A 144,179-nucleotide genomic window follows, 5' to 3' on the forward strand; every position below is an offset into this window, starting at 1 on the left:
CGTGGCGAACAGTACATATCTTCGTTACTTTTGAATCCTTCTCTTTCTGACTAAGTATTGCTATTAGAAAAAAACAAAGAACGTTATTCGAGATAAGCCAACTACAAAATAAGCAATACGCGTTGGCTTTAGGCTCACTGAGAAAAAATCACGGATCCACTTAGTAGGTTTGCTAGTTTTCAGCGCACAGTCAACACTTTTTACTCACGCCATCATTTTCCTGAGATCTGAAAAAAAAAAATATAAAGAAAAAGCGAATAATTCCAGCGAGTGCGACAAGCAAAATTTGATTCGGGGTTTTCGGCAAGAACGCGGCTTCTACTCCAATGCAACTAGAGATCAGCGGGGAACAGTCATGCTTCTTACATCTCGCGCCGTGCTTCATATTGCAACAGAGCGACACCGTCCGTCCCATTCCAATATTTCTTTCTGATTTATTGTCATCAGCCACTTTGGTGCAGCAACCCACCTGCGTTAACGTGTTGATTTTGATGTTATCCACGTTATAACGTTGAACAAGAACATAAGTAAATTAAGCGAGACAGCACGATCGCTTTACTACGATCCCTCACTTGCTTCTCTCCCTTTCCCAAGTGCAACTTGGCCGACCGGGCGTGGCCTTGGCTAACCTACCCGTTTTTCCTTCCCTATTTATCTCTCTCACCTTCCATCCTGCTTTCGTGCGTAACGTTTAATGGTCTATGACAATGTTAACGAACTGAGAGATATATAATTATTTATTGTTGCCTTTTCTCATAAAAAAAAAGCTAACCCCTACGATACTTGTGAGATGCCTAGATTAAATCTGTTGTTTTACGCCTTAGCAAGTATAGCATCAAGCTGCCGCAGATGACTTTCCGTTTGCGTTTTTGTTATATATAGGCATTGTCAAACGTAATCGCGTTCTTTTCTTGCTAAGGCGTTTACGGAACTGGCGGTGTGTTGCATCGGTCCACACCTTTTTTTTTTGGTAGCTGCATTCTGATGGCAAATCGCTTGCCACATGTTTTAGCCCATTGGAATTAGTACAAAATTTAATTTAAAAAAGAAATAAAATTTCAGGGAAGTCGTTGATGAATGTTGCATTTTTTATACTAAAGGTCAAATTGTATATGATAATATCGTATGAAAGGTAACAGAGGAAAAAAAAACGACATTCAGGAGCGTAAGCGCTGAAGAATTAGCAAAGTGCTGGCAATTCAGGACGATGATATGGAAGGCGAATTATATATCTTTTGAACTTGTGGAATTCTTGGAATTTGTCGGGCTCTACAGTAGTTTCCTCACCGTAGGGTTTGCACTGAAAGCGCTGGAAACTTGCGTCATATTCTATTACTCGAACTCCGGCGCCTCCGTATTATATTACCAATTATACGTATGCATAACCTATACAACTCGGACGAGCTCGTTGTTGGCCTCCAACTATAAGATCCTAATACTGAAACAACACGCACATAACTCACTTCTCACTCGCGCGCTCATTTACATAGCGCCTGAGTCTCGTGCCTGAACGCAATAATAAAAAAAGAACATAGAAGAAAAGAAACGCAAATAGGGAGGTTGCAGCGTTCCTGGCTATTTGCCGCGTGCTCGTTTTCCTGACATCACTCGCCGGCCGCACACAGCGCTCCCTTCCTCTCCACGTATTCGATGCAAATCGTGCGCGAGCTCTGCGTGTCGCTCGTTAGCACTTACATTCATATCCCCTGTATTCCCCGCGACCCCCGCGCGAACCTTATTGCGCACGCCCCCCTCCCCCCCTCTGCGGTTCCCGCTGCGTCTACACAAAGGTTGATCGAATGCGTCCTCGCCGTTATTTTTCCCATAACACTCGGGCGGAATACTGAGGCAATCATCCATGCGCCGGTTCCGGGAGGGGGTGAACTGAGCGCTACGAGAGGAGGTGGGTAGCGCTGAGGGGGGTTGGGAGGGGGGCGGACTGTTTGGCGGGGTTGGTTATGGGGGGGGGGGGGGTGCTGAGGGCACTGCGTAAGCAGCATTAGTGAAGATGGAAATGCGAGCTCAATGATGCGGCGTGCGGTGGCACGTCGCTGGCGGCCCCGAAAGGACCCGCGCGAAAATCCGTATGATCGCGCATAGATTTGTTCTCTTTCGCCTCATTAAAATCTCAATAGGGAGAGCGCGCCGCCGCGCGCCTTCGGCGAACTCCGGCTGCGTGATGTGTCCGTGCTCGTGCATACGTAACCGCGAGCTGCTGCAAACACGAAACAGACCGTGTGCACTCGTGTTTCTTTCGCGTTTTTGTTTTCCTTGGCGCGCGTTTCAATCGCCCGCTTATACTGTGTTTATAAGTGGCCTCCGAATTCGTAGCGAGCGAGTGTTTCTCCGATTTTAACGCGGCATCCTGCAGGGCCATTGTATAAAACGTTTTCCGTAAAGAGCTTAGAAAAACTGAGTTATCGAGCTTCCCTAGCCAGGTTTTAAAGTAAGTGCATATTAGTGTAAGCTCTGTCTCACTTCACAGTGCTACTTGTTAGAGCCAATGCCCTTCTTATCGAGTTACTTGCACTTTTCCGTATCGGGTGCGTGTGTTTCTAGCCTCTTTCGTAAACCGATCCCGGAGATGGTGCAGTCTATAAACGTGGGCCTATGCCGAAGGTAGTTTATGCAGTCTAATAATGCGGCCCGTTCCCGTGGATTTTTGCAGTTAAAATTGTGGGCCGATGCCGAAGATGGCGCAGTAAAAAAAGTTTAAGCAGTCTGAACCTCCTGCTCCTCCTCACGCGAGGGGTGACGTGATAGAGTGCCGTGCCCAGTGACTCTGCCCCAATCTCACTCCCAACTGAATCAGGAAAAGATTGTCTTTGATTTCCAACATTTTTTTTTACTTGCATTCATGATAATAGAGCATCACTGAAGGGAAAACAATCAGTAGATTGCAGATTTGGACATGAGTTTATCTCGCGTACGCCCACGCACGCACGCACATCCTCGCTTGACTTCCACCCTACGCTGGTCAGCAACCTTCAGCCCACTCCTGTTGCTTCCGCAAGAAATCAAACCTTACCACTTGGTGGAGTTTTGAGTTATCGGTAACACGATCCAAGTTGTACTTATCCGACCCGTCAGATGCATGAGTCAGAATCAAACCCTCACCTCGACCAGACATACAGCAGGGATTACACGACGGCTAGGGAACCGCGCGATGGGGGCAACCGCTGCCCAGTTGACGTGCATCTGTGGTGCGCCTTTCTTCATCTGACCCGCCAACGTGGCAATCATACGATATCACACGATCGTGAGCCCTCGGTGACTGGAGAGGAAAATAAGACGAGACAGAATGTTCTGTGGTTGGTTGGTCTTCGGGTACCTTTCAGATTTAATTTGCAAAGACAACATGAAGAACTTTATATTTGGAGATGTTACATTTAATGTGGCTCGTTAAAAGAATTTTGTTAACTACGAAAGTGAGATTATGCAGCGAAAGTGAACTACGAAAGAAAGGGCAATGAAACGCGTTCTGTGCCAGCGGCGATGGGGTGAGACTAGTAGAAGCGGTGGGTGTATGGGAGTAGCCAAGGGGTTTCCTGTTCGGACACAACTAGTGAATAGAAGTTTAAAAAAACGGCCGTGGCTTAGCTTGGTTAAGCCTGGTGATTGCGAAGCAATAGTGTCCGTAGCGCGCCTGGTGAGAGGAGCGGGAGTTAGGCCGCCGTTGGTGGCTACCGCCTCGCCTCGCGACGGCGTGAGATGGGGCCCCGTTTTTACACAGCTGGTGTGACGTCACACCGACCGTAGCGCCCCTGGTGAGAGGAGCGGGAGTTAGGCCGCCGTTGGTGGCTACCGCCTCGCCTCGCGACGCCGTGAGATGGGGCCCCGTTTTTACACAGGTGGTGTGACGTCACTCTAGGTCACGTGGTGTGACGTCACGCAGCGAGGTCACGCTAAAGGTCAATGGTGCCTATCACCGCCTCGCCACGGAACGGGCTGAAGTGCGACCTAAAGTAGTATTGCTTCGCAATAAAAATATATACGTTTCTAAGGATTTAGAGCGTGACGTTGCAGGGACAGTTTGATTGATAGCTCATAAGTGCTAGACACCAGAGGGAAAAGCCTGTATAGTTTCACGGAGTTTTCACTCTTATGCCTAGCACTTTATTTTGTTACAACTCGTTTTCAATACATTGGGCTCTCATCTCTAGCGCATCTCTGGGTCCTTTCCGTTCATCCATCCAGTGTTTCCTGCGCCGTTCACAAGTGCGCATGGATACGTGTCACCCATTTCTCTGAGGCCCACATACATACATACATACATACATACATACATACATACATACATACATACATACATACATACATACATACATACATACATACATACATACATACATACATGTCCCACGTTACTTGTGCCAAAATAAAGATTATATGCAAGTGTCACGTAGCTGGATGGAGCCAAGGTATTGTTGTTTGCCGTCGCTTGGAGCAAGACAGACTATTTTTAATATTTTGTCTAATTACATAATTAGTTATTATTAGTTTCTCGACTTCTAAAATATTATATTCAGTGTAAAAGTATCAATGATAAAATTGTAGACCATCTTGAACATTTTCCTGTCCAGCTTTCTGTTGCTCAATACGTTCTATATAAAAGTTTTCTATATAAAAGCCCACGAAATAAAAAAAAGAAGGTGCCGCGCACTTAATCGCGTGGCACTTTAGGTGAAAGTGCCGCGATATACAAAATATGGTCTGACTTGCTGAAGAGACGGCAAACAACATATTACCCTGATTCTGCCCAGCTACGTGGCACTTGCATATTTCGAAATTTTGGCACAAGTTACGTGGGACATATGGTAGGCCTATATGGCCGTCCACTGAACGTTAGGGCAAACATGATTACTATTCAATGCTCATAGTAGCTTCAATTCGTGAATAAATCTTGCTGACTAACCTTTCATTAATAAATATCAACATTATATCGGCATTGGATAGGGCGCATTTCCCGCATATTGTAGAAGGAACTCTGAAGTTATGCTGACCTAATTATACTAATGAGGTGTTCCCGACGTTGCGGATTTGATTCCCGGCCGTGATGGTGTATAGCTTTCCGAAGGGGTGGAGAGGAAGAACGCACGCAAGCACACTCATGATAACCACATATCTTGGCGGAGGGTCGTTTCGTACTACGTTTGAAACTATACGAGAGTGGCTGAACAGAAACGCATTCAAGGACAAGTGCCGAATTTTGTTCATGAACAATGCCTCCTTCCGGGGACCTGGTTCGCTTATGTAACCTGTGCTTTTTTCGCGGAGCAGACTTTTGTCGATATCGCAATGCGCGGTCGCAGTGGAGCGCCGTGTGCGTGGCTACGTTCCTTACGTGACAGTGCTGCACCATTAGGGCACTTGCATCCGTAGCGAGAAGAAGCGGGGACGCCGCGCGTGCTTTCAGGAGCAAGATGTGCTTTAGAGACCCACTCATTCAATAGTTTGTTGACACGCAAGGATCGTTGAAACACGTTCTTTATGCGCACGTAATGCACTCAACTACTTCCGTCACTAAGAGACGAGAGCAACAGGAAGCGTGCTGCTCGTTTCCGGTTCCGGTGAAACGACTTTCGCTTCTGCTGCCTGACGGCGACTTCGTTTAGGGACTTAACCGCGCGTGCTCGGTGACTCTGCAAATGGATGACGTGTTTTGTCAAATGTCACGACAGTAGCATGACAAACAACCGCGGATAATTACCGGAATTTCCTTCCCGCGTCCGCTGACCAGGGACGTATGCACAAATGCATCGTTAATCGCCATGATGGAAAGCGGCCGTTTTGAGCCGCGACTGGTGCGGATCAACATGTTTGCCTCCTCATATCACTGAAATGGCAATATTCATAATGACTGTCGCTGTTTAACGGGCCGAGCTGCGGGCTATGAGGGGTGCTGTAATGCAAGGTCACGGATTATTTTTAACCGTCCGACGTTCCTTAACGTGTTCCTTAACGTCCGGTGTTCCCGCGCCACGTCCACTATGACTGAGAACTGTACCCACGGCAGCGCGCACAACAGCACAGCGCCACATCCATTCAGAGCCTTTGAAGCCATTCGCAATATTTGAATAAACAGCGGCAGTACGCCATCAACCATTGCCGGAAAGCCCTGCGCACTGCCACGAATGTTTGTTTATTTGTTTTTGCTTGTAACTACCGATGTTCCAGACTCCGTGGCCACTATGCTTCCTTCTGGTTCTAGAGATTTCATACTTCGCTCTGCTTACCTCTCTCCATGAAATATTCACCAACAATTAACAGAAATACGGTGGTACTGCCAACATATTGTTTGGCCGTATCTATCAAAAGAAAGGAAAACGAAAGCATGAGGCCGGTGGCAGACACCACAACGCCGGCGTGGCTCATTGTACAGTCGGCCACCAAAACGCAAAGTGAGCATGCAACGCCTGCGCGCTTGATGTTTTTCGACACCATGTCGCAGAGCGAGAGCCCACGAATTTTAATATGGACGCGGGCGACATATTAGCAACCCGAGGAAAGCAATCGATAGTTTCGTTTTCGAATTCCACGCCACCCTCGCCGCGGACGGCTGTTTAAGCAAAATATAAATGATATACTTTTATCAACTAAAATGTGTCAATTGTGATTGCTGTTGCAGTGTTTTTATAACTAATAATATAATAAAATGAAACAACTGTTATTGGATTAATTAAAGAGATTTCCCTTTCCCTCACCTGAGCTTGCCGGTTTCGTCTGGTTTCATCTGAAACTGCGACGACTGACGGCTGATCAGCTCATCTGGCTTAGCCGCTCATGCTTGTTGTAGACGTTGTTGAGAGTTGTGGGCGTACTCCTTGGCTTTGGCGACAATTCCCGCTTTCACTGAAAGACTGACCATGGGAAACTGCTGGAAAAAAAGATTAAATTGCGGGTTTTTACGTGCCAAAACCGCGCTTTGATTATGAGGCACGCCGTAGTGGGGACTTCGGAAATTTCGACCACCTGCGTGGGGTTCCTTAACGTGCACCTAAATGGGAAACTTCGGAACCTTCCGCATTTGCGGCGTGTCAAGGCAGGCGAGCTCGAATCAGATGACGAGACGGCTATGTCGGGGAATTAAAACACTTATGCGGCTCTGTGGTGTATGCCAGATTCTTTCAATCGCTCAAAGACGACAGGTAAGCGATATTCTATTCCACAAGCGTTTGATCTTCGTTATTCAAGCATTTTCGCGTAATCGCGCAAACCATATCCGAACTGCTGTAGCTTTGTGCCTTTCCTTGATGAAATCTTAGTTTAACGTACATTACGTTCGATGAGTTTTCCTTAACTTTATTCTTGCTTGCGTATCAATAATAATTTTGCCCACCTACGCTGACGTGCGCGATCGAAAAAAAAAAAAAGGCAGGTGTGTTGACAAACGAACTGATTCTGGCGTTCATTCATTGCTGTGTCTCAAGGCACGCATTGAGCTCGCAAAGATTCTCTATCGCCACGAATAAAGGTCACGCTACCTGCTTTGCATTAGTGGTTTTTAGTTTTCTGAAACACGGTTCTTCACAGATAGCAAAGAGAAAAAAAATTGCCCGTAAATGAACAGACGTTGAAGCCGTTCGTGAAACTAGGCTCTTGGGAAGCCAGGTCCTGCTCCAGGGCGCGGCGTGTGTTGGATGGTTCGTCGGTGGATGGTTCGTCGGCTCACGTTGCAGGTGGACCTCCTCCTTAAGAGGAAACATTAGGGGTCGGATGCTCCTATTTAAATACATGTAGAAGGAGAATTCGTTTTTCTCGGCAACCAGTGCACCAAATTTGACGAGGTTTGTTGCATTTAAAAGAAAAACTTAAATTCTAGTGACTGTTTGTTTCGAATTTTCGATTTAGGTCGTCAATATTTTATTGAAAAGTGGCAAATATCGAAAATTTTCAGAAGACGAAACAATTAAGTTTACAACTCTGTAAATCAGCATTGAAAATTGATATCACAGTTCTGTGAATTGCACATCATAGTACATCTACAGCGGACAAAATTGATTTGTTACACATGAGTCTTAAAAATTAAGTATTATGGAAATACGGCTTTGCAGAACCCTTGGACATAACATAACCAATTCACGTAAGATACCAATTGACATATCGAATTTGTCCGCTTTGAATGGTGTAATGGATGCCGTTTACAGAACCGCGATATCTCTTCTTGATGATGAGCTATTAATATTTAAACTACGTGATTCAATTTTTTTCGAACTTTCGAATTTTTCAAAATATTTTAAACAAAGTTCAGGCCCTAAATCGAAATTCCGCTTCCAACAGATACTAGAATTTAACATACTCTCTCAAATGCAACAAATTTTATTAAAAGCGATTGAGGAGTTATCTCAGAAAACCGTTTCTGCGTTTTACATGTATCTGAATAGGCCGCGTTGGAGTTGGGCCCGAGCTAAAACTTCCTCTTAATCAATTTGCCTAGGGATCAAATACACGAATAATAACTGCATTGCCATTTCCAAAGATGCTGCAAACGAAGTGTTGAACGCTACGCACTGTCAATACAAGTATTATATGTATTTGTTTACAAAAGAATATACTCGTATGTGCCAAAAATTGTGCCTAACATAACTGATGTCAATGCTTCCATGTGTTTTGTCTATTTAATAAGTAAATAAAATATCTCACGAACTTTAGAACTACATCAGTTCGAAGCCAGCAAAGCAGTGCATGCCGCTGATATGAAAAATGTAAAGGCCATGAAATGAACAAGTTGAGGACAAATATGTTAATGACACTTTGTCATTCAAGATCCTTGTTTACATTCTTGTACATATGCAACGGCCAGTGAAAACTCTTAATGACGCTGCCATTTGTTCCAATGTATTACGCAGCAGCAGCTGTCACCGGTCGTGTATCTTGAGTAATTGCACCGAAATTATAGTTGCAACAGAGACCACGTATAACAAGCAGGAGTTCTGCAGAATATACGAGGGCGAGTCAAATGAAAGTGAGCCAATGCGAATATATAACAAACGGGGTACTTTAATTAAAAGTAGCCCCCATGAGCATTTAGACATTTGTCCCATTGACTAAAGAGTCGCGCAATTCCCATCTCATAAAGCTTCTTGGGTTGCTGCTTCAAAACGTCTGCAACTGACTTTCACGACATCGTCCGAGACGAATCTGGTTCCCTTGAGCTGTTTTTTCGGTTGCCCCAAAATGTGGAAGTCGCAAGGCGACAGGTCTGAGCTGTACGGCGGATGTTGCAGCGTTTCCCGCTTGAACTTTGCCAGTTTTGTATTAACCACATCAGCGACGTGGGAACGGGCATTTTCGTGGAACAAGATGACCCCATTCGTCAATTTTCCACGTAGTTTGTTCTTGATTGCGACACGCAGCCGATCCGGCGTTTCACAATATCGGAAACAATTGATAGTCTCTCAAGATTTAGCAAATTCTATCAGTAATGGCCCCTGACGATCGAAAAATAAAAGCCAACAACACCTTTCTGGCGGAAATGGCGGCCTTTGCTTTCTTTGGGGAAGGTGAATTTGAATGTTTCCATTGTAAGCTTTGCCGTCGTGTTTCAGGCTCTTAGAAGTGGCATGATGGTTCGTCTCCGATCACAATTGCAGACAAGAAATCGTCACCTTTATTGTGATACCGGATCAGATGAGTAAAGGCAGCGCTAATCTTCTCCGTATTCTGGCGGTGGTTCAAAATCTTGCGCATCCATATCGCACACAAGAGCCGATAGCCGAGATGTTCATGAATTATGGCGTGAACAAAACCGTGACTGATGTTCACACGCTCTGCCAGTTCATCGATGCTTATCCTCCGTTCTTGTCTCATCAACTCATCAACCTTTGCAATTTTGTTAGGGGTGATTGCACGATGGCTTTGGCCCGGTCTGGGATCGTCTTTGCAAATTTCACGTCCTTCTTTGAAGCGTTTGTTCCAACGCTTCACAGTGGCTAATGAAATGCAATGTTAAACGTACACGGCAGCCACACGGCGACTAATTTCTTTTTGGGAAACACCTTCAGCTGTCAAAAACCTGACGGCACCACGCTGCTGAACTTCTGGAGAGTCCATTACGGCACGCAACCATGTTCAACCCAGTGTATGAGAGCATTAAAGAACATTTACCCTCACATCTGCGTGTCACTCTTGTAAATGAGAGATGCCTGTGTGTTACGCGCAGGCCTTGCAGATAATGAACAGAACCATAATTGCACGGAGTGGGTAGGCTCACTTTCATTTGACTCGCCCTCGTACATTAGAAATGCGAAGATGCAATGGAATATGCAAATGCGAAGATACAGCTTGATAAAGGGCAAAAAAGTGCCACTGGAACCGAAGTTCACTGCACGTATACACAAAACCTCGCAACAAGATATTTAAACATACGTATAAGTAAGTCTCCAATAAATCTACGTATCTAAGAAGAAGTCACGGTATATAATGCGTCAAACAAGGCAAATAAACATGTTGCGCAATCACAGATTCACAGAATCCTAGATCCTGCCCCCATTCCATCCACTCCCTCCGATGTATCGCGCGCGACGGAAGGCGGCGCGCTTACTCCTCACTTTTCTCCCTTGCGCACACAAGACTGAGCCACTATCCTCGGCTCACCCATCCCCCCCCCACGCTTTCACTCGCACATACAGCATGTGGCGCGGGGTCACGATGTTATCGCACTTCGACTTTATGCGGAACATGACGGCGACGGCAGGAATGCACCTAGAGTGTCCATATAATTGCTATCGCAATAATATAATAAGACTATCCGGCAGCTGAAGCGTCCCATGGCCCATTACTTTCCGCAAAAGAAGTAACAAAATAGCACTTTCACCATGCGACAATTCGCTGCACCGCAACAACGCTTTTTTTTTTCCTTTTGTGGGGCGGCGGCACCGTAATGAAAAAAAAAACGCGAAGTATGTTGGTCACAATAGAATGCCTACTTTGGGCAACTGATATGGCTATTAAAGGAATATCGAAGAAAACACGAGACGCTTGGTCCACCAAGAACCATGCGCATACTGCTCGGTATCCTACACCGGCGAGACAAGACTTTCTGGAGAGGTTGCGCTCAAGTGAACGCGCTGCAATCCGTCGAGTCCCCACAGTGATGGCGGCTAGCGACCATTGTTTCTTTTTCTCGTCTGCTAGCTAGAAAGCGTCCAAAGCTCTGCCAGGCGAAAATGCACTCGGCCAGAGAAAAGCGAACTCGCACCGAAGGGCGCCGCGCGGTGGTCGGGGCAACACGAGAAAAACGCATGCGCTCTGACTGGCTCTGGCGGCGCGCGGGTAGGGGAGCGTGCACAAAAAAATTGAAGAGGCTCAATGTGTCCTCGCGATTAAAAGTCAAAGTAGAAAAAATAAATAAGAACGTAGTTGCCTTGGCTGGCTTTAGTGTCTTCACTGGATGCTTTGGCGCAGGTGAAACAAAATATACTTTTTTTATGTGGCATGACGGCACGAATGAAGTACCACAACGCTTCGTCTCATCGGGCCTCGCTACGGGCTTTGTCAACTTGTCTGATAGCGTGGTCATTTGGCTTGTCTCGTTGTATGGCCCGATGTGCGACTTTGGAAAAGTCAATGCACCTTTGGCATCAAATATTTATGGGAGCATTAAACTTACAAAGTTCCGCAATTGAAAATCTAAAGCACATGTTTGGAAATGTCAATGCACCTATGTTTATGGAAAACTTTTGCATGTCAATGCAAAAGTTTATGAGAACTTTATACCCATAAAGTTTCGGAATTGATATCCACGCGCTCCGTAAATTCCATGATAGAGTGTAGATTCCGCGGCCTCTGCGAAATGCCGCGGCGAGCCCGTTCGCCATGGAAACATCCTTGAAACTTTGTGCTCGGATGGGGCTGCTTGCGTTATGTGACACCCGGTGCGTGGGCGTTGCCACGAAATTCAGCCCGAGTTCGCAATTTTCGCGGTGAAATGGCTTTTCGAGCGTGAGAAAGACGCTCTACACAAAATCCAGAATGATTTCCGGCGCCGAGGGTTACTTTTGTCGGCGGTGCATGGACAGCACGAAAAAATTTTGGGGGGGGGGGGGGGGCTGAAGCCCCATAAGCCCCCCCCCCCTGGCTACGCCCCTGGTTGTAGTGGAACATGGACTGCGTTGTGGCGTAAGAAAATGTGTGTGCAGTCACTATAAGGTGCGGGCTGACAAAGGTGTTCCGACGAATTGAGCGAAAAGGTAGTGGACCGATGGCGTCTATCATTGCTTGAAGCCGACTTGCGTATATTCAGTGAAGTCAATGGACCGGGTGATGAATTCTCATTAAACAATTCCCAAGGTAACAGCAGCGTTCTGCAGAAAACAATCTCAGCCGCGAATCACTGCAAGTCGTTCTTGAGCGCACTCCGGAGGTCCAGTAGAACGAGGGTAAGCCGCTCTGTCCGCAGAATCCTCTTGTCAGGAAAACGTGAAGACAGCATTTTAATGTTTCTGCACGATCGATCGATCGATCGATCATGTCGTTAGACGCAGCATGGTAGGCAGTGGTTTAATGTTTGCGAATGCAACTATTCTCGACATGCTGCGGAAAAGTGCAGAAAGCTATGCGGCCGGTTAATTCTTATAGGAGCCCACACGCCTAAAGATAGAAGCTCGCTTCAGATTCTGTTCCACTGATTGTATTTAAGTCTTGTCGCCTATCGAAAAGAGTGGCTGATATCAACAATAACGTAAGTGTGGAGTTCTGCCAGCCAATGATGAAATGGAAAGAAGTATGGAAAATTGATAGAATCGTTACAAAATATGACCCCTATTTTTCAACGTTACACCTACACTATAGCACTGATGGCATCGTACGTGTGTTTATCTGTACATAAAGATATATAAAAAATTGTTTGTAAAAAATTGATCTTCCGTAACGAGGTTGTGTTTACTTGTCTGTACATGTACCAGCGCTATGACGAGCGCAGCGTAGAAAACAGGTACAAACACAGCGCGGTGTCTGTATTCGCTCTGTACCAGAGAAAGGAAACTTTCAATGTCGGTGTTAGAAGCGCGCAGAACTTCACGTTTCTACACATATACATTAGATACGTTAGAACGAGCGCACAGTGTTTTTTTTTTTCTTCCTCCATGCCATTTGCAATAATACGGCCGCTCATCCTGTCTTGCACGCGTCACATTTGTAGGGGCACAAATTCTCGGCACTAAATGACTACGCATGTGCGAATATTATATAGTTCGAGTATGACTCGGAGAGTCTTTGCTGTTCGACTCGTATTCACTTCGAGGATTCAAGATTGTCACGTTGTCATGACGACAACACACTGTCAAAAGCGTGATTTTGAAACGTTATCTCTTTATTGCGTGAACCTGTGCCCAGCAAAATAAGTGGCACTCAAAGCTCAACGATAGTAGCTAGCACAGTCGGCGATCGTCGAAATCTGACCAGCAAGTCAAGCTCGTCGGCTTTTACACAAGACTCGTCGAATATTCCAGCGTAATCGCTGGTGCGCGCGCGCGCGTTCCAGAAAGTACTACACAGTTCATGTCGTGCATACAGTGAGATTACACAAGGTTCGGTGACCACAGGCAACGGACATAACCATCGATAACATTCAAGAAACTTCCGATACATGCAGGCGCGTCCTGCGCTGAGCGATACCATTTAACATTTGTTAGCCGGTGAAAAGCGGTCACCCGAGAAAGGCAAACAATTACACGCGTCAATAATACAAATTGTCGAATATTCGTTCCTGTTCGAATGATATATGGAATAACAAAAGTCGTTGCATCGCGGGATCAAATTCCGGCCACGGCGGCCGCATTTCGATGGGAGCGAAATGCGAGGGCACCCACGTACTAAGATTTAGGTGCACGTTAAAGAACCCTTCAGGTGGTCCAAACTATTCCGGAGTCTTTCACTATACGGCGTGGCTGACAATCAGATTGTAGTTTTGGCACGTAATACTGCATAATTAATTTTTTTTTAAATTGTTGCAGTCTACAGGGAGACGGTTCTGTACTTCAGCGTGGAAACCGCAGTTGTTGCGCGGGCGTACCAGTTCCTGAATGAACGGATGGAGGAGATCATTGTGCACAATGGTTTCTAATTGTTAAATAATCATGTCATTTAATAAGTAGCCTACGAATTAGCGGTCTCGTTTAATGCAAAACGTTATATTATTTGGCCAGTGTAACTACATTTGGATTCCTTTAGGATGATTTGCGGGGCTATAGCATTAGACTTATCTCACTAAACGAGCACGCCAATCCACTCCATGCATATGGTGACTTTCTGTTCCATTATGTATCTTATTACTGTCAATGTTTAGTGAACCAAGTACGATCACCTTTATGTTATATCGGATTTAGAAGCTTACCAGTTGACTTGATGTCCAGTTGTTAAGGCCCAATCAGATGTATGAACGCAAATAAATCTTGATTTTTTTTCTTTGCCGAACGGACTCCATGCAACCTTTAGATTACCATTTGTTTAGAAATTGGAAATATTCGGTATCTGATTTGATATTCGAAGTATTTTTTTACATGCTTATTAGATTACAGAGAAAGCTTCGCTTTTCGAATCGCTTTATTTTAGACTGGTTAAGGCCGGGTCTTTCCAATCTCTATTCTCAACTACCTCGAGGAAAAAAGTTGCAATGGTTATTAGGAAAATAAATGAACCTTAAGGTTCTCCTTTCTGAACTTGGAGTCTAAGCCTCAGTGCAACGTCACGGATTTCAAAGCTTTTTTGGCTGTCCCGAGTCTGTTTCGTTCAGAAAAAAAAAAAAAAAGAAATTAAGATTCGTTACTTTCATTTTTTCATAACCTTAGAGTCCATCGTAGTCTTTGTTTATTGATAAGCAATTGACTTGTCTCCAATAAGCTAATCTATGACGTCACAAGGAGATAGTGGGGCACCTCCAAGGTGGCGTCGTTAGCCGTCTTTCTTGTGTGTTTTCTCGCTTGCCGAGCCACCGCTCGCGCTAAGACTGTCTGTTTTGCCATTTCGCAAATTTAATTTCGGTGTCATTTACGAACCCACCGGCTCGACCTAATATTACACTTTAGTGTCGCTTTCCTAAAGGCGTCGTTCTCACCCATGCGATAACTCCGCAGCTCGCCGCGCGGCGACATCTTCACGCAACGCCAGGCGGACGTCTGAAATGACGCTGGAAAAGTTGTGCCTGCGCCCAAGTTGTGCCTGTAGGGAGATGGCGAAAGGGGGAGGGTTGACCCCCCCCCCATCCGATTTTGTGCTCTGGATATACGCGCTCAGAGTTCGTTACCGGGATTGGTCCCAATTGGCCGCCCTTGGCGCCAACCTTTCGCGCGTGAACCCGGAACATGGCCCTCTTTTCCCGCCTTCCCTCTCTTTGTTCGGTCTCTACTTTCTTTTTCCGGGTACCCCGAGGCGCTCCGCAATTAATTATTTGCAGTCCGAGGCAAGCGAATTAACGAGATATCGCCGCCGGCAGTTCCGATCCGGAAAGGCCGCGCCGTGCGCTGCCAACGCGGCTCTGCCGCTCCGGCGGAGGCCGCGTGACACTGGCGCGCTCCGAGGGCGAGAGAGAGAGGCGGCAGGCCAGGCGGCATAATAAGGCGCCGGCGACTCGATAATAAGGGAACAGCCACGGTCCGTCGGCACGCGTCGACATTTGGCGGCATCCGCGCACGCGGTGCCCGCGTTTAGGATCTCCCTCAACTTCTCCCTCTCTGTTTTCACTGTCATTCGTTTTTGTTGCCGCAGAACCTTGTTAGCTCTCTAGAGACAGCGATTGTGCCACTACCGAACGCATTTTGAACTCGCGTATAGACGTTTTCTTGTTCTTCGCACATTTCACGCCTTTGGAGTCTCAGTTCATTGCCGGCTTCTTTAGTTTTCTTTCTCTGGGATTTTTTGGGTTGAGTCCTTCCTTCCCAGTCTTTCTTATGACCTACACTCTTGGAGTCAGAATTTAGGCTGTTTTTCGGGATGTCTGCGATTCAACGTTGTTGAAAACGGGACCCCTTGTTGCTGGCGCAACCAGCAAGGCGCCCGGCAAGCGTCCCAGAGATAAAAGTGGTCCCGCGGCAAAAGGCGACTTCTGCTACTTCCTGTCGAAACTCACGGCGATTTTATCTATTTATTTAATGCATGCACTAGCATAGATGTGTGTGCGTAGTGGTGACTGTTGCAAATTGATTCATAAGCCAGAAACAACACGAAGGAAATCACTTAAAACAACATTATAGATTAAAGAAATGACTTACAGAACAACCAAACAAACGTTTATCGTGTTTTCAGACGCCTCGACAACACTGCCTGGCGTGGCAGTACAAAGCAACTGCCGTGACCACTTCACTTGACGTCAGGCCACTGTCGGCCTTCAGAGCCAAGCGGATAGTATAAGAACCCGTGTGAGAGGTGTACGCCGACTGCGATGAACTGCCGGTGGTGTTGCTGCTGCCACTGCCGGCGGCGGCCGGTTGACACGCCTCTCGCTGGTCGCCGATCGATGCGAGGCAGTAACGCCCTCCGGGACTCGGGATCGACCAATCGGCCAGCCTCGTCGGCTGTAGAGGAGAGGCGGAAGTGACGTCGCCGCGCACACTCCCATCAGTTCCCAGGACGCCCTCCTTCATTCTCCACGTTCGACGGCGGCCGTCGCGCTCTGCTTCCCGTTCTTCCTGAGCGCCGTCTGGAACGAGCGAATTTGAGGGATGTAGAGGAGTGCGCGGTGGAAAGCCGAGGGTGCGCAGGGAAGAGCGGGATCAGAAATCTGGAATCTTAAGTGGCGCGCCTCCGCGAGCTGGCGGCGAGGGAGGGAAGCACGTCGGACGGGAGCGGATGAGCGACGAGCAGATGAACGAGGGAAGTGGGGAAGTGGGAAAGGGAAGTGTCGAGGGGAAAGGACTTCGTTCTCCCCCCTCCTTTCTTTTCGAAGGGCGCGCGCGCGCTCCGACAGCCAGCAATGGAAGCGGCCGCCAGTCGGCATCGCGCTTTTGTTCGGGACGCGCAGCGACCATGGACGCTGCTGCCTCGTCACGCACTTGCCCGCATGCAAGCTCGAACTGGGCACAGACATCAGTCGAACGAGCGCCCCTAACCGACAAGGAGAGCGTGTAGAGTTCATTTCACTGCTCGCCGCTCATGTGCTGCGCTCATGTCTTCGGCGTGCGAGCGGGAATTCGAAAAAGTGTTGCAGCTAGTCCCGGCACAGTGGTGGTAGCCAAAGCGCGTGCGGCGTAAGACACAGTTTCGGAATCCGTACCGTCTGACTGACACTCGGCTCGAGTCGACATCACCGGCTCGGTCAAGGACTTCTCTTTTCCTCACCGCCGGTGAACCGCCTTTGCACCGCGTGCAACGTACTGTCGCGTGCTCCCGCCGTCTTCAGCACTCTGCGAAGCCATCGACCAGAGGCGGCCACGGCGCTAGCGAACGAGTTTTGACAAACTCGGAGCGTTCACCCCTTCCCTCAGGCAGGTGAGCTGCAGCACGCGGTTGCACACATCTGCTACATTGGAAATATATTGGTTAGGCACTGAGGCGTAAACTAAGTGGTTCTGCTTAGTTAACGTCTCGGTGAACCCTACTGATACATGCACTGAAGGCGCTAGGTGAACTTTACTGAATATTCAATCCTGCCTCTCTTATTTAACATTCAGAAGCACTCGAAATCATAATATAATATGTCAAGTAGTGCATGTGAGGCTTTAAACTATATGTCATGGTGAGAATAATCTTTTAAGTTTTATGATTCGGGTTCTCTGCAGAGCATGTGGCCTTAACGCTCTTCCCCAACGCCTTGAAGTTTCTTGAAAGCTTATTTTGATTCAGTTGGAGGTAATTGACGGGACTACCATGCGTGTAGTGCACAGCTCGGCGACATTCCTAAATGCGAAACCGGGCTTTATAAGCACGCAGGAAATGCGGTTTTCAGTGGGGAAAAAAAACGTGAACATTGAAAAAATGCTTTTAGTTCAATATAGAAAAGACAGAATATATAGAGATATGCGCCTAAACAAATATATGTTCAAGTATTTGCTTATGTGCAATTGTCTTTCAGTGCAACAGGGCTTCTGAAGCTTCAAATGAAATGAACACACATCTTGATCAACTTCTGATAAGTTTTATAAATACAAAGTCCACTTGGCGCACGAAGCATTGCGCTGTTTGCGGTTGCGCGTCTAATCAATTGCAATGAAGCATGTTATGAAGCTTTCTTCTTTTTAAATTTATACTCCGATATTTGTTAACCTCGGACGGAATCGATAATTTCATAATATATTTTACGTTTATTTGCGCAGACATGTGAAGATGTATTGTCGCTGTAGGTACATCTAAGTATGGAGATGAGCTTGGAGTTCACTGAACATAACACAAATCTTAAACTCATAATTACAGCGCCAACCTTTTCTTTATATTCGGCTTGATAATTTTTGCTCCACGGTGCATGTGAGGCGAACAGGCGCATAAAGGGAGGGGAATGTAACAATCACATGTTCGCGCTTGCTACGACAAATAAATAATGGTTAGAATAATTTGCTGACAATTTCAGATTGGACTCGATGCACCGCTGTATCGGGCATGAAGTTACGCAGTCAAGCGATGTTTGCTTTCTAGGAAATGTCACTTCAGTGGCGTTACATTTCTCGGGCGTCATCGACATGTCACCGCCGTTTACATTACACTTGCGCTTCACTTTTCGCTAACACCGCAGCTACTGCAACGCTTATAATGTATATATATATATATATATATATATATGTATATATATATATATATATATATATATATATATATATATATATATATATATATATATATGTGTATATATATATATATATATATATCGGCTGAATTAAGAAAACAACGTATTCTGGGATTTAACGTGCCAGAATTACGACCTAAGTATGAGGCACACCGTGTTGGGGGTCTCCCTCCGGATTAATTTTTGACAAGCTGGGATTCTTTAACATGCCCGCATTTCACAGTACACGCGCATTTTTTCTTTTTTTTTGCATTCGGCATACCTCGAGCACAGCAGCGCAACGCTGGATAGTGGATGTAGCGCTGAGTGAGCTCGAGTTCTGGGACTGTCGAGAGGAATCATTAGGGTGTCGTGTCACAAACGCACTTTCGAAGCGCGCAGGGCAGTGAAATAATCTCGGCCGACTGCGTTCGGAAGTACAAACGCTGCGTTAATGTTGGCAAGCGTTACGAGAGGTTTATACATCAACAGTTCTTTGACGGCCTCTTTCAGACCTTAACAAGGTGGTCGAGCGAGAAGAACAGAAAGGAACCGAGGGGCTCGACTATTCGTCCAACCCACGGAGAATGAGGCCAGCGAAAGCAGGGGCGAATTAGGCGTTCCTTTAACGGAAGGGCAGAAATAACACGAAACACGGAAATGAGATTGGACGAGAAGGCGACTTGCCAACGGTGGGAGTCGAGCCCGCATCTTGCGCGTTACCTGCGTGCGACGCCCTGACAAGTGAGCTACGGCGGCGGCTGTCTCCAGCGCCCGCTTTCTTGGGCACTTGCGCGTGTGCACTAGGTCAAGCTCTGGAAGTGCTGGCAAGCGCCGCTCACAGCCATGGTGGTTTAGTCAGATCGAGTCATAGTTACCACTACGTGATAGAGCACTAAGACAAAAACACACGTGGAACAACATTATGGTGTCATTTCTCTCTCTCTCTCTCGTTTCTATCGTTGTTTACCATTTTCTTCCACCATTTGCTTTTAACCGTATATCAGTTTATGCAGCATATAGACTTTAAAAGAAAAGAGTGAAGTTTTGCACCTCAATTATTTTTATTAAGAGTATTACTCGGCAGAAAACGATGAACAGAAATGCAGAACCGAAATCGGACAGCTATGCATATGACCACTGCAGCATTTTACCTGGCGCAATGCAGGTACTCACTTGTTGAGCGACGACTACGAAATGGAAGCACAAGTTTTAACACGTCACAGAAAAGCCAATATTTCATTACACATCTACACCAACTAAATCAATATATATATATATATATATATATATAGGCAGACTGTGCGTTCTCCACGTTTAAGCATATCCTCTGCAAGATATGCCCGGGATTTATGGGCAGTTATCGGCTTTCAAATCAAAACAGGCAGTCAGTCAGCTTTGGCACAGTTAAAAAAGTTTATGAAGAATTCCGAGAGGTTCCATGCTCCGCTTGTACATTGCTTCCTGGGCCTGGGTTAAACGTAATCTTATACTTGTGCTCACGTTTAATTGTACAGATTAGTTGGCCTATGCCGCCTGTTGGTCTTAAAAGCCCGGAGAATTCAAACTAGACAAAGTAGATTGCAAACCTGACTCTTTCAAATGACCGTGCCAGGAAATTGACTTATAGCATTTCGCCTGACTGTTATTTTTTGACTTCGAAAAAATGGACTGGTGTTCAACTGATAAAAAAACTTCCCTTTTCAACATTTTCTCCGCATCTTAGCCCCACGAACGACTAACGAGGGTAAGCTAAAGTCCCAAGGAGAGCAGAAAAAATATTTCGAGACCACGCGGCTTTTAAACTCGGTAAGAAGGTGAAACACGAGGACACCGGATATACTCGGCTAGAGTTGACATGTAGAGAATCGAGGTCAGCTAAGGCCCAAAGAGAGCTCTTTTTCTTATGAGAGGGTTTCAGCATAGCGTTACCACTATCGTTACCGCCAATGCCAATGCGCTAACTGCGTGCACAGTGACGCCGCGCATTCGCAGGTACCACCTTGCCGGAGCGATAGCGATAACAATAGAGTGGGACGTTATGAGAAAACATTCTATTCCCTTGAACGTTTCTTTCTTCTCTTATTGTACGCGGTGAGCTATCACAGTTTTTGTATGAAGCAACAGAAATGTCGCGAAAAGTTGATGCGTTTTATTTTCTCGCTAGCTTAAGATACAGTACGTGACTGCGTAATAAAAGGCAGCTCCCAGAAGCTGGAAAATGTCTGGGCAGTACTTTCTCGATAGGAGAAGGCCTGCGCGCTTTGAGTTATGATGTCGCGCGGGAAGACATTTCAGTGTGTGCCACGTCCGTCACTCAAAAGGGCAATTTGTTCAGAAGCGTGGGCTTCAGTGGGTGCGTTGGTCTTCCGAAATGACGTCCCAGTAACAGCGCGCGGGCCTTTTGTTGATTTGTCGATGTGATGTAGGTGGTGTTGGTCAGTGCAGCGTACAATTTAGGCTTTATAATAATAATAATAATAATAATAATAATAATAATAATAATAATAATAATAATAATAATAATAATAATAATAATAATAATAATAATAATAATAATAATAATAATAATAATAATAATAATAATACAACATCAGCCTACCTCATGTCCACTGCAGCACGAAGGCTTAACTCTTTGCGATTTACAATTACCCTCATCTTCAGTCGTCCAACCTTATATTACAGCTGGAACTATCGTTATCTCATCACCCTATTTAATCCTTTGCGGTCATCGACTGTGCTTCCCTTCCTTTGGCGCCGCCAATTCTGCTACTATATTAGAACATCGGTTATCTGCTCTACTCATATCACATGTCCAACTCCACTTCTTCCTCCTAGTCAGCGATCATGTAAACACCGCTATATAATTGTGCAATTATGTAGCCACCATTTGTTTTTTCAGCGCATACCACCGGCTCCCTAACTCTGAGCGCTATGCCTATGAGCTCGCTCTCAAGCCTCCTTTTTATCTTTGACATTCAGCTAGATAGTTTAGTACTCGTAGAATGCACTGATTGGATACCTTTCTTTTAATATTCTCTAATTTACCGGAAATATGCGTATAATGTCTCTAGCATTTAGGTGATCATCATTATCAATCAATCATCAATTTTATTTCCTTGAAAAATACAAGGACAGAGGGCGCCACGAAAAGCTGCTATCATGAGCAGCTTCATGGGGCAGCTACCCCCACAATGACAGCCCAAGCGGTCACAAGGAAAGTTATTAAACAGGCACAGGGGTAAGCACAATTGAAAACAAACTCGATATGCGGATATAAGATGGTCTATATACTCATTAAACAACCAGTCCACTAACAGAAACGTTTCTCATTGCACCGCTCTCTATGGCAATAATAATTATGTGCACAGGAGGCCGAAAACCGTACTGCAAAAGGAGGAGTAAACATTTCCATTTTGAGAAGAGTCATAAATAATTCATCGAAATGATGTGCTTAAAACGTACGCTGTCAGTGCATTTTTATTTATTTCTACGTATTTTTTTTGGAAGAAAGCTGCACCTAAGAACTTGCGTGCAAACCATAAAGCACGCTTTACAGTGTTTCTGTCTAACAATCAGAATTTGGACGTGCAATAAAGCGGGCTTTTCAGTTAGCATAGAGGAAATAAGTAGTCTTTAAAATATACGAAGTAGGAGAAGGTAGGGTTGGTAGCTTTTTTTCGGGGAGGGGGGGGGGGGGTGGACAAGGTGGCCAGGTCGCGCCCCGAAATACTCTCTCTCGCTAAGTGATGATGACTCGCTCGGAGTGCTACCTTTTTTTATCAGTTCCTAGACGTCTTACCTAATGTTCTTAAACTAAATATTTAAATTACATTCTGCGGTGGCTAGTCAATGGGCAGAATATGAATGAGGACAACAACCCCCAATTTTCTAAGACAGTAACAGATCTTGAGATTTCGGTCTGCCCAGAAAACCAGCTTTCGTGCACCCAGAGGGCTCACTAATGAGCTCTGCAGTATGCATGTGAAAGTTGCGACAAACAGAATTCCCCTAGGTATAAGATGGGGGTGATGCATTGAACTCAGTCAACACCTCTTGAGGAACTTTACTAGGGCACTTTACTGGTTGTTTACGTACGCACGCACACGCACACACAAAACAAGACAATAAAAACGTCGTTAATACTCCACAACGTAAACTTAATTGTCGTTAAGGTGACTGCATAAATTCTAACAGAACCCATCTCACGATGAATGTTGAAATTAAAACGATTAGCATTGAAGCAATGTAGCGGCACACCACCGCATTGCCACCGCCGAAACACGTCATGTGTGAGGCGTGTGTGGAGCCGGGCTCCTCCTCTCTGGTGCATCCCTCTGGACATGCTGCGCCATATAGCGGTACCGCCGTGATGCCCGCGCGTGGCACGTGTCTGAACACATGTGACGCGCGTTTTATTCCGTTCAGCATCGGATAAAATTGAAAGGATCTTTTTTGCCATTGAAAAGCGGAATACCCAGTGGCACATACCGAGTGGCACATACTCAGTGACCCAAGTTGGTCCAAAGTCTGGTTTAAAACACGCATCCCTCAGCACAGCAGTCCGATACTCTAACCATTAGAGCATGAACTACCAAGTGACCTCAGGCGGTGGGAAAACCGTTAGAGACACATAAAGAAACATACAAACATCCCGTAAAGGGCGTGAAGAATCCTAAGAATGCTAATCGCATTAAAAGGCTCTCAATTTAGCGACTCTCTTGCTAAATTACCAACACTGAGAGGAGGAGAAAGAGGAGGAGAAGTATAGATATGGCGCGTTATCGCTATATTACGTGGGCTGCTCTTGGGAAACGAAGAAACAGACATATGGAGATAGGTGCTTCTTCTTTAAGAACACACAACGAACGCGTAAGAAAGCGCACTGTTTGACGCGATGTGATTACTGTAGGTGGATCATTGGCGCAAGCTAATCGCACGATTCTCTTGGCATATGATTTTTCTGTGGCTACTGCTTAGACTTAAACGCTCAGATTGAGTCGAGAATACAGTGCTCTCGCAATCTATGGGGAACGTCAGCCATCAAGAGTGCGTCAGTACAGAAGGTAAAGGAAAAAGACGTGCCAGTGGCACGTGTGAGTTCATACTTGCAGACAGGCGTTGGCGAATTACGCTGTATTTCAATGATCTAATATAATGCGACGAGTGAGTAGGCGAAACTGCCTCTCTGCACCACCCCTTGAGAATGACATGGGCACACGCTGGACTTATTAGTGGGTGCAGACACTATAGTGTGATGAGCGTTAGCCGCAGATTTATTTCCTCTTGCCGATGGTGACGGTATGTCATGCAGTCTCCATTTCCTGACCTTGGGCATCGCAGAATGCAACACTTCAGCAAAGGTTAACGGGTTTTGAAATTTGCCTTTTGTAAGTTTACTTTTCTTTCAAGACGAGGGCCGGCAAATACTGCGAAAGCTGTGGTGTCACATAGGGATTCCGTCGGCCTGCTCTCAGCGCAAAGGTCAAAAAAGCGGATACTGAAGTAAGACATATATTTTTGCCGAAAGAAAACTCAGCGACGAAAACGATACTCCCTTCTGCGAAATTTGAGCACATCTTTGTACGTGTTTACATTTCGCGATATATTGGCGATATAGTGGAGCCGTGTTCGGCACGTTGCAAACAGAGTGAAGTGCCTCGCTAATCGGTAGATCGCGAGAGGCAGCGCGTGGCTGACGCGTGGGCGCGATTCACAGCAGCCGCTACAGACACCTTCGTTCATGCAGCACTTTGTTTCCATATATGGTATCGGTGGCGTCATCGGTGAATAGACGCCTTCTCGTGGCCATCGTCGCCGCAGAGCACGTCTTGGCCACCACTACGCCTTTCTTATCACGTTTTTGCTATACCCTCCTCCTCGACTTTCCTCCTCGCACTCTCTTCGCTATCACCGCCTTTGATCTCCCGCTGCGCTCCGCGTTGGTTCTTTCTTCCTTCGTTGTGCTCGTTCGCTCGGTTACGAGAGACGCCGACGCTCACCACAGGATCGGGCGCCTAAGAGCTGCGCTCTAAAAAGCAAAAACAAAAACAAGAAATGTTGAAGGAGCTCTAAAAACGCATTCTAACATTTTCATCCCGATTTGGTATTTGCTCTTAGACTGCCCTCTAAAAAGGTTTTCGTATTTACCTGTAAAGAATGCTTCCTAAATGGCGGTCATGAATGAGGAGAAGCATACTTGAAGAGAGCGAGTCATAAGCGTTGCGAAATAAGTGAAGTGCCCATCCTAGGACAAGGGACAAGGCACATAATAAAGAGGACGGAACGTGGCCCCAAATCATTTTGCTTTCATTTCCGCTGCTTTATCTTTTAATATATGTATATATATCATAAGGAGCCAACAAACAATGACAACCAAGGTCAACATAGGGGAAATTACTTCTACTTACTAATTGAATTAAAGAAATGATAAATTGTTGCAAATGACAGTGGATGAAAAAACAACTTGCCGCAGTTGGGGAACGAACCCTGGGAGTGTTAGCCAGTGCCACCACTCACAAACCTTGGCGGCGGATGTGGAACATCCTTTCTGCCGCAGGCGTCACGAGTACGTGGCCTTTTTTGGTGAAGGCAGCTGGTCAATAAACCCACACATGCTACCTGGAGGCATCAATGTTGATGCCTTGAAATGGTAGAGCGTCGCACGCGTAATGCGAAGACGTGGGATCGTTCCCCACCTGCAGCAAGTTGTTTTTTCATCCACTCTCATTTCCAATAATTTATAATTTCTTTAATTCAATTAGTAAGTACAAGTAGTTTCCTGTATGTTGTCCTTGGTGTCATTGTTTGTTGGCTTCTTATGATATGATTAATAAAAATCGGGCCCCTCGTTTAACCCCCTTTCTTCTTGTTTATATATTTCTTCTTGTTTATATATATCTTTCTTCTTGTTTATATATATATATATATATATATATATATATATATATATATATATATATATATATATATATATCGTCGTACTTTTGTGCAATCTGCCCTAAGCTTGTCATTGATTGTACGTTGCATAGTCCTGAACACTATCATTACATCGTGGTCCTGAATCAACTAGCTCAGGAAAAGTTTTAATGAAGAATGAAAATTAGAATCTGAGCGACCGAAAAATATGTCTAGGGAAGAAGGAAGGCAGTTTTGATGACCCTTGCAAAAAAAAAAAAAAAAAAAGGAGGCAGTAGGATCCAGCTATTCAGAGATCGAGAGCTCCACAGGAGAATTAGCCTCCTTCTTTAGTTATCCGCCCGCTTTCCAATTGCAGACTCCAAATGATGATAGCCAGAAGAATAAAAAGAAGCAAGATGACAACCTGCTCATAGAAGAACGTATTGTTACATAGCTCCATCAAAGACGTTGCAGGGAAAAACTATAGAGAGGCTATATTTACAAGGCAAGGCGGCCAACACTGCAGCAAAGGTAGGGCTCGCGCGTGCACACCAGGTAGCCATACCGTCGTCCTCTTCATCGTCTAAGCACCGGCCGCAGGACCGCCGCCTGTGGCAGTATATTTAGCTCTGCTGAGGCCATAAATTGCTTGCAAGCGGCTCACGTATTGGGCAGATGTCAACACACTTCTCTAGAACGCGCAAACCACGCACTTAGGACTGCGTTGGCGATATCTGAAAATGACATGTGGCACAAAATCAGCTGGATGTGAGCTTGCATGACTACCTCTACAGTTTCCATTGATTTCTCTCGACCCGGTGGTCTGCTCAAGCTTTGATAGGTGCCTTGGCCATCAGCAGCGTGTTCTAGAAAAATGTGTTGACCCCTATAGATTCGGATTCATCATAACTTAACGCACGATACATTCGTTAATGCTATTATGAAGTAAAACATAAGTTGAAAAAATGGTTGTACGTAAGAAGTTGGCGAAAATTTCTGTATAGAATACAAGAGTATCTTTACCAAGTGCATAACGAAGTCGTCGTGATCGCTCTTAACTATGACACCATGACAGCGTGCAATTTTAAAGCGATTCTATCTTTCTTTGACCGCCCTTTTACAAGGTTGGGAGCCGGCCACCACGCATTTCGCCGGACAGAAAGGGCTCCGCGCGAGTGCCAGTGATCGGAGAAGAAGAGAGTATTCGCTGTCTGGTCCTCAGTAGCGCCTCCGTCACGACTCACGTCAGTCTCGGAAAAGCGGGTGCAGGCGCGGGAGGAGGGAGATATCAGCGGTTGTAGAGGAGGAAAGTGGCAGGGCGCGTTTTTCGCCGAACGGCAGTTAGCTCTTTCAAATGCACGTAGTCAGGTTAGGAGTTTGGGCTCTTGCTGCGGTTCGCCATGCTTTTCTGAGCAGTCTCCTTCGTACTGGATGCCGTGGCGCCGAGGTCATTCAGCGATGAGCACGGGGGCCGTCAGGGAAATTGTGTTGAAAGCCGTACTAGACCGAGCTAGACCGCGCCTTTATAAACGGACACTTGGAATGAGACGGGAGAGTTGTCTGGGCGCCGCCCGCACGGACGCTTGGCTGCGGAAATAAACGCTTTCCTCCCCCGGACGCTGGCTCTTCCGGCCTTCGCGTTGCCAGCGTGCACTCGAGCCATCGAGGGATGCCCGTCTCGGACCACCACAAACCACGAACATCTGTCCCTAACTCACGCGCTCTCGCGCGAGAGTTTTGTGACGCCCGAAGCTTTAGATGCTTTGGTCGGTGGTGGCACCGAGTCCCTTTAGGTCGCGGTACTCCACTGCCTGGGCTGGCTGTGATGGGGCGCGTTCATGGCCGTGATGTGCCGTTTCATCGCATGCTACGCTGCACGGTATGGCGAAGGAAGAGAACATAATCTACAGCAAGTGAGTGTGGCGAACGCCTGTCAGCGCCAGACAGCGCTATTCGCTTCCTTGTGTATAATATTCGATGGTTTCTGCATGAATCTCTACATTTGCGCTTTCTTGTTGCGCTTAAGGGGGTGAGGCGAGGTGCTTCAGAAGTGGCGCTTAGTGCCGGGTAAATGTTCAGTGAGAGAGGAACTGCAAGATGCAAAGCTATGAACAGTAGTTTTGGCGTGTAAAACGTGACAGAAATGCACTTTCAGCGCATGACATTCGGGTCACGATTTTACCATCCAGTATTGCTGTAATGTTGCCCGTCAGTTACCGACTACACACTGTAGAAAACCGCAAAGCTCGCGGACCTGCCGATTTCATGGTCCGCTACGAGCACGATGCAGTAGCGCGGTACACAAAGTGTAATAAAGTACGGCTCGCCTTTGATGAGAAATATGGCGGCCAGCCAAAGCTTATTGCTTTACTTTTCTGAAAACCACCGTCCTGTCGTCACGAAATATTGCCGATAGGAGAAAAACTGACACCGGCTGTCACAAGAGCCATTACTTGAAAAAGCGTTTCTCCCATGCAGACGTGACTGAGCTGGAGAAATTGCTGAGCTAAGTGGCAACATTATCGCTAAATTCAGTCAATTTCCCCAAAAGCGGAGCCCCGAATAGCGTCCACATAAGTATAATGCAACGTCGCGAAATTCTCCCTATCTGCTTTCTTTCTGCTTATGAATTCCCATTTAGCTCCCGTCTGGTGGTTCCTGTCTTTCTGCTCTAACTTTATAAAGTTGGCGAAGGCTGACTGCGCTGAATACGTCGCCTACTACGTACTCGAAATAAGTGTAGAAAGCGAAAAGGAGACTGACGCAGGGTTGACGTTGTCAAATGTTTTTCTTATTTTCTTTAGTTCTACTCGATCTGCCCGAGAAATTAACAGAAGTAGAAGGATTGAGTCGTAGTCTCTACGCGGATGACATCACCCTCTGGATTCCCGGGGGAGGATGTGACGGTCACGTCGAGCGAACGCTACAGGCAGGAGTGGATGCGATTCAGAATTACTTGCGTGGAACGGGCCTCGAGTGCTCTGCTACCAAGTCCGAACTCTTACTCTACAAACCCACAAGGAGAGGTCGTAAAACCCTGCGCGACGAGGAACGGGAATACTCCAAAATACGCATTATATCGGCAGATGGTACTCCCCTACCGCACGTAGACAAAATTAGAATCCTGGGGTTACACCTGCAGGCAAATGGCCATTACGGAGAGACGGTGCGAAGACTTCGTCGTTCGGTAGATGATACGATCCGACTCTTGCGTCGCATCACGAATAGACGCAAATGGTATGCGTGAAGCGTGCGCGATCCGTCTCGTGCAGGCGTACGCGATAAGCCGCATAACGTATGTTGCCCCTACCTGAAGTGGATAGGGTGCGAAAAAAACAAAGTCGAGTGCATGATACGAAATGCTTTCAAGAGAGCGGTCGGCGTTCCACTCAACGCGAGCACCGACAAGTTTCTAGAGCTCGGACTTCACAACTCACTTGACGAGCTAATCGAGGCACACGACGTTGTGCAATACGAACGATTATCGAAGTCAAAGACAAGTCGATGCATCCTCGAGTCGCTCGGCATCACGTACCACACTCAGCATGGAGAAAAGCCGAAAAGACGGCGGTTCCGGTCTCTGTCTGCGACCGCTTCATCATCCCGCCGCTTCCCAAGAACATGCACCCGACGCACCACGCCGGGAGACGCAACAAACGAGCGAGCGACCTTCAGAAGAAGCTTGGTAACAGCAACGAGGCGGTGTACGTAGACGCTGCGCGATATGGAGGAGGGAGAAGCGCACGCGCGATCGCGGTTGTAGACCGTACGGGTAAGTGCCTCGCGAGTGCCACGGTGACCACGGGACACACGGAGGCGGCCGAAGAAGCCGCGATAGCCCTAGCACTCGCCGCGGTGCCGAACGCTGCGATCGTGATCAGCGACTCGCAGGCGGCAATTCGCGGCTTCGCGCGCGGTCGCGTCTCGCGGGAAGCGGCTCGCATACTCCAAATTTCTGACCAGGCCGACTCGTCATCACCCTCACAACCCCAAAATTCTACGGTCTTCCTCCTAAGAACCCGGCACACACCGATGTTCCGCTCGCGGGCAACCAGGCGGCCCACGCCACGGCTCGAGGTCTTACACGCCGAGTCGCTGCGGATTATGTGGCCGCCGCCTCCGCCCCGAGAGCGGGGCATCGGGTCTGCCGGATCGGGACACTACGACAGAAATGCAGCAACAAGAAACACGGTGGGCGTGGGCTGATCGCCTTACCACGTTCAGATACCTCACCCAACACTACAGACTCGAAAGACGCACATTCCCGCCACCGCACGATAAATTGAACAAGAACGAGACCGTAACTTTACGCTTGCTCCAGACACACACATACCCTAGCCCCGCCATCTTACACCACTGCTACCCGCGTTTATATCCAACAGACACATGTAAAACTTGCGGACAGAGAGCAACGCTGCAACACATGCTCTGGGAATGTGCCGGCAACAACGGTAATCAAACCAGCTCCGTTCGCGACGCGTCCATAATCGCGTCCGATGCCAGAGTACGGGAAGGCTCGAGCGCGCTTCTTCCCGACGCTGCCCCAGATGGGGGAGCCGCCGGGGACCTTCTCCGTCGGCGTCGCCGCCACTGGGAGGCGGCTCTCAAAAGTTCAGAGCTGGCAGACCTGCTCTGGGCCGTCCGGCAAGCCGAAGACGCCGCCCGAGTCCAAGGACTTCGAGCCGCCACCTGAGGCCACCACAACAAAAACTGCCGGACTAGTCTTCAATAAAGTTCTTCATCTTCTTCTTTCTTTAGGAAATTCGTGGCGAATCATCTACAATTTGGCATGCGCTACACTCGAAAAGATGAATACGATGTGTTTACGCTTTTTGTATACATAGTCGAAAGCCCTACCTTCGAAAATTTTACGTTGTAAAACATCAGTGTTTGCTAAACAGCCTCGTCGCGCAGAGAAACAATAACAGGCTTTATACTTTATGGAAAATTCCGTAGAAGTCGCGAGTTGCATCACATAGCATCTCTAACTGTCGTCTTTGTGCGCTGAAATATACCGCCTGGCTGCATTCGGACGAAATTATTGAAAGAGAGATGTTCAGTAATTCGCTCGTTCCCAGTAAGCTAGGGACAAAATAAGCTAATGAATGTGGCATGAAATGGGTGCAGTTTACATAAAGGACCTATACGTTTTCTGTTCGATAGACAATATTGTCAAATCGGCGCTCCTTGGCCATTTCTGGCCGTTGTACCATTAAACACATCACCACGAACGATTATCGTCAGAAAACCAAAAAGAAAAAAGAAAAGAAACCACCGTTCGCATTGGCAGCAAAGTATGCTCGAATTAATCAAGCAGAACAGAAAAATCAGCTTCTTCCTTGTAACGCTGAAAGTGCAAGTGTTAATATCGGGAGAGACGCCTTCGCATATCTATATATGTGTGTGTTTTCAGTGACTTGTGCCGGCAAAGAAAAGAAAAAATACGGCAAAAAAAAGAAGCAGGCACCTAAATGAAAAAAAAAAGAAACAAAAAGACACACAGCGGTAGCTAATAGTATCGCCGGCAAACGCTAGCGAAGAAGAGAGGCGTGATGAACAGGCTGCGCATAAATTATTCCGACGATGACGTCAATAATCTTGGAGCGCTCAACAATTCACGCCACGCGCCACTTCCACCCCCATCCCGGACGCACCTGCCCCAGCACACACATATCGGCCTGCAGCGAGGGCTCTCTGCGGACTCCCCCCAACAGCGTCGGTCGGGGGGAACAACGCGAGGCCGTGTAACGAGGTTCGTCATCGAATTACTCCTACGGCGGCCGAAGATGAAGGGAGCGCCACACGCGGCGGCAGCGGAAGGCGGCAACTGGCTAAAGCGGTGCACTGATACGAATTAAAAGAGAAGCACCGAATGAGAAACAAAAGGGCAGGTGGAATGAAAATCAGTCCGCCATCGGTGGATTGAGCGAAAATCGGTCCCGGAAGGAGGAAGCCGGCGGCTTTCCTTTTCTTTGTTTTGATTTTCGTAGATGCGTACGGGCGTGCTTCGCTACAGGAACACAGAATAAGGGAGAGCGAGAGTAAGACCAAAAAACAAAAGCAATGAAAGAAAGAAAAAGAAGGTTCAGTGCATCAGATTTAAAAAAAAAAATAAGGACGGTGAATGTGAAAACCTCCCCCACTCTATCAGGGCGAAATATAGACACAACGGGACAAGAAATTTTACTCCGTGCTCGAGGGGAGCTGGGGCGGAATGCGATAAATTATGCCCGAATTGATGAACTGAGAATGGCGTGCGCCTCTGGGCGTGAATAGCCGTATCGTAACGTAGCGGGCGCGGCAGAGGATCCACATGCAGGCGATGCTCAACAGGGAGAGAAAATTGCGGCTGTGCAGCGTATTGGTACTGCCGTGCGTACAGTCGCCTATGGTATAATTTCCAAGGCGCCTCCTCTGTCTATTTTAGCCGGGTTCCGTGGCTTTTTTTATTTGACATTAAGTACACTATTGATGTTGCGATTTGGAAGTTCCGTTGGGTGTGTGAGGGTCGATGACTGTTGTAGCTGATGTACCGCTTTTTTTTTTTTAATCTTCAATGACAACCGGCACGTAAGCAAACCATGCCCAAGAGCGCAGTGGTGCGTCCGTAGTCACCGGCCATTTAGCACGGCCATCCTGCAGAGGAAACACCCAGCGTCTGCTGATCGAGTGATTGCTCTGTTCAAAAGAGTATTCGCTGCTCGCGATCTGGAGATGACGACGATGCCCTTATTAGCGATGCCTATTGCTGTTAAAAGGGCCCATTGACTTTTAGTCTGTGTCAATGGCGGGCACAGCTGAGCTGATGCGCGCGACATCCGAAGCATCGCACATGCTTTGTCAGCAGCGGTCGCTGTTTTGCGTGAGAAGATGTACTAGAAGTTAGGGATAAGGCTAAAGTTTTTCTTTTCCTTTTTCTTTTGTGGATACACCGCGATACGTGCTTTGACGGGCTTGCAGGTACCAATAACACACGTTATTTGTTTCGTCTGGGGATTTTCGCGAAGTAAAACGACGCTTGACGTCGATGCGACATGACGATTAAAACGGCACCAAGCGCAAGTGTGAACGCTTAAAGTGTAGAAAGAAAAAATGGGAACCTAGAGGGCGCTTGTGAAACCAGGGTACGTCAGTTCTACGCGGCGTGGACATACGCGTTCATAAAGTGATCGTTTCTTGTCATCTGGGCCGGTGTATTGACGAAACTCCTCGAACGTGCGGGCCTTCCACGATTGGCCACAGCCGCCGCGACCGTGCCACTATCACGCCGACCGCTATCATGAGTGGCGGACGACCGAGTGTCGGTTAATGAGGAAACACTTTTACGTAAACGGTGTTTTGTAAATACGAAACCTGATGGTAAAAATTTTCATTAGCTTCTTGTTCTTTACGCACTGCGGGTGAATATTATTTTTCTACATATTTTTATTTTCACGAATACCATGCTCCTTTGCATGCCATATTTAAAGAAATGTAAATAATATTACAAAGCAGACAGCTGACAATAGCGCCTGATTAAGAACGCTTCTATTTAGAGGGCCGCGAGTAGTTGGATAGGTACAACGATAATTATAAACTGCTCTTGGGAACGCTTTAATGAGTAATTAACTGCAACTGGTAATGATTCAGAGAAATGTTTAGGACACTGGTACAGAATACTTGAAAGCCGCACTTCCTTACCCTCTGTCCTGTCACTGGGTGTCGAGGGGCCGGAAGGAAGCACCGGAAAGAAGCAACACCCCAGCTCCGAGGAGAAAGGGTCCCTGGATTCACTATTATCCATTTTGACACAAGGGTATGGGTGTGCCCTTACGGGCCGGTGTTCGGGTGCCCGTCGCTCATGACAGCGATCAGCGTGATAGCGAGTCTCTTACCGTAGCGATGGCTAATATGCAATCTAGGTGGCACATAGGTAAGAGAAGGTCTGCGAATGTGGTCGGAGAGCTGCAACAACGCGTTGGCTACGAAGGCGAGGGATAATATACAAAGGACCAACCTATTAGCGCTGTACGCACTAGTTGAAATTTGAAAGGCACTCGTAATCATGCACTGTACTCGCAATCGGGTTTACAACTACTTGGATACTTTGGTTAAGAGATTATGTCAACTTTATCACGGCCTGCGAATCACAATGGAGCATTTATTATAACGTTCTGACTGCAATGCTTCGCGAGAGGGATCCCGTTGATGCAAGAGTTGGATGCCTCACGTTGACGAAAAATAAGGGCGAACCGAGAAGAAAATTAAGGCGGTGAAAAGAAAGAAGTTCGTCCGCTTCCTAACGGAGACACGGTATACATGCTTCGGACCCGTGTCATGTAACGGTCGGTGTCATGCTGTGCTGATGCACGCGCGCGCACACACACCCGTTCGGGCACACGCACGCACTAAGTCAGAGATAATGACATCAGACCGCTCTTGAGGATGTTCGAGGAAACAGCATTTGTCGGGACCGCGCGAGGAGAGCGCCCGTTGTTGCGTAAGAGGCGGCGGCGGGGGGGAAGGCACGAGGAAAGGTCGCACGATCGCGCTGTAAGCGCGCGCGCCCTCACTCACAGACGGCCGACATAACGCGCGCACGCGCACTACACGGCTAATCGCGTTTGGCGAATTTGCCGCGTCGTTGTCGCGCCGGGGTCCCCGGGCTGGCGCGGCGCGAGCGGCTCGGAAGGCCGACCGCCTAACCCGATTACACCGCTCGAGTCGAGTAATGATCGGCCCGTCGTTTAAAGTCGTTCATTATGCACGTCCCCCGTGGTTTCCTTGGCGGCTGCGAGCATATGCCTCAGCTACACAATTCGCTCCCGCCCCACGCTATACACGGGCGAAAGGGAAAGGGCGGAGCCGCGCCTCGCTACTCTCCCCACTCCGCTTCCCCTGCACACTTTCTGTTTCTCGTTCATTAGCCCTATGATTCGCCGTTTGCTTTCTTCGCTAATTCAGCTTCCGTCGGGTCTTCTTGCTTCTTCGCCCGCGAAGACTATATCGGAAAGAGCCGACCGAAAATATTTATCCCCCAAGCTTCTACTTGACGAGGAAATTGGGGAAGAATGAGGACGGCGCGATCCATGTGGGGCTGTGTGAGCCTGTCGGGCTTAAGCAAGTTATTACTAATTCAATGAATCAACCGTCACTTACTAACCGGGAGACATTGCTCGTTTCGCCCGCTTTGAGATATCTTTCTTGATTTCCCTTTAAACTCGTAACGCTGTTGTGAAAAAAAGAAAGGAAAAAAAAGGCCGGATTTAATTATATCGTTGAGGACATAATTAATAAAGCAAGGAGTCTTCCAACGGAGGCACGGGCAGATACGGAAAGAAAGTCTACGGTTTGACAAAGAACAAGTGCTTCCGAACCGCCGTGCTTGCTTAGTGGCTATGGTGTTGGGCTGCTAAGCACGAGGTCGCGGGATTGAATCCCGGCCACGGCAGCCGCATTTCGATGGGGGCGAAATGCGAAAACGACCGTGTACTTAGATTTAGGTGCACGTTAACGAACGCTAGGTGGTCCGAATTTCCGGAGTCCCCCATTACGGCGTGCCTTATAATCAGACCATGGTTTTAGCACGCAAAAAGACATAATTTAATTGAGTGTGCTTCCGTGACATTATTTAGCGAATTATTTCTTCCCCTATATAGAAGCGGCGACAAAATTCAAAATGCAGTGCGTGCTTCTTGCGCCGAGAGATAACTCGATAGACAGTGATAACCCGGTGAAAAATGGGCGCCGGCTGGGGTGGTAATAGCAGGCACCAAGTTTCGCATTACGTATGCGCAGGCCCTGTATATAATTTTGCAAGATTCAAGAATAAAGCAGGTATATAGACCAAATGCAATTAAATAATTAAATTCCGCGGTTTCGCTGGCCAAAACCGCGATATGGTTAAGAGGCAAGCTGTAGTGGAGAACTCCGGATTAATTTTGACCACCCGGTGTTGCTTAACGCGCTCGAAATGCACGCTGCACGAGCGTTTTCGCATTCCGCCCTCCGGGGAATTCAGCCGATGCGGCCGGGAGCGAACCCGCGACCTCGTGCTCAGTAAAGCAAAGCCATAGCCGCTTAGCTACAGCGGCAGATCCAAAGACTATCACGAATACATTTGATTCGACGTTTACATATAAAAAAAATAATAAAAAAAACCTAGACGCCTTTTTGAACGCAACTGCGACACAAGCATACGAACTCTATCGTATGCTTGTCGCAAACCACTAATTCTAATAAGAGCCGAGGATGAAGATCGAGTTCAACATTGCTTGTTTTCTGTTCAACTGCATGCGGTAGCATACTCCCTGTTAGCGTTTATGCCTAAGCTCTGGTCGATACCACAGAGTCATGAACTATGCGTGGAAAGAAAGGACTGCACATTTCCAGACAGGCGCGAACCGCTGGACGTGCAACAGTCAAACTCAGCTACGGAAGTAACGTGAACGCAGGAAAGAAATAAATGGGCAGGAAACACGAAAAAAAAATTATGACACGTCGGAACGAACGCTGTACATCATTAAAGTTTTAAAAGCCACGAGACAAAAGTGGGCGCAACCAGACCAAGAACTTTATCTCTCTGCACACTGCGTCCCTCACCTATCGTTGTTGCCTGCGCCTGTTTACTTAGCCATAGCAAGAGTGCGCGCAGGTGTTATATACCTAGTGCCACCTATTAAAGGGATAACTCCACGCATGAATGAACTCACTCTCATGCCCTCTTTCTATCCCCCCCCTCCCCCCCGCCCATTTACGCCGTCGGTTCGGCTTTTGCGCGTCCCAAGGCTATGTGAACTCTCAAAATTTCTCCGCGACGCTTTAATTGAGACAGAAAGCGGGCCAAATCAAGTTTATTTCGCCAGCACAACGGCAACTCAAAAGAAAAAGTGGCGATAAAAAATTAGGGCTCCACGCAGTAAATTAAGGCAAGAAAGAGAGCCACGCGTTACAAGTATCGGCGAAAACCAGGAACTATGCGCGCGGCGGTTGGGCTTAATGACGCATAAACTCGTTAAGGAAGCCTGCGCGCGCGCCGATACCTAACGAGAGAGTATACGGCCTGGGCCGGGGGCCCGGTTGGTGCTCGCTGCTTGCTTCCGAGCCGCGAGCACACCGCGCCGACACACAGAAGGGGCGGGAGTCGCTTGGGACGCACGCTTCTTGCAGCTTGCCGTTGTCGTTTTCTTCTTTCTTTTCCCGCTTTTTCTCTCGTCCTTCTGTTTCGGTGTCGAGCTGGAGGCAGACAGTGAGAAAGACAGAAAGGGCCCGGCTTCCTTAGGCCGGCGTTTCCCGTAATAGAATTAGCGTGCGCCACGTGCACACCGGAGTCTAAAACGCGACGAGCCAAATGGGCGCCCTGCACGTGCGACGCAGCGGCTGCCTCATCGCGCGCGCCGTTGATGCGTTTGCCGCCTTTCTCGTTAGAGTCTATACACCGAATCTCGCATCTGTCGCGTGCCGTAGATGCGCAGGCTTTATGTATATGGCGCATATGATATGCCTACATCCACGTCGCCTCACGACGCCTTAATTTGTCGTTCGCGGGCCATAATTATAGTCTCACCGCTGTCTCTAGTTTAGCGCACACCTGCCTCTGTACTTTCTTACATTCTCCGATCATTTAACTCAACGCACCTTCCCCCTTCTGTGTTCTTTTTTTTTTTTTGACGCGGGACGTTTTAACTTGAAAAGCGGCTCCGGTGCGCCACTTAACCTAATTTTGCCCGTTACTACTAATGTTGCGGCCGTTTCTGCATAGTGGGCTACTGGAGCGTGCTCTGGCTGTCCACCGGTTGAGCCAGAATTCGTTGCCGCCTTCACGTGGAACCGAGCAGTGGGGATTGCACCGCGAAGGTGCGCCGTGAATCGAGGCGTTGTCAAAGTGAGACGCGCCGTTTCTGTGTTCTCAGCCGAAGTGCAGGTACCGGAAGCTTGGCGTAAAGCGCCTTAACGACAGCGCAAGCAATGTGAGAAAGGCAGAACAGAGGGCTGAACTCACAACTACTTTTTTTTTTTTTGAAAATCAAGAACTAATGTAATTGGCAGCGCGTCGCATCGTGTCTGTCTTCCGTGTATTCGAGCATTTTAGAGAGACGCGCGCGGACTACAGGCATGGTCTGATCAACCTCTCCCGCCCCTTTTTTCCCTCTTCTTTTAATAAACACGATGATTGGTGCAGCGCTTAAGCACGGGAACGAAGAGGAGATGACATGTCATGTGCTGTCGCTTTTGGAATCCCAATAATTTTGTTGCCTTCGTGTGTTCGCGCTGTGCCTACTGTCACCAAGTGTAAGTATGGGCAGTTCCAACTTTCGATTTTGGTTTAGCAGTAAAAAAAATGTTTCCCAGTCACACACACACAAAAGTGGGTGGGGGGAGCAATCGCAAGGTCGACCAAAGGGTTCCACCATCACTCTGCGTCAAACACCTCGCTTGAGTATTTATAGTTTGGTGCTCTCTCTGCGAAACAGAGTCTGTACTTACGGAACTTCTTATACACCCTTAAAGGGCCCCTCATCAGGTCTGGCCAGTTTGAGCTGACAAGCGCAGTGCATGCAATGCGCGCCAGCGATCGTGTATGCAATGTATTACACAACTGCGAGCCACAAAAACAGCTCAAATTTCACACCAAACGCCCTGCGCCCCTATATTCGCGGGCGTCGCCCTCCCAGCCGGACAGTCGACGTCATTCGCAGAAGTTCGCCTGCATAGTTCGCAGTCTTGTGACGTCATTCACAGTCACACGTGACTGAGAATTATTCAAGGCGATTGCAGTTATTTGTTTGATCTCTTGCTTCAACAGACGAATTAAAGTTTGGACAAATAATCAAACATATAAACCGTATGTCTGCGTGTCTTTGTTTTACTTCGTACCGTAGCAAGAGAGGTGTACTTCCGTTTCGTCAGCTTGCTCCCACGTCGTGTAGTCGCGCGCGCAGAGAACGCAACTATGTCATTTTCTACCATGTTCCTGCGCGCGATCATGCTCTTTGATCTACTTGCGTCTGCCTCAGTGTTCATGTGGCACTGACTTATCATACCGCTAGTCTGGTGCCAGCGGTACAACGACGCGGTGTGTCGCGGTAAAGATCCGGGAGCCGGGCTAGCCTTTGGATGGTACGGCTGTGGATCCACTTCGCACAAGTGCCAGACAACAGCAAATGTCGATAGATTATGTACAAGCAGCCAAACAACAGTGCAGGTGTTCTCGTGCGCAGCTCACGAGATCGGGCACAGCTCACAAGATCGTGCACAGAGCGAAATCAAACAAACGAAGGAGACTGCGGAATCGCGCGCTCACGCGCGAGAACGTCACCGGAAGTGTGCCGCGTAGCAAAAACGATAGAAAAAGGCAAAGAAAAAAAGAGGCAGAAGACGGGGACCGTAACGTATACGTGACGCGATCTTCCACCTCCGGTATGGGAGAACGCAGCAAAAAGGAACATTGCTCGCGGAGGCTAGACGGGGCAGTCAGAGAGAGAGAGAGAGAGAGAGAGAGAGGAATATAAGGAAGGCAGGGATGTTTAACAGTCAAGAGTCTGGTTGGCTACCCTACGCTGGGGGACGGGAGAAGGGGAAGATAGAAAAGGGAGAGAGAAGGTATAGAGACGGTGCACGGACAGTACCAGAGTTAAAGTCACTCGGGCAAACCAGACGTTCTGAGAAAGCACAAAAGCGCCTTCACGGCCTTCTGAGCCGATGATCGGTGGGGATGGTGCTCTAGTACTGTCTGTTCACTCGGAGGGCGATCATCTAATTTACTCTATGTGTTGGACAAATATTGTCTTTGCGCTCGAAATTGAGGACAATGGCACAATAAGTGGTCAATGTTCTCGCATCCGCAAACATCATATGCAGGACTATCAGCCATTCCAATTAGTGCTGAGTAGGCATTCGTGAAGGAAACTCCAAGCCACAACCAACACAGAAAAGATGCTTCGCGTCGGTGCAGACCGGCCGGAGGTCTGAGTTGCAGTGACGGGTTTAGTCTGAGCAGTCTTGTGCGCCTTGTATGTGCGGTATTCCACTCTGCTAAGCAAATCGTGCATGGCAGAATGCGAAGTTGTCTGGTAGCGTCGGTCCTTGAGAGAGGAATAGGGACGCAGCGGTCTTCTTGGTTTGACGTCCGAGCTGACTTATCTGCGTCATCATTTCCAGTGATACCGCAATGACCTGGTATTCATTGAAAAAAGATATCATGGCCTCTTCATCTCAAGTGATGGGCAAGTTACACGATTTCGCACGTGAGCTCGTCGTGAGTTCCATGTCGGAGAAACGACTGCACACATTGCAAGACCGCCCTTGAATCGCAGAAACCTGCCCATTTTCGAGGACTTTGAGCATTTATCCCATGAAGCGCGTCGCGGAGAGCCGCGAGCTCTGCAGCTGTAGGCGTAGTGATATGGGAAGTCTTGAGCTGCTGGGTTATTCTCATTGTTGGTATAACTACAGCGCCACCGGAACTGGTTGATGTAGTTGATCCGTCAGTATTGACGTTTGTGCAGTCGCTGTACTTCTCGTACAAGAGAAGTAAAGTTAGTTGCTTGAGTGCTGGCGACGGCAAATCCGACTTTTTCTAAAGTCCTTGGATTGTAAGGTCTTGAATACGGCTCACACACCATGGAGGAATGGAAGGTCTTGCCGCAGGTGCGTAACCTGACTTGAGAGAGGCACGGTGCGCGAAGACAGTCGCACTGAATGTCCTGCGGGGCCTTTCTACTGGGAGACTTGCGAGGTGGTGGGTAGAGGTCCGGGCGAAGTGTCCTATGTGCACACGCACTGTTTCAATGTGCGTTCTGATGGTTAATTCTTGAGCGATTGCAATAACTTCTCTTGTTGACTTGCTCCACGGTAGACCAAGGCATATCGTGAGGACTTCGGCTTGGGTACCTTGGATATTATTCAGCTTAGTTCTGCAGGTGTCGGAGGTGACTGGTAGGCTGTACTGCAGGAATCCAATAAATAGGATCCTGTACAGTTGCAGCATAGATTGTATTGGCACTCCCCAGGTCTTTCCTGCTAGGAACTTAAACATATGGCAAATTCCTGTCAGGCGTTTTCTCACATTATTCACATGAGGGGGTCCAGGAGAGATTTCTGTCAACGACCACCCCCAAAAATCTGTGACTCGTGCTGTACTAGATCAGCTGTCCATCGACGGATATCACGTATGGAGACATTGATTTCCTGGTGAACGCCACCACTGCACACTTTTCACATGATATATAGTCTTTGTTCTCGAAGGTAGGATGATGTTAAAGTGGCTGCCTTCTGAAGCCGCGCCCGAAGCTGCAGTCGCGTCACACCCGACGTCCATATACAAATGTCGTTGGCATAGATGGAGAGCCTAACGGTGCAGGGAACGATGTCGGCGAGTCCAATGAGTGTTAGATTGAAGAGCGTTGGGCTCAGTACCCCGCCCTGAGGCACCCCACGGTTACTGTAATGCTGGGAGGGCGGGCCGTCCTCGCTAAGTACGAAAAAGGATCTCTTGTGTAGATATCTACCAATCCACAAATACACCTTGCCGCCAAGTCCTGCTGCCTCTAACGCGTTGAAATTCACTTCGTGCGTTACGTTATCCTACGCTCCTTTAACATCCAGAAATAGGGCAGCAGATGATCTTTTGCCGGACTTCTGGTGTTCGACGTACGTCACCAAGTCGATAACGTTGTCTATGGAAGAATGGCCACGCCTGAAACCGGCCACTGCATCAGGATATACCTTTTAATGTTCGAGGTACCTTTCTAGCCGTGCTAGAACCATCCTCTCCATTAGTTTTCCTATGCAACTGGCAAGCGCAGTTGGTCGGTATGATGCAATGTCTACAGACGACTTGCCAGGCTTGAGCAGTGGAATTAGGCGACTAGTCTTCCATTCCTAGGGAACCGTACCTGTCTGCCAGGAGCTGTTAAACAAGAGCAGGAGCACTTTACGAGGCTCTTCGCCACGATTACTTAAGGCATGGTAGGTTATACCACCGGGTCCTGTTGATGATGAAGGCTTGCAAGTAGCGAGAGTGTCAATGTTGCAAGTGAAGCTCGCCTCCTGAAATCAGGGGTTCGCGACACTTCAAATATTTTTATCTCTGCCAATAATGAACCAATTTGAATTTTTTTTCAGTAGAACGCTCCGTAGAGGGCACTGTTACGGTTGGCGTGTAACACCCCGGGCGCAAAGGATGCTCGAAAGACCCTGCTCAACCAAAACGGAGGATGGATTCCTAATTTGCCATGATTGTGTCGTGTGGTTGCCGGTCTGGCAGGCGCCCCGCAGTGCTGACAGGCCCCTTTGTGTGTGCGACCAAGGGGAGAACCCTTTCCGCGAACTGTCCAACTCTATGGGAGAACGCTTTCCGCGAGTCAAACAGGACCCGCGGGTTGCCGCCAGAGGTGGCAAGCTAATTCAAACTCACCTGGGAGCAGGGATCAGCCGCCTATCCCCGACCAGATTCAGTGCATGTCAAGTGACGCTGACGTGAGCAAGATCCCGTCTACAATTTTAGTGGGCCTATTTAAGGGACTCCGCAATGTACTTTTTTCCACCAATTAATTAATTCTCTTCTTTTCATCTTTCACCAACCATTGAATAAACAGTGCAAGTTTCGCACGAGAAATCGTCTCGTCCTTGCCTGATCGCCATGGTCTACAGGACGTCTGCAGCCCGCCGACAACGGCACTCTACCCAATAGTAACGCCGGTCGAGGTTCAAGAAACAGGCGTCGCAACAACACGTAACAATTTATAGCGTACACGGAAAATTTTTTATGTGGCCTGGTGATGGGCTATTTTGAAAAAAAAATTTCACCATTCGGTGCTTATCTTGTCCCCCAACGATAATCGTCATCTATCTGGCGAGTATTTCCTTTGTCTAACACCTTGCGCTGAAGTCGCTCTCGGCTCCCGAATGGCGCGTATTATCGCCACATCGCATTCCTGATAGGAAAGTAGTGAGCGCAGAGTGTTAAAAAAAGTAAATAATTATTGTTTGGGGTCAAGATAAGTGTCAAATCATGTAAAATGTTTAGTGTACATAAGCGCAGTCCGCGATTTACTGTCACGGCGGGGGCTTTTAAAGGGCAACTCCGGCGATTTTCAATACCCACTAACCTTAACAAAATTTTGAATATACGTTCTTTTTCGCACTCTGATTATATGGGCCGAACGATATGGCTGCCAATCATTTACTGAAAATCAATCTCAAAGATTGGTTGCGTGTTCCTGATTCATGCCCACGAATGTATGGCATTTAAATCGCCGCCCTGTGCTTGCGACGTCAGGGATTACACCGCCACTTCGCCCAGAAACGAAGAAGCTTGCTCCTTTTTCTGCCAGACAAGGGCCGACAATCATCGTTTTGGCAGACGTACTGACGGGTGCTTCTCTTCGTCTTAACGCAGCATATTGCGCTCAGCTTGGGCACGTCAGCTGCTTCGGGCGGCGGCGGTGCGTCAAAAGCAAATGGCGGTCCTCCAGAGCTCATATCCTCGACACGGGGAGCTGGAAAAGCTCGCCGTGTCGTCAGAAGACGTACTCCGCTTCCCTTTTTTGGCGGTAGCACGTTAGCACGTTTGGCGTTAGCATGTGTAGTGCGTGCTAATCACTCGTTCTGCGTGTTTACATTACAGTTATGTGGTATGCGGCGTCATCGACTCATCGTGACGACACACGAAGCCGCTAACCGTTTCGGTTTCGGTACCTCGTTTATTGGTTATTTAAAACGATTGATAAGTAAATTTCTAAGCAAACTGAAGGGACAAGACTGTCAATGGCATTTGAAAATGGCAATATCCTGATAAGGTTAAAAAAAACGCTGGAGTTTCCCTTTAAACGCTGGCCAATAGCAAAACGTTCCTACGCAACAGAAGTTTTATAAATACGGGCCCTGGTTTCGACAAAAGGTCTGCAACTGTTTACTGCACGAGCTTCACGGACGATATGCGACACTATATGTAGCTTGCTGAGACTCACTTGCTAGCCTCTGTAGTTGGATACTTACTCGGAACAGCCGCCGACAATTTAGCCGGTCTGCGCTTAGTGCTGCTGGATCAAGAAATGTGTTCATTTGGCGATTGTACCTTTTGCACGATTGTATGCATACCATTTTAAAAGGATTCAGCTGCTGCCTTCTGCGTTCACTTTCAAAACAACGATTATGATCACACTCCACTCCTTCTACTCCTCCTCCATCTCAGCAATTCAGAAATTACTTCGTCTCTTCTACCCGCTTGTTCGAACGGCCACGTCTGCGATGAGCTCCGCTGGAAACAGCGCATCGGCGCTCGGCCGAGGACCACACCCACCGTCAACTACTGATTCCGGTAATTATAAAGTCGTTCTCCCTCGTCTACCGACTGGCAACACCGTTCTCAATTCAGTTTTCCTGCATGCTGACCTGGCAGGGAGGCCGTATCGGGCCCCGGACATTCGCGATGCACTCCTTTCAGTGCTAAATGCAACTGATATCCTCGGCGCTGGACAATACCAGATGAGCCATTTGTGGTTAGTGACTTGTGTTAACAGCATCGCGAAACAGAAACTTGTCGACAAAGGCGAGTTGTTGGTGAAGGGCCTCAACTGCCTTGTCATAGACCCGGAATGTAAAAATATCAAGATGAAGATTCTTTGGCTTCCCCCACACCTCGAACAGAGACAGATTATTGAAGCGCTAGAGCCATATGGCACAGTGCAGTCCATCACGAGAGAGATGTGGCGGTGTGTCGGCATGGAGGGCTGGCAAGTGACTAATCGAGACGTGGCGTTTACATTGAAAGATGGAGTTTCTGGCAGTAATCTGCCACATCTATTGAGCATATACGGCCACCAGTGCCTTATCTTGGTTCCTGGCCGATCACCACTTTGCCTCCGGTGTAACAGAGTTGGGCATATCCGGCGACAATCTAGAACACCGCGCTGCAGTAATTGTCACCGCTACGGTCACACTGCAGATGCATGCATCGGAACCTACGCTGACAAGCTTCGTGGAAATAGACCAGCCGAAGATGATACCATCTTATGATAATCTAATGGACGTGAGCGAAGTTGTGGATCCAACTGGTGAAACACTCCCTGAGACTCATCGACAAGGACAGATTAAGCCGTCATCGGCTGACAATAGCCTTAGCCAGAAGCGTGCTAGTGAGGATGAGATTAAGTTGCCTGACGACGAACCAACTATGTCATGGGCAGAATTGCCACCAGTTCAAGATCGCCCACCGTCAGTGGAATCTGGATCGATGTGCGAGGCTGCTAAGAAGCGTCCAGCGCCATCTGACAATCCATCGTCCTCGGGAAAGGAGGCTCGCGTGCCCAAAGTGTCAAAGTTGACAAAACCGCTCCGGGGAACGCCTACTCCTGCAGATGTCCCTTGTGTTAACGTGCACCAAAAAGTCCATAGTGCATCACCTCATCAAGAAGGGAGTGGTGCACCTCTGGAGCAGCGTTTAAACGCTGCACCAACATAGGTAATCATGGCGGGCGCTCTTCCCTTCCATTTCGGTACTTTAAATGTCCGTGGCTTACGAAGTAAGCGACGGCAAGTACAGTTTTTTCGTTTGTTACGCAATAGAAAATTAGATATTGCTGATATCCCGGAAACAAAGATTGAATCCGACGAAAACACAGAAGTAGCTCTATCTCCATTCCTATCTGACTATAATGTTTGTGTCAGCCATGCAGTAGCCGTTTCCGCAGGTTGTATGTTATTTGTTAGAAAACATTTACCGTCTGATTTGCTACATTTGTTTACAGATAGGGAAGGGCACCTAATCTTTGCGATATTGATATCAGTGGCATGAGCGTTAGATCTGTGTGTGTTTATGCCCCGAACAAGTTACGTGAGCGCGAGTGTTTCTTCTTATCTCTAGAACATCATTTGTGTACTGATCGTGTATTGGTCCTCTTTGGAGACTTTAATTGTGTATGTAACGCGCAAGATCGTACGTCACTGAAGCTGAGACATGATCCAAGTAGTGACGCGTTGAAACGCCTGATATGTGATTATCAGCTTGAGAACATTGGAGAAAATGAAAAGGCGGGATGTCGATATACGCACTTCCAGGGTGGCTCGCATGCAAGGCTTGATCGAATTTACGTTTCACTTTGCGCGCTATCTCTTATTTATGGGTACACTGTGCACCCTATACTCTTTAGTGACCATTGCCTAGTCTCAGCATCGTTTGGCAGCCGTAGGTACCAAAGTCGGCGTATGTGCTGGGAGCTGTGGATGTTTAATAACCAATTACTTTCGCGTGAGTGTTTCTTAAATCATGTTACTGAGCTTATAGCTCATGTGTCATGCCACAAGGACTTGCCCCTCTTTGCTGTGTGGGAATTATTCAAACAGAAAGCTAAAATGATAGCTATTGAAGAATCATCAATATTCGCCTTTGAAAAAAAAAGAATAATTATAAAGCATTGTATAGACTTCTGAGTCAATTGCATTAGCTTGAATGTCTACATTCGGATCAATATACTGATGATATTCATAAGGTCGAGGCACAGTTACAAACTTTGAACGCAGAAAAATACCGAGGTGCACTAGTAAGTGCACGAGAGCGGCGTTTCCTGGAAGAACAACCTTGCAGTAGATACCTTGGTGATGAGCGCCGACACGCGCTGTCTAAACAAATACTTGAGATAGAGTATGGTGAAATCATTGTTAATGAGCCTATTCTAATAACTAAAGCGTTTTTCGAACATTATCAAAAACTATTTCGAGACCATAAGCCATTGGGTACAGATGCTGCCGACAAAATTGTGTCGTTGCTGCGCAAGTTAAATCAGGATGATTATGATTATACAAATGAAAACATTGATACTAATGAGGTAACTGCATGCATCGATTCGTTAGCGAAAGGCAAGACGCCCGGCCCGGATGGCCTTACTGCCGAATTTTATCAGTGTTTTCGTTCCCTCTTATCGCCAATATTACTTCAGGTGTACCGTGAGGCCTTGGAAGTAGGGTACCTAACCGCCACAATGTACGAAGGACACACCGTCCTTATAGCCAAAAGCGATGATGAGACTAAAGTGCAAAAAGTGAACGGATATTGGCCTATCTCCTTATGCAATGTGGATTATAACATTTTTGCAAAGGTATTAGCTAACCGTTTGCAAGTTGTAATAAGATCTGTGGTCGGTGATAATCTAACATGTGGCATCCGGGGCCGGTCCATTCAGTCAGGCAACATTCATGTTGCCAGACCTAGAGTGTGTAGCTTAGTGGATTGGACAGGTGGCAATGGTACAGCTAGATCTGGCTAAGGCATTTGACAGGGTGAATCAATCATTCCTGTTTACTTTACTAGAGCATATAAATATCGGATCCCTGCTCCTTAGAGGTGTCAGGATATGTTATGCTAATGGCTCAACGAGGCTGATAGTGAATGGCTCTCTCTCCGATCCGATTAGGCTTGTATCATCAGTACAACAAGGATGCCCTTTGTCACCGTTTCTGTTCTGCTTGTGTTTAGAGCCACGTTGTATGAGCATTCTTAAAGAAAAAAATTTCCAAGGGTTTAAATTACCGACTAATGAGGTTCGGGTTCTTGCGTATGCAGACGACGTGGCCTTTTTTGTACCGATAAAAAGAGTGTAAAGACTGCTCTTGCAATTACAGAAGAATCTTGTGCAGCTTCTGGTGCAAGCGTTAACTTTGAAAAAAGTTCAGGTTTTTGGTTTGGATTATGGGCCACAATGCCATCATATTACGCAGGCATTCAATGTAAAAAAGATCTGCGTTATTTAGGTGTGCCTCTCTCACAGTATAGAAAGAGCAACGCTCATTGGTCGGGAGAAGTTGGCAAAATTCAACGTAAAGTGAATTCATGGCGAGGGCAGAATTTGTCAATGTTCATTCGTGCTGAATTGTGCAGCGTGTTCTTAGCTTCCTGTCTTATGTATGTGCTGCAAGTACTTCACTGCTCACGACTTCGCCTTCAGGCATTGCATCGCGTATTTACAACATTTATTTGGAGTTCGAGCTGTGAATCGATGCGACGCGACTATCTGTTCCTCCCCCTTGAACGTGGTGGTTTAGGGCTAGTCCACCTCTTCGTCAGGCAAATTGTTTCTCGCCTGTTTTTCTTTCGAGACAGTGACCATCCGTTTTTGCGTGAAATGTTGCAACTTTGTTTAGTTCATTATGTTCCTAATATAGTATTGTCATCAAATGCCACAAATGTCCGACAGGGTCCTTTGGGCTTTCTCAAGGAGGTTGTTGACACATTTATTTTCTTGAAAGTTAGATTCAGCCCGGAGTACGTGTTCACTGCGAGTACGTGTTCCTAGAAGTTGCGTCACTGCAGAAACTCCTTTGCGGAAGCCGTGTTGTTTGGAGTAGAGTAAATTGTGTTCGTCGAGGTAGGTCATAATTGCTTTGTTAATTATATGTTCCATGTGCTTACAGCAAGAGCTGGTTAGTGAAATGAGCCTGTACATGTTAACGGTCAACTTGTTACCGCCTTTATGGATAGGGATGACTTTTGCACGTAGCCAGTAGGGTAGAGGTTTGCAGAGACCCAGTGAATATCTTGCAGATAAAAGGCATCAGTTGATCTGCGTAGCGCCTTAAAGAAAACGTATAAGAAATATTGTCCGGTCCTGGAGACCTTTTGGCATCCGTTTTCAGCAGCAAGTTCAAAATTCCTTGTTCCGTGAACACTACTAATGCCATTGTTATCCCCGAGGCTAAGACAAGTTCCTATATAGGAGCAGCAGCGCGTGTGAAGACCGACAGAAAATACGCGCTGAAGGTGTTCGCTATTACGCGTGCACCCGCCGTGGTTGCTCAGTGGCTATGGTGTTGGGCTGCTGAGCACGAGGTCGCGGGATCGAATCCCGGCCACGGCGGCCGCATTTCGATGGGGGCGAAATGCGAAAACACCCATGTACTTAGATTTAGGTGCACGTTAAAGAACCCCAGGCGGTCGAAATTTCCGGAGTCCTCCACTACGGCGTGCCTCAGAAAGTGGTTTTGGCACGTAAAACCCCACAATTAAATTAATTAATTACGCGTGCGTCGTCAGAAATAACCATCGTTTCCGAATTGAATAACATTAGACTATGACCGCATCCCGTTCTCCCCCCCCCTTTTTTTTTCGCGCCTTTCTTTTTGTCTCCGCTCTACTTTCCGTTACTTAAATGATATTGCGCGACAAAAAAAACGACACGGACGTGAGAGAAGACGACACACCTAGCGCAAACTTTCAACTAAGTTTATTGTGCCACTGCTTCAATTTTATACATGGGAGGCGGTGTATGCCGCGCATGCGCTTACAAGAAAATGAAGTGCGAATTCATGTAACATAGTTACGAGTCATGTGATGTCGCGTCCAAGAAACTTAATTCTTTTTCTGTGAGAGCCAGAGACGGGAAGCTAACACACTTATCACCCAATTTCGCGATCAGCTGCGCTTCAGATATTTCACGGATGAGCTGCGTGCTGCCACGGGAAACAATCGTGCACTGATTCTCAAGAGGTTTGCATCCATGATCGCGACAGTGGATCGCCAAGAAACCACCAGAGCCGTTTTTTGCATTGTTGCTGTGTTCGCCGAGCCGATCATTGAGGCAACGCCCAGTTTGTCCGTTATATTTCTTCCCACATGAAAGCGGGAGGTTGTACACCACCCGGTGGACACACTCGACAAACTTTTTGCGGTGGTGCTTTCTGCACTTATCGGAAGGGACGGCATTTGGATCCGTCAGCCTGCAAAGCCTGCCGAGCTTGTTGGGAGCAGAAAAAACGACACTTACATTCGCCCTTTGGGCCATCTTTTTCAAGTTATGGGATATCCCGTGCATGTAAGGTATGACACTGACTTTAGGGCGTATGCCGGGAGGGGGATCGGCAACTGACTTCTGCGTGCTGGATCGCGCTTCTCTTAAAATGCGTTCCGCGACAGACACTAGCAGCACCCTAGGATATCCAGCCAAGGACAAACGTAGAGTTAGCTTTTCAAAGCTTACGTCCACTACATGACAGCAAGACTTGCTAAGGGCATTCTTGAAGCACAAACTGATAATGGCCCTCTTAACAAGCTTAGAATGTGCGGACGTATATGGCAGAAGTGGCTTGTTGGGGGGCTCGCGGCTCATACGACCAACACGTGTGGCTGTCCTGAAAGCTCAGGCGGAGATCAATCACTTTTACAAATCACTTTTACTTTTACAAAAATCTTTTACATCAAAGGCTGTGGCAAAGCGCATGTGCAACAGACTTAATCTGCAAAAATTAACCAAGGCCTTTGAAAACAGCAAGCGAGATTATCTACAAGTTTTCTTCAGTGCCAAAACACATAAACCCGGTGTTCCGTTACGGGTTATTGTGTCAGAAATTGATATTTGACAAAAGCCGTTGGGGGTGTTTTTACAACAAAAGTTGGGCCTTCTGCCTGTCAGCGATCCTTTCCTCGTTAAGAGCTCAGATACTGTGATTGATTTTTTGAAATCACATTCTGACCGTGGTCTTCAGGCGTTTTCTATTGATGTAAAAGATCTTTATTATTCCTTGCCGCACAGAAGCGTACTGTCCTGTGTTGAGCAATGTATAGATAAGTATGGTGCTGTTTCCTTCCGGAATGAGGCCGACATGTCGTGCAGTCAATTTTTAGAACTTTACAGATTTATCTTAATTCCACCTTTATCACTTGGGATAACCAATGTTTTTGCAGAAGAGCGGAGTTTGTATTGGCTCTTGCATTGCTGCCATTCTTACTGACTTGTTTTTATCCTGTTTAGACCATGACATTTCATCACAAGTGCAAGGCACTGCAGTTTTTAAAATATTTAGATATGTTGATGGCTTTTTAATTTTCATTGACTGCTCTTCTGATGCCTTCAGTCTGGAAGCTAACAAAGCGTTAGAAACGTTTCAGAAGTGCTTAGTTCCCCTTCAAACTACTCATGAGATGCCGGTAGATGGGGCTCTTTGTTTCCTTGATCTTCGCCTGAGCTTTCAGGACAGCCACACGTGTTGGTCGTATGAGCCGCGAGCCCCTCAACAAGCCACTTCTGCCGTATACGTCCGCACATTCTAAGCTTGTTAAGCGGGCCATTATCAGTTTGTGCTTCAAGAATGCCCTTAGCAAGTCTTGCTGTCATGTAGTGGACGTAAGCTTTGAAAAGCTAACTCTACGTTTGTCCTTGGCTGGATATCCTAGGGTGATGCTAGTGTCTGTCGCGGAACGCATTTTAAGAGAAGCGCGATCCAGCACGCAGAAGTCAGTTGCCGATCCCCCTCCCGGCATACGCCCTAAAGTCAGTGTCATACCTTACATGCACAGGATATCCCATAACTTGAAAAAGATGGCCCAAAGGGCGAATGTAAGTGTCGTTTTTTCTGCTCCCAACAAGCTCGGCAGGCTTTGAAGGCTGACGGATCCAAATGCCGTCCCTTCCGATAAGTGCAGAAAGCACCACCGCAAAAAGTTTGTCGAGTGTGTCCACCTGGTGGTGTACAACCTCCCGCTTTCATGTGGGAAGAAATATAACGGACAAACTGGGCGTTGTCTCAATGATCGGCTCCGCGAACACAGCAACAATGCAAAAAACGGCTCTGGTGGTTTCTTGGCGATCCACTGTCGCGATCATGGATGCAAACCTCTTGAGAATCAATGCATGACTGTTTCCCGTGGCAGCACGCAGCTCATCCGTGAAATATCTGAAGCGCAGCTGATCGCGAAATTGGGTGATAAGTGTGTTAGCTTCCCGTCTCTGGCTCTCACAGAAAAAGAATTAAGTTTCTTGGACGCGGCATCACATGACTCGTAACTATGTTACATGAATTCGCACTTCATTTTCTTGTAAGCGCATGCGCGGCATACACCGCCTCCTATGTATAAAATTGAAGCAGTGGCACAATAAACTTTGTTGAAAGTTTGCGCTAGGTGTGTCGTCTTCTCTCAAGTCCGTGTCGTTTTTTTGTCGCGCAATATCATTTAAGTAATGGATTACCAACTTGCCCGGAATGCTGCTCTCATTAACTTCTTTCCGTCCTTACTTCCCCTTTCCCTTCCTCTAGTGCAGGGTAGCAAACTGGAGGGTTTAACTCTGGTTAACCTCCCTGCCTTTCTCTTACTTGCATCTCTCTCTCAGAACTTTTAGGCCTGGATAGGTAGCGTCAAAACGTTTGTGGTTGTTGTGTCATGAAAGTTGTCAGCGTAGTAGAAAAAAGGTGTTACGCGCGAACGTTATTGCAGCCTTAACTTCACTGGCAAGTATGTGAATGTCGTCCTAATTACCTCGGTTTCTGCGCATACGCTGTACTTTTCTTTTCATATGAATAATGTTACGCGTTATCCACGGTGATTTACGTTTTATGCGACTTATTTTAGTTGTGGTATTAGTTACTTTCGCAGAATGCGATGCATTTCTTAAATTTCTGCCATATATCTTCTCTACAGTTTCGTATCTTTCCAGACTGAAGCCATCTAGTAGTGTTTCTAAATAAACGATGACACCGACTTCATCAGCTCAGACATAATTTTTTACAACCATGTGCTTTCCGTGCGTGGAGAGCCGGATAATCTTGCACCCGACCTTAATCGTTAAGATGAAGCTTTAGCTGGGGTGCTCCTACCTAAATACGTGTAAAAAGAGAATTCGTTATTCTCGACAACCGCTGCACCAAATTTGACGCGGTTTGTTGTGTTTAAAAGAAAAACTTGAAATCTAGTGACTGTCGGTTTCGAATTTTTTAGTTAGGTCAATTTTTTATTAAAAATTGGCAAAAATAAAAAAATGTTAGCAAACCGAAACTATCAAGTTTACAGCTCTGTAACTCAGAAAAGAAAAATGATATGACAATTCTGTGAATTGCATCTAAGAGTACATCTAAAGCGGACAAAATTGATATGTTACACATAAACCATAAAAAATATTTAATATGAAATACAGGTTTCGCAGAACCCTTGTACACAACGTGACAAATTCACATAAGATTTAGATTAACATATAAAATTTGTCCGCTTTGAATGATCTAATGGATGCCGTTTACAGAAACGCAATTTCTGTTCTTGATGCAGAGCTATTAATCTATAAACATTGTGCTTTTATATTTCTCGAACTTTCGAATTTCTGAAAATTCTTTTTACAATATTCAGGTCCTAAATCGAAATTCCTCTTCCAATGGTTGCTAGAATTTATCTTTATCTCGCAAATGCAACAAATTTTATTAAAATCGGTCCAGGGGTTATCTCATCAAAACGTTTTTGTGTTGTACATGTATTGGAATAGGTCGCGTCGAAGTTAGGCCCGAGCTAAAGCTTCCTCTTAATGATAGTAGTTTGTGGTCTGACACGTCATCTTATACTGTTAGTTCCGATAAGAAGTTATGCGAGACAAATGCAAGGTCCAGTGTTGAACTGCTTTGTCCTTGAATGCCTGTAGGCACTTTCACCATCTGGTTTAATGAAAAGCTAAAGCCAATGTTTAGAAGTAGTTCGCAGCTTGAAACCTCCTTGTTCGTAATTTAGAATGTGTTGCAGTCGATAGAAGGAAGATTAAAATTGCCTATAAGGATCATTTTGCTTCGCTCTTTAACTCTAAATTTGAGTATGGGGGTACTTTAACGTGCACGCGCGTTTGCTTCGGCCTTCCGCGGAGAACCCCAACAGCAGGAACCGTTATAATGGCTCAAGACCATCCGATCACGACTTACATTACCACCGACACTCTTAGGGCCCATATTCGTCACGTTTCACGGTTGCAATCAAGCTCTTTTGTCGGCCTGCCAGAACGACGACCACAGGCGTCATTCTCCAACGAGGTCAGCATCCATCGTGCCTCCCTACCATCGGGCTTCACACCCTCAGCACGTTCAACCTCAGCTTTCTGGTGTTTCAAACAACCTAAAGTGCGCCTTTCCGTTCCAAGGATAAGAAAGAAGGCTGACCTGCCTACCTTGGCCTTGAAGCAAGCAGCTCTTGATTGTTTGCAGACTTTCTACTTGACCGAGTCCACATATATACCGATGGCTCTTCCACTCAGACCATCTCCACTGGCGCAGCGGTTATACCATCCCGATCAATAAGCATCAGATACAAGAATTCTCACGTCACAACATCGACCGGTTTGGAGCTTGTTGCCATCCGAGGGGCCGTTGATTATATTAACAACCGACAGACTAATCGGTGGTCAATATCCTGCGACTCGAAGGGGGCCCTACAATGTCTTTTGTCAGCACTTCGTCGCGAGTCCTGTCAACAACTCGTGTCGGAGATACGAGAAACGTACAATCATATGATCGCGAAAGGACACGACGTCGTGTTTCAGTGGCTGCCGAGTTACTGCGGTATCTCCGGCAACGACCTCGCTGACGAAGCTGCTAGGAAAGCACACGCAGGAGCCTATCTTTTTTCTGTACATTTATCGAGGACTGACGCAGCGCAACACTTAAGCAAGCTAGCGCACCGTATGACATTGGAGAACTGGCACACACCTGAATTCACCCAGCAGCGATTGCATTTTCTCGACCCATGTACGTAACTAAGGCTGTTACCTGGGCTTCAGCGAAACGAGGAAACAATGCTGCGCCGCTTACGCTTGGGCGTCGCATTCACCAATGCATATACGGTTTTGATTTGAATGGCTGATAGCGCCGAGTGCAAGGCATGCGGTGTCGAGAAGGCTATAGAACATCTACTGTGCTACTGCCCATCATTTGAAAATGAAAGGCATGACCTCTGCACAGCTCTAAATCAGTTAGATAGAAAACCGTTCACCTTGAACAAAATCTTGGGACCATGGCCTCGCATATCGCAGCTACAAAAGGCCACGAAAGCGCTGCAGTGATATTTGAAAGAACGGATTGAGCGACCGTCTGTGATCCGGACTGAGGGACCGTCAGTGGATATATAGCAGAAAACTGTTACCACATCGGCGATATCCACAGTGGACTTTCCAATTTTCTCTTAATCTCTCTCTTCCCTTTCCCCCTTCCCCCAGTGTAGGGTAGCCAAACGGGATTCATCCTGGTTAACCTACCTGCCTTTCATTTATAATTTCTTTCTCTCAAATCTAAGTACAGCTGCGTTTGTGTATTTTGTTCCCATCAAAATGCGGCCGCCGCGGTCGGGATTGCGCCCTCAAGCTCAGCCGCGCAATGCCATAGCCACTATGCTAAAGCGACGGGTAGAGCCAAACTCCGGAGCACTAGGGCGGGATCCATCCTCGCCGAGGCTATCTTTTCAAAGAAGCAGTTCATACGAAGGTTCAGGAGCCTGCTGTTGTCGCTATAAATCAGTTAAGAGCCAGCGAAATTGTTTATCTCTGTTGATTATTTTTGTCTGCTCACTGGTAAATGCGCAATGAAACATCAATTGTAGGTATATTGTGATGGCAGACCGTCGCTCTGACCACTGGCCAAGCGCGAAAAGCCTGAAAAAGCATAGAATCGGAAAAGGCATCGCTACAAAATACCGGCCCAGGCGTTGCGTGAGGGGAGAGGGCATTGCCGCGAAGCACGTCATCCTCGCTCTCAGAAGCCTGTGTTATCCGCGCGTTCTTTGTCAGCGCAAGCTCTCACCTGTGTTCTAAAAGCGCCTCGGTAAGGCCAAATCAAAAAGCGCCAAGCGTCTCAATGCACTCGCTTGCCCACGCAGAGTTCGTAACTCGAAGGACCGCTCAGCAGAATTCAATTGTAAATTAATGCTTTCGCATTCACAACTGATAAGGAGTGCTTAGGTGTCGCAGGATTATTATTTTCTTTTTTTGTGTGTGTCTTCTCCTTGTGGTCCTCTTCTTTATCTTTTTTTTCACGGCTTACTCGCGCAGTTAATGTGTATAATAGTTAACAGAATCCAACTAGTAATTCAAGACATCTTGGTCAGAGGCACGATGTTCTGCTTAGCGACAATTCGACAATCCATGACATACACACAAAAAGATAATTGCATTATTGAAATGCCTCGTAATCAGAACGGACGCGGAGAGGTGCAGAATGTCCGGGCACGGGGATCACGCTTGACGCGCGACGTGGGACGGCGATAATTACAAGCCACGCCCGCACCGGCCCCCTCCACCCGCCGTCGCGCCTTCGGAGCCCGCAGACACGCGCCTGGATTCTTGTGTCGCACAATCGGTGGAATTAGGCAACGGGAGAGCACGTTGGTAGCGCGCTCCCCGCGTTGCCAGACGCGTTCGGCGCGTAGGCATTACCGAAGCTCGGAACAGGATTCGAGTCTCGGTGCCCGCTGTAAGGGGGGAGGAAATTGACAGCTTTGAAGAGACGGGGAGAATCGTACGTTCTCGAGACCATCATTTCATATTTGCTTTTTATTGTTTCCCCCTCTCTCTTTCCCTCGCCTTTTTTTTTTTCTTTTTATTCTTCGTGTAGCGTCAATCGGATCAGCGCGCCTCGAGGAAATGAGATATTTACTTTTTCCTTTGGAGGGCTTCAGGAAGGCGCTGGTTGGTCCACGCCGAGATTAAAAGCTGGCATGGAAATATATATATATATACCTCTATATATACAAGGCGCGTGCACAAAAAAAAAAAGGAAAGAGAGAGACGAAGGAGGAAAGAGAGGATGGTAACGTCCCAAACACGACACCCCCGACCCGACTTATACGCCGTATGGCTTTAATCGTGTTTACGCGCGCGAGCGGCCGACGGGCTTGAGGGATTAGAGAATTCCTGCCCTAATCTGCGCGAGACCCAATATGTCTCCCGTTTCTTGGGTTCATCTCTTTCTTCACTGAACGAATTAGGCTCGCCTCTACTCCAACCTTCCACTTCCATGTCAGCGAGTATATGTAGGCCATTTGATTCAATCACGGTGTCCTTCTGTTCATCGTGTCCCGCACACCCTTCTATTGGGCGTGTCGAAAAGCTCCACGGAAAATGCACAACAACATAACGGCAGGTGCGCAACTGTCAACACAGCGTTTCCAGGAGCGGATGCTGCGAGGATATAAAAGGCACGGGGCTTGATTTACGTGCCAAACTTGCAGAAACGCCTAGCACTAATTTTGCAAGAGAGCTTTTGGTGGATTAGTGAAGAAGATTAGGAGCCGCACTGCGGGATCTCCCGAAACGTGGAACATCAATAAAATGCGCGGAGGCAGGTTCGCAAGAAGGTCACGCATGGGTAGTGAAAAATTAGTAGGCCCCCCCCATGGTTGGGGGGGGGGCCTACGTGGCAGTGGATGACTCGGAGGCGGGAACATCACATTAGGTGTTTCCGCTCGCCGGAGTTCCACCCCGCACACGTGCTCCGATCGTAAGCCGGGTTGAGCTGAGAAAACACAAGTTGTGAAGGCTACAAAACAAAAAAAAAAGTTTAAAAAATATATGGTGCGCTACGCCGCCATCAATATTGAGAACGCTCCAAAACGCAGGGGCTATTGACGAACAAAATTCGTTGCTAGAAACTGTTCGCAAATAGATTTTACAGTTTCGCAATTTGACAACGCTTCACTGTACCATCGTCCTAATGTCTTAAATAACAACTGGAATAACAACTGGAAGCGTGAAGAATTTATTTCTGCATTTAGGTTGGTCCCTAGAGTCGCAACGAAAGTACATTTAGACTCCGCGGCTAGTCATTCAAACATCTTTACGCAACGTGATACTTTGTCCAGGCAGAAACGCCTCCACTTTTGCGGCCCTCTCAAACGTTTTACGGTATTCAGTGTACTTCGTTATAAATTAGGCCATATGCACACGCGACTTCGCAGAGGTTTCGTGATATCCCTACTGATTACAGTATGCAATTTACACAACATACTTCTTTGCAATGTGTGTCCATAGCGACCGGAACCCATATACTAGCTCTTCATACCAACCAGGCACAAAAGCAAGACAGCACCATAGAGACAACTGGACAAGTGCTTTTGTCCCGTTGTCTCGTCTGCCCTGTCTTGTTTTCGTGCTCGGTTTTTAGTTACGAAGAAACCTGAATTGCTGTATCACAGCAGTGGCTAGGTCAGACTTAATCTGGGCCCGTAAAAAAAAAAACAAAAAAAAACACCTCTCAAGCTGGAATTGTTCTCAAGAGCCAATTCCAGCTAATCCTGATATGCCATATTGTTACCGAAGGGGACCGGACAATGGGCAAAGATCGCTTACGAACGAAAAGCTTCGTGAATTTGGCCCCTCAATCACCGGAATCGTAAGATGCTCTTCATTCCGGATAAGGCACCATGGAGGAAAAGACGGTCTTGGCGCCAAGCGTGAATCCTGATGTAATCAAAGCGCGAGACAGAGTAACGGTTACTCTGAACGTCGTACGTGAGCCTTATGTTGGCGGGCTTGTGAGAGGATTGCAAGGAGTGTGAGCACCTGAGACACCTGACGTGCACTCGCATGGTGTCAACAGCGTTGCCTGAATGTTGTAACTATAGGTGGCCCTGAGCCATATTTACCGTTTCTGCTGTTGACGCGCTGCTCGGTAAAGCAAGATGATTCATGAGAGCTGGAGCTTGGACGTTTCGGATAGTACGGAGTTTTGCTCGATGCGTGTTGGACATCAGAGGCTGGCTGCGCAACAGAAAGCTGAGAATAGACGCCTGATACAAGTGCAGCATATATCCTGTACAGAAGCCCCTGGCTGTCTCTTTGCCAATGAATGTTAGCGTACGAGAAATTGTCGTTAGTAATTTCTTTGCATACTTCACACGGGTACCCTCTCGAAGAGCACTCTGTCGATGATAAACCCGAAGATAACGTGACAATAGCGCTCGGACATTGATAAATACGACATACGGAGGGATTGACTTGAGAGTGAACGCTATCGTCGCATCTATTTTGTTTTTTCAGGATGCATCAAGGGCCGGTATATTGTCATGATTTCTTTCTTTTGTTCTTATTATTCACCGTTTACGAGTGGTCGATCCCTGTGATAACGCGGGCGGTTCACCGCTCGGACCACTGACGAAACGCGGAAAAGAATAGCATTTGAATATAATCAGTGCGATATTTTGTTCGCCGAGGCACGATGCTATCAGGGTGACCGCCTTTCAAGCCTTGCATGCACATGAGTTATTGTCAAGCCAAACGGTCCAAATGAAGATGTCGACGGTATACATGATACTCGACAGTGCTTGGCAGCCACTGGGGGCGAGCTCCACCTCTGGTAGAGCGGGCGCCGCCGTCGGCGTGACGTGGTATGAGGGATCACGTGGACACAGCGGCCGCTTCTTGTGCTTGCCTGCACGGCTGCTGCGCCATTAAAATCCCAAATCCTCCTCCTCCTCCTCCTCCTCCTCCTCCTCCTCCTCCTCCTCCTCCTCCTCCTCCTCCTCCTCCTCCTCCTCATCATCATCATCATCATCATCATCATCACAGCGGCCGCTTCGGAAGCGCCGGAGCGAGTTGAAAACGAAAGTTTAAAGTCCCACCTGGGTTGCGGTTCTGATTAAGTGGGGAGGTTTTCTCGCTTCGTGTGTATGCTTCACAACACTTGAAAGCCGTATAATAGGTAGCGGCTGCTTTGAAGGCGTTCAACATGGCAGGCTACTGCTCGGTGCCGCAGTGCCAGACGTACACAGCGGAGCCCGGTGTCTGCCTTCACACGTACACCGCAGGACAAGAAGCTGCGTGAAGCTTGGGTCGCGAAATTTAGAACTGGCCATCAGCCATCGGCTACAATTCGGTTGTGCAGCTAGCACTTCCGCGAAGGAGATTTCTGCTACGGCACCGGGGCTGCGATGTTCGGTGAGTAGCAGAAAGCACGCCCTGAGACGCTCGCCCGCGCGCTCTGCCCCGCTAATGTCATGAAAATTTGGTCTATGAACTTGTTGATGTTGGATACTGGCAAGTGAATTTACTGCTATGGAAAGGAAACGGTAAAAAGCACATAAAAGAAGCATGGCATATGCTCGTGCTTGTGTAGCACCAAACAATGAAATGTACTAGATTAAAGAAGAGAAGCAGTGGGTAATTGCTCGCTGAGAAGACCGATAAACGTACAGTGCGACGCAACTTGAGAAGTAATGATATTGAACCGTCCAAGACTTCAGAAGAAAAAAAAATTGAATCGTTGCGACGGGACATCACAAGTCGCCGTCGTAGGTGCCGAAGTCCCTATAGTTATAACTATATTTTTTTTGAACAGCTCTGATCGTGTCCACGCAAGAATAGTTGCTTGTGTACTGTGAAATGGTCATATACTGTCGACTAAAGCTCACGGAACGGTGCGAAAACGCGCTCGCAGCGAAAGCGAAACATTGTGTTTGGACATGCTTGCAGACACGCAGTCGGTCACTGCGAACCCATATATGCGATCGCTGCATTGAAGCTTCATTCTGTTATGCTCCATTTGGTTATACAGACAGCCCACTATAAGAACATATTTCACATAGTTTACTAGTTTACTCTCAGCGTTTGGGTGCCTTTCACGCAAGAAGCCGGTTCGGGTGACTCCATTGCGGCGACCGCGCGCAGTGGGCGTTCACTGTACGTATTCGGTAAAGGGATGGTGACTGTAAACCATTCTGTGCTTTCTGTTTTCCCAAGATTATTATTTTGGCAGTAAAAAACTTCCTTCGTTTCGAGAGTACTTACAGGAATGCCCAGGAGGGCTCCCGCGTGGTGTTCTTATTGAGCGCCGACAGCCAAACCAATGATGAGCGCGCCGCGTTATCCCTCACACTACGCAAGCGAGGCGCTTCCGATAGATGGCGACTCCTTAAGTCATCGCCCCCAATAGCGGACGAGCCCAATACTGCGCGGCGGAAGCTATAAGGAACAGTCGGTTGTGTACGCGGAGAAACATGTCGAAATAAGCAAGTTTATGGCAATACTGTACACAACAAAATGACATTAAACCAATAGAAAGTCAACTTCAGCCAAAGTAACGCTAGGTGCTCCTGACGAACGTATGCGCGCACAGGACGGCTACGCCGCAGAAATCGAAGTGATTCGCTGAAGCGACCTCTAACGTCGGAGCGGTATCACATTAAAGTGGAATAGCAGTTTTGACTGACGGGCTTCTCTCAGTGTGCCGATAACGGGGAATTAACGGTGCCACATGTTTTGTTAATTAATAGGTCATGCAATCTTGTCGTAATGTCGCGTCGATTGAGAGCGCGGTGTCATGTACGCGACACAGGAGCACGCAGCGTTGCGCACGTGGCGGCCTCTCCCCGTCGAGGGAAGCGATCCATCACGTGAGACATCAATCAGGAAGCGTACGCCTCTGACGGTCCCACCGGACGCCGAGACATTTTAACAAGCGAGCTAGAGCTGCCTGCGCACCAACGGCGAACGTTGTGCGGCGAAGACTACTCGCGAAAGTCCAAAAGAGACTTTCGGGGGAGCTTCGCTCTCTTTTCTACAAAGAGACCCTATGTGGGTCATTGTGCGGAGTCGTGGATCGCCTATCTAAGTAGCTTGTCAATTGACTAGTATCACCCTGCCACTCGTCAACAAAGGAAGCGGGGCAAGAGGTGGTTCTTTGTGGGAAACGCGCCTAATGTGATGCGAGCAGCGCGGGTGAGTCGCGGGTGATCGGTCACGATGTCAAAATAGCGGGCGTCCGACAGAAGCGACCGGACAATGCCGACTGAAGGGACCTCCTGTTCGAAACACTGGGCTCTTTTCCGGCGTCGGCGGGTTTGTGGATGGCGAAGCGCGTTTGACCGATGCAGCTCTCTGCGGGATTTTATCTTAACAGCATTGCACACATCAAACAAAAGAAAAACGCCGAAACAAAGAGATTTACTTTTCTTTTTACTGTTTTTTTCTGTTTATTTCTTTTTATTTTTTTCATTTCTTTTTTTTTTCCGGGGTTATTGCTAGTTTTGCCGCACTTTGATGCACACACGCAGGCGCTTCGTACTTTGTTTCCACTTGTAAGATTGACCTCAATTCTTTTGTTTCTTGCATAATATGGATACATTGTTTTTTTATTATTTTTTGAGCATTTTGCTTTGGCTTCCATCGCAGTTTCGAGAGTACTGATATACATAATTGGAACTGTAGCCTTGGCGGTCACTCTCAGTCCTCGAGTAAAGCGACCAATTAGGCTCATTAAAACATTAACAAAAGGTTTGTTCATAGCCTCGGCTGCTTCTGACAAATAATGACCGTTGCGAATTTGTTTCCATGGACGCGACAGCAGCCCTATGGATCCAAAGGCTCGGAAGAACGGAGTGGGGTTTCGCGGCGCCTACTTTGTGATAATGGCTGATTCCGCCTATCTAGTTCATACAGAAAAATTTGCCGAATTTACATTCAACACTCGTATGAAGAAAGCCGATGCTTTCATTTGAGCTGAGGTGCTTCTGGTATATGTAGCTTCACCTTAACAAAGAATTAACGACTTTAACTCGTTAGCCAGGAGAATAAATGTCGTTACAGCATGATGACACTTCACCTATAATAGTAAGGTGCTTCTTTGGACTCTCATCTAAATACGGAGACTGCAAGAAAGGCACCTGTTTATAATCGTTCTTTGGTTGAGATTAAGTAGCTTGATCATACTAGAGGTGTTCACGTTTTTCTTCATTCTTTCGGCAGTTCAAGCAGAATTATTTCTGTCATTTCTGTCATTACTTTGAGGCCTATAGTTTCGTGCAACCAAACAAACAACCAAAGAAAATTCCACACAGGATTTGACTTATTTTGTTCCGCAAGTATTTGTGACGACAAATAACCGGACTTGAAGAAATCACGGCTGGGTTGCCGTATCATCGTGCGATAAGCATCCAAAACTGTGAACTGTGACTGGGAGTTTTCAGAGCTGTTCTGGCATTTAAGTGAAAGTCATGCTATTTCGTGCGCTGTGACAAGCTAAAGAAATGACATTTCATGCTGTGCACATGATGCGGTCGCCTTGCTTCTTTTATTGATAATTTCAATTTCATATTTATAATCCACTTCATGTTATCTCTCTCATGAGTAAGTTAAACAATAACAATAATAATAAAATAACAAGTAATTCGTTGTCTGGTGCTTAGCTTATGAGGTGCACGGGGCGTGAGAAGTGAGGCAGAAATAACTTTCCACGAAAAATACATGCGGAGCGAGGAGATGAACAAGTTAAACCCGCATATAGATTTTGCGCAATACAAGCTTGTGCGGCAGGGATTTCATTCGCAAGATGCGACGTTTTCCCATAAATGCACGGTAGAAAAAAGTAACGATGTCGTTTTAAGCGCTCCCACTTTTTCAGAACATAAGCTTGGGCCCACGCTCGTGTTGTGTCTTTCGCTAGCAGCATCCAATCATTTATGGGCATTCTTTAATCTTTTTGCTCTTCCTCACCGGCTCGTCCCCCCAGAGTGCGGCGGCCGTTGCGTAAACCTCATTAGCGCCTTCATAAAAGGGCGGTCGCTCTAGTTTTGTAATTAGCTTTATCAGCGGCGCGGCTGCCCTACCCGGCACGAAGCGACGCGCTTTTAGCGAGCCGGAGGGCCTACGCCGCATAAACGCAAGCGCGCTAGCGCTTACGGTCCTCCGCGTACACCGCGGGCACACGCTGCCCGGTACGCGCTTCGTGCGAATACCGTGTTTACGCGCATTAAACATCCGCGCGCTGCTTTCGCAGACCGGTCGTTGGCTACGTATGGCGGCTGCGAAACCGATCTCTAATGGGTGATGTCGAAAACGTGACGGCCATGGCAGTTCTTACGGTGCCCGAAATTACTTCCGGCGTGTGCAGTCAGAAAAAGCGTGGCCTTCGAAATATGTTTCTATTACTCAGAGAAACTCGTAGCTGGAGCGTAGATTTGGACCCTTCCTATAGCTGCGCGCTGTCGGGCACGCCGCGGATTCAGCGGCCAAGACGGCGTGTCGCGGTGTATACAACGCAAGCCTTCTGCTGGACCGGTAGTGGATGCTTTAGAAAACATAAAGCAGGTCACGACGATGTGCAGAAGTTAGGTGGACAATTATTACGTTTTGGAAGCATTGCATTTAACGGTGAATGGTGCGCCTTAAGTATACGTCTCCCGATGTTTCAATGAGCAATGGTCACGAGTAACAGACGCTCGTACGTTTGCCTGTTAATTGTAACAGATGTGGAATGCAACTAACGGTATGCAAAGAAAAAGGCAAGTGTCATGGCACATGCTTTCAGCGTATACTAATGTGTACAGAAGTTCAACGTGCGGGGAGAAAAAATGTAGTACCGAGGGGTGCAACGAGTAGAGGAAGCACAAAATGTGTATTACCGAGACCAAATAACGAGGCTTGTAACTTGAGGACATTAACGAGACCATTTAAGCGCGCTTGTCTTCCTATTTTCTTTGATCTAGTCTTTCGAATTTCGCTTCCTTGCTACGATTTTGACCCAGCTACTAAGACTAACTGAAACGCTAAATATGGCCACATTGGTGGTATAACCCACCAGTAAAGCCGGACTCGTGCAGCTACCGCTTATTTCAGAACTATAGGCACGCAGCCTGCCACCGGCAGAAGTGCTGCGCGCACGAGGAGCAATCGCGATAACACGGTGTGTCCCAGGCAGGCCGCGTTTTCGCTTCGTCCTCCTCCGCGCCACCCTATAGCCCCCTGCAGAGAGCCAGCAGTGCAGCGTTGCCGAGTAATTCTAATTAGTTGCGCCGGCGCTGGTCCGCGCCGCAGTCGCCGCCGCGTCGTTAATCAAACTAACCCCAGCATGCCGCCGATTGGCCGGGGCGGCGCGGGACTCGATGCCTCTGCGCCAACGTTGCTTCTCCACGAATTCGGCCGGTGGAACAAAGTTCACCTGCCTTTGCCTGTAATAGCTGGAGCGCTCGCAAGCCAGCCCATGATGAAACTACGCAACAGCGCCCACTTTGCTTATACCAAACGCGGCATGTGTTTCCTATAGAAAGCAGCACAGGCAAAAGCATAACCCCACTTATCACATAAACTTCAAAGCGAAGACACGACGAATATCACATATATGAAGTAAAAATATAGGCGGGAAAATTTCGCTTCATTTAACGTGAGTGTGTACTATATTTCTGGAAGCGTCTCGCGCTGAGGATGGGCGCCAGAGAACGACTACCTGCACATGGGGCTATGGAAAACTGCGCTGTGCCACATATGAGAGGAGATAAAAGCTTCGCCAAGCATTTATAGTGTTATCTAGCACGTAACGCGTGTAAGTCCAGAATGCTCGCACATACACAAAAAGTATATCCGTTCGGTATTTCAGCCACACAGCAAAGGAAGCAGTTGAACATATGAACCTGTCTTCTCAAGCGTAAGAATCTCACTAAGGCGCGCAAATATTGGCCTGCATGTCTGTTTCCTTTCCTGTGTGAACTACGCAAGTCTGGCACAGTTCACTCGCTCGGCGGCAGCACTGTTTTGCAAGCTCAATATTTAAGAGTCCGCTGTATATGACAAAGCTTTAAAGGGCGCACTCCATTCACGCATCTATTTACCCTGCAACTCACTTAGAGAAGATTAACACTTGATGACAGCGCTGCTCGCAGTGGCCAAAGGCCAAACCTCTCTATCTATCTCTCACCCACACCCACACACACACACGCGCGCCCGCCCACACGCACGCACGCACGCACGCACGCACGCACGCACGCACGCACGCACGCACGCACGCACGCGCGCGCACAGCTAATCCTCGTTCAACCGGACCAGAGCCATCACCTTAGCTGATGCTATCGCATGCTTCCTTTCTTTTCACTCGTCCACCTGCTTTCCTCCTTCATTTCGTTTTCCCGCTTCGATCGGGTCCTCACAAGAGCCTGCAGTGAGGGGCGCACGCCTTCGGCCCACCGGTAGCGGCGCGGTCAGATGCGAGTTAGCGCGGCCCGGTGGGCGGAGGAAAGAAACCGCAGCAAAGGAGCGGCCGCGAAGGAGCGCGCGCGACAAGCGCCGCGCGTGAACGCCAGAGGCGCGCTGCGTACCGCGCGCCCGCGCTCCCTAATTCAACTCATCAGGCCACGTCGCCTCCCCTTGCAGCCAGCCGGTCGCGCGAGGGTCAGTTTGGCGCCACCTTGCTAACCATTTCATCCCGTCCACGCCCACCTATAGTTTTTCCAACTCGCCTCCGTGCTTCTGGCCGGGTGCGCGGGCGGCCGCAGGTCGGCAACACTGTGTACGTGGTGTGAGCGAAAAGAGGGAGAACTCGACAAGGGGCGCTCCCTGCGCGAAAGGAAAAGGGAGTTGGAGGGTGGGAGTTCTCGCGGGCTTTGGCACACCGTCGGCAAGAACACGGAACTGGCTGTGGTAATTGGGGAGATGGGACGAGAGAACTTGGCGACGAGGGGAGGAGGCGCGGTCACACAGGAATTGGGGAGAAGCGGGTCCACTCCCTTTACCCGTGTGCGTAGAGGGCAGAAGGCGCCAGCGGCCCACAAAGCCACGCTGGCAGGCTCAGAGCGTAATTAATCAATTAGCAGTCGTTAACGATCTGAGCGACCGCGAACGGTCAGCACGTGGCATTCTGGGTCGGTGGTGGGGGGGGGTGGCTCTGGAAGAGGGGGAGAGATGTTTCACTCCTCGCCGATGCTTGGCCTTACGGAGGGCGCTGGCCCAGTGGAGCGCTTTCCCGGCCAGTGGATACTTTTTACTCTTTTCCTTACCTTATTTTTCTTCGTGTTGTTTTTCTGCTTAAACCTGTCGCGATCAACGGCTGACCTCACCCGCGGCTCAGCGATCAAAGTGATCAGCGGGACTGCCCGCCCTCTCCCCTCTTGGCGGATCGCGAACAGTATTTCGTTCGAGTGGTTTCTCTGCTGTGACCGATGGCAGGATTGAATTTGTAGCTCTGTGGCACCACTCTAGTGTCCGGGAGAACGGCTAAACTCGGAAACTCTGGGGTCGGAAAGAAGCAACAGGATCGACGAAAGGTGCTGGCAGCGGGAAAAAGCGTGTGAAGTCGTTAGAGAACTGTTACCCTTTTTCCTGCAGGAAAGGAAATAATAACAAGCGATACGTGTAAGCTCTAACGGCTTTGTTAGCTGCAGACCGCTGTTCGAACGAGACAGGAGCACTGGTACCCTTTTCAGAAATCGAGCGCCCTCGCACGTGTTACTTCGGTATCACAGGCACTTTCAATGGTCGTTGACTAAAGAAGTATTGAATTTGGTAGAGTGCCGATAAACGCTTACATCAAACTACAGGAATTCCCCAAATATTTGGTTCACTTGAGCTGCTCGCAAGGTCAGGCGCTGGCCAATTATGATGGCGAACGTGATTTTAGAGAACATGATAAAGAGGCCAGCCAATGACGTACAGCTATGACGAAGCAAAATCTTTGTGAATTCGGCTCCCTTTTCAGTAAGCGCTAGGGAACCGCGATTGAAATTCTTGATCGCCGATGAAAGCAACCTTTACAACCGCAATATTGCCAAGATATTGCTGTTTGTCGAACGAAATATGCCATTTTGTAATGTTTTTTGCATTCAAACTTGAAAACCACCCTAATGTTTTAGGTGTAGACAGCGCCAAGTGACAGGCATAGCATAACATAACTGCTCGTATTTCAAACATTGGAGTCAGGCAGCACTTTCGAGACAATCTGTAGGAGTTAATACGGTTAAAGGCCAGCTGTAGCGAATTTTCACTTTGGTAAAATTGTTATAAATGAGTCGTATATATATATATATATATATATCACTGAAGAAATCTTGACATAACCGCAAAGCTGGTAATCGTGTAGTTTTCTATTTAGCAGCCTTTAAACAGTACATAAGCAGACGACGCGTGCACCTGGTGGTTGTCGCTATGACGTAAGTACCAGCCCACCGTCTGCAAGATGTTTCAGCGCGCCGCGGGCAGCCGCGGGTGCCGCCTTATCTCGGAAGTCATGCCGAGAAGCCGCGCGTTCTAGGTCATGCGTCACTTCCAGCGAGCGGCAATGGCGGCGTTTTTCTCGGTTTCGGTATTAAAAACGGCTATTGTTGCGAGTTTCTCGGGACGCTACCGCTCGGATTTCAAACGTCAGATTTTTCAAGGAGGTTCCTCCGTGTCTAAACTATCCTAAACTAGGCTTGTTACGCGGTCAAAAATGTCGGCCTTTAAGCGTATTGACTCCTACAAATTGTCTCGAAAGTATATTTGACAGCAAATTCGAAGTTGCAGAAACTCTATCAGGCGCTTTTAGCGCGTAAAAGTATGCAACTTAGCCAGTATAAAAATTGGGGAAGACTTTCGAGATATTTTACTTTGATACTAAACTTGGTCTCGAAGGCCTAGCGTTACCGACGTTATCGTGACGTCATTACGCAACGCAAGATTTGATGGCGTTGTGTAGCAAAAAGGCTAAGTTGGATGACGTTACTCCACAAATTTTTGTTTAAGTAAAGCAAATAAGAATGTTAATTTTGCGCGTTTCTTGCGCCTTCGTTCGCGTGTGGCAGCCGTAGCGATCGCAGGGGACGAAGCGAGCCAATGTATCATGACGTCATAACGCATCCACCTCCTGGGTACTGAAACCAAAACTAGTTCGTATAAACGACCCTTGTAGTAAATTATGTTGGGCACTGTGACGCTTGGCAGTATTTTTTCCCTAGGTTTTCAGAAGTTCGGACCTTCGTTTAAAGAAAATAAAACGCCAAATCGAAAGTGTATCGCTATACTTAAGGGCCGTAGCGCACGAACGAAACCAGGAGCCGTATTTGATAATGACACTCTTGAATAGCGCTTTTTTCCCCCCTTTCATCAGTGACTCACACAATGCCGCATCTCCGCTATCACAATTGATTGGCAACTCGACGGGACGGATGACGCGTATATAAGAGAGTTAGACTAAGGAGATATACTTACAAAATACGTCCCCGCACCTATGAAATCGTGGCTTCGTAACTTTGATGACTGATTTTTACGCATCTCATGCAACGAATTTACAGCCAACTACTGTTAATTCACAATTAGTGTTTAGAATGTCTACGGCAGGAGCACTTTACGACAAAATATTTACAATCTCAATCAATATCTCAGCTTACCATTGCTTTGTTTGTGTGAATATGACTACTATAAAAGTCGTTCAGGTGACAGATGACGATAACAACTGCCTACTTTTTCGCCGTTTCTGTCCGTGTAAAAACCACGGGCTGAACTAACAAAGCCTTTTATTATTATTTTTATTGCACCCTAATTGCTCTGGGGAACTGGAGTAGAAGCCCGTCCGGTCTCTGTATGTAGTAAAGTTTTTCTACTACTACTACTACTGCTACTGCTACTACTACTTTAATGCGAATGGCATTCTTGGAACTGTCAAGCCAGTTTTCTTTTTTTCGGGCTACCTAGCTATCCCACCAAATATGTGTGCCGTTTTCAAAGCTAGTGCAGTCTAAAAAAGTGGGCCGTTCGCGTGGGCATGTGCGACTGGGCACGTGCCAGTGGCTACGTGCCAGGCTTCAATGAACCTCTTTGACGTCGACTTGGGCCACTGGCTATGCACTACTGGGTTTACGCAGACTTCACGGCGCCGCCGACAGAAGGTGCAGCGTGTCCAGAGGGTAACGCGAGAGAGGCGCCTGCGTAGGGTGGCTAGCAGGGCACGCCTCATACATGACGCATTCCGGCTGTTCGCATACTTAATGGCATAGTCATCGTGGATGAGTTGTGCCGGAATTTGTTTTTCATGTGCGCACACTGTAGCCATAGGAAGGGCTATCGGAGGAGTAGAGTAAAAACATTGTGGACCACACACTCTACACAAAGACGACGTCTGCAGCTGGCAAGAGGAGCGGCATATTTCTTCAGTGACAAAGACTTAACATATCTATAGGCAATATGTTCCAATATTCGATATCACGAGGGAAGAGGCTATGTGTAAGTCTAATATGGTTCTGGAATAAAAGCGTTGTAATATTCGCAGGGCGAACATTTATAGTAAAAGAAGGTTTGAAAAACGTAACGTAGTGTAAAGATGATCAGCTCTGAGTGTTAACTACAGTGTAAAGCCATTTGGCATTTGGCAGTGTAAAGCCACTACATGCAGGAAGAGTCGTGAAATTAAAAAAAAAACTCAGTGCCCTTCCACTCTGTGAAGAAGGATGACCAGCGAAGCTGTGTATGTGGGCCCCTTAATGGCGAATTGCACCTCCGTCGCGGGTCGGCCCGGCATTGCACTATCTTCGGGATTTTGTGTCTACACATGGACACGATCCTGGGGAACTAGCCCTTAACAGCTTCGCTTCGGGGGGAAAAAAAAGGAGAGTGAAAGAGAGAGAGAGAGGGACGGAGGGGGGAAAGAAGTCATTATCGCGAAGCTGTTCTTCTGAACAGATTCTAACTTCACGATGTCCAATTTCAAGTAAGGATTCCAGATTACCGAGCCATATTCTAGAATAGGACACACTATGTGTCTCATAGGTAAGCAGTTGGGTACAGCCTTAGGAGCTGAACGAAGCGTGAGTTGCAAATAACTGAGACGAGAGAGCACTTCAGCATACAGGTTGAATCAATATGCTTAGGCATTGACTAATCGCGCGTAAATGGAACACCCAGGTACTTACATTCAGACATTTTTTTGCAGGGAGGAACAACTATAAATGAGAGATGACCCTCAGACACGCGTTGAAAATGACTACAGACGTTTTTTTTAATTAATGCTAATTTGTCAACTATGGCACCGTTTGTAGGAGTTGTTAGTCATTGACTGACCGCCATCGCTTGTACCATGTTCGCTGCCACGCTTGACCAGGGAACCGTTCTAACGTATAACCGGTTTCCCGAGTCCACGGGCCAAGTAAAAAAAGTGATGTACAGTCAACCGCAAAAGTTTACGGGACGCAGGATCTGCCAAGAAGTTGAATTCTCGCGAAGCGTGGGCACACAGCCTCGAATTAAATGTTCCAGCATGTAGTAGCCTTCGTTACCTACACAGTGATTCATTAAATACGAAGTGTCATGCCTTAACAGTGCAAGAATTCACATTTGAAGAGGAAACCGCATCCCGCAAACTTTTGCTGTTGACTGTACGTACTAGCAAGCACGCCTACCTGCCTATCCTGTAGATTACATAGACTAACAAGATTTTTTTATTTTTCACATTGCTTCAGCGCGGACGCCTCGGCGCGAAAGTTGCCGTTGTTGGCGACTTTCGTTACTTAGGCTGGAATCTGCTGTTTACGCCCGCAGGTGGTAGTACCGCATATAAATACTTGTAACCTTCATTGAAAATTGTTCTTTTCCACCCTCGAAACACTTTATAATGCTCTCTTCTTTCCTTCTCTTTCTTCTCGCAGTCCCTGCGGTGGTGACCATGTTCTGTTACCACTGTCCAATAAGCAGCCTTGGTCCAAGGCCTCCTCCCCTGCCTTTCTCTGTTTACTCTCCGGGATCTCCATGTAAGTATGCGACTGCAGCAAGTGACGTGTGTTAGTTGTTAACTTTGTACGCTAGTGCATGACACTGATTAAAGAATTCCCGCGAACGCTGTGGGGCTTTGTTTTCAGCAACACTAACCATACGCTGCATATCATATTGACCGCAAATAAAGACGGGGACAGCGGAAGAGAACACAAAAACAACACGGGCGGTACCATACGCTGCTCACAAACGGAAGAGCACACGTTCCTAAATAATAAAAATTAAAGAACCCGGGAGGTGTACAGGAGTGAATGAGTCAGGAGCATGACAATTCAGAATCAGAAATTTTACACGACCCTTTACGTCCAACGAAGGCTGGCTTTTATAAAAACCATGTGACGAAGAGAACAAAAAGGTGTTAAGTAGATCGCAACAATTCAAACCCAGTGCTTTGTCTTTAATGCGAGAATATCACAGTTGCAGAACGGCAACTCCTCGTTCATCGCATAGGTCTCCGAAACGATGTCGCTACCCAATTCGACTGGACAGTAAGAGGCCAGCAATTTGTTAGCCCAGTGCGCTTCACGCCACTATGCGCAATTTGATCTGCGCTTTTGCGTGTTCTTATAGTAGGCCAGATGAGTGCATTAAGGTGCAATGCGTATGAGTGGGTCATTTCATACATCACCAATGTTATAAGAAGTAGCGCGCTACGCGTACGGCGAGGCAGATATATCTAGTACCCACTAAAGAACGTCTTTCATTATCTATAGTATGCACCGTCTTTCCATTCTTGACATTAAAGCTTCTTTTTCTTTATTTGTAATCCTCAGTTATCAAAAGTTGAAACATAAAGCGAAATGGTAGAAAGCACACAATACAAGTAAGCCTGTATCGAGTTGAAGCTCCTCAGGAAGACGGGCTGACCTTTTCATTGCTGGACTAGTACGTATATACGGTCAAAGTATATCCCTATATGACGTCTCACCTTTACATGTATGGTGCAGTGACAGGTGCTGTTAGCGAATAGTTATCCTGCAAAGATAGGAGCCGTTTCACTGACGTCGCTGCACCAGGCATACAATATGAAGACATCAAGTTCGACGAGACCGTGTAGAAGAAGAGAGGTTGGCGCATAAACTCGGTTCAACATTAACTTCAATGTAACTAGCCTTCAGTAACGTTACGACCACACAGAACTACAGGGAGTATTTTGAGATTGTTCGGGTGTTGCGACGCGAGCAATTTCTGGTCTAGGTTTACTTCTATGCTTTATCCCGCCAAAGATTTAAAATATTTTCGTATTACGAGGGCTTGAACTTCACATAACTTCTTTTGGACCTGTAAAGCCTATTTCACATGGAGTGAATTTGCTTCTGATTTCGCATTTGCGAATTTGCAGATGTGGCAAATGTGCCGTCAGTCCCTTCATGCGTGCGATTTTTGGATGTTGAGAGGTGCTGAACTTTATGAGAGTCGACCATGCGGCGTGAACAGGGAACCAATAACAACGCGGATCATCAGAAACGTTACTGCAGAAAACGTTATTATTTTTTTGATAGAGTAAAGAGTTCGAGCCCCTGCCTCCCCCCCCCCCCCCCCAAAGAAAAAAGCATTTCAAGGAAACAATCCGGCACCAGGGGCCCAAATTCACTAAACTTTATCATTCGTAACAACTATGCGGCAATTGACCAGCTGCCCTCTCCGATAACAAGTTAGATATCACTCTTTGCGGGCTCCTGTTCTGACGAAGCGCTCTAGCGTACAAAGCACTCTGCCAATACAAGCCCTAATTCCAGCTTGGTTTGTGGATGTAGCCGTGGATTATGAAATCTGTTAGTAATCGATGGTGTATATTATAACTGGAAGAAAAGAACGCTGACACTTCGTGTCAGTATAGGTATAAACTTTATCTAACGTTAATGTTCAAGAAAAAGTCTTCGGACAAGACAAAGACTGCAACAATGTCTTGTACTGAGATAGCGCGCACTCCTCGAGCCTATGTGTAACAAAAGAAAGTAAGAAAAAGAGAAAGGACATAAAATCAACGCATGAAGTTTACTGATAAGTTGGCAGGCTAATACGTGCCGTCTCGCGCTAAATGCGATGCTGAATCATTACAGAGACGTGGACGTGGGAATAACATATGTTTAATAGACGGCGATAGCTACAATATTACGAAGTGTAAGAAAAAAAAAAAAGACCAACCAAACAAGGCACTGAAAAGAACTAGAGAGGGAACACCGATCCTATACACAATCCTCGCGTCGCGAGAGCGACATCTTGTAAATCATGTTCTGTACGCTTTTCGTAACACCGATTCATTTTCATCGTGTTTGGTGTACGCAATGAACCTGCTGAGTAGCAGGCGCCGCCCGGCTAACAATGGCGCACGCTTCGTTCGGGAGCATTACGGCAAAGTATTCGTGGCTCTCGGCGCGGTGACAAATAGACAGTGCCCCGCAAAAGACACTGCCGGCGGCAGCTGCAAGCACGCTCCGGTGCACGTGTGTGTCTTTCTTTCGTTCTTTTTTCTTTCTTTGTTTAGTCAAGTTGCAAGCGTATGCTTGGAAGAAAGCAATTTGCTACTCCCGCGAAATATAAGAGCTGTAATGAGTACATTGACAATGAGGATCACAGCTTTTTCTGTGTTTGCCCATATCGTTTCCAACTCACAATGCATCACTCGCCGTTGCAGCCTTGTGTGGAATTGCTCGATGAGGAGCTGATAGCTCACGCAGCCTACATTCGAAGCACGCAAAAGAAGAAGGCGATTCCTTTCTTTCCATCCTTCTTTGTCTTCATCTCTCACTGTCATGGAGTATGAATTGGGTGCTGAAGGAAACAAAAAGTCTCAATCACAAAGACATTTTCTTTCCGGCAGCGCTCAATATTTCTCTAGAGAAATAAAGAAAGTATGAGAGTGCAAGCCAGCGGCTCTTCCGGCGATATCATTTTTTGCTCCTCCAGAACTTCAGTGTAGTACCCAAAATGCTAGTTGATCTGTGCAAACATTGACAGCGAGAAAACGAAACAAGTACAGTTTCTGCTGAGTTGCACCTCTACCGTTGACTGCGCACTGATGGTATAGACGGTGGTACGCGTGATTATAATTATCCGTCTATTTTATCTATCTGCTCCACCCATTCAGGTGTATTTTGTCCTGCTTTGCTAACAGAACTCATTTCCGCATTTATCGCTCAAGCGCGCACAAGCGGAAAAATATGATTCTTTCATTCGCTGTAACTCCTCGTAGATTCCTTTCAGGCACAAAGCCGCCATTCCCTTCATAGCTTTGCAAACAAAGCATGCGTCAACTTGCTCATTGAGAGAGAAATACTGCGACGCGCAATGTTTCAACTCGAATAAACAGCGCTGATCAGCGTTGTCTTTGTCAAGAACAAAATGGCGCATTTTCAGTTATCGTTTAATTAAGAAAACGTTCGCAATACATAAAGGATTAAGTGGGCTGCTACTAAAGCTGAAGTTCCTTGTTAGTCATCGACCTCAACAACTAACCGTTTTCTACCGCATAAATGTCAATACACTTTTCAGGAGGAATGGATAAGGTATTTTACGATAAGAATTAGAAACCTAACATTTAAAAAGAAAGAAAGTGGCGTTTATTTGCTTGAAGAACATTTCAATATTGTTCTCAGCTTGAGATACATTTTTTTAGGAACCACTCTCACTGAACGCAGTGAGTGTGGTTTTTTTCTGACTCTAAGCCACGGGTTCGGTAGCCTGCGGTCAACGCTAAAATAGCCAATTACTGCACAATGAGCTTCTAAACTGATTAAAAAAAAAAAAGAAGAACACGCAAAGTACACGGCTTATACCCCTGTCGCACGGCACGTGTAATGTCATTCGCTGCTAGTGAGATTACGTCTTAATGTCATTTTTTGATGCTTCTACACGAGCATCGTGAACGACATTCACAGCTAATGGCATTCCCCCATTGAATGAGGCTCCCGAACTCATGGAAGCACGGCTTGTATAATCTCGACAACAGGAGCTTGGCAAAAAATTGCGAAATTCATAGCTTGAAAGGAAACGTGATCGGAGTAAAGGTTCTCATAATTGCTGCTATGAACTTTTTAATAATATTACGACGTAAAGCACGACAGTTGAAGTAGGTTGTGCAGCTACATTCTAGTTCCCAGTCTCCGACTGGACGCTAGCGCCTCTTGTTGGCTATGTTAACAAACGCTCGTCTGTTTTTTTTTTTTTTTTCATTTCTGCGTATTGTTTTCAAAGGGGTGCCGCGATAAAGCCTATCCACAAACCACGGAAGCCAACTCTGCAGCTTCGTCAGTGGAGAATGAGAAGCCAAAAGCGCACTGGACCACCGGCGACGAGACGAGCGCGCGCTGCTGAAAGTGCGGGAAGACCACCTCGCCGATTTGCGCAGGGCGGAGCGCAAGCTGAAAGTATACATGTCGATTGCCGAGTCCCTGCGGGCGCAAGGTGCCGATAAACATCGCCATCAATTGCGAATGCCATCTTGAATACCCGTGCAGACAGGGAACGCAAGACCGCAATGACATTCGGTATGAAAGTCATTTACTGTGAATGACATTACACGGGCCGTGTGATAGAGGTACCAGTCACGCTTATAGATTAACATAAAGCCTTTTTTTTTTATTTACGCAGGTTGTTCATACGCGTGGGAGCTATTGTGATTATCAATCCACAGCTAACCTATATAGTGACTCCCTTGATTCTTTCCGCGCTAGCGATACAGTTGCTTGTAACTTCTGATCGAAGCAGTGAATATTGTGCAGTTTGATTGGCAGCGCATGTGCAATCAACACGGAACTCTGCCGAGCATAGCCCAACGCACATTTGCTCTTGCATATACTAGAGCTAGCGATCATCCCAGTGCGTCATGATTTCTTTCTTTTTTTTTTCAATTTTGTTTGAAGCTGAAATTCGGGAACTGGGCTATCTCGATGGGCGCGGAATGCGAAAGCACCCGTCTACTTAGATTTAGGTGCACGTTAAAAAACCCCAGGTGGTCCAAATTTCCGGAGTCCCCCACTCTGGCGTGTCTCATAATCAGATCTTGGTTTTGGCACATAAAACCCCATATTTTTTTTTTAAACTGCGCCATCCTTGGCTCCACCGCAATGAAGCAATGCTAATGTATAGAATCTGGACAGCAGCCACATTCATCTCTGTGTATACTAGGCTTTCAGTGACTGGGCGTGCCAGTCCTCCCTGCTCTTCCCCTCGTGCAGATACTGCAACCAAAAGGGAGACGCGGAGCAGTAAGTACATGGTATACCGCCGGTGCTTCTAATGAAAAGAAAGGGAGCTATTTGTTGGCGAAGCTGGCAAGAAGAGGATTTTCACATGCATGCGTGCAACATATACAGCGTTCCCAGAATGACCGCGCGTATTTGCGAAAGGATGGCGTCGTGCCTTTTTCGCGTTTTTTTTTACGCGTATATGAACACGTGCACGAGTGGCTTGTGTTTTCCACAGTGGCGCCCGGGCGCCGCTTGCCACCACTGGCTGCGAGGCTAACGCCGCACGCAGTAATAACCCAAGCAACGCCACCACCCTTCACTGCTCTGTTATGCTTGGCATCTTCGAATCCGTAACCGCGACTAACCAACAAACTGTGGAACAAACGAACACGCAGTCCGAGAAATACACGGCTCTGTCACAAGATTGCCTCAAGTTCGCTAAGCTTCTCGGCGTTGCGTGTCCGAGTCATCGCTGGAAAGAGAAATTACATTTGCATAGCAGGAGCACATGTGTACAATGCGAGCATAGCGACAAAAGATGGGTTTTCCTCTGTTTTTGGAATGCACCATTTGTTGGCGATGAACAAACAATAATAAGAAAAAGGACGCAAATTTGCAAACCTTCATCCACTTTCATTCCAGGTCCGATGTAAGCGTCAACAATCGGGTAGCTAGCTAGCTCTTCTTGTTCGAGCTCATACAGTCGCACGCCATGTACAAAATAAATATGAAGTTAACAAAAAAAGAAAAGAACGAAAAGAAAGAGCTAGAATCACATTTGCATGGTACATGCACAGAGGAGAAAAGTGGCTTCTCTCAACAAGGCTTCGCTACCCGTGCTCAAGCGAAGCCCATTATGGTGCCATATAAGCATGGGGTAAATATGTTTATGCCGTCGGCTCAGAGGGGGCGCCGAGGAATGCTGCTTCGCTACGCGGCTCCCTTGTACGCATATGCGACGGTAGCGGGCGGAACGGACGCCGGGTGGAAAGGCTCTTCGTTTCCACGACGCCCTGACGAGATTTGTCCTGAAATCTAGTTGTGCTTGCAGCAGGAAAGCGCCTGCTCTTTTCGCGGGATGTGAAAAGTCGGGACTTAAGAAAGGAATCGCATACACTCCGAGCAGCTCGGCAGGTGCGCCCACTGTCAGACTTCCGAGTCACCGCGGCTTCTCGCTGTGCGTATAGCGCCGCAGAAGTCGCCGAGACGCGCGCTGGAAAACGTCGGTGGGGCTATATTGCACTCTCGTATTAAATTTCTTATTCGGTTTTATTTCGCATTTGTTGATGGGGCGGCGCTGCTTCTGGTCTTATGCGTCGACTTCGAGAGCGATACTGAGAATAATGTATGCATACGCGGCCTCTTTATCTAAATGCATTTTATAATTTCTTGTTAACGAGCGCAGGCGATAGTGATCACGAGAGAGGTAGCATTCGTGCAGCCCTTATCCGCCGTCTGTGTGTTGACCTCCATTATATTTGTTCTCCCCCAACTTCCTTTTCTTTTGTCTTTGCCTCCGCATTCTTCGGGCTTTTTCCAGCTTCTTCGACGAGTGTTCGCTCATTACACAACGATAGCTCTTATGGGCTCACTCCCCTGGTCGTTCTGACGTCCGCTGGTGTACGCCGCCGTCCGTCGCTGGAATTCGTAAAGCCAATGATTCTCACTCATTGTGCCACTAAGGTTGCAACTTACGACCAATAGATTCGCAGTCTAGGATCCTATCCCTCAGCCACTCTGCCGACGCTATACAGCAGTGGAGAACCTGATCCTGGAGAGCGCGATCGCGCCAGAAGCTGCCATGACTGGCTAAAGCCTACACAACATCTGTGTACTGAATAGCGCTGGCATCTGGGCCTTCTTCGTGTTCTAGCACGTCGACTTCCCAGTTGTGCAGGCAGTCCTCATTTAAGTTTTCTTCTTCTACGTGCAATGAGAATGATTGCGAGCGTCCGCTTCGTCTTCTTTAGTGTTCTTCACTCTAGCGCTCCGCTCAGATATCATGTATACAGGATGGCGCCGAAGTCATCTTGTTTTCTTCAGGGATAGTGCCAGGCCTACTAATGGGATAACTCAAACATAAATTTGAGTAAAGCTGAACTAATCGAGCAGTTGGAAGCTAAAGGGTTGGTTTAGTAGAGACCAGTGGCTAAGTCCGGATGGGTAAGAGGAGGAAGAAGAGCTGACTCTTTTCAATTTACCAACAGGAGGCGCACTTTACGCAAATACACCATGCGAAATCCGTGACACACGGGCGAACTAAATTCCTTTAAAGTAAACCGTTTTCCGTTGCGCTGAAGTACCCCTTGCCAAATGGAGTTTCGCCACTGACAAACGGTATACGGCACAGTCTCCTTTACACGTTTCCAACAAGCGAAGCAGCAAAACACATGCATCTGTTTCTTTAAACTGAAACTGACAAAACGTTGAAAAATTGTGCATCTGGTCAACGTTAAGCAGAAAAAAAATAGACACAACATTAAACAGTGTTAACGTGAGCGTCGCCTCTGTACGGTTCGCTCAGCCCATGTCTCACTTGTTCAGACATCGCGATTTCTTGCGATTCAGCAGCTGGTTTTGTCTCCCCGTGCCGGAAAGAGCGTTGTGCAAACATGCCCTGTGTGCTGGTTGTTGGGATATGTTCGCCTGAACTGACAATAAATGTCGAGATAAAGAAAGTATACGGTGCCTTCTAAAGTATGAGAAAAAAAAAAAAAAACTAGAATCATGCGATTCACTCTGCCCCGTGTCAGCCGCATGTGGACGAAGCCATATAGAGCGACGAAGCTGCCGAAGGCCTATATAAGGCTACGGCGACAAACATAATCGTGGCACTGGCCACAACGGTTTGAGAGTATCGCTGCAGTAAATGTTCACTCCTAGACAAATAACGTAACTGTTAAGCACACAATCAGTTTTGCAAGCACTAAAATTATTCGTAAGGCACCACTCTATTTTGTCATGTTTTCTCTTGTTGAAGAGTTGCGCACTATGATACACCGTTAGACCCATAAAGGAGTTCAGATATCGCCCTTTCCTCGGGGGACTTTTAAAAAAAAAGAAGATACTCCTTAGTCGTGTGTCCCTCCACGTGAACTCCTTTCTAGCGGATGTCCCCTAGTCCGAAAGCCTTTGAAGTAAACGCCTTTCTTTTACGCTGATCACGACGCGTTGCCTGCAACGATCGCGACACTTTTTTTTATTTCCAATAGCTCAAAGGCCCCCGAGGGCTCTTTACATGAGGGGTGGGCGCGTACAGACATAGACGAGTTCTTCAACGATGTGCTTCTAATGAACCGGGTTCTAATAAAGTATAGCAGCAGTGTGAAGGCCATACTAATCCTTTGACGTCCGAACGAACACAGATGGCCAATAGTACGGGCTGCAGGAAGATACACGGCCTTGTCGTGGTTGGTGTGGTTGGAGAGGCGGAAGGCTGGCATAATGCTAGGAGTACGAGGAGACCCGTGCAAAAATGTGTGGTATAGGGAAGGCGAGCTGCTTTACTGCAAAGTACAAGGTCAGGAAGGTTAGCTCGCGGCTTCGGTGCTGTCTTACTGGAGGTGAATGGACAGTCAGAGAAGATAAATCGTGCGGCGAGGCTTTGGGCAGATTCTAGCATATTAAGATGATTAGTTTGATGAGGATCCCACATAGCACATGCGTATTAGATTTTAGGCCTAAGGAAAGTGCTGTAAGCTAAACGTTTAACAGGAGCGGGAGCTAGTCGCAGATTGCGCGCAGCTAACCAAGTATGCGGTGAGAATCATTAGTTATGTGGCCAATATGGGTGGACCCGGACATAACGGAGCAGGGACTGATTTCGAAGTACTTGTAGGAGTACACGGGTGAGATAATGGAGCCGGAAATTAGATATTCAAGGATGAGATACGACTGCCTATGGAAAGATAAAATGAATGACTTCTTAGTATTTAAGCTCAGTAACAATATATTACACCAGGTGTCGATGAGGCAGAGATAAGACAGATGGGTTAAAACGTCGTTATCATCGTTAATTTGGTGATATAGCACCCAAAATAGAGCACCTGGAACGATGAAAGCTTTCTTATTAACATGACGCGTGCGAATTAATATTTAAAAACAAAAAACAATGAAACGAAGGGACAAAGAACGCGTAAGGAGCTGAGAGCTACTGTAAACACAATGAATTCGCCTTATTGCTAACTGTTCTGAGTGTATGCACAAGCTGTCATACTCGAATCATTCATAACAAAAGACGGCGTATAAAAACAAAAAAAGCAAACAAATTGCTTAAAGCGCTCAATTTAATTCCCAAGTAATCGTTGAAACGCGAGCGCTATCGGCAATGCGCGTTTGAGACACGAGCCGCTGGCTGTCGACGAGTATTCACGGCACAGCGTTAGCTCTGGTTATCGAATCAAAGCCCGATGTCCTCTTCGCCGTCTGCACCCGCCGGCACTCTACAGCCCATCAATTCTCGATAGCGTGGTTCTTGGCGGCTGCTCGCCGTCGCCGCGTGCCCAGACCGCGTCTCGTTGTACACAGCACGTCCACGTGTGTACACGCGTGTTCGCCAATCTATACTACGCAGAGAAACTTCATCGAGTTTTCAGCGCAAACCCACTCAACTTGTTCAGCGCACACACACGCGCGCGCAAACGTGTACGTATTCACCGCGGACGACTTCAAAGTGCGCCGGGCCGTTAGGCGCATTAGCCAAACTCGGTAGCGCGCACTCCCGCCCCTTTCGCGCGCCGACCGCGTCTTGCGTTACATGTATATATTGATGGGCGCGGGGCTGGCGGGGTGGCTCGGGAGAGCGCGCGCCACGCTGCAATATGCATCATAATACGCATCTATCGTCCTCCCTATCCACCACGGCGGCTCTATCAATTTAAGGCAATCAAAAGGGGAACGCGTGCGGACGGCGTTACGGAATAATGCGAAAAAAAAAGGAAGAAGAAGAGAAAAAAGTAAGCAAGCATACTGGACAAAAGCTAGAGGCAAGATATCAAATTGAGGCGCCGAGACGCGCACTTGCAATCAGCGGGAGGCCCTGTACGCTGCCACGCCCGGGTTGCTAGTGGATAAAAAAGAAACACAGAGGGCAGAGAGAGAGAGAGAGAGAGAGAGAGAAAAGCAACAACGCGTAGTGATATTTTATTGACAAGCTCCCGCGAGCGTCTTCTTTCGCACTGTACTCTCCGCGCCCTCTCCCTCTCCTCTTACCACTTCCTAGCCTCTCTCTTCCCATCTTAAATTTTATCTCCCTCCTTCGGACTGTCTTCTCCTTCAACTATAGTTCGCTTTTATCTATCCGACCCAGCTTCGCGCTGTGTCTTCAGCCGAGAGAGGGCGGGAGAACCGAAAGGCTGCGCGCGCCCTTCCTTCCTTCCTATACGGTTACTCGCGGCCGAATACGGCGAGCGACGCTCTAACTGGGAAAGCCAATTTGCTCGACGCGACGCTTTAAAGACTTAAGTAATGTCATACCCTCGCCGTCACGTCTTTCATAGCCGGCCTCTCTCTCTCTTTTTCTCTTTCTTCCCCCCCTGAAGTTCGCAGGTGGCTCCTCCTCGCATTTTTCCTTTCGTCTCTTTTTCCCTTTTCTTTTCTCGATCCCGAGGACGCACTTTTCACCAAAGTGCGCTCCTCATCTGATATTGAATTACGCGTGATAGAAAAAAATGAAATAAAAATAAAGCCCTATCACAAGAACAACCAAGAGCTTGCAGGCGCTATATACCACTCGTACGGGATTTTATTTACTTAGCGGTTCACGGCTCTTGCTGGTTTCTAGACAGCCGCATAACTGAGCATACTTGTACACCGCGGAGTGTCACGAATTTTGCCGCACTCGATGCGCCGCTGTATACGTACCTTTTTCGGCTTTCTTTCTCTCTTTTTCTCTTTTTCTTCTTGTTTTTCCTTTTCTTTCTTTTTTCTGCAGAGGACTCGCAGAGAGGAGAGTGGAATATTTCATGGCCATCTTTCATTTCCCGGCGTGTATTTAACGAGTTACGCTTTCCTCGACTTGGTCACTCATTCTTCTACTTCCTACCGTTTCTCTCGGAGCGAACTTCAAAAAGTGACAGATACCCTTCGTTTTCGTTGTTCTTCAGGACCATATTTGTGGCGATGTGCATATTTATGCCCTTGAGGTGTCTGGTGGCTCGTTTTTATGACGGAATCGAAATGGAACGTTCGTAACGAGAGGGAGAAGTTATGGGCTTTCATAACGTCTGAGCTCAACGTTGCGTTGAAGCCATATGAGGGTAGCGTTCTGAACCCGCTACATGAGTAATCGGCCCGAAATAGAAGGAAAATGACTGGCTTTCTGAATCAGGTAGTATACAGATTTCTGAAAAGTCAAGTTGAACTACTGGAAGGCTCAGACTCGCCGTGGTGGCGTAGTGGCTTTAGCGTTGTGCTGCTAAGCCGGAGGGCGCGGGATCAAATTCTTGCCGCAACGATCGCATTTAGACGGAGGCGAAATCCAAGAAGAAACGCCCCTGCATGCCTTGCATTGGGTGCACGTTAAACAGCCCCAGAGGATCAAAATTAATCCGGAGTCCGCCACGACGGCGCGCCTCATAATTATTCGTGGTTTTGGCACGTAAAAGTCCCGAATGTATTCTTTTTTTGTAGCAAGCTCAGTTTATTTCATTCACGTGGTCAGCCTAAATAGTACTTGCGAAATTCAGCACGTCGCCATCGAGACAATGCGTGCACATGTCACGCATATTGACCGGGCCCCTTGCCACAACCTCGCCGCACTCACCGCGGAAAGACCCCGCACATCATTTAGCACTACTGTCAGTGCATATCGTGCCTGGCTTACATCGGGGTGCGCACCTGCGGCCAGGCTGGTCTTCCCTCCATGGCCGTCATGAAGCACACTTCAGGATTCCACGACTTCAGAAAAAGTCGGATCTACCAACGTATGCACTAAAACAACTGAGCTTACTCTTGTTGTACGAGAGATACAGTAGCCACGTAGACATCTATACTGACGGATCAACTACATCGACCTGTTCTGGCGGTGCTGCGTTTACACCGACAAGCGCGCGATTCAAGGCGCCACATGTCACGACGTCTACGGCTGCAGAACTTACAGCTCTGCGCAGTGCGCTTCAATTTATTGACACAGAGAGTCCTGGTACGTGGGCCATGTTTTCCGACCCGAGACCGGCTTTACACAGCATGCAGTCAGTTCTCCGACGTGGAGCTCACGAACAGCTAACGTACGAAATTGTCAAACTTCACCGCGACGTCAAACAGAAAGACCACGAAATTATATTCCAGTGGCCATTGCAGGATCAGTGGAAATGATCAAGCAGACAAAGCTGCCCCGGAGTCACACCACGAACAACACAACGTTCCCATACCTCTGTCCAGGACAGACACTGCACAGCGGTTTCGTCACCTGGCACGCAAGCTCTCTTTAACAGAGTGGAACGCCCCAAATATACGATGCACCAAGTTGCACGAACTGAATCCTTCGCTATAACTCCAACCTCCACCGGGGCTTCACCGACGTGAGGCAACGCTTCGATACCAGCTGTGATTGGGAGTGGCTTTTACGAAGGCGTGCACTACTTTGATTGGAAGGACCGACAGTGCTACGTGCGACGTCTGCGGCGGCGAAGAGAACATCGAACATTTATTGCGCCACTGTCGTCGATTTCAGTCGGAAGGACATTCTCTGTCGCATTGCGATGACTGGACGGTCGACCGTTGTCCGTGCAGGTGCTACTTGAAGACTGTCCCCATCGCTCGTCGGCCGACAAAGCTGTGAAGGCACGTTTCTCTTTCTTGAGCACGACTGGCCTATGTGAACGCCTTTAACTTGCTGCAGGCCCTCCGCGTGCGTGCGCGAGCTCACTCCCATGGCTTTCCTCCCATCCCCTCACTCTCTCTACCTCATCTCTCTCTTTCCTATTTCCCGTTCCCCAGGGTAGGGTAGCCAACCAGACGCATTTCTGGTTAACATTCCCGCCTTCTCTATTTCCTCCTCCTCCTCCTCCTCCTGCAGCTGGTAAGCTTCTCTCTAGATGCAGTTACGTCGCTCATAATACGGCACCTTGCCATGTGGAGAAGCCTGTCCCCTTTTCCTTTTTAAGTGATTTAGATACAAAAAGCAAATTCTTCACCTTGCCATGCTTTCCACCGCGTGACACGAAGGACGTTTCCCTGCAAACTAAAAAAGGACGTTGGGCCAATGACGTGCTTACGCTGCCCCTTTTCGTATAAATGAATGGTGCTACAAAAAGAAAAGGAAAGAAAAAGGCATCTGCTTATTCCATTGTTTCCTTGCATGCACATATTGCATGTTATCGTGCGAATTTTCCTGACATTTAACTTGCTGGCCTCAACATTGGGCCAGAGAGATTGAGCTGAGCTCGTTGTAGGGCAACCGACCAAAAAAACTGATTTTTAGATTCTAGCGTCAGACAGTTATATACAGCCTCCTGGAAGCATTATCTTCCATAAAGCGTGGTTCGGCCCCAGGGCCGGACGGGTTACCTGTAGAGTTTTCTCTAATACTCTGGGAATATATTGGTGCCACTTTCCTGTCTGTTATCAGCTGCTGCTTTGAGAACTTTGAATTCCTGTATAGTTTTCGCGATGGTCCTATTGTGCTGATACCTAAGCACGATCCATCATCAGTTCGTCCAGAAGAATGGATGCCAATTACGCTTCTCAACGTTGACTACAAAACCTTCACAACTGTTCTCATCCGACGCTTGGGAAGCCTGATGCCTTCCTTAATAGCAAAACATCAGGCATGCTCAGTCCCTGGCAGAGAGATACACAGTCTCTCGTTCATTACGCGTGACATAATGAAGTACAAACTGACCAGGTCAGCACGTGGTCTCTTAGTCTCACTAGATCAAGAAAAGGCATTCGATCGCCTTGAACATAGCTACATATTTCATGTACTGACCTCGTTCGGCCTTTCATCAAATTTTGTTAAACCTATTAGGACTGCCTATTCAAATAATGGTCGTGAAAGGGCACCATTTCCTGTTACTCGTGGTGTTCGTTAAGGGTGCCTTCTATCCCCAGTGCTCCTTGTGCTCAGCCTTGAGCCATTTCTGCGCTCGGTACTGAGAGACCCTTACGTGTGCAGTCTCCCACTGCCTGGTAGCGGTGTTGTGGTGACAGCCTTCACCGATGACATCACATTTTATCTCTGGAATGAAGATAGCTTATCCCGTAGTCTGCGAATTTTCACTGAGTACGGAAATATTTCAGGTGCTGCGCTAAATGTCGTTATCTGTTCATTGGTTCACCCCAGACACGCCTAAGTCCCCCTTTCCGTCTTCAAAGGAGCTATTGTCTTCGTATTTTAGGCCTTGATTACACCTATGATGGTACATCAGACTCTCTGTGGCTCTCAATTCTTGATGATCTAAGGCGAAATATTCAAGATATTCAAGGGTATGATTTACCCCTATTAAAAAGAAGGTACTTCGCACAGTATGTATTTTGCGGCCGAGTGTGGTACGTTTGTCACGTTGTACAGCCACCATTACGGTCTACTAGGTCCTTGCAGTCACTTCTTGGCTCCTTCTTCTGGTCGGGCACTACAGAATTGGTTTGTCGCGGGGTGCTTGGGCAACCACACTCTCACACGGTAGGTTCGCGTTCCCATCCGTGTCTGTCTGATGCCGGCTGCTTGCTCTGCGATTTCTGCTCCGTCTGTTACAGCGTGACCAGTGTCCTGCGCGTGAACTCGCCTGCTATTTCATTGGCACAAAAATTCGTTACATGTTACCGGGTGTGCGCTTAAATCGCGGACCACAAGTGTTAAACGCACCTGCATTTTACTCTACGGCCGTGGCATTTTATCGGCACATACAACAGGTATGTCCTGATGTATACGTTCTCGAAAACCATGTTGCAGATGCTATGTCAGCCTTACTGCTTCCTCTAGTTTCCCCAACGCACCGCGCACGTTTCAATAATGTGTCGTGGGATGCAATATCGGCGTCATTTCTACCTGGCCGCCTACGCGACTTCATGTGGCGTCTAGGGTGGCAAGGGCTTCCAACTCGTGACAGGCGAGAGCGGTGGGGCGTAGTTCCAATCTTCGCTGTGTCCCGATTGCCCCCTTCAAGAATCCAATAAACATGTACTGCTGCAATGCGTAGTTGCCAGGGTATTTTGGAGAGCCGTGCATACTAGTTTCCGTGGCCTTGGAGTTAACCGCTTTATCACATCTGGTCGCTGCTCACGTGGCCGCTTTGCGCGGCTTCTAATTGATGCTGCGGCCTTTCTCTATGGCGAAACTGGTGCGAGGCAGTTGTCGCGGGGTATCATCGCCGTGCTCTGTTTCCACTTCTGGGGAGGCTCCACTTTGAGGTACTGTCGTTTCTGTCAGAGTAGTTGTTTTTCCTTGGGTAAGAAGAGTTCCTTCGACAGTGGTCATGCCGTTTCCTGTCGGTGGCTGATGGACGCGTATGGCTTAATTTTCGATCAGGCTGGTTCTTGTAGCCAGGTCATCAGAAGTGTTCATTGAATGTGCACAGAATGTAGGTGCCTGTGACTTTTATGTGTGCGTGCTCTCGTATACATCATCATTTTTGTATATACACATCTCATAGCATAATTTCCAAATTATGTAAAGTGTCTCTATCACATAATCATTTACACAACCATTGTGTACACTATACATATGGAACATCATTTTATAGATGTGACAATCATTTTGTGTAACTGTGCTTTTCCGTGGGTCTACTTGGTTTTATGTTAGTGAGTGAGGACTCGCACACTACTTTGAAAACGGGCCGTGTATACAATGCTTCGTTTCTTGTTTACGTTATCGTCCTGGTGGAATTGTGCCGTGATTGTGACTCAGTGTTCGTATCGTCTCTTGTTAAGATAAACCATTTCTAAACACATATGTCGAGGCTCTACTTGGAGCTACTGTCGTTTCTGTCAGAGGAGTTGTTCTTTCTTGCGGAAGAGGAGTTCCTTCGACAGTGGTCATGCCGTTTCCTGTTAGTGGCTGATAGACGCTCTTGTTTGATGTGACTTAATTTTCGACCAGCCTGGTTCTTGTAGCCAAGCCATCAAAAGTATTCATTGACTATACAGGTGCCCGTGATTTCTGTGTGCTCTCGCATGCATGATAATTTTTGTCTATACACATCTCATTGCATCGCTACAAAACTATGTACAGTTACATCGTCATTATACATAACCATTGTGTACACTGTATATATTGAACATCATTTTGTGCAATGTGGCAATTAGTCTATGTGTAATTGTGCGTTTCCGTGGGTCTGTGTGGTTATATATGTTGGTGAGTGTGGACTCGGACACTTCTTTCAAAACCTGCCATGTGTACACTGGTTCGTACTTTGTGTATGTTGTCGTCCTGGTGGAATGGTGCCGTCATTGTGACTCAGTGTTCGTATGGTCTTTTGTTGAAATGAACTTTTTCTAAAATGGGGGCCACGTGGCTTTACCCGCTGGTGACATAAAACACATGACGCGCCTGTACAATCAAATCAAAAGACAGCGATTCTAAGCGCACCACGAGGTACACTTACTGGCATCGCATGGATGCTTTCACATAAAGGCGTTGCGCAATTGGTCCATTATCTTCGCTCGTGGCGTTTAAAGGCTTCAGCTGGCGTGGCAGCCTATATCACTTGGCAATGATGATCTCGCCTCCCTGCATAGAAAGATCTGGCGTATTACCGTTCTGATGGATTCGCGTGACGTTATTTTTCACCGGAACAGCGACGCCGTGAGCATATGACAGCCTTACGTGTGGCAACAGCTTTGGCATACGGCGATCGATACACGCAGAATTTTCGCTGCTTTGTTTGCTGCGCGAAGCAGTGAAGAGCTCGGTATATATATATATATGGGTACCCATGTGACACTAAGGTTCCTAGTTTTTTGTAACATCCCGCTCAAAGCCCTGGAAACGAAAATAAATAAGGGAAAAGAAATACGGCATATTCAAAGCGCTTGTCGGAATCAAGGTTAAACAAAGCTTTTTTGAAACGTTTCAGTTAAATTTTATGCAGAGAGGCGCACACAATTATGCAGATTCAACATACATATTTGAATCTATATGAAGCGACACATTCGTGAAGCAGTTAATTAAATTCTATATATAACTTCATTCAATGCGAACTGTTTTCTTCATTTTCATCCAATGTAAAGCGTAGTCTCATATAAAGTGCTCGGCATAGGCCCGCACTTTAATGTCATATTTATATTTGAGGCTTGTATGCTTATATTTATTGTTTGTATGTATATTTAATGTTTATTCATGTTCATGTTTAATTGATGTTTATGTTTATGCACTACACAGTTAACAAGATATGCCGAAATGCAAACAGCAGTTAATGGACGAAGGTATTGCGGCAATGTTTGATGTTTTTTGAGGGATGAATGAGGGAGGAAATACTGTAGTTGACGAAGACAAAGTGGTGCGCGCATCGCAAGTTGTTCTTGAGATTTACGTTTTTTTTATCATAATGCTATACTTGATTTCGATTCCCCATAGTCAGTTTGTGCCATTGTTGCAATAATTAGCATCATCATTATCATCATAATTTACTGCTGCTGCAGCAGTAAATGAGTTCAGAGCCGGATGTATTAGATAGGTCGCTGAAGTCTGCTGGTTTCTTTCTTTCTTTCTTTCTTAGATGACGTAGGAATTCAATCGGGACTGGTGTTCTTGCGTGCTGCAACCGTATTTTTTATATATCCGGAGGGTCCATGACGGGATTCCGCCGAATTCGTCTGCATCGGTCAATTTTCGCTATGGCTTACAATAGTTTATTTTATTCGAAATTTGAAACCATCTTATCTGAGGAGATCGCTGTGTCCCTTTATGCTGCAATGTCAGTCAAGTGTTCCGATTAATGTCGTTCGTTTTGCCTTTGTTTACGTCTGCACTGAAGCTTACTGAATAGCTCTTGTGTTCTACGTTGTGATCATAATTGTGAAAGATGAGTCACAGAAGCTAGATATGAAGATGACAAGGGCCGCAACTCAAAGCTCGCAAAGGAGCACGGAATAACTCGAAAACACAGTTTCTGTTAAAAAGCAAGGTTTCAGACGCATGAAAATCTAGAGACACATACAGAAAAAGATGGTGCTTTGCGTTCGCAATTGGGCGCAGTCATTACGTTCATGCGCATTTGCACCGATACCCAATGGTCATGTGTTCAGAGCAATCGTTGATTCGTGCGGCTTATTTTTTTTTTCTTCTTTCCAGATGGTAGCTATGGATACCAGTCGGAGCTTCACGAAGACGCCTTCGTGCGGAGAAAGCAGCGAAGGAACAGGACGACGTTCACCGTCCAACAGGTGGGCACGAACTTGCTTGCCTTCACTGGCACAGATAGGGCCGTAAATGCAAGCTCGTCGTGCAATGTGCTTTTTATAGCGATAGCAATTATATGGGCACTCCAGGCGCGTTTCTGTTTTCGGCGTCGCCGTGAGGTATAGTCCAAGGGCCATGACACCGTCGCCGCGCGCCGTATGTGCGAGTGAAAGCCTGATCGCGGCTCAATATGGTGCGCTCGTGGGAGAAAGGCGGAGTGCAAACGCGCCGTCTTCCGTCGCGCGAAAGGCCGTGCGGGGATGGGAGGGAGGGAGGGGGCCGGCGGGCTCCCGCAGCAGCTAGTAGCAACTGCGTATTTCGCGACTCGTACACCCTATCGCGACCGGGCGCAAGGGGAACTCACGATCGCGGCTCAATCTCGCGCGCGGAAGGGAGGAAAGCGAGGAGGCCGCGCGGGAGGGAGGCGGGGCGGCTTCGACTTGGCACGGCCGCGTGCGATCGCGTGCGCCGTATCTTGAAGGGAGATCTGCAAACGTCTCATACCTTTGTGCGCGCTGTGTTCTCGCCGCTCTTGTGTTGAAGCGATAGACGAATGACACATTTCGCTAGCTGCTGCTGGCGCGTTTGCTCACACCAGCGTTTGGACAGCGAGTGTCCGCACTCATCGAGCGTGGTGTGTTCATGTTTGCTTGTGCGCGCTGACACCATGCTCGTTATTTCAGTTAGTCAGCGAATGCTTCCAAGTTTATACCGCCAATATCCTTACTTCGTATAGCTGTCTACTAATGTGCTATCGCAATCGATGCTTTGGCTTTCGGGCGAAACAGCGACTTTTTTTTTCCCTTTCAAAAAGTGTTTTCTCAGCTGTATTCTATTGTATAGGGAACATGTATCTCAAGACGAAAACAGTCCCTTAGCAAAAACAAAAGAAAAAAAAAACACCTTAACACGATGTTGATGACGCTGATGAAGAGCGAGTCTTTCTCGTTTTTGCACATTTCCATTTTTTTTTCAATCGACTTCCCAACAGATATCTAAAACAAGAAGCGTTATTCGCGCTTTTCACGTGATATTGGTGCTTCCTTGTGCAGGTAATCACAATGGTGAACACGAAAACAACTTTAAAAAATTGAAAGAGGGGATAGAAGCTAGTGAGGAGAAGGCATGTTCTTGATAAGATGAAGGCCTGAAACGCGCACCTAGCGGAGGGACTGTGTGCACACACACACACACACACACACACACACACACACACACACACACACACACACACACACACACACACACACACACACACACACACTCACACACACACATATATATATATATATATATATATATATATATATATATATATATATATATATATATATATATATATATATATATGTATGAAGTGAACTTTCCTGTTTAGCTGGATGCCAAAAAAGACGTGTTAATCGTGTATTCGGTAAGCTTTTATCAAGGGGAGCCGGTTTTGGCGTAGATATCGCTGTAAAGTTTGGTAATATGCTTCTGTACACCTCTTTTTTTTTCTGATTCTCGGGCAGCTGGAGGAGCTGGAGAAGGCGTTTGCTCAGACCCACTATCCGGACGTGTTCACGCGAGAGGACCTCGCCATGAAGATCAACCTCACCGAGGCCAGGGTCCAGGTACGGAAGCGCGTTTTATTGATTAGGCTGCTAGCATGTCTAGAAGCAAATGCCAGTTACTTCGGCCAGTTATTCGATCGTGAAGGACCGGTCGACTAGAGCGGGTAACTCGGGTATTAGAAACAAAGTGCGGTTTGTCACGGACATCTTTGTGTGCACTGACAACGACAAGCAAACGTTTTGCTTCTCTCGTCGCATGAAAACTTCGGTTACTGGCGCATAAAGCGTTACAGGTACAGATACCTGCATAATCGCATAACTATACGCGCATTTAAATGCAAAATTATACATTTGTAGACCACGCGTGCATTTATCTTTAATGAGAAACGCATCGTGTGAAATGTGCTTTCACTGAAGTAATTTCACGAAAATGAGCAGGTATCCGCCATGCACACGTGAAGGTGCTCTACAAAAGAACCCCGTCAAATTCCTCCTCAACGCTACAGCTGCACGCGACTAAACATGAACATATATATATATATATATATATATATATATATATATATATATATATATATATATATATATATATATATATATATATATATATATGCTATGAACACGTTTCATGAGAACACATTTAGCTACGCCGTCGTTTCACACCTGGGCGATTGGTGCTGTTCGGAGCAACCTACCGCAGCTGCTACAACTCGGGATACGCGCAAATATTTTGGAAACATACAGTCCATCAGTTGATAATCATCATCATCATCATCATTATCATCATCAGCCTGGTTACGCCCACTGCAGGGCAAAGGCTTCTCCCATACTTCTCCAACTGCCCCGGTCATGTACTAATTGTGGTCATGTTGTCCCTGCAAACTTCTTAATCTCATCCACCCACCTAACTTTCTGCCGCCCTCTGCTACGCTTCCCTTCCCTTGGAATCCAGTCCGTAACCCTTAATGACCATCGGTTATCTTCATCAGTTGATATCCGCTGGCTTTTGCGAGATTTATGCCAAACCGATTCAAAATTCTGTAAGCAGGCTTTTTCACTCGTCCAGATTGCCCTAACCAATAAGGCCGCGTTCACGTTGTAAGCGCTGTTAACGCTGAGACACTCGTTTTGAAAGCTTGGAAACCTGCGAGGGATGGTGGGCACCGGAATTATGTTCACCAGTCCGCACATCGACACGTAATCTTATGATTCTAGCCAGAGGTCCGCCATCCTGGATCTCGGTTACGTCAGAATAGACCTGGGGAGAATCCCACTTGCAGGTTTTGCATATCGTCTACACAGGACACTTGACTTGAGAAAAAAATAAGCCGCATGTCTTGCTCGGGAAGCTGCGTTTCTGAGAGTAGTCTATCTAATGAATCATGCAGAACTTTGTACGGTGGCACGCCTAGCATGCTACTGCAGATCGGTACAATGAAAAAATGATGCGCAGTGCACGACACAGATGAGAAACCTTTTGTAGAAGGGCGCATTATTTCTTGGCCGCCATGCGCACGGCCACTGAGACTACCTGTGCATGTTAAGGTAGGAGGTCATGCTATGGTAGTGTGAAGGAGACCAGAGGGTGCGGAAAGATTCTTAATGATATAATAATAAAACGCACGAGTAAATCTAATAATGGTATTCACAAGTGAACCATTACCGCGTTACGCTTACGAAAGGCAAACGAAGAATAGAAATTTTCTTTCTCCCCTAAGCACTGCGTCATTAATGCGAATATTCGAAGAACCGCACCACTTCCACGCGGTCGAAGCAGCATTGCACGAAGGAGCTCGTGCTTCGGCATCGTTGCGAGGCAGCCACTGCTACGCTATCTTAGCACTGAGCTGGCGACCTGCAGTGCACTCGCCAGCATCACACGTTGGATAAAGAGAAAGCGCTGAATGGTCAATACAAAAAAAAACAAGGAAAAACAAACAAGACTCGAAAGAAGATTTGGCGAGACTGGCATTCCGCTAAACAAAGCGAGCGTTCGCTGCGCCCTTCGCTTGACTCGAGGCGCAGAGAAAGGCGGGAACGGTGGAGAGGGGGGGGGGGTGCGCTCCTTTATAATAGACCCAGGAGCCGCGGCCAAGCGACGGCACGGTCATAGCCTGCCGCGCGGTTCGGTCGGCCGACGCGGGGGCTAATTGAGTCGGCCGTCCAATGGCGGGAAAGCCGTGGGGCCGCCCTGGCTTTGGCTGGACGGCCAAGAGAAGCCGCGCTCGAGAAAATCCGCCTCATTTGTTTCACTTAGCCCCAGCGAACGACGCGCGCGTAAATCACACGCAGTCGCCGCCGCCCCGAAGCCGTGGCCGCGGCAGCCGCTGCGCGCTTCGGCTGCTTTCGCCGCCGCAGACAATGCCTGAAGCTGCTCGACTCTCACCGTACACACAGTGCGCGCGCAATCAGAAGTGAAAGGACCTCACGCAGAGAGCGTATAGCGCGCGCCGAAATTTCCTAGCCGGTCCTTCTCCGTTGCATCCGCCACCCTTGGAGTGGTGGATGAGACGGAGAGACAGCTAAAGTTTAGAAACCGTTGGAGAGGCGCAAGGACCGTGTAACGCGCTTCCGCGTTCGATATTTAAACGTGGCACTTGGGCCACTGGGAGGACTTAAGTGGTGGCATTAGCGATTATATACTCCATCCCACCGCTGCTTAAGGTGACTGCGCTGATGGCCAGCGTCCACTAACGAAAGAGAGTAGGCTGCATCACACCTATGATTAATGATGTACTTAAACATAAAAGTCGTCGGCAGGCATCCCACCCCAAAAGGTTCTCTGGCAGCAGCCAATGGGCAGCCATTCCATTAGAAAAAATAATACGACAAAGTGCCTGAGTCGATGTTGTCTTAATCAGTCATCGTAGTGAGGCCGCATTTGCATCTTGGAGCATTGCATGCAGTATCACCCGCAGCAGTCGGTACACCGTCACACATTCCTTCTTTTGTACGCGTATTCACGAGCATGCGCATATTTGTACATAGGCAGGAAGCATATATACACGGAGGGTTAATATAGCTGATGACTTGAGCTAGTTGCCTTTCCCCTTCCTCCCCCTTTATCTACCGGCACATAATTTCAACCAAAAGGTGACGCCAAGTGCCCCTTAGTCGCTCACCCGCAGGCGTCGGGGACCAGTGCGGAAATAGCACAAGATTACGATAGCATCATTAAACTCGCCGTCGTCGCCATCATAGATCATTAGAGCAGATGTGAATGCCAGATCTGCCAGTGGTGCCGAGCTTCAACTCCACGCCATGCCAGCTGTGCCCATAGTTACTGCTACAGAAATATAAGAGAAGTTGTCGCTATAGACGCGATTTCATTGAAAGCTTGAAATTTCAACGCAACTCGATATGCGCTCAGTGCTCGAAATTTTAGGACATGCCTCACAAGACAGGTCCCATTCTTTGGCGTTTGAAACTCGACTTCAGTCTGTGAAACAGCGGTGCTGTGGACATTGCTGGTGTATCGTGCCTTGCCTTGCGAACGTCCGTATTTCCCTTCGGCTGTTGAACGTCTTTTGGCATCGCTTATATATCGGCGGATGATTAACCAGAACAGTTGCCTGTGTCACAATAATAGATAAAAGATACAAAGGTGCAGAAGGAAAATCCTGGCCTCACAGAGCAAATTTTGTGGTCAGATTCATGTTATATGGATTTTAGTGTCTTCATACACTTACGCGAGTTTGCGCCATGGCACAAATGCCCGTGTATAAATGCACGAAGTCGTTTAAAGTGTGGGAAATTCTGTTGTATTTCACCGTGAGCCTATAGATGTGCGCGCTGGTTTGCGGATGCACGCTCAAGAAGTACTAGTTTGTACTCTGTTCCAACTCTCGAGCATGTAAGGTGTCTCATATAAATAAAAAATTTTGGGTCATCGTTTTAATGTATACGCGAAAAAAAGATAATAGCTAGAATCCCACAATGATTGTCAATAAACCTTACATTTCAACGCTACCAGGATGCATCGATAAATTGAGCGTATTAGTGGTTTACTCTAACAATAAGACAAATATAAATGAAAGAAATTTCAGCCGGCATGTGTCGGAGCCGGATGTTTCGAACCATAGTCTATGTCGGCCAAATGAAATACATTTAAGATCGCATGTAAGATGTAAGAACGTCGTATACCCTTACATCACCTTTTCCGCATGAAAAGCTATAAACGGCCGTCTAACTAGTTTCAGTTAACGTACGCTAGTCATGAAGCGTCTAGCCAAACGCCATATATACGTCAACGCTCACCAGAGACGAAATTCAAAAGGATTTCGTAAACACGGCCGACCAGTGGCCAGCCATATTCACTGAATTTTTTTCTTCGCTGTAACGGTTTGCTTTCGTCTGTTTTATGAACCACACTAGCGTATGAACTATTTTGTGAATACATGTGTAGGTACCATATTTCGTAAACATTTTTTTTTCCAATTCCCGATCTCGGTCTCACCGAGTGGCAGATCCCGGCTGTAGCAAGAGAAGGCACGGCTTCGTGATGCGCCAATGACGAAGGGCAGGGTGAATGGAAAGCGGGAATACTCGCCACAAAACGCGGTTACAGGTTACGAAGTATGGTTGGCAGTTGTTGCAATGATTTGCACATTTCGGCGCCGGCAGCTAATTTGTGCAAGTAAGACAGGCAGTAAAGCCGAATTAAAGGCAAAGAAAATCGCGTACTTCCCTAACCAAATCACGGACCGAAAAGCTTTGCGTATGCACTATACGAAAACTGAGTAGCCTAGCCTGTCGTACTTAAACCATACACGTGCATACGGGGAAGATGATCTTTTTTTCTTTTTCGTCTTCATTTTTGCAGTGCGTGAACATACCTCGTTGTCATGTAAAAAAAAAAAAAAAAAAAAAAAAAAAAAAAAAAAAAAAAAACTGACTGCTTTCCGCATCAGTGACCTAACAAATGGCACCCTGGCGCAACCGAAATTATGAAAAATTACGGAGGATTAAAATGCAAGAAACGACGGGGATTAGTGTTTCAGGGCATTCCGAAAAAATAGGTGGAAACCATCGGAAGATGGTTGCGAAAGACAAGTCACAGTTTCCCGGTAGACCTGCTGGGGACAGTTTCTGCTGGGGACATCGTTAGCTTTATTGCTTAATGCTATGAGATGCGTAGCACAGGCTCCAGAATCAGCCCACGCTACAAACCACACTAATACCCTTTCGATAACAGCTATCATGCATTGGTATAATCATAACCGGGCTCATCAAGTCACCACATTTGATTGCCCTGTCTCCAGGGTCGGCCCCAAGTTACTCCGCCAGTCATTCGCTCACTCAAAGAAAAAAAGAAAGAGGTGTTCAGGGGCGACAGCCACAGAAAGGTTCCCGTTAACAACTTGGTATTGGATCAGGAAATCAAGCAGCGATGTCACTGAGACGTTTCATCGCAGGTCTGGTTTCAAAACCGACGTGCCAAGTGGCGCAAGGCCGAGCGGCTGCGCAAGGAACGCGAAGAGAAAGACCGCTCGGCGGCCGGAGCAGACGGCGCCTCTGCCGGCGGCGCGGCAACAGATGCCGGCGGAGGAGGAGCCGGTGACCTGGCCACGGGGAGCGACAACGGCGGGCCTCCGAGTCCGCTCTCGTCGGGTGAAAGGACCGACAAGCCGGGCGTGCATAGCAGGTACGAACTCTTGTTTTGTGCCCCTCTTCATGCCGGCAGAGACACACAGAGAGAGAGAGACAGGGAATTGGGATATAATGAAAACGCAGCACCAGGGTGCAGAAGTACATGCGGGAGATGTTGCTTACTCCGAATTATCGTGTGGTGTGACTGGAAAAAAGTATCGTCGCTTGTGGCGCTTTTTTTCACCAACCACGAATCTGCATCAAATAACCCGGAGTCAACTGTTTTTCTCCTCACTTTCAGAGAGAGGGAATTTCAAAAGGGAAAGAGAGAGAGAGATAGAGCGCATGTGGCGAAATTACCTGTGTACCTTTTCGGGAGGTGCAACTGCCAGTGGTATACCTTGCGTGACGGAGTCTGTTTTCTGTCTTGTTAAATATGACCAGCTGACAACCTGTGACTTTGATGCTTTAATTACCTCCTCTCCGTGCATCTTTACTTACCTTGGTTTACTCCTGCACGGCCATTTATTTAGCTTCATTGTAATAGTTGCAGGGGCACTTATGTGGGAGTCATGTAGTCGCAGCACAAGGGGACTGTGTACAGTGGTGGGTATATTGTTGGCATTGCGCAGATGGCAGTGACGGAGGCAGTGAGGTAGTTCTGAGGTCCTCTGAAGTTCTTGATAGTCATGAACGACGGTAAATATGGACAAGACATGAAGGCACACCAACTTTTTAGGGATGATTAAGGACGAGGTGCTACAAACGTTGGTTGATGCAGAATAATTTCTCCAAGCATCTGAGTTGAATAAAATATTTCGTGAGAAAAGCATAGTCGGTGACAGGTTTGACGCTGTGCCCATTCAGTTTCCGTTAATTTTACCACTGAACAGACAATGCTAGAACACCGTACCCACCGATCATCGGCTCAGAAGGCAGTGAAGGCACTTTTGTGCTTTCTGAGGTCTGGCTTGGGCGAGCGCCTTCGGCTCTGCAGTGTTGTCCGTGCACGTCGCCTTCCCCCAGCGTATAGCCAACCGAACTCTTGACTGGTTAACATCCTTACATTCTTATATATATATATATATATATATATATATATATATATATATATATATATATATATATATATATATATATATATATATATATATATATATATATATATATATGATCACTTACCGCTGGAGGTTAATGTACATGCTGCAAGTGGACTTCACCTCATGTTGAAGACGGCAAAGCTCTAGTTCTAGCTCGTAGCACTGTCGAAGGTGACAAACACGCACAATGAACAGCCCGCGCGCTTCCACTTGAAACACCAGCTTAGCCAACGCTGCCTTGTCGAATGGATGGAGTAATCTTACCTTAGTCGGATTTCCCATTAAGTTCCGCACCAACTGACTCAGCGAGAATCTCTCGGAAACACAAATACCGCCAACGTGTAAACCGCTTTCTTAAGCTGTGAACAGCTGTTGGGACATAGGAAATGGGCCGATCGTGTTAGTTCCATTAGGCATGGTATCAGGCCAACCATCATGTGGCTTCAAGCCTATGTTTTGACCACTACACCACGACCGCTTTGTGGAAACTAGCAGACAGTACTTGCACTGTGCGCTGACAAACGCCGACGATTTTTTGATCTGGCTCATCTCGCGCACCATACCAAAGCATTGAATGAGACACGGTGGCTGTGACGTGCACGCATCTGCACTGCTCTGGAAAGGGGAGAGAAGTAAGAGTAAAGGAGAACCCAGTAAAGGCCACCTTCTGCGGGCGTAGCTAGCTGGGCGTGGCTTTCATATTCTGCTTGCCAATCGATGGCGCTGTGGAGAGAGCGCGTTTAAGCCGTAAGCACGTTTACTGCAGCAGGCTGTACGGTTCTTCAGATCGCGGGAAAACCATTTAGCGTTGTCAAGGACTAACCACGAGTCCTTTACGAGGCAGTGTAGTTGACTGAATAGATTTTCAGGGACGCCCAGTTGTTCCCAAGATCCTATCGCGGCCTCTAAACGTATCTGTGGAATCCGAAGTTCGCAGTAAATAATTTAATTATAAAATGAAGGAGTCACTACAGCCCTTCTCCCTTCCACAGCACCTCGCTGGCCGTGCACGACGAGGACGACGACGACTCTCGAGGGTCGGCGCAGTCAGACTCGGCCGGAAGCGCGGCGGCCGCCGCCTCCTCGACGACCAACGGCGCAGCGCCCTCCCTGCTCGACCCCTCGCGACTCGCGGCCGACCAGTCGCGGCTCGAGGCTTTCGCCAAGGCTCACGAGGCCGCCATGGGTTCGTCGCCGTTGCTGGCGGCCGCCGCAGCCGCGGGCAGGGCCCCGCTGTCGCTGTTGCCGCCGCCGATGAGTGCCGCGTCCCGGTTGGCCTCGGTGCCCTCGTCCGCCTCGTCCGTCATGGAGCAGCAGCACCCGTTCTTCAAGGACGCCCTGTCGTCTTTCGCGGCGGCGGCCGCTGCGTCGCTGCCGCTGCGAGGCATGCACCAGCACCCGCTGTTCTCGGCCTTCGCTGACGCGTGAGTACGCATCGAGGCGCATGCGTTCGGGGAACGCGTATTGACGTGGCACCGGGGCCTGTCCGCCATTTGAATAAAGTGAACGCGTAAGAAATTCATTTATTAGCATTTTTTGAAAGTTTGCCCTAGTAGGGATCGATTTCAAGCTGACATTTTTGCCGACTAAACGGCAAGCAGGCCACTGTTGTCCATGGTGGTATATCTGGGTCTGCTGCCAACGCACAATTCCAGTTCAGTGCACGTGTAATTTCTTGTGTGCTCTTCATTTATATATATATATATATATATATATATATATGTATATATATATAGTTCGCGAAGTGCACTTTTTGCTCAGTATGGACCACGCTTTTCTGCTTTTGATAATTTTGTGATATGACTTAACGGATGAGAAACAACAACTACCAAAACGAGTCTGAGAGCCCGCATAAAGTGGGCAGTATCCACGCACGTTCAGCCACCAAAATGTATAGCGAATGTTGCAGAACAGTGCCTCTTAGACCTTTCAACTAGTTGGGCTGCTGAGCACGAGGTCGCGGGATCGAATCCTGGCCACGGCGGCCGCACTTCGATGGGGACGAAATGCGAAAACACCCGTGTACTTAGATTTAGGTGCACGTTAAAGAACCCCAGGTGGTGAAAATTTCCGGAGTCCTCCACTACGGCGTGCCTCATAATCAGAAAGTAGTTTTGGCACGTAAAACCCCATAATTTAAGTTTTTTCAGCTTTCAACTTGTCTTTTTATCTTGAGACAAACACCATGCTACGAAAAAAGAAAGGAGACATTTTTGTTTTTGTAAGACTAGGGCTTCTTGATAAATGTGCTGTAAAATGTGTTTGCGCCGCACTGCACGGCGATTGCAGCTCCTGCATGCTACCTCGTTGATTTTAATTAAGAACGAATCAGTGAGAGTATTGTTTATAAACGGGGGTTCTCACGGCTCGAATTTGTCCTGTCCACTTCATCAGGTTAAGCCTCGATAGATGCGCGAACCGGCCGCTCTCAGCTCCCAAGGAAATCTGAGCAGAGTTTCGTTTTCGTTGCAGGGGCTTAGGTGGGCCAGGCGGTGGACCGCCGGGCGTCGGTGTCAGCGCCGGTGGCGGCGGCGGATCGGGAGGAGCCACGGGCGCCGCCGGTGGCTGCTCGGGTCCTGACTCGCTGCTGGGTCCGCACGCACGGTTTCCCCTGCCGCCCATGTACTTCCCGTCGCACCTGTCGGCCCAGTTTGCCGCGGGACACGCCGCTGCAGCAGCAGCCGCCGCAGCCTCGTTCCCGTTCAAGGGTACGCTGCCATTGTCTTTCCATCCGGTCGAACCTCGTTATAGCGAAATCGCGTATATGCGACGCAACATACCTTCCTTATACCTGACATTCGTTATAAGCATACACAGGGTGTTTCAGGGAATGCTTTAAAAAAAATTTTTTTTTTTAATAGCCTGTGGCAGGCAGCACAATTCTACTCAATGAGCTGGTCTACTCGAAGAGGCGGACATTGCTAGCGCAAAAATTTGAAATTCATAATCAAATTATTAACAAATTTCACTAATTAACTGTTTATCTAATTCCCGTATGGCATATATTGCAATTTACATATTCTAGCGGGCGAGACTGCAAGGCATTTACAATTGAAAATAATTGTGGGGATGACATCATTTACGAGATATGGGCCGTCAAACTTGCGGTAAAAATGCACTCTCGCTCCACTTACGTTTTTAACAAAACGTCATTTTATGCATTGAAACACAAAAGTAACTGGAACACCAATGCATTTCTCCGCAAAGTTCGGGAATTACTCTCGAAACTGCTATCATGCTGAGAATTAGTTCCAGGTTCATCCATCTTGCGAACTCCCAGGCTAGAATTTGTAAAATAGCAATATGTGCCATAATATAATTAGTTAAAAACTTAATTAGTGTTTCTTTGTTAATCAGTCGACTATGCATTACATTTTTTTTTTGTTGCAATGAATGTCCACCTCTCCGAGTAGACCAGCTCATGCGCAGAATTTCACTATCTGCCACTGTCAATTTAAAAAAAAAATTGAAAGTGTTCGGTGAAGCACCCGGTATTCATTAGAGGCTAATTTCGGCGATAAACATTCTCGATTTACTTCGTTATATCCGTATTCGTTATATTTGGGTTTTACTGTACCGAGCTAATTCAATGGGCTGCGATTGTGTGCGCTTCGTTGGCTTTCGTTTTCTCCATATTCAACATATCTGCTCTCGGTGTGCATGAACAGGTCCGGGAAATTTAAATTCTTATCTGGGTATAAAACTTGTGCTGCCTTTTTTATTTCATGGACATGGAAGGACCTTTGCCAAAGTTTAATGGGAGCTGAGTAATGTCTCACGCATGCACTCACGCACGCACATGTTCTGACGCGCACGAAGAAAGACAAATATAAAATAAACAAAGGAGAGTATATAGTTATCTGCGCTCAGGATGTTTGTCTTGAGATAAAAGCAACATATAGCGCAACAAATCACCGTCTTGTCGTATCTTTAGTTCGGTATGCGGTATGCTTGCGCCATGTAGCTATTGTCACACTTGTTTTCAGCGCGTGCGCACAGAGCCGGACCGCGTTTGTGAAAACGAGCCTTCCTCCAAGGTTGGCGCAGCGAGAGCACCACTACTCGCAGCTTTCGCTGTTGAACAGAATCGGCAGTTGGGGAAGGTCGGGCGTGCGACTGCAACAGGGAGAAGTCAGTATTTTCAATGACAAGTAGCCAGTGCCACCTCAAGGCGAGATCTCCAAATTTTTTTTGAAAAAAAAAAAAAAAATAAACAGACTCGAGCTAGAAAAATGTATGACCATGTTTCATGAAAATTTAGTAGCTTGCCAATGGTCGTTCTTGGGCAATAGATTCTATAGTTTGAAAAACTGTTCAATGTTATATACTCCATATTTAAGCTTGATGTAGCCATACAACGTTCAAGCACCAGTAGAACTGGAATAAGAGAGGATGGCCAGCCCTGGAATATATATATATATATATATATATATATATATATATATATATATATATATATATATATATATAGTTTTTAAGATGGCGGAATCGCGTGGCAGTCCGCAGTCGCGGATAACGAATGACAATAACCACGCTCCCGTTACTGATGGTATCATAGGTATAGTATATTGTGTTGTATCCTTACATAACCCTTTCAGTTGCCAATTAATTCTGTCTGTTGAAATCCAGTTCCATTACATTTCTTGCATCTTCAGAATCGATGAAACCATACTGCGCAGCAGAACAGGTTCAAGGCACGTATTCGCAATAAGCGCTCGCGATAGAAATGGTCGTAACAGCCAATCCGCTCCTGTACTTGCACATATTATTAGAGAAGGCGACCCGCCGTGTGCAAAGAGCACTTACTAAAGAAAATTTTAGTGAATTCTGCCAAGAATTTTCAATTCATCACTGGGTTTTGTGAAGTTTATAAAATGCGGACTCCATACGGGGGCTATCTACAAGAATGTCAGATATAAAACTTCAACTATTACATTCTTAGAAAAATTTACACCCTTTAGGGCTTATCTTGTCCCACAACAATAATCGTCATCTGTCTTGCCCGCGTTTCCTTTCTTTAAAGCTGCAAGCCCGGTACTTCCCAGTCACGAACGGCATGCGCGTTATCAGTGTGACGCAGCATTCCCGACAGGAAAGTAGCGAGCGCCGAGTTTTCAGGAAAGGATACGCAAGCAAGGCAGATGACGATTATTTTTGTGGGACAAATATACACCCCAAAGGGTGCAATCGTTTTAAGAGTGTACATTTCGAACATACTTTGGAAAGCGCCAAATGCAACCACTTCAAGAATATGTTCGATGTAGAACATTATCAGAAAAAAATGAAAGAAGTGAATCCTCTACATGACGACATAAGTGCTGGCACCGAGAGTAAACAATAAGAGGCGCCTACCTTCCAGTTCCTTTCGCTGAAACACTTTGCACATATTATTTAAATTTGTAGCCAAGTACCAATCATAAATGTCTCAAGATAGATGTGAAAGACAAAGAGGAAGTTGTTCGCTGCAGGCGGGTCTAGTCTAGCAAGGCATGACCGCAATTTCCCCGCCCGGGCACCTCCCCTTTCTGGAAATGTTAGGAAAGTTGGTCACCGTTCCGAAGAGCAGCGCGAGATAGGTGAACAAGACGACGCGCACAGCGAGGCAAGTGTGACGCGTCTCGAACAGTTATTTTCACTAGTGTCGTTGCTTGTATCTGCTATGCTGGCGTGCGCAATCGTAGGCACAGCCTTCGAAGGGGATAATAATACGGCCTTAGCAAAGATTGCAAGTTGATCACACCGAAATAGACGCACGCATATTTTTCTTTTCGTTGCGTACGCACGAATTCGGTTCACTTTCTGAGCGTCCCATATCGACGGCACGGAAGCTCTGCAAAGCCCTGCTGCCCCGTTTCCGCAGGCATGCACCCGCTGTGCGCCTGCTGCGTGGCCAAAACCCACGGCACGCCGCACCCGGCGCCCGCGCACGCGGCGGCACCGCCCCACCACGCAGCCTCCTCCACCGACAACCACCACGCGGCAGCGGCGCTCAGCCAATTGGGGGCCGCCGCCGCCGCCGCCGCTGCGAGCGCAACCGCCGGCGGCAATGGCGGTGCCGGAGGCAGCAGCGGAGGCGCCATCATCACTTCCGGCGCGCAAGCGCTGCCCGGCGCCACGGGGCGGAACAGCGCCGGTGCTACCGCGAACGGTGGCTCGGACGAGGTCACCACTACCAGCAGCGTGTCCGAGCTGCGGCGCAAGGCCCGCGAGCACTCGCAGGCAGTCATGCTGCAGTCGGCGGCCATGATGAAGCCGCCACCACCGACTGTCGCGGTCTCGGAGAGCGCCTAGGCATCCTATCGTCCACGTAGCGCATTGCGAGTGTAGCAGTCACGCGGCGCTGGGCGCATATTCCGCGTAACGCAATGTAGAATGTACCACTCCTCCCCCCTCCCTTGCTCTTATTTTTTTTTCCCCCCCGAACGAGGGAGGAAAGCTTTGATGCGATAGCACAGATACGTTCATAACGTTGCTCGTCCTGTAGTAGACGACAGTCCCTTATACGTTGAAGGGCTGCTGGTCAAAAGAGGCGATTTCTGTATTATATAGGAAGCGAGGAATGCCACTAAGAAGTGTGGAAAAAAAAAGAAAAACGTTATAGTGAGCAGGTATTATCGATTACGTTAAAACGCAGGGACTTTTCGTGTTACAGCACCGCCATTTCCTGCAACGCAAACACGTGAGCAGGCACGTTTCTTCAAGAAATTGATCGTCATCATTTCAAATAATTTCAGCTGATTTGGTAGTTTTACAAAACCTAAGCTAGAGAGAGATAGAAAGAGGAATACTCAGAAGAGAAGAAGACGACTGAGTTTCATTACCTGCGAGGACGTTACATAGACCGCATAACGGCACAACATACTCCTGAGCCGGCAGTTACGTGTGGACAAGTGAACCACGCTAAGCTGTCGTGCATAGGTGGCGCTACTGATGTCTGAGAAGAACTAGACTGCGCCCTGCTTTAATTGGATACGTAGAAACCATCGAAGTGCAAGGAAAATAAATTATAATAACGAATATTTTTTTTCCAAGCACAGTGGTACCACTGTGCGGCACGGGTGACCTTCGTTTAGTGATAACTGTTTTGTGAAAAATACTGCTTCCAAATACCTCCAAAACATACGGAGTGCTTCGTCTGGCACGCTGCTGGCGCCGCATTGTTTGCGGCCCTCGCTTCTTAAGCTACATCTCTAAACTGACGCACTTCCACTTTGCAGCCTAAAGAAAATGTCGTTTCCTGCAGCGGTGTGAGTGTTGGAACGAGCTCAACGCGGCAAAACGCGACCCTCCCTTCCTCCCTGGCAAGTTCTGAGGGGCCGTGTTATGTAAGGATTCTTTTCCCAACCGATTCTTTTCATTTATTATCAGCAGTCTCGCCGAGTGGCCGATTCCGGCAATAGCGGAGACGCGATTTTGCGCGATTCAATTACGAAGGGCAAAATGAATGGAACAAGAAACCTTATATAATACGGGCCCTGAGCAGTGTTCCGTGGGGCCGCATTCTGTATCGATCATCGCGGGGGATAGTTTCGCGTTCGAGTAGCCTAACGTTCAACCAGATAACCTCACTACAACGAAAAATATTTGATGACGTCACGACTTTGTGCTTCCGATTCTTGCGGAGCACTAAGCAATGACGCAACTTAGCAAACAGTCGAGAAAAAAACAAAACAATAGCAACAAGAAACAGATCAATATGGTAATTGTACTGGTCCGCGTGCTTTTGTCACGCCCGGCTCCGCTGCTCCGGCCTAGGTTGGCGTGATGCTCCCTAAACTGGTGGATCAACAATGCGGCTCCTTTACTGTTAGCACCTGGCTGAATCCGAATACGATGTTTGCGGAAGTAGCCTGATAATGTGTGTCTGTATACATGCGCTCATCCCCATCCGTGTGGTAGCGATTTTTGTTCTAACGTAGGAGGCCCGTTATGTAGCCACTATTCGCTATGTCTCGACCCCCGTTTCCCATCTCCCTTCGAAATATGTACATACGAGCATGCGGAACGCGACTATCAGCGACGCAAAAACGTTCTGTACCTTGGCATCGTTTCACGTTGTAATTGTATAGAACTGACAAAATAAATTGCTTCGAAAAAGCCCTGATGTGGTTGATGCTTGAATAAATACTTTTAAGTTTTCTGCATGAATCTAATACGCCTCACGGTGGGGCAAAACTACTAGTAAAACAGGTGATATGGTCAAGAGAAGAAGTGTTCAGCTCTTGCAGTTTGATGCGTGTAGGTATTTTCTGCACTTGTTTTCTGCACTTTGAAAAAAGAAATGGGGAAACGCACACACACACACACACACACACACACACACACACACATATATATATATATATATATATATATATATATATATATATATATATATATATATATATATATATATATAAACGAGAAGAAAGGGGGTTAGCCGAGGGGCCCGATTTTTATTAGTCATGGCTTCTTATGATATATATATATATATATATATATATATATATATATATATATATATATATATATATATATATATATATATATATATATATATATATATATATATACACGAGAAGAAAGGAAGCCGTTTACTAGTCATATCATAAGAAGACAGCAACGACACCAAGGACAGCATAGGGGATATTACTTGTGCTTATTAATTGAATTAAATAAATAAGTAATTAATGGAAATAAAGGGTGGACGACAAAGCAACTGGCCGCAGGAGGTGGGACACGAACCACATCTTGGCATTACGCGTGCGATGCTCTTACCAGTTCAACTACCGCGGCGCCGTTTTCCCATCCATTTTCTGGGGTACTTATGTTTATCTACTAGAACTAACCCTGGGAGTCTTAGCCAGCGCCACCACGCACAAGCCTTGGTGGCGGATGTGGGCATCCTTCCTGCCGCAGGCGTCATGCGTATGGGATTTTTCTGCATGGAGCCAACTGGTTAATAAACCCACACATGCAACGTGAAGGAATCAATGCTGCCGGATTCGAGACCCTCGCTATGTAATGAACGAGAAGAAAGAAAAACAAGGGGCCCTTTTATTAGTGGTATCATAAGAAGCCAACAAACAAAGACACCAAAGACAGCATAGGGAAATTACTTGTACTTATAAATAGAATTAAAGCTATGATAAATCAATAATGTTTCTAAGATAACACTCCCAGGGTTAGCTCTAGTAGATAAACATAAATACCCCAGAAAGTGGATGGGAAAATGACGTCGCGGTAGCTCAGTTGGTAAGAGCATCACAGGCTTAATGCGAAGGCGTGGGTTCGTGTCGCACCTGCGGCCAGTTCTTTTTTTCATCCACTTTGGTTCCATTTATTTAGCAATTCTTTATTTCAATGAGTAAGTACAAATAATTTTCCCTATGCTGTCCTTGGTGTTATATATACGTATATATATCTTTGTAAAGTGGTTAGTTAAATAGTTTACAACTAACGGTGATGCGTACAATTTCGTTTACTTTCATCCTATGCAACTGTAATCTGATATAATGTTCATGTTTGTCCACCGCAAAGGTCTCAACTTTATCATCATGCAATTTTTATGCTCATGCACTACATCACTCACAAGCTATGTTGAAATGCAAACTCCAAATCAGGCGGATACATAGCGTGGGACGTCTACGCAGCGATGTCGCATGGACGGCGAAGGCGATGTATGATGCTCGTAGAGGGAAGAATGGTGATGACAGGTTTAGGCACAGAAAAGTGTGACGCGTATCAAGCAACATTTAAGGATTGTTTTCCTCTCGTGTCGCAGTGTGACGTATACCCATTGCGAAGGATTTGCCAAGAACGGGCAAACCCTCCTATGATACATACTGAATATATAAATCAAAGAAAATGAGCTAAATAACAGAATCTGTCAAATATAATTCACCATTATATTAACAGATTGGTGTGCTTCCGAAATGCCTATGAGTTGATATTAGATGTTCAGGTTTTATATAGGAAGTTATTGTTTTATTATGAAGAATAGAAGTGCGCACATTTGGTCAGGATACGAGAGTTATATGGAGAGTTATGGGTACTATTTACTTCGGCGCAAGTATAATCTTCAAAAATATATCCACAGAGATAGCGACCGACCCAGCAGCCAGGTAGCCACGCCTGGGAAACCGGAGGAAGTAAGCAAAGAAAGCTACGTTTTAAAAAATACCACCTCTTCGCATGCCTGTCAGCATACCAAGCGGTTCTCGTTTTCAGATTGCCTTCTTGCATAAACTTCGTCTCCTTGCCCAATTAAAGAAACATTTGTGGGTATCACGAAATAGAAGATGCCTATGCATATTTAGTAAGACGCATATTTCGCCTTTTGTCACCTTCATAAATTTTTTTACCTTTTGCACCTCGGCGGCTTCTCAGTGTATTAGCGGTGATGTTGGGACGTGTTCCTTTCGGGGAACGCATTTCCGTATTGTTTCATAATTAAGAAAACAACCTTGTGTTATTTATATCGTAGAGTCGGCTTGTTAAGCTTGGGCGAGAAAGCAATATAGACTGCACAAGAAGTGGCGCTTAACGCAATTATAATAATACCCTCTCTGTTACTACCTTATAGGCTTTCGAATCGGGCACACGTAGAAGAGAAACAAATAAAACAGGAAGAAGTTAAGCATCCCGTACCTCAGATGGAAGTTTCACGGTTATAACGAAGGAGAAATTCATGAGCCATTGCACTCTCTGAAGGTGGATAACCAGCCAAGCTCTTTAACTCGCGTCACAGAGGTGACACAGAATTATGAACAATGGTACGAACATATTTATTGTCCTGATCTGTGGCCTTCGGGACGATGTAGGTACGCACACACACACATTCGCGTATCGCCTCTCTTATTAAATGTGTCCGTCCCGTAAGACACTAAATGGCTCATAGCCCCGTAAACGCGGCCTCCACATCACGAGGACAGACGAGAAGTGGCATTGTACGCTGGAATGACGAGCGGCAATGGAGCCAGCTGTGGAAGACGACGACAACGACGAACGCTTGAGCAGTGGCACGAGCGCGTTCGCGCGGTTGCACCGAGGGGCACCAACGAGCCAGTCGTGGAAGAAGACGGCGACGCTCGAGCCCTTACTGATGATGATAATTTGGGTCCCAGGTGTGACAAGGGTAGTTGAAGGGCGCGTTACAGGTCCCCGAGCCCACATAGGTATCTGCCATTGAGCTTGGACCCTTTCTGCACTATCACCAATATCGGCCCACATGATGATAGTTTCTGCTCACAGACGCCACGAAACCCCCGAATCGGAGACCTATACAGCTTCGCTGCAAAAAGAAAACCGTGTTGTAACGCTACAGAGCATCTATGGTGCACAACAGTGAAGCGGAGGAGCTACCCAGGTTCACTTTGCTCGCGCGCTGTTCGGGATAAAGTTAATTATTTCTTTTGACAGCATATCTTACACGATCGAACGGATCGGTTAAATGAGTGGATCGAACCACTCAAGCCGCGCAAATGACCCATTGACTCTGCTAATTTTTTTCTTCGTGAGCATGCTACGGGCCATTTTCGGGAAAAATAAAATGCAATCCCAGGCTAAATGCGGCAGGAGGGGAGTCGTACGGACTATCTTTATATTCTGTTTACTCCTCCGCCATCCATACTATTATCTTATACGTCTTGTGAGAGTTTGTGCACGCATGCCTAACAACATCTCGCTCGCTCGTCGCTCTCTACGACGCTTCTTTTGCCAAATACACGAACACGAGGAGCATAAATAGCACTCGCTCATTCTGCACCAACTAAAAGGAACCGTTTTGCCCAGAAAATTAATGCAACAAGGCGCGCGTGCGTCGTCTGGGACGACTCTGACGCCTCGCGTATGCACCACGGTTCTGCATAACTCAATCACTCGGCGACCCCCGTCAAGAAGTGCATATGGGAGGAGAGGGCACATGCGCGCGGTTCTGCTGAATCAGCCCGCCCTTTGGGCGCACACGCGCGACCGCATGCAGAGAGGACACAAGCCTGGGCGCACTCGAACACGCGCGACTGGGCGCAGAGCCCAAACGGCTCCTGGGAGGGTTAGTCGAAGGGCGCTCGACTGCAGGGTGGGTATACTGGCAATACACAGACGGGGAGGCGCTAGCCCGGAACTCTGTTCAAAAGGAAGCAAAACGGCCCTCCGCGCATCGTTTCTTTTTATGCATTAGCTTCATATGCATCCAGTTTCCCCATGAATGACCACAACCGCAATGAAGCGGACCCATATATGTTACTCGAAGCTCTGCACACATAGTTTCGAAAGTCACGGTTCCGAAGAAAGACCCCCCGCGCGCAGGGCTGCGGGTGAAGCGTGAAACACCTCGAGAACGAGCATGTTGCATGGCTTAGCTGAGCACCGGTAAGACGCGTCAGCCTCCAACCGCCGACGGACATCGAGCTCTTCGCGGAACGAGGCAAAGGAGTATTTAATGTTGGATTCGGCGGGCATGGCACCTGTCACCTGCGCGAGGATTTCGATGGCGTGTCACTGCACCTTGTTGTACCTGACGGTCCTTCTGGACAAGGATACTTCACCGCCAAACCGACAGCTTTGAAATGCTGCTGTGACCTCGCCCCTGCAGGCAATTACGCTCCGACCACCGGCGCCAGTCGCCGTACCTCTCATCTTCGTCGCTCCCTTTGTTCACCGCAGCTCTGCTTCTGCGGCTGCCCCGTCCGTAGTGGGGATGAGCGGGACATGCCATATTCCAGTAACGTTGGGACATGCAACGTTTCGTTGCGTAGGGGGGTTGCAAGACAAATTGTAAGCGGTCTTTACACCATTAGTAATGTTGCAAGCTGGGAGCTCCAAATTAAAAAAAAAAAACAAAAAAAAACCCTAATTCTGTCCAATTGTCTGCTTTTCCTCATAACAACAACAACACAAAAACAAGTAAAGCAATTAGAAAGACGCTAAACAAGTAGCGAAGGTAAGGCAACCACCTTTTCGAGCTCGCATAGTGGCGACAGCTATCCTATACAGTCGTCAGTCATTTATGCCAGTGGCGTAAATCGGCGACCGATCTTCGGGTAGACGCAACGTCCAAGCATAGCGTCCCGGAGGAAAACGATACGCTACGCGCTATTCGAAGCGGGTGTCGCAACGTTGCTAAATACAGAACGAATGGAGTGCTTCTTGAATCGGTATGAATACATATGGCCTTGAAAATCGCACTAAATTTGCACTCGTATCATCCGTAAACTTATACGCTGGTTGTCATCAGGGATATGATCGTTCCCATATGATTGCAGGCCCATGGTTTATGGACTTTGTGACGACAAAGTTGGCACGCGTTTACTGCCCTACCGTTCAACGTAACTATGAGGAACCGGTCTCATATATAGATGTGGTGATCAATTCACAAACCCCTTCGTTTGTAAGTGCTCTTTGCCATTGGCCAGCCGCCTTCGCAAGTAACATGTCCAGCATAAGTTGGTCTTACGAACAACTTTAGCGTAAGGTCTTTACTTTTGCTACGATCATGCACAATGGAGTAGACTATGTCGACTTTGCTGTAAACGCACCCGTAGGCACATTCAGTGCTGCAAGATAATATAGTCATTTTAGTGCTGCAAATATGTGCTGTCTGACGTCTGACACATAAATCACAATAATATAGCATAATTAAACAAGCTAAATATTAAAACACATAATGTCACATGCCGCCAGTGTGTTCATTCGCCGGCAAAGATGAATATTTACAGTTTTTCTTCTGTTTAATTTGATGAATACATAGAGCTGCAGCCGCAGGCTTTCCTACATATACAAGGACTATACCATCCCTTCTTGTTTCTGCAAGATAGCAAGACTGCTCTTTCATTTCCTGTATAGCTGAAGCACATAGCCCCATCGGTCTTGGAATCCTATCTGAGTAAGCGGTAGAAAAAGTTGCTACATCAGACTTTGTTTTTATCATGTTTCACCCACCTTTGCTCCTGTTCTACGGACGCATATGCATTGATATTGTGGCCGGGAAATGTGCAACGCAACCCTACGAAGGAGTGAATTCATTATAGAGTTTTAGCTGAGTGCTTGCGGCACGTGTATCCTAACAAGTTGCTCACAGCCGCTCAGCAGGAACGCTACAGTACACGCCGGCAGCCGAAGGCCGAACGCTCTGCTAGATCCTCAACGGATCCGATCGAGCGGAGCGGGACGATCCGTCCGTTCTTTCTCATTTTGCAGCCATGTTGTCTGCTCTTCGCTCGCGCCTCCGTGGGGATGCACTTATAAATAAATTGTGCCGATCCAACCCATATGTTGGAATCTATGTGACGCGAAGCTTTCGTGAAACGCTTCGGTCGTGTCCATACTCAGCGTTGGCACGTGAGAGGAATGCGTGCGATTGTAGCCGATTGTTTAGAGCATCGGGTTTTCGCACTGGGAAAACAAGGTTCGATCTCAGCATCGGACACACAGTTCTTCTGGATTTTGGATTAGGGGGTTTTACGTGCCAAAACCAAGGTCTGATTATAAGGAACGCCGTGGTGGGGGACTCCGGAAATTCGGACCACCTGGGGTTCTTTTACGTACACCTAAATTTAAGTACACGGGTGTCTTCGCATTTCGGCCCCATCGAAATGCGGCCGCCGTGGCCGGGATTCGATCCCGCGACATGCTTAGCAGCCAAACACAACGCAATTTTTTTATGTTGCGTGCGAGCTATTTCGCAATTAAGACAGCAGCAGCACCCAGCATCCACGGCCGGTAGAGCCTCAGTTCATGAAATGTGAGCGGAGCAGACCGTAAGCAACGCTCAGCTAAAACTGTCTATCGATGCGTAAACGCGTTAGTCGCCGAATGAGTGAACCAATAAATCACTGCTCACAGCGCTCGAATGAATAAATCGACAGACAGACTAATCAATCTGTCAATCAATATTTGGAAAACTGAGATTATGATCTAAACGGCCCTGTAATCCTTCGCACGTGTGAAAGGAAGCGGTAACGAGGCAAAGAGGAGCGAAGCGTAGCAAACGTAAAAACCAGGCTACCGCAAATAGCAGGGAGCGAACCCATGCTGCCTCGAGGGTCCCATTACAAGTGGTGCATGATTCCAGGACAATTCACTATGCACGAACGGTGCACTTCAGTTTTTGGGTATCGTGCGTTCAATTGACACTGCGGGAGAGCCCTCGACGGCCACTCGAGCGATAACGAGCACCGGAGGAGGGATGGGGATGCAAGCGCGGCTTAGAACGAGGAAAGAGAAAGCGGTCGGCTGGCGGGGGCCACCCGCTTCCTGCCAGCGCGTGTGCGCGCGATCGAGGGCGCGCGCGCGGATGGGCACCGCATTTGAGAAGGGCGCCCTCGCGGTGGGAGAGGTTGACCGGGGCTCCCCCGTCTATGTAGCACCGATGGGGTGTTAAGTTTGCGCAGGGTGCTGGCGTCGGCGGGGCCGCTTTTATTGTTACTTATTACCGCTGCTCTGCGTCTCCCTTATTGAAAACTCGGCCGGGCCGTAAGCTGAAGTTCAGTGGCTTCTGCTTCATGTTTTTCCTCACGTTGTTTGCAAAGTAAGTGTCAAACATGGGCGCAAATAGTGAATATAATCGTGGCGCCAGCAGGACAAATCTGTTCTTTGTGACGAATGTGACTAGAGTGCGGGTAATTTACTTGAGAGGGTGCGTTATATGTCGAGTTGTCATTATGCAAAATTATACAACAACCTTTCCTTTACTTTTTTCTTCTTTCTTACAGACTGATTTTGTCGAGTTATCGTTATGTGACTACATACAGCGAACGTTGTTTTTTAATCGACACATTACTGACTGATGTCAACGTTTGCAAATATCTGAACGCACCTCCATGTATCCAACTTTACTACAATGCATTTCACCACTCACATACAATCCGGTTCTTTCATATATTGCCGCAGGCGAGCGATGCCGTCACAGTTCTGTTTTAGAACAAACTGCTCACGAGTTTCTAGATGGTATGGCTTTGTTGATGTTCGCAGCATTTTCTAGGATTCTCCCATCAGCATTTTCGACGATCGCCGAGTAAACGACCAAGATCGTATGAGGTTGCGCCTTTAAATAGAACCGACGACCTCCATCCATGCTTGTCAGTTGTGTTGCAGCCGAGCAAAGGTGAGCAAACGACGTTTAGGTCCGGCTTAGCCTCGCTCGACAGAGTTCGAATTTACACAAATGACTATTCGACTCTGGCCAGCCTCACTGATGCGGTGGTTATTCTGTCGACATAGACATGCAGGATGTTCTGGAATCCTCACGCCACGACGTCTTCCACGTCACATTACTTGTGACACTCCCGCAGTCTCCTGTAGTATTACTCGACAATCCCTAAATCACTGGGCTATATTCTGCGATTCAGTACTGTGATTCTCTCAATAATGCGCGGTGGTCCACATGAACAACTGGTGCCAGATAGAATATCTTAACGCTATGCGGTTCAGAGAGGCAGCAGCACAATATTGCAGTGGTTACTGGGCCACAGCGATATAATCGACAATGAAAGCGTTAACGAAGCTACCTGTGCAGCACATGAAGTCGAAACCACTTTGATTCCGCTATCTAGAACAGACGCAGCGTGGCGTCTTAGCGTTCTTGCTCTTAGCATCACGTTAAGGAAGTGGAGCTCAACAGAGTTCACTAACCGGCGCTTACACGCAATGGAACCATATATGAAATCACAACTTTTACCTGGTCTTACTCGACGTGAAGACACCGCTGTGTGTCGCTTGTGAATAGTCGCTTTTACGTACGCATAATTCATTCCTGTTTGTAATGAATGACAGTGCATATTGTTACGATGTGGCGCATAAGAAACACTAAAGCGCCTGTTGTAGGACATACTTTGCTTCCGCCAGTTGTGTGCCTGCCCATCATACGAAGCTCAGAGGCACACCCTTTAGACAACTTTAAGGCATTTAGACCCTATGCCGTTCACAGAACGGAAGATAATGGGACAGTGGCCTCCTGCATGTGGCGATGTACATAAGCGACAAAAGCACTGCTGAGTTTCCTGAGATCCACCAGCCCACACGACCTCTTGTGAATGGCTGAACGACGAACGTTTGTGCACGTGTGCGTGCACGCTGCGAACTTTTCTCATCTCTTTCTGTTAATATTTTAGTCCCCGCTACCCCTTCGCCACTGCAGGGTAGCCAACCGGGCTCCGTCTGGTTAATGTCCCCGGCTTTCCCTTATGCCATATCGCTCTCTCACTCAACCTCAAGCTCGTTCACGTTGACGCTCGTGAGGTGGTTGCCTCGGTGGCTAGTAACTGCCGCCACGAAACTCTTCCACGTCCTAGGCCTTTCGCATATAAAATAACCAGTCTAGCAACCGATTTCAATGTTGTTGCAGCGCCGATATGCGCGGCGGCGTACTGTTAAAATTACGACTACTCCCCTTTCTACTATTAATCTAACATAGCGCTGCTACCTTTACTCTAAAGCCATAAAGCATTGCATACCACCCTCATAGTTTTTAACAGTTTCGCTGTACATCCACTTTCGCAGGATCGGGATGGCGATTTTGTTTTTGTTTTTTGATATGTACTGTTTGCCTGAAAGAAAAGTAGTAGGCCTTTCCCATGATGCCAACTTCTACACACAAATTTAACGAAAAAAAAAAATCGACGATGATATGTTTAGCCCTGATATTGCGAATGTTTTATCATCCTGGAAGTCGGCCTGCATGCCAAAAATGGTGAAAGGGGCACTCAATACAAAACAAAATTGAACTGTATTGGTAATTTACCATTCCTCAATATAAATAAACACAAATTAAGAAGAGCCTTACTGTGAGAGAAGGTTTGGTAAAGCAAGAAAAGACGCAAAAACAAATACGGGTGGCGACACCACCTTCAAGTTCCCGCATCACAGCTTCTTCTCGGGACTAGTTTATTCTTTGTAGAACAAGATAGACTTAGTTGAATGCTAAATGAGCCAAATACTTCTAGAATTGCTACTGCGCTACTGCGGCCCAAATACGAAAATATACATTGAAATCCGTTGTAACACTGACTTACAGGCGCTGCTGTTTAGGTGCGAAATTAGAAGAAAATGACTTTTGACCTTTCATTTTTTTTATAAAGAGAGTATTACAGCGATATTGATGAAAATAGAGCGTTCAATGAATACTACCAAGCTAAAACTGTCCATTTACGTTCGGAAAGAACAGAACGGCGTGGAACCCCATATTTACCGGCTTTTCTTACTTCCTGCATTGTGAAACTTATTAAAAAGCTCGCGCACCTAATTCTCAAGGAAAAGTATTGTGCAGGCTTTTTATGCCTCACTGGCATCCTGGTTTGTAGGAACACACCAGTGCCCATGACGGCGAATGCTGTAAAAACTGAACAAGGCTTTGATCGGTTGACGTCGTGAGGGAAGTCGATCAAACCATGATGGTAAAACAATAGGATTAGGTTAGTTATATATGAATAGGGTGTTTTTGCAGAGGCATTCCTGCAAAAATGACAACACGACGGCGATGGCAACGACGGTAACAATTAGGGAATAAGACGATGGCGACAGAAATTTCAAGAAGAACATCCATAACTTTACAACGATGTCATGACGACTGTGGCGAAGATGATGACTTTACGAGGACGGCAAGATATCGACGTCTAGGGCGAAATCAGGACGAAGACTGTTTGATAATTGATTTATTTTTCACCGACGAAGAAACGTTACAATGTGCTCCGATACAACCGGGGAAGACACTGAAGGTTGTCTAAACGGGGTAAAATGAGGGCGAATATAGCGAAGGCAGCATATTGTCAGAAAGTGGCAAGAGGCCCACATCTAAAGTGGCTGGGTGTGCGCAAAGGGTACTTCTAAATAATACATTGCAAACGCAAAGCCAAGTTACTTGCTTCTAGGAATAAGAGGAGGACGCGATCAGTCAGGTCATGTCGAGATGTTTGGTCGCTGAGGTACAGGCATTCAAGAGTGGTTGGTTCATGGCAGGCCAAGAATGTCGTCCCTCAGAAGCTACGCGCATTCTGCAAGAAAAGCCAGGATACTTCAATGTTAAGTGCTCAAGTGTCGCACCTCAATTACGGGAAGCACACGACCGGCTTTACACACGTCCTCCCGTTGTTCGTACACCAGGACACAATCAACACTTACCTTGAGCCACAGTGTCTGAAGACTCGACCACGAACACGTGAAAAACTTCGTTGCCCGACGACGTAGTGACGAATGAAGAAACGAATGGGATTTACTGATGCGAAATTTCCTGATGGTCATGGTTGTTGTGAGCACAAGTGGACGCCAGCCTCTTTATTTTAGGCGATACCCACGTGGCGAAGGTAGTACTAGCCAATTGAGCGATGGTCCATGGGATGTAACTTCAGGCACTGTCAATAATAGTACGCTCAACTGGGCCATCAGCGTTGCTTCTCTGCAGCGTGACGATCGCTGCAGAGAAGCAACTGAGCTGAGCAACTAGAACCTGCACCATGCTTTCTTGCTAATGCGTAGTAAATTTTCAAACACGTAGACAGAAAAAATTGAAAAATTGGCAGCCACTTCCTTCAAAGTTAGGTTTGATTCGACTGAGAGCACTCACTGCAGAGAATCGCCGCGCTGTGGTACGATCACAAGCTCAACGCGCCATTGTAGTTCCTCTAGGAAGGAGAACTGAAAAACAGCCGTCGCTGAAGTATCCAAAAAGGTAGCATAGGGCAGCGAACGACAACTGCTTACAGCATTAGGCCAATCGTATATGTAGAAATACTAGACATTTCGCGTGGCTTAGTGGCGGTGAAACGGTGAAAACCGCGGTGCACACCGCAGTTTCCACTAGTATCAAATACTATATCATACCCGACACAAAACAAAAACGTTACCGCTGCATTCGATGTGTGCAGTAAGCCCCCCCTCTCTCTCTTTTCCTTTATTTATGTATTTTGCCTTGACTATACCCATTGCAAACTTCGCAGTCACGAACAATGTCAGCGAAATGCCGACTACTAATCAACGACTTGCTATCCGACACGAGGTAAGGAACAGTTGACCTGCCACTTTAGCGTGATGGAGTTGGCTCTTGCGTTGCTTTACCTCCCCCTGCACGCTCTTTCTTTTCTTTAAGAACACAGTGGGAGAGCGAAGTTAAGGAGATTGAGAAAAATAGAGACGCGACGTAACACCGGCGCTTGGGCAATAATTAGGTGTTCTGCTCGCTGCTGTAGTTTACGGGGTGAAGCTAATAAATGCACCAGGCACCGGTAGGCGCGCTTTCTAGGCCCAGTGTCCCGACACAGATGGCGCGCGCGCGTACACATCTAGCGGTCGACAGCAGCGAGCTGCGCATGAAAGCTCCGGCAGCGGCGCGCGCCCGCCAGCGCCACTTTGGAGCGCGTAATCACATAGCATTAATTATGGACGAAGGAGGAGGCCCCGGGATCGCTGCGGCGGCGCGAACCGCGCGTCGCAGATGTGGGTAACTCGGTTGCGGCCGCATGCAGCGCTAACTCGATTGGCCGCGCGCGCCTCGCTCGCCTCGAGCAGGTGTGCCGCGCGCCGCCTGGCCATCAATCCATTTACATTAGCCGCCGGCGTCGCTGCTTGCGAGGCTGGCGCGGTTATTACGCTGGTGCTGCGCGCGCCTGTTGTGGCCGGCGCGCGCCGTCTTGGCTCGGGACGCGCCGGGGCAGCGGGCGCTGCGGGATCACTCGCGCGCCACCTTCGTCCTCGGTTCGGTTTCCGCTTTCGCCTTCTTCCGGTCGGCAATTGGCATCTCTCCATCTCTAAACGCCGCGCTCACGTTGGCCACCATGCGTTGCGTAAAGTAGGCCTTAGAGCGCTTCCTGTGCCTCGAATTTGCTTCCGGTTTCTTTCCCCGCAAGAAATGAAGTGACAAAGAGAAGAACAGGATGGCGGGCCTGCTCAGCTGCTTTCGTGCGGCTTGAGCGGGGACGAACCGACTTGGGCAGTGGCCGCTGTGGCTGCGGAAACAACCCCTTCAGCTTGCTTCTCTATCGTAGCAATTACCTGACTATTACGTGCGCACGCACACACACACACACACACACACACACACACACACACACACACACACACACACACACACACACACACACACACACACACACACATATATATATATATATATATATATATATATATATATAACCCGCCGTGGTTGCTCAGTGGCTATGGTGTTGGGCTGCTGAGCACGAGGTCACGGGATCGAATATCCCGGCCACGGCGGCCGCATTTCGATGGGGGCGAAATGCGAAAACACCCGTGTACTTAGATTTAGGTGCACGTTAAAGAACCCCAGGTGGTCGAAATTTCCGGAGTCCTCCACTACGGCGTGCCTCATAATCAGAAAGTGGTTTTGGCACGTAAAACCCCATAATTTGAATATATATATATATATATATATATATATATATATATATATATATATATAGTAGCCAGCAGCCATCAAGGTTGAGATCCAGGTTGTTGCCGAGATTTGCGGTCTCAGAATCCCAGAGCTGACACCAGTGAGGATAATTTGAGTACTTGGAACTACAGGGCTGAGACCAAAGTTGACATTTTAGAATAACTTTATGCACTTAATTACATATATCATTCAGATCGTTGGCAAATAGCTGTCAGGGCACACCAGATGGACTGGATAAACTGGTGGAGTCTCTCTCTAACAATGGCTACTCCCGCCTTAAACGCTTTTGGCGACGGCGGCACGGCGCTCCAGGGGCAACAAGACGGGGCGGGTAGTGGCATCACCAGTGTCGCATTTGTTTCCTACCGGACGGTTATCGCTATATAAGAGACTTTGCAAAGACTTTGGAGCAGGATGCTGACTGGGTTGCCTCACGCCCTTTCATATCTCCCTGAGGAATGCGGGGAAGCGCTCGTAGCCACGATGACGCATCGGAAGCGGTGTGGCACAACTTTGTAGCTGAATCATCACAAACCCTAGAAAAAGCTACAAGAAATGTTGCTCTGACGATTTGCTACGTGTTGAGCGAGCAGGGGTGTTGGCGTGTGCATTTATTGCCCACTACGCCGCAGCGAGAGAGAAGCCACTGCAGGCATTCGTGTGCGAACAGTTCATGTCGTTGGCAGCTTGCTTTAAGACGTAGTTGAAAGCACAAATCCTGAAGGACCAGCGTCTAAGCGGCACAGAAAAGTGCGACAAACGCATTTCGCCGCTGCCTAGCAACCGTCTGAGTTAACTGTTTCTTGCCTTGAACGTTATAAATCCGCAAAAACCAACCACGAAATGAAAAAACAGGGGGATCTGAGAATACATAGCAGACCTATCGCCGATGATACAATGTCATTTTTTGTGTGTGCGCGGAAGAGCGACGGCGTTCTGACGCACAAGTCTCCTTTCTTGTGCATCAAAAAGGCTTCAAATATCATCCAGGCACTCTGCTCTCGTCTAAGCACTGCCCCTGCAGAATCTGAACTATGCTACACCAAAAGGCCTAAGTTTTTGCGCTGTTGTAGATGGCACGCCGTGGTGACGCAGTGGCTTTGGCGTGTCGCTGCTCAGATCGAAGTCGCGGGTTCAATCCCGGCCACATTTTGATGGGAGTGAAATGTTAGAAAAAAATAGGAAAAGGTAACTAGTGTACTTACGTTTAAGTACACGTTAAAGAAACCTAGGCAGTTGAAATTAAACTGGAGTGCTCCACTACAGCGTACCGAATAGTCAGATTGTTGTTCTGGCCCGTAAAACCCCAGAATAATGTTTTTTAAAGTTGAAAGCTTCACTCAGAGCGAAGCGGCCAGTTCAATAATTGAAAGTTAACTAATCAATAATCAATAGCCTATGAATTGTCCGCCGGACTGAAGTGACGAATAGTGTGAAAAGACTCCTCGTAATGACTAAGCAACCCCACTCTTTCTTTTGTTTAAAATGTATGTTTCCACTAAAAAAAGATTACCGAGTCTTATAGGCGGGTTTATTAAACCTCAGTTGAACCGCACATGTGTTTCACTTTGCTGTGTATACTAATTCATATACAAAGCCTGCCAGCTTGTTAAGCGTCTTCGTTAAGCGTCTGGCGAACTACCCTTTTTGTAGTAAAGTAGTCAGGCCAATAAAATCAGCTAGGCGTGTCTCGCCATTTCAGTGTTTTATGGCATTTTCATTATTTTACTTACTTTTGTGCTCTATAAAAGAACAGTGAAAAATTAAGCTCCTCAAAAGCACGTCGATCAGATGATTTTGTACGTGGTTTACACAACCTTATACATTGACTGCCTTAAAATTTTTTTTATTACCTCATTATTTGCATCGCATTATACTGATATATAACCCTCTGAAACGCAAGATAGCTTCCGCTTGTGATATTAAGCGGTGGGGTCCTAGTGACCGGTCAATCAATACTAAACAATGCGCGTACTGGGGCGCCATAACGTGAAGCTGTTCCAAACATTCGTATTTCAATTCTGCAATTAGCCCTCTGCGATTGGTCAAAAACATTTTTGGACCACCCCAACTTCGCCTGTTTGTCACGCGACGTCACGAAAACCGCGATAGCTCCCCATCTGATATGTTGTGTACACACTGATTATGCATGATTGGACTGAATAAAAGAAAAAAATTGTTATTCCTCATTCCAGGCCTTTTCTCTATTAGCCCTCGGCTATTGGTCAAAAGCTTTCGGGCTGCACCCGCTTCAAGTGCCTGTCACGCGACGTCACAAAACCGCGAAAACTCACCGCGTCAAAGTGACGTGCAGGCGTTAAAGATGCATTAACATGCCGAACAAGAATGATTTTTTTCTGAATAGTCACAGGCTACCCCGTTACGAAAGGAATAAAAGATGGCTGCCGCTGATCGCTCAGGCGCTGGCTACTCGCACCTGCCGGAGAGCATGGGTTTATTTGCGTATATTAAAATTTCCTGTGTGGCCGTGTAGCGTTTTGGAGCACTTTCGGCACGTTTACGACCTCGCTCTGCCAACTCTCCCTTGCTGAGGATCCGTTTTAGCGACATTTTTGACTTTCCGTTGCACACCGCCGCTATTTTCGACCAGCCACCGCAAGCTAAGTAAGGGGAAGCGGACCAATCGCAGTCGCCGGCACCACGCTCTTCGTCCGGTTATCGATTATCAGTGCTGCAGCTCGGCCCTATCGAATCCCTCTCAATTTGAGCGAGCTCCTCGCCTCCTGGAAGCCAATTATGAACGAAAAACCTCTGAATGTAGGCAATATTATCCGTCTTGAAAGCAAAGCAAAGTGACTTCCTATAAACTTAGAGGGCGTTTTATTGGGCTGTTGAGGCAACGCTGCAGGTTACCGCCCGATGCTTGCATCGGCGGTTACGCAAATTTGACGTCAGGAGACTGGAATAAAAACGCATTGGGATAGTTTAACGTTGTAGGGCCCCTGTTCTGCTCTTGCGAATTGCTTGCAAATTGTGCTTCGCCACAAGCAGATATAGACTCAGGAGAAGCACGAAAAGTTATACTGGAGCTGAAAAATTGGTGAGCCGGCTGATAGCCATCGCAGCTAAAGCAGCGTCTAAGCAATGAACTCTAAAGTATACGGTCCGAGAGTGCCATGGGCCCAAATCCGTACGGCTAAATTTGCCTGACCACCCGCCTAAATTTGTATGGCCCCAGTTCATCATGGCCAGCTTGATTGGCATATGGCTCGAGTATACTAGCAGTCTACGAGAAAAGATGGTAGCTATCAAGACTTACGTATTTCTAAGACATCGTTCGTCAGCACCATATTACTTGTAGATCGAAAGCCTATATTGTCAACCATGTTCCAGTTTAGCTGGCCCTGATCTTTGCAGTGAGGAATAAGGACACTATTTATGTCACTGTCAGCCCGTTCGCACAAGAACATTCCACCACCGCTTCGAAGCGGATGTATGAAAACGCAGTAAAATATATACATAAAAGAAAGGAACCAGACGAAAAAATGGCCGCGTTCTTGAACGTGTATGTAATAGTTGCAGCACATTAATATTACATTAATACATTAATATTACAGAAATTCGCAGGCGCTGGCTGGAATCGGTTGGCGTAGGACATGGGTAATTGGAGATCACAGGGAGAGGCCTTCGTCCTGCAGTGGATATAAAATAGGCCGAGGATGATGATGATGACTGTTTCTCAAGCTCATTGTGCATTGAGTTGCACATCAGGTATTGAGAGGCGTCTCTGAATGACTCGTCAAAAATGTTTCTCTTACATTCACAATATACCGTTGCATTATATATACAACTTATTCCCTCGTAGGTGAAAGTGTTTTCTAGCTCTCGACAAAGATTGTTGGTCCCGTTTATTCACAAGTTTTCTGAACGGATACTGAAGGTCAATGGAATCGTATTCTTATTTAGATACTGCGTTAAACACAACAGTAAAGGAAACTCTTTTTTTCTACCTCAGGCTGATCAGTGTGTGACCAGATGCATTAGCTCCAAAAAACAAACGTTCCAATCCGGCAATAAAGGACAACCGTAGGGGGATTAGGGTTAATTTTTCATGAGAGACCCATGTAACCTCCATCAACAGGAGTCTTTTTTTTCGTTCTTCTTTATTATAATGCGTTTGAAAGCGCAATGGCATGCTAAGGAGCAAAATGCGATGACCGGGTTCTTCCGTCGACATCTGTGATGTCCTCATGCACACTGTTCGGCAGGACGTTGTTGTCCCGAGTGGCTGTGGCACATACCCACCGTGGGGGATTGATTGGCCCTGAATGGGGTGGTTAAATTAGGCGTATAAAAGAAAACAAGGGAGTTAACAATTTAAACGTTGGACGTTAAAAAGTAAACTTTTTGTGTGTGGGAAAAACAATTAGAAGAATAGAGTGTATATAAATAATATAATAGATAATAAATAAGATAACGCTATGGTGGGGAGGGAGGACGATCAGTCTAACATGGTAATCGATTGGTTTCAATTAGGTAATTTTGGTTTGCCAAGCAAACATTTCTGTGACTGAACCCAATAATGGAGGCTCCAAAAGATAGAATCACAGGCACTGATAAATTTAGGCCAATATTGAGAAGCGGGATTCCGAGTAGTCGTTTTCTCATAACAGGAAAACGTCTGCAAGACAACAAGAAATGGTCTGTTGTCTACGCTTCGCCAAAGAATGAGCATAATGGTGAGGGGACCAGACCAGACCTGTGTAGATAGAAGTTCAACGTAGGTATACCGCAGCGCAGCCTCGTGATGGACACTTCAATTTTTCGTGTTTGGCAAAAATCTCTGAACCAAGGTTATAGAAGGTGTCGGTAATCCACAGAGTTGGTAATTGCGCAGCTTGATACAGCCTGCATAATGACACTCCTGCGAAATCTAGCAGCAGTAACATGAGCAGTCAAAGGACAATAAGGGAGAATCGGGCCACTTATCGATGCCTTGGCTAGAGAATCTGCAATTTCAATTATAATTAGTCCTTTATGGCCACGCACCCAAATCAAACGCCCTCATTACGCGAGAATCACGAGAAGCAGTAAGGGATGAGCACAATGATAACGACTCAGTGATTATCACGGCTGACGTAATTGATGGTCCTAATTTAATGCCAGCACCGCTGCCATGAATTCGGCTAAAAAGATCGGTATGAAATCAGCCGAAGAGAAAATGTCCAATCAAGAATCGAGGAAAATATTCCTACACCTGACTTTTCTTCACATTGTGAAAAATCTGTCCCAATTACAATGTTTGTTTGAAGGTTCTTCAGAAGATCTTGTAATATACCGTCTAGAATATGATGTGGAAGTAATTTTGCATTATTAGGAAAAATGTCATCGAATTGAATATCCGTGGTAACAGCTCTATCGGGAATAGGGAGTGCATCGCATATGCGCACGTACAAAGAATCAAGTAATTTTTGCACGAAAGTAATTTGTGGACTATGTAATCGCGGCCACTTGATACCAAAAAACAACGCAGGCTGTGAAATATTGTTTGGGGACGTCACAGCGGCGATTCGTAAATCCTCAAGAACGTCTGCACTGTCAAAAGCCGGAACCTGCACGAAAGAGGAGGAAGACGGGATTCTAGATAAAGAACAGAATTTGCAACAAATTCAGGAAGACCTAAGCACAGGCGTAATGATTCTCTTTCTAAGAGGATTAGAGGACGGTACCTGTAGGCTGGAGCTCCAGAGAAGAGCACGCAACCAAATTCTAATACAGGGCGAGCGTACATACGATATATCATTAGGAGTGTATCTATTTTGAGTCCTGTTCGACAACTGCTCAGCCTACGCAATATGCCAATTGTGTGGGTACCTTTTCCAGTCACATGATCTATGTGTGGGCGCCAGTTGAGAGAGACGTTATAAATCATTCCAAGGTATTTAACAGACAGTACCTGTGGTATGTCTTGAAGGTGTGAAGACAACTAGATATGCACTGTGTCATGTATCGGAAGAACGAGAATAGCACATTTGCTGGCATTGCATATAAAATGATTAACATCTAACTACATCTCCAGAGCACAAAGGTAAGTTTGCAGTCGTTGGTATATAGTGTGGATGTCGTTTGCAGATGCGTAAAACGCAACATCGTCTGCATAAACACAAGTAGTTACTTCTTGATGATAGGGTAGGGTGCTCATGAGAATATTAAAAAAAGCACCGGGGAAAGGACTGAGCTTTGCGGTACGCCTCTCGTTTATTTCTACCTAGAAGAAGAAAATCCACATTTGTAGCAATAGAATTATCTTTCACCTAAAGATGACTGAATCCACGCTCCTATATACCCAAGAACACCACAGGACGTTAACCGATTTATCGATACAGTGCTCCACGGTATAGTATGATTTAGCGATATCGAGCGCCACTAAGGCCGCATATTGCTTGTGACGTCGAGCGAGTTGTGTTCAGCTTTCTAAGTCAACGTAGGCATGCCAGATGGAGCAGTCAGCTCTGAAACCAATCTGACATGGACTAAGAATGGAATTCTTATTAATAAATTTCATGATACGAAGGTCAAGAAGCCTCTCAATTAATTTTACTACGCTTGATGTAAGCGCCATGCGCCTAATGTTCTCCAATACATGCCTTCCTTCTTGTTTCTTAAGCATCAATATTACTTTGGCAAATTTCCATTGCAATGGAATCCAAGCATATTTAATTGAATAATTTACCAGATATAAAAGAACGTTAGGCGATTCCTGTAACAATATTTTTAACATTGTATTTGTGACACCGTCAGGGCCAGGGGCTGTATTCGGCAAGCATAGTGCAGTCTCACATAGCTCAGACAGGGAAATTGGAGTAAAGCCATCCGAAGGAGCTAACGCAGAGTGAACAGCCGGAAGCTGGGCCGTAAATCGACTTTCTAAGCCTTTGGCAATCTCTTCTAGGGAGGCGCTCAATTCTTGCGGGGTCAAAATGACCGAGTCTAATGCTAAGGGCGTTGGTAGCACCTTCCTAGCACGAAGAAATGCTAATAGAGCACGCTTACTTATTGAATGTGATAGATAATCGTAATGCCTAATATCCTATTCATCTTTGGCTCGATTAACAGTACGCTTAAATACACCAGCGTGAAACTGATAATTTTTTCCAGTTTGTCGGGCACTGATTGTGCACAGGCATTTTCCAAGTGGCTATTCTATTGCTATAGTCCCGCGTACACTCACCATTCCACCAACGACAAGCGGTGCCTTTAGCTGAATGGATGACAAATTCAGCTTGATTTCGGGAACCCTCTAGAAGCGAGCAAATGGTTGAAGCGATTTCTTTATCATTGGCATTGGCAAGTTTCGAAACGGCTGAACGCAAGGAAGTCTTAAATTTCTTATAGTTCACAAATGTGCATGCCTGGTATTCTAAAGATGTTCTTGGACAAATGATTTGGAATGACACAGGAAGATGATCACTGTTGGTTGCTTAGTCAACTGCTACCCACGACGAAAGCTTGATGCCAGCGCTACAAAATGTTAAATCTAACACTGAACGAAAGTGACCTCTAGCAAACGTTACTTGTCCTGTGTTCTGACATCAAAGGTGGCTATCAATAGCCCACTCCCATTCTCGCTTGCCACACAAATCTGTTTTTAGCCTCCACGACACGTGATGCGAATTAAAATCCCCTGCAAGAGAGACAGAGAGAGAGAGAAAGAAACTTTTATTGCCAAGGTTGAGCGGAGTTTTCTTTCCCAGCGGTGTGGGCTAGCGTGGCGTCTGGTTAGCCGCGACGCTATCAGCCCATTCCGCCAACCGTATCTGGTCTTCCGGGTTGTAAGTTTTCGTCTGCATCAGCCACTCTTCGTGTGAAGGAGCTCGCTTAAAGAGTTCTCTCGAGGGAAGGTTCTTCCCGCATCCCCACAAGATGTGATCTTGATCCGCCAGGGGGCAGTTAAATGTTTGCAGTTTGGTGGATATTCACCACCGGTCATTGCAGCTAGTCTTTTTGGACTAAGTACAGACCTAGTCTGTACTCTCCCGAGTTTAGTGGCCTGTATTCTTGTCAGGGTCTCGTTCGGGGATGGATATATTCGCCTCGATTCACGGTAATAAACGGTCATTTCGTTAAAGGTGTGGATACCTTCATATCGGTCAACCCCATCGAGCAAGCCCACCTCCCGGTTACTTGCTCCTCGGGCGGCTAGGTGGGCGGCCTCATTACCAGGGTTGCCCGCATGAGCGGGTTGAGTTCTTTGTTGATGATTTTGAATGCTCGAGGGGAAATGAAACCCTAGGTGTAGTTACGAATCGCTGTTTTCGAGTCTGATATAATAATCTTGGTGCCAAGGATGGAAGTGTCCATGGCGATGGCGTTCTTTTCCGCGTCCACAATGGTAGATGTGTTTACCGTCGCACAGCTGATGGTGTGTCCGTCGCCAGTAGTGACGACTATGGTGTGTCGACCATCACAGGTGAGAGCAGCATCCACGTATATGGCGGGTTGGTTTTTGTAGCACTGCCAGAGTGCCACCGTCCTAGCTTTGCGTCTACCGCTGTTTTCAGTGCTCATGTTTTTCGGAAGCGGGGGGATAACGATCTTGGTCCGGATAGTGTTAGCTATCCGGTGTCGCTGCGGGATGTCTAAGGCTGGGCGATACCCCAAGGTGTCCAGGATCCGCTGTCCCGCGTGTGTGCCGGATAATCAAACTGTTTGAGCCCATTTGTGGACCTTTATGATTTCCTCAACGTTGTTATGCACCCCTAGACTCAAGAGTGCCTTCGTATTAGTCCATTTTGGTAGCCCAAGTGCCTGTTTGAATAACGTTCAAATTAGACCGTTAATCCGTTCCAAGTCCCTCTTCCTGAGATGCAAGTAAGGGCAGACATACGCCACTCGGCTCAGAAAAAAGGCCTGGATTAGCATGCAGGCATTTTCTCGTTAACTCCGTGCCGTCGGTTGGACACCCTCCTGAGAACGTTTTGTAATTGCCCAACTGTAGCTTGGAGTCGTGCTACGGCTTCTTGGTTGTGCGTGTTTTGCTGGATCCACAATCCTAACACTCTGATTTTAGGAATGGTTGGGACCGGTTGTCCAGCTACCTGCCCCTGAATGTGTACGAGCATATTGGCAGCCGGATTTGCGAGATTTTTGTTCCGAGCTATACGCAGTTCTGATTTTTTCGGCGAACAACTGAGGACATTGCTGCGAGCGTGTTTCTGCTCTGCGTCAGCCGCTGCCTGCAGTGATTCTGAAATTTCTCCATCCGACCCAGTGCACGTCCAGATCGTTACGCCATCGGCGCAGATGGCGTGCCTGATATGAGGAATCTCTTTGAGCTGTCGGGATAAGCCACTCATGGTAGTATTAAAGAGGAAAGGAGAAAATACTGCTCCCTGTGGTATACCTATAGTGCCGAGCTCTATGGTTTTGCTTTCAATATCTCCTATGTTTACGGTGGCAGTACGCCCCTTGAGGAATGTGGTAATATAGGTAGGTATATGTTCTCTTTCATGTTGGATACGTTTTCTAGAATGGCTCGATGCGAGACATTGTCAAACGCTTTGTGTATGTCTAATGCTAACACTGTCTGGGTTAAGGATATCATTTTGTACCTGCCAGTGTATGTCTTGGGTGCACAGTTTGGGTCGAAAGCTGATCATTGTCTCTGGGAAGAGGTGGTTGGTTTCGGCATAGTCAGCCAGCCTATTGAGAACCACATGCTCCATAGCCTTACCAAGGCCAGAGGTAAGGGATATGGGCCTGACGCTCTCTAGACTGAGTGACTTGCCCGGTTTAGGAATGAAGACCCCGCTAGCGTGCTTGCACTTTTGCGGGAGTGTACCGTTTTGCCAGTGCTGATTAAAAAGCTTGGTGATCATTGTTATGGTAGGATCATCCAGATTCCTGAGCATTTTGTTATCCCCTGCAAACAAAATTTCTTTTCTACAGGCAGCCACAGCCCTATCAAGTTCACGCGTACTTTGCACACCGGTGGGGAAATAAGAATTTATAATTGAAAATAGATAATAGACTGGGAGAAATAAATCTATTGCCAAAATTTCACATTCGGAAGCCATGATTTCAAAAGAAATTTTTGCCTTGTGACAAGTTTTACTGGAAACAAGTATCAGTAATCCTACACCTCGCGAGTGTCGATCTAATCGGAAAGACCGAAAACCTCTAAAATGAAAATTTTTCTCTGGTGAAAGCCAAGTTTCTTAAAGAAGTATGACATCTGGATTATGTTGAATAGATAGGCAAGATAAATCTGTTAAAGCTGAGAATATAGAGCGACAGTTCCACTGCAGTACTTTCAACTGTCCAATGGTGTTGATCGCACAGCAGCGGCAACTACCACCTTTAGAATACTTTCTTTAATCATAGGAGATGGTAGGCTCATTTTTTTTATTTTGCTTTCATAATTGTAGGAATTAGGGACCCCATGCGTTTGGGAGCTGGAGTGTCAAGTTCCATATCTGTGACACTAACGGAGTCTAAATAAGAGGGCTCATCTTCGCCTGGTTGTACTAGTGGAGTAGTGCCTTTCAAATGTTCTAAAATGTAGAAGGCATCTCTACCTCGTTGCTAGGCATTTGTGGTGTGGCGTAAGATACTGAGGACTGCATCGGTGTCTTAGTGGTCTGCATTATTTGCATCATCTGAATGGAAATGATTTGCGCTAAGCAATCAGATAGGCTGGGCATCAACTTATCCATAGCTTTAGCCATAGCTTTTTCCACAGCAGAGTCAATTGCTTCCGAGAGAATAAAATCCATGCTTGAAGTGTTGCGTGCTGTAACACCAGAGTCTTTAATAACTGCAATTGATTCTCTTCGGGAACGGTGACGGCGGTCGATTATTTCAAGAATTTGCATTTCTTGAGCGCGAGCTGAGCAGTTTGAATAGTCTGCTGGGTGTGTTCCCCCACAGAGGCAGCACTCTTGAGATTGTGCAGAGCATTCACTTGAAGGATGACCATCTCCACAGGTGCGGCAACGCAAGATCGACTTACATCCTCCTGCGCTGTGCCCGAATCTCCAACAATTCTGACATTGGATTGGACGTGACGCAAGTGGTTCTACACGAAACACAAGAGGCCACACCTTTATTTCTGATGGACATGATGTGCCCACAAACGTTGCAATTACTGATTCCGTAGGAATTCTCTCGTTATTTACCAGTTGATTGCAGCGGTTAATAGCAATGACGCCTGCTGCGGAAAGCTTGTCCGGGGTTTCAGTTGGACTTAATCGGAGTCTACGCCCCGTACGAGACCCTTTGTGCACGCAAGGTGAGGCGGAATAAAATCACTCACCGGGGTGGAAGCGAATGAAGTGCATTTCAGTAGGACTTCATCACAGGTCTGGTCGAGTGACCGACACACTCTACTTCCCCGTCCGAATGCACGTCAGTGATTGTCTGGAAATGGTTGGACATGGTCTTAAGTTCCTTCTGTACAGCTTGTGGATTCGTGATCCTGATGGAACCTCCATTGGTAGGCACAAGCGCAACAGGAATTATGCTGACGGCACTGCGAAAAAATAAATCTAGAAGCAATTCATTAGGTGGCAGGGATGCTGACCAGGCGGATCGCGCCTGGCAAGTAGAATTGGTCGACATCAGGCCTAGACGGCTGACGCAAGGAATGCCAATAAATCAGGGACTCAAATAATGTTAGTGAGACACCTGAAATTACTCGATATTCAGCCAAAACACCAATGCAGGTCAACGAAACTGCCGATAGCTGCCGAGAGCCGAAAACCGGAATCCTTGGTGTGCCATGAGCGCAAGGCCCGTGGCGCCATGAGCGTTATTCACATCAACTTCTTCTGAAAGTTGGTGACTCCGCTGTCGAAGAACACAACGTAGGGTCACACATCTTTACCTTTTCGGAAATAGTCGGCAGTCTTATGACAGTTTTTTGTAGAGATGAATCACATGCCACTTCTTGTGTGGTAATGCGTCGGATCGGCGCGTTCAGGTGGCTCTGTGTAGTAGGAGTTCCTTCGTCGTCAGGCTGGGTCAGAGGAGCTTACTGGTTGTCTACAAGGTCTTCAGAGTTCTTGGGCAGTGGGACAAGACGAGTCCTGTTGCGTCTTACATATATGCCACACGTTTCAGCCCAATATGACCTGGCTTCTGCTACCCGTAATGGTACCTGACTTCCCAAGTCCGCAATCCAGACTTCCGCATTGTTTTCTGTCTGGCACGGGGTGTGCCCTGTGGCGAGCATCACAGTAGGTCTTCGGCTACTGGTGGTATTGTTCTTCAAACGTCCGCAACTTGTAGTTAGGTAGCAGGGGAAGAAGTGAAGTGTCTCAGCGGCTACTCGAAGTGACGTGCCCAGTTTCCTACCCATTAGAAGCTCTGCCAGAGAATGACCACTCTTGAGACTTGAATGGTAAGCGTGCAAGGTCAGGTAGGAATCTTTTGTTTTCTTCAGGGACTGTTTGGGCACATTTACAGCACTTTCGGCTAAACCATTGTACTGTGTATGCTTAATACTTGGTGAAACGAGCTCGAAGTTGTAGCCGCGGGCAAAGCTCGCAAAAGCTGAGCATGGAGCTCTCAAGAGTTGTGGCCCATTATCAGTGACCACGACTTGGGTATCCCGTGTCTCGAGAAGACTGATACTAGTGGGTAACTACCGCTGCTGCTGTGAGTGTACAAACTCAGGCTATCTCCATAAATCTAGAGTGATGATAGGCCAGAAGCATCCGTCAAGGCAGTACAGGTCCATTGCGACTTTCTGTCAAGGCAGCGAAGGATACTCCGAGGAAAGAAGAGGCATGTTTCTGTTTGTCCTATTTTCCGGGCACATACAGTAGGCTCTGATATGTTTATCTAGGTCGACGTTAATGCTTGTCCACCGGACCGAGTCTATGGCTCTTCCTCTGCATTTGTCGATGGCGAAGTGCTTCTCATGTAGCACACGAAGCATTAGGCTTCGTAATCTGGACGGCACTATGATGCGTGAACCAAACATCAAAACATCGTTACCTTCTGTAATGCATGCCGAAGTGCTTCTCATGTAGCAGACGAAGCGTTAGGGTTCGTAATTTGGTCGGTACCATGATGCGTGGACCAAATCATCAAGACGTCGTCAGCTTCTGTAATGCTGTCTTTGTGGGGCCAGTACACTTTCAGCGTCGGACTGAGCTGCCGACGTGATGACGAACCAGAACTAGCGAGTCTGCATGCGTACGGTATGGCATGAAAAACTTTATTCAGGTCCTTCAGGTCGCGCTAGTTTCCTAGCCCGAAGCGGGCCGCTCCCACGTTGGGACCCAAAGGCCTAGCCTCTCGGCCGCACCGCGGGCCCGATGAACTGTCCACGTCTGTTCTTCTAGTTCGGGGCTACGGAGAGCCGCGTGCCAACGCTGTTTGGTGTTGTCCTCGTCGCTGCGTAATGCGGAGCACCACCAGAACTAAGTCTGATACGCTACCGCATCGCGGTCATATGTATGAAGCCAAGGCTTCGGGAATTATTTTGCTTATTAAGGAGATTAGGATAGGTCCCCGTCTGCAAGAATCTCAGGGTGAGAGCTTGGGGTCTCTTTATCTTTATGTGTGCGGAGGCGGATATGACCTGCGCGCCAAGTAAAAGTCTTTCGTGAGTTCGCTGTATCAGAGAAGACGGTCCCTGCAGTACGTAATCTCCAAGCCTGGCTGACCTGGCGCCACACGGTCTGTAAGCCCTCGCGTAGCATCGTGACCCGACTCGTTGAGATTAGTCGGGGCTCCGTCAATTTATCCCATGTGTGCGGGAAACCAAATGGTGGTGTGCGGGTTCACTTCCTTGCCGTGGAGGATCACAAGGGACTGTCTGGAAGCGGCGCCCTTTGCAAAGGCTCTCACAGCCATCTTCGAGTCCCTGTGAATTCTGGTTCTCTTGCCATCCAGGAGTGCCAGGGCGATGACAACCAGTTCGGCCGTCTCTGGATCCGTTGTATATACAGACGCGAAATTCGTGACGTTTCCTCTACCACGCAGACAGACCATATGCGTAGTCGGGAAAATTAGTGTCAGACCGTTGTTCTTATTTTAGCTGCTCGAGAGAAGATATTGAAACAAGAATTGTCGAAACCACGTGCGTAAGCTAGCCTGCGATCTCTTCCGTCAAGTCGGACGCTGTCGATTCATACTAAGGTGACCATGAAAGGACATCGGGTACAGTGAGATCTTTGGCCTACACGTAGAAGAAGTTGAATCTGTAGCGCATCAGTAACATGCGCATTCACTGGAGTTGTGGATTCAAATCTCCAATTGGCTATGACCGAATGAGAGAGATTAGAGGTTTTTGTCCCGTCTCTAATCGAAAAAATCTCCCGAATAGGTAGTGGTGAAGCTTTCGCATGCCCAGACGATAACGAGCACATTCTATCTGGACGTAGCGCCATTCTGTCTCAGTGAACACCCTGGAAGTACACGATGCTGCTGAGAAGTTGCTGTTGGGCTATTTCTGCTGTAGCACAGCACCCACTCCGTAGGAAGAGGCGTCGGCCATCATACGTGTCTCCTTGTCTGGCGAGTTCAGTTCAAGGACACGGCCCGATGGAAGGGTGTTTCTCCATTTATCGAAGGCTTCTTCGTGCCGTGCCTCCCAGACAAAACTTAGTTTTTGCGGCAACATACTTGCTAGAAGATGCAGGAGTTTGGCCATGCTCGGCGCAAATCGATCCAAGTAGTTGGCAATGCCCACAAGGTGCCGGAGCTCTGTCTTCTAGGTCGGTCCGGGCCTCATTCAGGTTACATCTAGCTGGCTTTCGTCAGGATACCTTACAATTATGTGACCAAAGAACACTATTTTAGTAACTCCAAAATTGCACATGTCTTTGTTGAGTGTGACTCCCGCTTTTCTGACGCGTTCGAGAGTAGCTCGAAGCCGCTGGTGGTGCTGTTGTCTGGTGGAGCCCTAGATGAGGATGGCGTCCATATGACTGACGACTTCATCAAGACCTTGTAAGATGTCGGCCATACATCTCTGGAAGTGTTCTGGGGCTGAGCTGATTTAGAATGGTAGCCGGTCAAATTAGATCTTACCGAACGGCGCGATGAAGGTGGTCATAATTTTGCTTCGTTCGCTAATAAGTATTTGTCGGAATCTTGCGCTCGCGTCAATAATCGACCACTAAGGTGTGTCTGATAGCATGCTTAACGTGTGCTCTACATCTGGGATGGGGTGCCATTCTCTAAGGATGGACTTGTTGAGTTTAGTGAGGTCGATGCACATCTGGAGTGCTCCCGAAGGCTTTCGTAGGACGACCATCAGCTCACTCCACGGCGTTGGCTCTGTGACTAGCGTGATGACGCCGATGTTCTTTATGCGCTGTAGCTCCATCTTTGTCTTGTCAAAGAGGGCCAGTGGTACACGGCGATAAGACGTCAGGACAAAGGGTGTCGCGTCTGGCCACCGCTTTAAAAGTACTCGCCCTGAAGCTTTCCGAGGCCCTGGAACACATCGGGGAAGTCGTGCTCGACGTTTAGTGTACCAAAAAGTGAATCCAAGGGGGAGAACAGGCCAAGATGGGTGATCGCTGGTTTGCCGATAAGAATATCGTAAGGTCGGCCGGACGTAGACGTCCTCTAGGCTTTGATGGCCGTCTCACGAAAAGTTAATCTGCACTACGACGGAATTATTCTGTGGTAGCCCATCAGGACCGTATAGAGGTGGCGTATCTCGCACACAGACAACATTGTACCGAGCCCTGAAGAATGCCGTAGAAGAAAAGTACAGAAATAATGTTTTAGAGATCACATCGTACAGAGGCCTTATTTTGTAATGATTTCTTTTCTTTCATCAAAATTCTGTGCAGCTTTCCAAGTTTTACAGGTGACAGCTATTATAGTATAGCCTCAGAAGGTGCCCTTGCGCGCTTGCGTAACGTGCAACAGTTGCTCAGCATAGCTGGCGTTTTCAGTGTCGGGATTCCCGGGTTGAGGAGCCTGCTTAGTTCACCTATTTCTTTCATATTAGTAGCTTGTATAGTCGAAGTACTTCAAGGTGCGCGTCATTGGAAACGGTGCCGTCGCAAATAAATTACAAACGACCACCTGCTGGGATCGAGCGTGCACACTCTTGAGAACCCGATGCTAAAGTGAGTGTGCCCCTTGAACGTCAGCTACATTTCCCGTGCTAAGAAAACCTAATTGTACTTCAGAACTTTACCTTTTCTGTTTGTCGATAACGTGTTCACAAAAAGGGGCATATGAAGGGATATGTTGCTACTAGTAAGCGCCGTAACAAAATAAAATAATGCTATACTAAGGCCTTCAGACATCTTCCATACTTTTGAATGTCGGAAGCTTCTGTATACACCCCATAAAGAAGCAACAAAGTTTGACTTCGCCGGTCACATTGTCGCCCCGTGTATTGTCACTGATTTCAGTTTCTTCTATTTTAACATTCTTTAGTAGCGTGGCCTGCAGTGACCGGTCCTACTGTGCGTGACCTGTACTTTGTGTATTCTGCTTTATTCTTTGAGATTTGTCATGTTGCTCTTTCTTTCCTCTTTCGTCCGCTCCTTCCTATCTTCCATTGCTTATGTTTCTGTTTCCTCCTTCGTGAAGAGTACAGGCAGGCGTTGTGCCCCCTCCGGTGGCAGTTGCCAGCCTGCTCCTCTCTTTCCTTTTCCTGCCAAGTGCACATATGTTTTCGAAACAAATAATAAATATTTACCAGGAGCGCCCATTCTATTTTCGCGGCAACGTCATGCTTTCTAAGCGAAATTTGCTGATTGCGGGACGTTACGGATTGTTCTCCTGGAGAAGTAGTGCGCTTCTGTAGCGAACCGAATGCTTGTCGAACATTAAGAAAAACAAATCAACTCATATTTCGAATACAATATTTTGGGATTGATTAAAGAAAAGCTTTTAATTATTCGCACCAGGACCGCAGATACGTTGTGAGCCATGCTTTGTTTATGTAAATTTAGTGAGTATGAGGACGCAAAACCTAGGCGATCATGAATGTGCCATGACGCTAGGGTACAAGCTTAGTGAAGCCACAGTACCACCACTATAGGTATGCCTGACGCCGATATCATGTGATTGAGAACGTTGGTTGACGCAGCGGGTAATCGTGTTTAGATTACATTAAAAAATATATATATAAGATTTTAATGGACCGTAGATAATAATAAAGAAGGCGTTCGTGTCATCCAAATAAAAATAATATGTATATATATATAGAAAAATAAGGAGTGACTCCATCTCATCGGGCCGAGTGCGAAGGTATCTTTCTCCGTTTTCATTTTTTTTTGCCCGCAAGCAATGTCGCCAGGCCATCCATCAACCTCGAGCACACTCACATGGCGCAACGGACCATATTCAGTGTACGCTGCATCATCCACTCTCCTGTACAGCGCGCCTTGCCTTTCGCCCGTATAGCAGCGCGCTTGACGCCCAAATTCCTCAAGACAGCCACCGCGCGCGCTTGCAGACGATGCAAAACGACCACGTCAGTCGAGCTCACGGCGTGCGGGCAAACAACGACACCGCGAAGCCAGGGAACGATGCAGGAGACGGGCCCCCCCACAGCGGATAAGGCGAGCAGAAGCGCGCCACGCCTCGCTGCTCGCAGACGCAGGAAGGAAAATCCGCCCTGTCTATACAGGTGGCCGCCTGAACCAACTAAAAAACACACGCTCCTAACAACATTGAAGCGCCCGACCACCCGAGAAGGCTGATTTTGAGAGATGTAGGCGGAAAATTCAGTCAGAAAGCTCCTTCGTGGCGTTACGCCTCCTTTTCTTTTTTCGCTTCATTTTTTTTTTCCTATTTACTGTTTTCTCTCCATTTCTTGCGCGCGAGTTGCGCCAAGACGTCTTCCCCCGATGGCACTAGATTATTTAAATTCACGACTTTCGCGCGCAGCAATAACTTCTACTTCGCGGTCGCCAACGCAAGATCCAATTCCATCATGGCCCTATTCTTGCGTTGTGAACAATTTAACTTGTTCTCAAGGAATGCTACTATATATACGTTTCTTTATCTGCCAGAAATCGGCTACCTGTGCATCCTTTCATTGGACACAATACGACGGTGGCAGTATGTTTAAGCCAGACCACATTTTTTTTTTCTTAACCTCGAACACGCACGGCGCCAACTTTGTTTCGCGTGAGGGATATAAATACTCGTTACGCTGATGCTGATATAACGTGGAAGAAAAAGCGAACGCGTCTGAACATCATGCATCTTGCTCAAGAACTTGCGACATGAGAAAGCGACACAGAAAAAAAAATCATCGTCAGCTGCAGGGAAGCCAATGTAGAAAAGAAGGCAACAGAGTAGAATTAGGGTCTCTTTAGCAGTGTGCCGTTGAGAGTTACAGGAGAACAGTTTAGTGGCCACCCCGTGAAAGTATAGTCGAGTGCGCATGTCTCATTTCTTCGCTGTACACTTGGCAGAGCATTGTAAATTAGACGTGTAAGGGGCGAAACACACGAAATGAATCCTTATATAGCGAGCCAACCTTGGTTTTACTCAGTACGTTGCATAGTATACCAAAAGTATGTTTCGGGTTCTCAAAGTAAGGATGTACTTCAAACAGAGGCGTCGAGCTTTGCGACCGTTCTACCCGCACAAATGTTCCTTTGATCAATGTGAGTACACATGTCTCGTAATTTAACAGTGTGAGACAAATTTGAAAAAATTTTTTTTTCAAATATTTTTTTTCACAGGAACTCCTGAATATGAGCGACGAACAGTATTGTGACGAGAATAAACAGTTCTGAGCATGTCACGCAAGTGATATAGCTCGCCATACTGTTAAGAATGCTAGCTTTATTTTTATGGACAACACACCACTTTACGCAGTTTGTGCCCTGACACGTGGGTTCAGCTATTAGATAATATCAGAACTTATTAGTTCCCTCACAGCCAAGTATATATTCACGAAAGTGACTCAGTGGCCGCTCTTGCTCCGTACATTGACATTGAAGCGTTAAGGGGGCGCTACACACTCAGGAAAATAACACCCTCGAGCGTGGATTGGATATCTAAACACCCTTTTGCACCCTTACTTTCCTAAAACATTTCGAAAATTGGTACCTTCGTTAGCATAACACCCTTCGTGCACCCCTTCAGTAATATTCAGGTGTTAAAAGGGCGTTTTCGTACTAAACATTCAGAGTTTAAGGGTGTTCGTGCAGTTCAATATTTCAAGCAAGTAAAAAGCCATACGTGTCTGTTTGCCAATGGTTTGCGCCAAGTCATTGCTAGATTGCGTCATATCGTCGCAGTAGGATATGAATGTCAATCTGCTGCTTCATGTTGCAATCCGTCCCCGGTGCTAAAGTGGAAAGACATAAGTTTATCTTTTGTTTCCTACCCTGCGTTTGACTTTTTACCACTGCATGGCTTCGTCTCTTTGAGCTTGCTTTAGCTGAAACAGCTGAAATAAATCAGCAGCCAATCGTCAGCGAAGCGTAGCGGCGTCAGCCAAACAAAGTTGATCAAGCTCATGTTCATTCTGGTGTGGAATAGGGGCCGGCAATGTTATGCGCATTAATTATTGCGCTGTTTAATGCAGTATCGGTTGGTATGAACATTCACATTAGCAGGGAAGAAGTTTGGGCGTGTTGGTAGTTCAATCCTAAGCTGGGATACATAGCTCAAGAACGACACAAGGACGAAGCAGGAACACGCGCTCGTCCCGTGTTCTTGCTTCGTCCTTGTGTCGTTCTTGCGCTATGTATCCCAGCTTACGAACATTCACAGGCGCATGCGGAGCAATCTATTACCGATAAAAATAAAACATTTATTGTGGAGGCGGCATGCCCCTGGTCATAAAGTGGAAAGACGCAACCACTTCGTCCTCTTCTATTCTTCCTGCCTTTGGCATCTTACTGCCAGCTTCGTACTTCGCTTAGTTTCACCCTGGCGCTGATTTAAAAATAAATTGATGCACTAAAGAGTGCGCCGCAGCTTATCAGTCGCTAGTGCACTCTTAAGGTGCTGTGTTATTCTTATTTGATGTGTAGGTGGAATGGTAGCACTTCCAACTAGACATGTGTAGGTCCGCCATTCGAATCCAGGCCGAGTTGCTTTTCCTTTCTTCTCCTTTATTCTTTTATAAACGTCTCGGCAAGTACTTGGGGATTGCTTCGGTTGACGTCCAAGAGGCTAGCGTAGTGATGTAACCAAATATATCGCTGTAAAAATAAAATGTAGTGTGCATTTTGGCAAAACGCACATAATGGGAAATGGTGGAATAAAAAAAAAAACCCTTTCAAACGGGTGCATTAGTTCTCTTAAACAACGTTGTTATGGGTGTATAGGGGTGAGTTACAGGTGCGAGAAATAACCCGCAATTTCCCTTAGTGTGTAGGTGCCCTGTGCACACATTTGTGCGAAACACTTGGATTGAAACGAAAGCGCCCACTTGCTCGCTGACGATGTCATTCACGGAACCGGCATTGACGTAGCACTAGACAGGCTACGCGCCGTCTGATGGTGAGCAGAATCAAGACGAAGATGGAGGGCGCCGATTTGATTCCCAAGAGAGCCTGACGAACTACACAAACGAAAACCAAGTATTGCATGAACAAACTGTAGGAACGTCGGCGGAACTAACAGCTTGATCCTTGCAAACGAGTTTAACTTTAAGCAGCGCGAAGACGAGGACAGGAATAGAAAGCAAACGCAACAGCACAAGCGCTGAACAGCCAACTGAAAATTTTATTGAAGGAACATCCAGGTTTATACCATGTAAAAAAAAACGAAAACACAAACAAGAACCAAAAGGTTGAAGGGCATGCGTACTGCCTACAAGTAGAGGTGTTTGTCTAGAAAATTTATTTCAAGCTTTCCTAGACTGAGTGAAGCTGCGCTGACACATTTATCTTCTGCTTTAGCAATGCTGTATGCTTCTACAATTTCTCTTTCTTTCTTCCTTTTCGCGTGCTTCAGAAACCTAGTGTCACTGAACATTGGGATACATGCGCATTTGTTGCAATGCGCAGCTAAATGGCTACCGTACCTGTCCTTTTACATCGCTTTTATGCTGTCTTCCTCTATCATTAAAACATTGCCCGGTTTGTCAGATGTGCACTCTTCCGCAACTTAACGGTATATAGTGAAAAGGTACTCAAAACCCGGCGCACTACGCCGACTAAAGTAAAATTCAAAAGAAAAGACGTTTCGACTCCCACACGGGAGCCTTGTTCAAAGCTTGGCACGTGTCCTTGCCAGGGAAAAGGGCTATCCCGACGCCTTTATCTTGAGTCGCTCATTATTCAGACTACGCCACGCACTCTGAACAGGAGCGATGGCAATCTGCCGTCAGTGTATGCGCGCTGCCTGCGTCGCGTGTTCAAGACTATTCCAACGAGCTGCTCGACCACCTTTGTTCATTTTACCTGTGAACGAGGCTCCCGTGTGGGAGCCGAAACGTCTTCTTTTAAATTTTACTTTGGTCGGCGTAGTGCCCCGGATTTCGTCATTTTCACCAGGTTCCATCCCGACCAGACGGGCTTCCGTGAAACACTGAACTTCATTAGCGGTATATCGTAGGCGACGTCAGAGGTGCACTTGGCGAATGTTGTTTCGTGATTCGTGGTGCCATTGCTGGTGTTTCCGATTTTTCATTGCAGTGCACAACTGCGAATGTTTGCAGGGAGTGGAAAACACTAGGTTGACTTCGTGCCTGTTACCACTTTCTTTAGGTTATGGGATAATATGGGAACATACGGTATTACGTGAGTGGCCTGTTTTATTTTTCGTGCTTTTCAATTTTTCTTCCTGAGCACTTTATTTTTTTTTTTCAGGAATGTTTTACACACAGCTGTGATGACGGAAGACGGATAGCCGGCTTTTTTAGGGTGTTCTGTCTGCTGTAAGAGGCTATGTTTCGTTTGGTGCTCGGAGGACGTGTTGATTGCAGCTTGAATACAGGTGAAGGCTATTCGCCTTTTCACGAGATTAGAATGGCACTGTCATAGGGAAGGATGCCTTTCTTTGACCTGGGTTGATAAGCCCAGCAAACGTGTTGATTTGATGCAAAAGAAGCATTAATATCTAAGAATTTATTGTTATTATTGTTCGGCATTTCAATTGTGAACTTTAGACCCCCACCGATCGTGCTAAAAATTCGCAGAATATTTTTCACTTCTTCGTCAAAACCATAATCTGGTCGCTGCTTTAGACCAACCAGGTAGTCGTGCACGTAGCGATGAATGCGGGTGACTGCGGAGTCAGCTAAAGCTGCGCAAATGCGGTTGTCAACGCTAGATAAAAATCTATCGCTAAGAATGGGTGCAACGGGTGATCCGATGCATATACCGGTGCGTTGGATATAAATATTTTCTTTGTAGTTAATGGCTGTTGACGATAAAATTAAATGAAGATAAAATTCTAAAAGCTCGGTGAAATAGTCAACGCGTACGCCTGCTGTGCTTTGAAATTCTTGTTCACCTGTTTCATCAATTTTTTCACTTACAGCAGCCAGCAAACCATCGCTGGGAAATGAATAAAACAGATCTTCCACCATCGACAAATAACCCGCTTACGCCATTAACATTTGTAACACAGGGACCGCTTAGTTCATTCAGAAATTTTTTGGAACTTGTCACTCTGTAAAGGTCATTCATCGGCAGCTTCTTTAGACGGCCTTGCAAAAAACATCCGACATGCAACTTCTACGAAGTCTTTTCGGACACTATAACCCTGAACGGGTAGTACCGTTCTCGTCTTTTTTTTAACGTAATGAATACTCCCAAAAACCCGGCTTATGTTTTTTAGTAAACTTCTTTAATGGTTCAATATTAAGTTCTCCCAGTAGCTTGAGACCAGCTCTTCTTTGCTGTTATGGATCGAATTTGACTGGCTTGAAATTCTTCGCAATTCATTCAGTGGCTTTTTCTTTTAGGAGTGGTTATGGTAGCAAGACGAACCCTCCCTTCTTTGTCAAACATTAATGCTTTGGCACTTCAACCGGGATACCACTTGTCTAAGCGGTAGTTTATAGGTGATTTCATGTGTTGCACGTTCTTTATGACGCACTCAACGCTTTCTTTGGTTGCGTGGTGCCGTTCATGCTCATCAACCTTTTCTGCCATATCTCTGACCTTCGTCAGAAACCGATGAGCACAAAATCGCGATTCATAACCTTGTATTCTTCGCACTGCTTCAAGTTGCGCTCAAGATGAACCAACTCGCCCAAATCAAGTTGTTGCGACTACAGATTTCATATACAGGGGGCTCTATCCTGTAATCAGCAGCCATGTCTAATCCAGCAAGCACTGCGTCAGCTTATTCGCCATCACAACCTGCTAGTCCAGAACCTTATCCTACTACATGAAGAACAGGATTACCCTTTTTAGTGATAGATTTTTATCTAGCGCTGACAACCGCATTTGCGCAGCTTTAGGTGACTCCCCAGTAACTCGCATTCATCGCTACGTGGAAGACTACCTGGTTGTTCTAAAGCAGCGTCCAGATTATGGTTTTGACGAAGAAGTGAAAAATATTCTGCGAATTTTTAGCACGATCGGTTGGGGTATAAAGATCACAATTGAAATGTCGAATAATAATAACATTCGATTCTTGGATATTAATGTTTGTTTTACATCAAATCAACACGTTTGCTGGGCTTATCAACCCAGGACAAAGAAAGGCATCCTTCCCTATGACAGTGCCATTCTAATCTTGTGAAAAGGCGAATAGCCTTCACCTGTATTCGAGCTGCAATCAACACGTCCTCCGAGCACCAAACGAAACATAGCCTCTTACAGCAGACAGAACACCCTAAAAAAGCCGGCTATCCGTCTTCCGTCATCACAGCTGTGTGTAAAACACTCCCGAAAAAAAAAAAATAAAGCACTCGGGAAGAAAAATTGAAAAGCACGAAAAAGAAAACAGGCCACTCACGTAATACCGTATGTTCACATGTTATCCCATAACCTAAAGAAAGTGGCCAACAGGCACGAAGTTAACCTAGTCTTTTCCACTCCCTGCAAACATTCGCAGCTGTGCACTGCAATGAAAAATCGCAAACGTCAGCAATGGCACCACGAATCACGAAACAACATTCGCCAAGTGCACCTCTGACGTCGCCTACGATATACCGTTAATGAAGTTCAGTGTTTCACGGAAGCCCGTCTGGTCGGGATGGAACATAGTGAAAAAGACAAAATCCGGGGCACTACGCCGACCAAAGTAAAATTTAAAAGAAGACGTTTCGGCTCCCACACGGGAGCCTCGTTCACAGGTAACCCGCCGTGGTTGCTCAGTGGCTATGGTGTTGGGCTGCTGAGCACAAGGTCGCGGGATCGAATCCCGGCCACGGCGGCTGCATTTCGATGGGGGCGAAATGCGAAAACACCCGTGTACTTAGATTTAGGTGCACGTTAAAGAACCCCAGGTGGTCGAAATTTCCGGAGTCCTCCACTACGGCGTGCCTCATAATCAGAAAATGGTTTTGGCACGTAAAACCCCATAATTAAATTAATTAATTAAAGTCGTTCACAGGTAAAATGAACAAAGGTGGTCGAGCAGCTCGTTGAAATAGTCTTGAACACGCGACGCAGGCAGCGCGCATACACTGACGGCAGATTGCCATCGCTCCTGTTCAGAGTGCGTGGCGTAGTCTGAATAATGAGCGACTCAAGATAAAGGCGTCGGGATAGCCCTTTTCCCTGGCAAGGACACGTGCCAAGCTTTGAACAAGGCTCCCGTGGGAGTCGAAACGTCTTTTCTTTTGAATTTTACTTTAGTCGGCGTAGTGCCCCGTATCTTGACTACCTTTTCACCATATACCGTTAAGTTGCGGAAGAGTGTACATCTGACAAACCGGGCAATGTTTTAATGATAGAGCAAGGCAGCATAAAAAGGATGTAGAAAGACAGGTACGGTAGCCATTTAGCTGCGCATTGCAACAAATGCGCATGTATCCCAATGTTCAGTGACACTAGGCTTCTGAAGCACGCGAAAAGCAAGAAAGAGAAATTGTAGAAGCTTACTGCATTGCTAAAGCAGAAGGTAAGTATGTCAGTTCAGCGTCACTCAGTCTAGCAAAGCTTGAAATAAATTTTCTAGACAAACACCTCTACTTGTTGGCTGTACGCATGCCATTCAACTTTTTGGCTCTTGTTTTCTGACATGGTATAAAGCTGGTTGTTCCTTCAATAAAAATTTTAATGGCAGTTCAGCACTCGTGCTGTTGTGTTTATTTTCGATTCCTGTCCTCTTCTTCGTGCTGCTTCAAGTTAAACTTAAGATGAACCAGCTCGCCCGAGTAAAGTTGTTGCTACTTGCAAAAGACTTTCACGCAGTAAAGCACAATAAACGGTGTGC

General features: G+C 47.0%; 1 protein-coding gene across 1 annotated transcript; it reads left to right on the forward strand.

The window, feature by feature from the left end:
* The first annotated feature begins 16,932 nt into the window (after positions 1-16,932).
* LOC126548307 (uncharacterized) lies at positions 16,933-105,668 on the forward strand. The gene is made up of 8 exons (XM_055063129.2): positions 16,933-17,424; positions 70,668-70,769; positions 89,215-89,306; positions 90,834-90,935; positions 96,290-96,519; positions 98,557-98,988; positions 100,037-100,272; positions 103,425-105,668. Exons 2-8 carry the CDS (start codon positions 70,685-70,687, stop codon positions 103,853-103,855), a joined length of 1,608 nt encoding a protein of 535 aa, XP_054919104.1. The 5' UTR covers positions 16,933-17,424; positions 70,668-70,684; the 3' UTR covers positions 103,856-105,668.
* Positions 105,669-144,179: the final 38,511 nt, after the last annotated feature.

Source organism: Dermacentor andersoni, chromosome 1, assembly GCF_023375885.2.
Source record: "Dermacentor andersoni chromosome 1, qqDerAnde1_hic_scaffold, whole genome shotgun sequence".
Classification (NCBI taxonomy): domain Eukaryota; kingdom Metazoa; phylum Arthropoda; class Arachnida; order Ixodida; family Ixodidae; genus Dermacentor; species Dermacentor andersoni.

What these genes read in the sequence shown, in the direction of transcription:
- LOC126548307 (XM_055063129.2), top strand. Translation starts at nt 70,685, where the DNA reads ATGTTCTGTTACCACTGTCCAATAAGCAGCCTTGGTCCAAGGCCTCCT. An exon ending in CGACGTTCACCGTCCAACAG is followed by an intron (nt 89,307 to 90,833) that starts GTGGGCACGAAC and finishes ATTCTCGGGCAG; the next exon opens with CTGGAGGAGCTGGAGAAGGC. An exon ending in AAGCCGGGCGTGCATAGCAG is followed by an intron (nt 96,520 to 98,556) that starts GTACGAACTCTT and finishes TCCCTTCCACAG; the next exon opens with CACCTCGCTGGCCGTGCACG.